The sequence below is a fragment of the Oryctolagus cuniculus genome, chromosome X (assembly GCF_964237555.1).
Source record: "Oryctolagus cuniculus chromosome X, mOryCun1.1, whole genome shotgun sequence".
NCBI lineage: Eukaryota > Metazoa > Chordata > Mammalia > Lagomorpha > Leporidae > Oryctolagus > Oryctolagus cuniculus.
In genome coordinates this window covers 90,910,238-91,054,416 of record NC_091453.1, presented here as the reverse complement: position 1 = coordinate 91,054,416, position 144,179 = coordinate 90,910,238, and the positions used below count along the sequence as shown (strand labels likewise).

The 144,179-nt window shown below is 44.3% G+C and overlaps 1 protein-coding gene and 1 pseudogene across 1 annotated transcript; one reads left to right on the top strand and one right to left on the bottom strand.

Annotated features, from left to right (window-relative positions):
• The first annotated feature begins 82,259 nt into the window (after positions 1-82,259).
• LOC100342837 (nuclear RNA export factor 2) lies at positions 82,260-103,657 on the top strand. The gene is made up of 22 exons (XM_008273091.4): positions 82,260-82,382; positions 84,858-84,952; positions 90,247-90,427; positions 90,640-90,793; positions 91,407-91,490; positions 91,589-91,693; positions 91,794-91,874; positions 92,003-92,072; positions 92,228-92,316; positions 92,437-92,544; positions 92,696-92,805; positions 94,395-94,431; positions 94,810-94,878; positions 94,964-95,019; positions 95,155-95,262; positions 95,385-95,443; positions 95,554-95,669; positions 95,752-95,794; positions 96,364-96,433; positions 96,953-97,129; positions 103,238-103,298; positions 103,405-103,657. Exons 1-22 carry the CDS (start codon positions 82,348-82,350, stop codon positions 103,447-103,449), a joined length of 1,953 nt encoding a protein of 650 aa, XP_008271313.1. The 5' UTR covers positions 82,260-82,347; the 3' UTR covers positions 103,450-103,657.
• Positions 103,658-136,162: 32,505 nt separating this feature from the next.
• On the bottom strand, positions 136,163-138,151 carry LOC100342332 (high affinity cAMP-specific and IBMX-insensitive 3',5'-cyclic phosphodiesterase 8A pseudogene; annotated as a pseudogene).
• Positions 138,152-144,179: the final 6,028 nt, after the last annotated feature.

The window sequence follows — 144,179 nt, the reverse complement described above, 5'->3', positions numbered from 1 at the left end:
GGGCCCAATAACGGGCTCATTGTTGGGTTTTCCTTGGGGGAGTCACTTCTCTTCTCTCACCTCACTTCTGTAACAGAATCATCCTGCCCATGAGCGGCGAATAACACGGATTTTGGAGACATAGTTCACTACCACAACTTTGGCAATAACTGAGTGATCTTGCATTCATTACTTAGCCTTCAAAGCCTCTGTCTCCTTGCCTCTAAACTGGGGTATTAATGCTACCTATTCTATACAGTGGTAGGAAAGAATTAATGAGACAACACATCAAACATTCTTAACATGATGTCTGGTGCACAGTGAGCGCTCAGTAAACTGTATCCATTAATGTTGTTATTAGTCCTTGGAACCAGGGCCATCCTCCACTGCCTTCCTAGGCCATAGCAGGGAGCTGGATAGGAAGTGGAGCAGCCGGGACCCGAACTGGTGCCCATATGGGATGCTGGCACTGCAGGCAGCGGCCCCACCCGCTATGCCACAGCGCCAGCCCCTAGAGGTTTATTTTCTATCACACATTTCACTAAGTGGATCAACCGAAATGGGAAAGTGTCCTTCTGACTGCCAGCTCCATGTTTCTTCCGGAACACCACAGAGCCTCAACTCGAAATGGTCTTCGTTTCAATTCTGCTGTCGGTGACGAAAGATAGAAGTTTACCTCATCAACCTCTTGCCACCTGAGTAGAGAAAAGGGGCTTCACATTGTGAACGGGAGGTGACTGTGGATGAGATGGAAGGGAAGCTGGATGGCGTCTTTGTGACAGTGGTCATTCTTGCACTTGGGTTTGACTGGAACCGGAACGTGAGTGCACTGTGAATACAAAGTCTCCCTGTGTTTCAGTTTGTAGGAAGATGATAACTGAAAACTTTCATCCAAAGGGTATTAAAACAGTTTGGCATCCTTCTCATAAAGCTGGCACAGGAACATGGCTAATGAGTCCATGGCTTGTGCACTGGCAATAATTCATTCCCAGATGCCTCTCGATGCCCCTCTCCCCCCACATTGCTTCTCTCCTGTCACAAACTCTTGATTCTCATATACATTACATTTTTTTTCCTGCACAATTGGGGAGGGCTGAGAGGCAAGGTAGATAAAACTCAGGTAGATGAGATTAGAAAGAGTGAAGGGATTTAAGCAAAGCTGTCACAGAGTTACTGGGTCTGTCACTGGGACCCAGAAAAGCCTATGTGACCTCTCTAGGTACCAAAGTATTGGCTTTGTCCCTATGAGTACATCGCCTTTTAAGTGGACAAAGGGAAAAAAAAAACAATTCTTGATGTTAACATACATGGAACATAGGAAGCATCTGTATAAAAATATTTGTTTTTATCTCTCTCGACCCCCTAGAGGTTCATATGCACTTGGGAAGAGAACTCTGGCTTGAAGCATGAAAATTGCTCCCTTCTGGGGCCAGTGCTGTGGCGTAGTGGATTAAGCCACTGCCTCCAATGCAGGCATTCCATGTGAGTGTCAGCAACCCACATTGGCGCCAGTTCGTGTCCCGGCTGCTCCACGTCACATCCAGCTCTCTGCTAATGTGCCTGGGAAAGCAACAGAAGATGACCCAAACGCTTAGGACCCTGAACCGATGTGGAAGATCCGGATGAAACTCCAGGATCCCGGCTTTGGCCTGGCCCAATCCTGGCCATTGTGGTCATTTGGGGGAGTGAACTGGCAGATGGAAGATCTCTCTCTCTCTCTGTAACTCTTTCAAATAAATAAAATTTTTTTAAAAAAATTGCTCCCTGTTTCGGGAGGCCATTCAGCATAAACTAAGCCTGGATTCTAGATTGTATAGGTCACCCTCTTAAGGGTGAGGTAAGCTAAAAAAAAAATTGCTCCCTGTTTCGGGAGGCCATTCAGCATAAACTAAGCCAGGATTCTAGATTGTGTAGGTCACCCTCTTAAGGGTGAGGTAAGCTCAAAACTATTCCAGAAGTCTGCCACTCTGTTCAGGCAGGAGGGACAAAATGGAAACCCTCTCTTTTATGAAAATGCATTATGTCCAGACCATAATTATATCTCAATAAATATTTGTGTGATTTATTTGAATTAAATTGACTCCAGTAAGGTTTTTGGATCGTTTTCAGCTAGCCCCAGTTATAGGCTGGGGATTAGGCATTCTAATAAATGCCACCACAAAGTTCAGCAAAACCATTAAGCAGAAAACCCAGCTTGGCAAGAGAAGTAGTCAGACAAAAAACAGAGGGAGGAACTAAATATACAGCCTAGATAATCCACCAAGCCACCAGTTAATCCCTGAGGAAGTCTTGTAGATAAATGTACTACAGCCCTGAGGAAACTGTATGTCCCTCTGAGTAAGTATTCCTTGAATGAATGAATTTAGCAAAGGAGATGCAGATTTGAAAACCATCATCAGCAAATAAGGCAATATATTTTTTCTATATTTTACTAGCTATATTTTTGATTGTACTGTATATATTGTTTCTTGTTTTAAAAAAAGATTTGTCTATTTATTTGAAAGAGTTACACAGAGAGAGGAGAGGCAGAGAGAGAGAGAGGTCTTCCATCCACTGGTTCACTCCCCATTTGGCCGCCACGGCCAGAGCTGCACCGATCTGAAGCCAGGAGCCAGGAACTTCTTCCAGGTCTCCCATGTGGGTGCAGGGGCCCAAGGACTTGGGCCATCTTCTACTGCTTTCCCAGGCCACAGCAGAGAACTGGATAGGAAGAGGAGCAGCCAGGACTTGAACCGGTGACCTGCTATGCCACAGCGCCTGCCCCTGTACATATTGTTTCATAATCTATTATTAAGAAGTCACAACAACTGCTAGCATTTCTCCTTGCAGAAACTAAGGCTTTTGTATCGCAGCAAAGGTAGACTGTTTGATCGCCATCTGCTGATCAAATCCAGAACTACATCTCTGAATATAGGAGAGCGCTGAGTAAGGATTTGGGGAGGGAGGGGCCTCTGGCCTGACCCACCAAACAGGGCTTGCTGGCGGCTTGATGGCACAGGCAGCCCTTCCTTGCTGCCCAGCTCTTTGAGCTCCTGGCAGGGGGTTCCACCCTTGTCACGGATGAAGAGAAAGCCGCCAGTGTGTTTCTGAGAGTGTGAATCAGTGTGTGTGTTCGTGCATGTGCATGTGTGCACGCTCATGTTGTGTGGCTATTTTGTACTTTATGTCGTATCATTTTAGTCATATTTGCTTCATGACATGTGCTTACTCGGACACACAGTATTATCAGCAATAAATGGGACCAATTACATTGTACATACAGTGTGTAATCTTTTTTTTTTTTTTTTTTTTGACAGGTAGAGACATAGACAGTGAGAGGGAGACAGAGAGAAAGGTCTTCTTTCTGCTGGTTCACTCCCCAAATGGCCGCAATGGCTAGAGCTACGCCAATCCGAAGCCAGGAGCCAGGTGCTTCCTCCTGGTGTACCATGCGGGTGCAGGGCCCAAGCACTTGGGCCATCCTCCACTGCCTTCCCGGGCCACAGCAGAGAGCTGGACTGGAAGAGGAGCAACCGGGACTAGAACCTGGGCGCCCATATAGGATGCCGGTGCTGCAGGCTGAGGATTAACCAAGTGAGCCACGGCGCAGGCATGTAATCTGCTTTCCAAGTGAATATTTCCGAGTGAATATTTCTGTAGCATCAATTGTGTATGAATCAGATGGTAACAAATATTTTCCCGTGCTTCAAAAGTGAACCTTGATTACTTCTGTGAAGTATAACATTGATATTTATTTGTTTTAAGGACACCAAAACACTGCAAAATGTATAAATAGAAGATGAAATTGTACTTTGCTTACCTTCCCAAGATAATCTTCTTAATGAAGTGCTAATATACAGTGTCCTGCAAATGTTTCTATCACTTTACAATATCCTAGTATGTGTAAATACTTTCCATAGAAAACCACTAAATACGTAAATGTGCATTTTTATCCTTCAGCAGAAAAACGAAATGTGAACCTGCTCCCTTCCCTTTTTTATTTATGAAGTCTTAGAATTTTTATTTACATTTCTTTTGTTATTGCCTTTGTATTGTGTTTTCATGGGTTTGTTGGACATTTGTATTGCCTTTCATAAACACTGGAAGTTATTCTTTATCCTTTGCTAGTCAAAATGGATTATATTTAATTGACACATAAAATCATACATATTTAAAGGGAATCACGTGATGTTTTGACACATGCATACATTGCATAATGTTTGAATTAAGTAAACATGTCTCCTCGAGCATTTATCATTTCTCTGTGGTAAAAACATTCAAAATTCTTTCTGCTACCTTTTCTGAACTGTACCATACGTTCATCTTTATCCGTCGTCTCCCTCACCAGGCAATAGAACAACAGAAACTCGTTTCACCTATGTAACCATAGCTGAGTATCCGTTGATTCTCCCTATCTCACCCCTCTCCCAGTACTAACTCCAGCCTCTGGTGACCACATTATCCTCTGAACTTTTGTTGAGTTCAACTTTTTCTTTATTGATGCTTGTGGCATTTGGTTTTAGTGTCGAATGTTTTAAAAGTACTTTCATTTCCAATCAACACATAGTAATTTCACCTATTTATGGGGTACAGTGTGGTATTTCAATATATGTGCGTAATATGTAATGATCAGATTAGGGTAATTGACATATCTATCACCTCAGATATCTATCATTTCTTTATATTAGGCAACATTAAAATCTTTCTCTATTAGCTATTTTGAAATATTCAATTACTTGTTAACTGTAGTTGTTCTACTGGGCTATAGAACATTAGAAGCTCTTCCTCCTATCCAGCTGCAGCCCTGTACCCATTAAACATCTTCTCTCTATCCTTTCCAGGCTCTACTAACCACTCTTCTATTTTTGAGATTAACGATTTTAGATTTCCCCATGCTAATGAGATTATGTGATATTTGTCTTTCTGGCTTAATTCGCTTGACATAATGACCTCCCGTTCCATCCATGTTATTGTACATGATAAGACTGCCTTCCTTTTTTGACTACATATTTTTTGCTTTATCCGTTCATCAGTGGACGGACACTTAAGGCTGTTTTCATTTCTTGGCTATGTTAATACTGCTACAATAAGTGTAGGAGTGCAAATGTTTATCCATCAGACTCATTTCATTTTCCTTAGAAAGATATCCAGAAGTGGGACTACTGGATCATGTTGGTAGCTTTACTTTTTTTTTTTTTTTGAGCAAACACCATACTGTTTTCCACAATGGCTGAACTAATTTATACTCCCAACAACAGTGTGCAAGGTTTCCCTTTTCTCTAACATCATTACCAGCATTTGTGAGCTTTTTGTGTTTTTGATAGTAGCCAATCTAACTAGAGTGAGGTAGTATCTCATTGTGGTTGTGTTTGCTTTCCTCTGATTATTAGTGATGTTGGGAACTTAAATTTTTTTAGAAAAATATTTTTAGGGACACACAGAGTGATCTATCTGCTGGTTCACTCCCAAAATGCCTGCAAGAGCTGAGAATGGACCAGGTTGAAGCCAGGAGCCTGAAACTCAATCTGCATCTTCAGTGTGGGTATCAGGGACACAAGCACTTGAGCCATCTCCTGCTGCCTCCCAGGGTGTGCATTAACAGGATGTTGAAATTGGAAGCAGAGCTGGGGCTTGGACCCTGGCATTCCAATATGGGATGCAGACATGCCAGGAGATCTCTTACCCACTGCACCAGATGCCTGCCCCAAGCATTCTGTCACATACCTGTTCTCAATTTGCATGTTTTCCTTTGAAAAATGTCTATTTAGATCTATTGCCCATTTTAAAATCAAATTTTTTTTTGCTATTGAGTTGTTTGAGCCTCTCCTATATTCTGGAGTTTAGTTCTTTGTCAGATGTTTAAAATACAAAGATTTTCATCCATTGTGCAGGTTGTCTCTTGACTCTGTTGATTGTTTTATTTGCTGTACAGAAGCTTTTATTCTGACATAATTCAATTTGTCTATTTTTACTTCTTTTTCCTGTGCTTTATATGTGTGTCTTATCCAAAAAATTCTTGCCCATTACAATGTCCTGAAACATTTCACCTATATTTTCTCCTACAAGTTTCATAATTTGGGGTCTTACATTTAAATGTTAACCCATTTTGAGTTGAAGCTTGTGCTTGGTGAGAGGTAAGAGGTATAGCTTCATTATTCTGCATGCGGATATCCAATTTCCCAGTAACATTTATTGAGAAGACTGTTCTTTCTCCAATGCATGTTCTCTGCACCTTTTCAAAGATCAGTTGGTTGTAGATGTACGGGTTTCCTTCTTGGCTTTCTATTCTGTTCCATCGGTCTAAGTGTTTTTATGTCAATATGTTGTTTTGATTATTATAACTTTGTAGTATATTTTGAAGTCAGATGGTATAGTGACTGCTTTGTTCTTTTTGCTCAGGGTTGCTTTGGCTGTTGGGGATCTTTTAACGGTTCCATACAAATTTAGAATTCATCATATTGGAGATGACCATATAATTTAGTGTTCAAATTAGTATTTGAGAGTGAAAGGCGCACTGCTAAACAATAGGCGTAAGTTGGGACCTTATCAATCCATACAGTTATCTTCTTATCTATCAATAGCATCAATTCAACGTCTGTAATATATGTGAACAATTTTCTTCCCACCTTATTTTCTTTTTTAATCTTATTTTCTTTTTTCAATCTTTTTTTTTTACAATGCGAGTATTTTAAAATCTTACAGATTTTTATTATCAAAAGACAATATGGTTAATTATAAATTTTTGAAGAATACACTGGAGTGGAGTAATTGGCAGTCCACTGCGAGATTAGACAGAACACTCAAAGTCCATGAGGCCTAAGACACACTGGGAAAAGCATGAGTTTCAGAACAGTTCCAGGCTTGGAATCCCGGGTCTGTAATTTATAATACTGGTGACGTTGAGCACTAAATTAAGAAGAAGATAGTAATCTCTACCTTGAATGCTTGCTTTCAGGGACTAAAGGAGATGAGATATAAAGCTACTATGACAGAGAATGATTCCTGTGTTAATTTCCATCCTCCAGGTCACCTTCATGCTTTTAAGAGCCTAAGCTTCTGCAGGAGCCCACGCACCACCCCAGCTGGCCCCACTCCCAGGTGTTTTGGCACAAAAGGCAGCATGTCACCTCCTCCATCATCTCCATCACCGAGAGGGGCTATGCAGTGAAGACTGAGGAGCCACACTAACAAGGCTAGTGTCCTCTGACCACATCTCAAGCCTGGAAGCCCATCTTTTTTTTTTTTTTCTTTTAAGATTTATTTATTTATTTGAAAGTCAGAGAGAGAGAGAGAGAGAGAGATCTTCCATCTGCCGGTTCACTCCCCAGATGGTCACAATGGCGGAGACTGGGCCAGACTGAAGCCAGGTGGAGCTTCTTCTGGGTCTCCTATGTGGGTGCAGGGGTCCAGGGACTTGGGCCATCCTCCACTGCCTTCCCGGGCCATAGCAGGGAGCTGGATCGGAAGTGGAGTAGCTGGAACTCCTTCCAGCGCCCATGTGGGATGCCAGCAGCACAGATGGCGACTTAACCTGTTGCACCACAGCGCTGGCTCGGCAAGCCCATCTTCTAAAAGGCAGGCTGCTCAGAGTCCTCTGGGGAGGGCGACAGATGAAACCTCATTCCTGCCTCTTAATTGATGTGCGACTCTGAAAAATGTATTTATTCTCTGTAAACCTGTAAAATGAAAAGAAAATCAATACTTTCTCCACAGAGCTGTGTGAAGACAATAAGAAAACATAAAGAACTGTTTAGTACATGGTATGACTCCTAGAAATGTTTGCCTTCCCCACCACAACTCTTCTCCACCAGAAAAGAAACTTTGACCAAAAAAAGGTAGAACAGTCAGGGAGAGAATTTAGAAATGAAACAACACGAAGCATATACACATTTACATAATGTATGGATTTGGGTACCATCTCTGGGTTGTAGGATGAGCTATCTGAGGAATTTGGAGGTATGGAAGACAACATTGCACTATTTCCTATTATCACTTAGGATTTCCAGTCCTTGTTATTTTACTTCATTTTTGAAAACCCAAAGAAACAATTTTTTTTGCTAAGCCCTGGGAAGTGAAGAGGGTACAGGGGAAGTAAGTGTAATAACAGCCCATAGGACTTTGGATGAGTCACTTCCGCTATGCTGGCATCACCTCTAACACTGAGGCACGTACGTTATAACTGGTTATGGATTTAGACCTTGAGTGCTCCTATTTCTGGTTGCATGACCTTTGGCAAATCTCTTAACTTCTCTGAGCCCCAGTTTTTTAAAAAATGTTTCAAGTGGTTATAACAGCAGCAATGTCATTAAGTTGTACTGAAAATTGAAGGAGAAAAATGCATGTAAAGCACTGAGTAAAATCTCTGCCAGTTAGTGCTCAATAAGTGCTTCTTCATTTTCATTACTAACCTTTTCAAGCCCATTGGAAGAACCCCATGGGAGACCAGGAGAAGCACCTGGCTCCTGCCATCGGATCAGCGTGGTGCGCCGGCAGCGGCGGTCATTGGAGGGTGAACCAACGGCAAAGGAAGACCTTTCTCTCTGTCTCTCTCTCTCACTATCCACTCTGCCTGTCAAAAAATAAAAAAAATAAAAGAATAAAGGGCTTGGGACTGGGAGGGCTGTTCTGTACCACTTTAGATGCTAAGGTCCCATGAAGAGGTAATGTTGGAACAGTTTAATATTGGTGCAAGAACTGAAATAGATGTTAGCGGGACTGCATAAAAAAGCAATAAGCACAATGAAGTGTGCAGAAATATTCAGTATTTCATACATATGGCACTTTCTGTTGTTTGAGGAATCATAAACAAAAAGAACTGGTGCCAGGTCTTTGGTAAACTGTTCACTAAACAAAGAATGGGAGATCCTATTCTCATGTCATATGGTATAATATGAAGATCAAGTATTTGTACATAACATCATGCATACATTCAATGTGGTTCCAGTTACATAAAATGCTTACGCAGTTTTATTTGCAGGGGTATATATGAGGATACTTTAAAAGCTCATGGAAAATGTATGTAAAAATTTTTGGACCCAAATCAACTTATCTTTCAATTCCATTTCCCGCCAACTTTTTTGAAGTAATGTCATTACTGTCATGTGTAGATTTTTCTGATTGTGATGGGATGTGATGAACTATAAATGCTATTTATCACTGAGAGTGTGATTGAAGTTTACTTGTGAATTTTTAGAATTGACTGCACTTTTGATAATATCAAGGATGAACACAATTAGTTCTATAAATGAGAAACAAAGCCCATGAAACCTTTTATACTTAAGGAACACAAAGCATTCTGGGGCCATACACAACTTGTCTCTTTCTCTGGCTCTGCCCATTACTAAAGTGTGACCCAGTGTAAGGTACTTGTTCCCTATCCACTTTCATTTACTTGTTCAGAAAAGGAGGAAAGCAATCTTTTTTTTTTTTTTTACAGAGTTCTTGAATTTGATGAAATTTTCAAAATATGGCTTAATGTGATGTTCTTTATTCTCAAATACACCTAGGATCCTATCCCAACTGTAACATTTAGTATTACAAGGTTCTTCACCCATCTTTAAATATAGTGATAATATTAATTTCAAAATGATACAAATACATTAGCAGTCAAGCACAGCATGGTAATAGGCCCACATCCCTCAGGTAGCTATTTCCATGTACAAGGGGGCTTCAAATACTCAAGGAAAAAAAGAAATTAAAAGATAAATTTGGGGCCAACATGTTGGCACAGAGGTTAAGCTGCTGCCTGCTACTCCGGCATCCCATATGGGTGCTGGTTCATATCCCAGCTGCTCCACTTCCAATCCAGTTCCCTGATAATGCACTTGGGAAAAGCATCAGAAGATAGCCCAAGTGATTGGGCCCCTGCCATCCATGTGGGAGACCCATATGAAGCTCCTGGCTCCTGGCTTCAACCTGGCCCAGAGCTGGTGTTGCAGTCATCTGGGGAGTGAACTAACTGATGGAAAATCTCCCTCTCTCACTCTCTGTAACTATGACTTTCAAAATAAATAAATAAATATTTTTAAAAGGATACTTTTGTTTTGATGAGAAAATTGAAATACATTTTAAAACTAATATGCATTTATCATGAACTTTTTGAAGATTCCTCATATACATGAATTTAAAAAAATTTACACTAAAATAAACTCATTTTAGTTTCATTTCACATCAACTTTTTTATGTGTTTTCATATATTCCATATTCTAGAATAGTGAAGAAATAAGTGTTTATTTCTGGCTGGTGAAGAGTTGGTGGCAATTTTATTTTACTCAAGCAATTCTTATTTTCTTCTATTTAATTATATATTTTATATTCCCCAAAGTCTTGATTCACCCAAATTCTGCCCTGGGAAATTTATCTTACAATAAAACGCATTTCAGAATTTCCTATTTGAAACACTTTTGTAACAATGGTGATTGTGCATATATTTTGGAACTTGTGTAAGATTTTTCCATAGGATAAATTCCTGAAAGTGAAAAATTTCAGCCAAAGCATACGGCATTACCGAATGCAGATTTAAAGTGCTCAATACTAGTTTCCATTCTCACTCACAATGTGTGAGTTCCTCTTTCCCCACAGCCATCCTGTCAGTTAAGGGGGGTTTATGCAACTTGATTCAGCAATTCCTCCTGCAGGGAACTGTCCTGCAGGACATTCTGTCTGGAGCTGTATATTGCAAGGCTTGTAGTTGGAGCAGAAGGACCAAGTGACAAGAGAGTTGAGGATCATCAAATCGGAATAGTTGAGGTGATGAGTCATGCACTTTAAGCTGGATCAGGAAGAAGGGTGCAGATTTAAGGAGCCACTGGGAGAATCTGAAGGCTCAAGGGGTGGGGTCCAAGATCCTTGCCCTCCCCACCCCCAACTTTGGGCACTGCTCCGTGCCAGGCACTGGGTTTGCTGCCCTGCACCGGTTTACCTTCCTCACAACCATTCTGTGAAAGGAACATTTTGTTTCCTTTTCTAGGTAAGGAAACTGAGGCTCTGACAGATGAAGAACTGTATTTCATTGAATTGAAGATGCCATCGCTTTTTAGATACGCACTACCAAGGAAGACAAAATCCTTGCTTTCGTATAATGGTAAGACACCAATGGTGCAGGTGTTAAAAATAACAAAAATAAATAAATCTTAGAATCCATGAAATGTAATAGCTCGTGTACAGTCATGTTTTGATTATGTGAAAAAACTGACCTTGGAGTCCATTTCTTTCTGATGTCACACTGCATGTTCTTCCTGTAATACCAGACCTTAATGGTAAGTTACACTTGCACAAATCAGGTGATGTTCTGTTCTCATTTTGTCCTATTGTGTAGTACAGTCAAAACAGTCATATTTATATTGGTTTCTGGTAGCTTACGCATTTTATTATCTAAAGTTCTTACTTGCTTGATATTCAGTCTTCTATTGTTCTGCCTCTATCTCATCTGTTTCTTACAGAACAGTTAGAAAAGATTTATTGGCGTAAGACTCCTTGTGGTACAGAGGGTTCAGGTGGCAGCTTGGGATGCCTGTATGCCATACAGGTGTTCCTGGTTTGAGTCATGGCTACTCTGCTTAGGATCCAGTTCCCAGACTCTTGGAGGCAGCAGATGATGGCCCAAGTGCTTGGGTTTCTACCATCCAAGTAGGAGATTCGAATGGAGTTCCTGGTTCCTGGTTTCAGCCTGTTCTGGCCTTGGCTGCTGCCTGATCTAAAACTGGCTGCTGCAGACATTTGAGGAGTGAACCAGAGGATGGAAGATTCTCTCTCTCTCTTTCTCTCTCTCTCTCTCTGTCACTTTGCCTTTCAAATAAGTAATTCATTGGGAAAAAAAGAGAGAAAATATTTATCTAAGATGTTCTGGTCAGGCACCAGGATGGGATGGGGTGGGGTGGTTTAGTGGAGAGTGTTTTTTTTTTTTAGGCTGTTGTTTTGAAAGATGCATGAAGTAGCACCACTAACTAATGGAATCTACTTTGATTCTTCTAAATGATAGAATCCACATTTCCATATAGAGAGAGTTCTCTTAAAGGCAGAGCACATACATTCAAAAATAAATGAAAAGCTCCAGGATGTTGGAAATAAATCAAGCAAAACTTTGTAAAGGGCATGCCTATTAAAAACATGGAAAGTTTACTGAAAAGTAGAAAATAAATGATTTTGGTTGGGCTTTAAAGCTCTCATTGAAAAAAAAAACTGAGGGAAGATTAAAGGAAGGCCAAATTTAAAAAGACTAAAACTTTAATTTCACAATGCTTACTTTTATTACATTTTCACATCTTTTTAATGATAAAATATTCCTTGTCCTGTTAGATGCCAGCAATACAGACATGAATAAAGCAAAAGACAGTCTCCCTGTCTCTAGGTTCATATTCACTCCAGACTGCTACCTTGCAGAATGGAGCCATATGTGAAATTGTTATGGTTTGTTTTTAAATGAAATCTAAACTTCCCAATGTGCATGGATGTGGAACATCATGTTTCTTTCCTAAAAATACAGGAACTGAGTAGCGAAACGTGCCAAAGTCAGATACTTCCCAAAATGCACCTTCAAGAAGGGAGACAGAGCACAGTGTTAGAGGGGAAAGACCAGCGAAACATGTACTAAGGCCATTTTAATGTTGATTTCATGTGAATTCTTAAGTGACGTTATTTGCTATATGTCCCTTTCACAATTCAAAAAATGTATAGAATACATATAATTTATAGACTATAAATATATAAATATAAATATTTAGAATAAATAAAAACATACAAATAGAAATATAAAATATAGACAAGTTATATTCAAAGAATATGAAACAAATCTGGGAGTTTCCCTTGTTTACCAAGACTGCTATGTGGTACTGTGTACTTGCTTCTTCAATCTTGTAGGTAAAAGCATTCAGCTGACTCAGATCATTTTTTTAATTTTTTTGTTTAATAAATATAAATTTTTAAAGTACAGTTAATGGATTACAATGGCTTCCCCCCTCCATAATTTCCCTCCCACTCACACCCCTCCCATATCCCGCTCCCTCTCCCATTCCATTCACATCAAGATTCATTTTCAATTTTTCAATTATCTTTATATACAGAAGACAAAGACTCTGCAGAGCAATTTCTTTCTTGGAAGTGCTAAGGGCCGGCGCCGCGGCTCAACAGGCTAATCCTCCGCCTAGTGGCGCCGGCACACCAGGTTCTAGTCCCGGTCGGGGCGCCGGATTCTGTCCCGGTTGCCCCTCTTCCAGGCCAGCTCTCTGCTGTGGCCAGGGAGTGCAGTGGAGGATGGCCCAGGTGCTTGGGCCCTGCACCCCATGGGAGACCAGGAAAAGCACCTGGCTCCTGGCTCCTGCCATCGGATCAGCGCGGTGAGCCGGCTGCAGTGCGCCGGCGGCGGCAGCCATTGGAGGGTGAACCAACGGCAAAAGGAAGACCTTTCCTCTCTGTCTCTCTCTCTCACTGTCCACTCTGCCTGTCAAAAATAAATAAATAAATAATAAAAAAAAGAACGTGCTAAGAGGGGCATCATATTGCTTTTGATGGCATTTCTACTACTCATAGCAACCATTCAAAGAATCTTCACATTTTATCCTTTTTCAGCCTAGGAGGCTTCTAGAAGTTCCTTTCTGATCAGACCTACATGATAAAGAAAGACTAGAGACAATCTCAAAATTGAAGTGATCAATATATTTGAATCTTTTCCCTTAGCAGTTCCATCCATTTTATTGCAAGTGTCAGGATTTCATTCTTTTTTTTTCTGGCTGAGTAATACAACCAAACCCGAAAAGACACACATCACATTTCTCTTATTCGGGTAGGTTAATATAGAGAGAGTATAAAAATTGTGTCCATCTCCTATCATTTAGTTATGAATATTGCTTCACTGAATCACAGTATTGCGTGACAACACACTCTTCTTTCCCAAAGTTATCATCATTATCATGAATCTCTTACTTTGTGATATTAATATCACTGTTTTTAGAAAAAATAGCATATATGTATATGTAAAATAAGTTTAACAAATAAAGTTACTGTTAGCATTAAAAAATAAAATGAGGGAATGGCGCTTTGGGGTAATAGGTAAAGCCGCCGCCTGCAGTGCCAGCATCACATATGGGCGCCGGTTCGAGTCCCGGCTGCTTCACTTCCGATCCAGCTCTCTGCTATGGCCTGGGAAAGCAGTGGAGGATGGCCCAAGTTCTTGGGCCCCTGTACCCATGTGGGATACCCAGAAGAAGCTCCTGGCTCCTGGCTTCACATCGGCATAGCTCTGGCCATTGTGGCCATCTGGGGATTGAACAAGCAGATAGAAGACCTTTCTCTAGCTCTGCCTCTGCCTCTCTGTAACTCTGCCTTTCCAATAAATAAAGAAATCTTTAAAAAATAAATAAAATGAAATCTATCTGCTTTATTCAAAGAGTACATTACAAAATAAATTTCACCATTTGTTTTAAAATGATATTTGAATCTTCTAGAACCTTCTACAGATTCTGTGGTGCTTTTTTCTTAATTATTCTATATATTATATTTTCACCATGAATTCTTATTTTTAAAAAAATTTCTTTCCCAGAAACCTTTTATTTAAGGAATACAAACTTCATGCATTTCATAGGTATAACTTTAGGAACATAGTGATTCTTCCTGTGGAACCCACCCACCCTTCCACCCACACTCCCACCGCTCTTCCTCCTCCCTCTCCTAGTCTCACTCCTATTTTTTTATTAAGATCGATCTTCAATTAACTTTATACACATACAATTAACTCCATACTAAGTAAAGAGTTCAACAAATAGTATGAAAGAAATATTGTTCCTCAACAGTTGACACAAAGGTTGTTCAAAGTCATTGCATCTCAAAGTGTCAATTTTATTTCTATAGATTACCTTTTAGGTGCTCTATTAGTTATCACAGATCAGGGTATTTGTTCTTTGGGGACCGGTTTATTTTACTAAGTATGATGCTTTCCAGTTTCATCAATTTTATTGAAAATGACAGGATTTCTTGTTTTTTTAATCACTGTGTAGTATTTCTTAAAAAAAATTTTTTTTTAATTTATTTATTTGACAGGTAGAGTTATAGGCAGTGAGAGAGAGAGAGGGAAAGGTCTTCCTTCTGCTGGCTCACTCCCCAAATGGCCGCCACGGCTGGTGCTGTGCTGATCCAAAACCAGGAGCGAGGAGCTTCCCCCTGGCCTCCCGTGTGGGTGCAGGGGTCCAAGCACCTGGGCCATCCTTCACTGCCCTCCTGGGCCACAGCAGAGAGCCAGACCAGAAGAGGAGCAACCGGGACTAGAACCTGGCGCCCATATGGGATGCCGGTGCCGCATATGGGAGGATTAACCTAGTGCACAAAGGCGCTAGCCCCACTGTGTAGTATTTCATGGTATATACACCCCATAATTTCTTTATCCAGACTTCAGTTGACATACACTTGGGATGATTCCATGACTTAGCTATTGTGAATTGAGCTGCAATAAACATGGAGCTACAGATCATCTTTCATATGCTGATTTCATTTCCCTTGGGTAAATTCCCAGGAGAGGGATGGCTGGGTCATATAGTAGGTCTATATTCAGATTTCTGAGGTATCTCCATACTGTTTTCCACAGTGACAGCACCAGTTTACATTCCCACCAACAGTGGATTAAGGTACCTTTTTCTCCAAATCCTTTCCAGTATTTGTTGTTAATTGATTTCTGTATGAGAACCATTCTTACAGGGGTGAGGTGAAACCTCATTGTGGTTTTGATTTGCATTTCCCTGATGGCTAGTGATCCTGAGCATTTTTTCATGTGTCTGTTGGCCATTTGGATTTCCTCTTTTGAAAAATGTCTGTTTAAGTCCTTTGCCCATTTCTTAACTGGGTTTTTTGTTTTGTTGTTATTGAGTTTCTTGAGCTCTTTATATATTCTAGATATTAATACTTTATTAGCTGTATACTTTACAAATATTTTCCCCCATTCTGTCAATGCCTCTTCATTTTTCAGCGTTTCTTTTGCAGTGCAGAAGATTCTCATTTTGATGTAATCCCTTTTGTCAATTCTCTAATAATTTGATGTTCTCTAATAATTTGATGGTATCAGTTTGTAGATTTAGGCCTTTAATCCATTTTGAGTGGATTTTTGTGTAAGGTGTAAGATAGGGGTCATGCTTAATACTTCTGCATATGGAGATCCAGTTTTCCCAGCACCATTTGTTGAAGAGACTGTCCTTGCTCCAGGAATTGATTTTAGCCCCTTTGTCAAAGATAAGTTGATTGTAGATGCATGAGTTGATTTCTGACATTTCTATTCTGTTCCATTGGTCTATCCATCTGGGTTTGTACCTGTTCCAGGCTGTTTTGATTATAACTGCCCTGTAGTATGTCTTGAAATCTGTTACTGTGATACCTCTGGTTTTGTTTTTGTTGTATAAGATTGCATTAATTATTCAGGGTCTCCTATGTTTCCATATGAATTTCAGCATAATTTTTTCTGTATCAGAGAAGAATGTCTTTGATATCTTTATTGGTATCACAGTGAATCTGTAAATTGCTTTTAGTGGTATGGACATTTTTTTAAAGATTTATTTTATTTATTAGAAAGACAGAGTCACAGAGAGAGGTAGAGACAGAGAGAGTGGTCTTCCATCTGCTGGTTCACTCCCCAGATGGTTGCAATGGCCAGAGCTGTGCCGATTTGAAGCCAGGAGCCAGGAGCTTCTTCCAGGTCTCCCACGTGGATGCAGGAGCCCAAGGACTTGGGCCATCTTCTACTGCTTTCCCAGGCCATCGCAGAGAGCTGGATTGGAAGAGAAGCAGCCAGGACTAGAACCGGCACCCATATGGGATGCTGCCGCTTTAGGCCAGGGCTTTAACCCACTGCACCACAGCACTAGCCCCAGTATGGATGTTTTGATGATATTGATTCTACCAATCCATGAACATGGATGATTCTTCCATTTTTTGTGTCTTCTTTGATTTTTTCTTTAATGTTTTGTAATTTTCTTTGTAGAGATCTTTGAAATCCTTGGGTAAATTTATTCCAAGTTATTTGATTTTTTTGTAGCTATTGTGACTGGGATTGATCTTAGAAGTTCTTTCTCAGCCATGGCATTGTCTGTATATACAAAGGATATTTATTTTTGTGTGATTTTATATCCTGCCACTTTACCAAACTCTTCTATGAGTTCTAGTAGTCTTGTAGCAGAGTCTGTTGGATCACCTACATAAAGAATCATATCATCTGCAAATAGGGATAGTTTGACTTCCTCCTTCTCAATTTGTATCCCTTTGATTTTTTTTCTTGCCTAATGGCTCTGGCTAAAACTTCCAGGACTATATTGAACAGCAATGGTGAAAGTGGGCATCCTTGTCTGATTCTGGATCTCAGTGGGATTGCTTCCAAATTTTCCCCATTCAATATGGCACTGGCCATGGGTTTGTCATAACTTACCTTGATTGTGTTGAGGAATGTTCCTTCTATATCCAACTTGCTTGAAGTTTTCATCATAAAAGGGTGTTGTATTTTATCAAATGCTTTCTCTGCATCTATTGAGATAATCATATTGCTTTTGTTCTTCAATTTGTTAATGTGATGTATCACATTTGTTGATTTGTGAATGTTGTACCATCTTTCTCATGTGTTGTTGGATTGGTTAGCTGGTATTTTGTTGAGGATTTTGCATCTATATCCATCAGAGATATCGGTTCTCTTTCTTTGTTGCATCTTTTTCTGGTTTTGGAATTAAGGTGATGCTGGCATCATAGAAGGAGTTTAGGAGTATCCCATCCCTTTCAATTGTTTTCAATAGCTTGAGAAGACTTGGAATTAGGTCTTCTTTAAATGTCTGGTAGAATTCAGCAGTGAAGCCACCTGGTTCTGGACTTCTATTTGTTGGGAGGGTCTTTATTACTGATTCAATTTCCATCTTTGTTATTGGTCTGTTTAGGTTTTCTATGTCTTCATGGCTCAGTTTAGGTAGGTTGTATGTGTCCAGGAATCTATCCATTTCTTCTAGGTTTCTCAATTTTTTGACATACCATTCTTTGTAGTAATTTCTGATGATTATTTTTATTTCTGTGGTGTCTGTTGTTACATTTCCTTTTTATCTCTAATTTTATTGATTTGGGTCTTCTCCCTCTTTTTTAGTTAGTTGGGACAATGGTATGTCAATTTTGTTCATTTTTTTCAAAAAAACAACTCTTCATTTTTCTGATTTTTAAATTTTTTTGTTTGTTTCAATTTTGTTTATTTCTTCTCTAATTTTAATTATTTCTTTTCACCTACTAGTTTTGGGTTTGATTTGCTGGTTTTTTTTCTAGGTCTTTGAGATGCATTGATAGCTCATTTGTTTGGTGCCTTTCCAATTTCTTGATGTAGGCACCGATTGCTATAAGCTTTCATCTTAACACTGCTTTTGCTGTGCCCCATGAGTTTTGATATGTTGTATTGTCATCTTCATTTGTTTCCAAAAATTTTTGATTTCTATTTTGATTTTTTCTATGACCCACTGTTCATTCAGGAGTATGTTGTTCAGTCTCCATGTGTTTGCATATGTTCTAGAGATTCTTGAGTTGTTGATTTCCAGCTTCACTCCATTGTGGTCAAAGAAGATGCATGGTATGATTTTGATTTTTTTTTTTTAATTTGTTGAGACTTACTTTATGGTTTAGCCTGTGGTCTATCCTAGAGAAAAGTCCATGCACTGGTGAGAAAAATGTGTATTCTACAACTGTAGAATGAAAAGTTCTGTCGATATCTGTTAGGTCCATTTGGTCTATAGTGTTGACTAATTATTGTTTGCTTGCTGATTTTCTGTATGGTTTTTCTGTCCATTGCTGAAAGTGGGGTATTGAGGTCCCCCATTAATATTGTATTGGAGTCTATGTCTCCCTTTAAATCCATTAACATTTCTTTTAAATACCCAGAAGTCCTGTAATTAGGTGCATATACTTTTTTTATTTGACAGGTAGAGTTATAGACAGTGAGAGAGAGAGAGAGAGAGAGAGAGAGAGAGAGAGAAAGGTCTTCCTTCCATTGGTTCACTCCCCAAGTGGCCATTCCAGCCAGCGCTTCACAGATCCGAAGCCAGGAGCCAGGTGCTTCTCCCTGGTCTCCCATGCAGGTGCAGGGGCCCAAGCACTTGGGCCATCCTCCACTTCCTTCTCGGGCCACAGCAGAGAGCTGGACTGGAAGAGGAGCAACCGGGACTAGAACTGGTGCCCACATGGGATGCCAGCACCACAGGCGAAGGACTAACCAAGTGAGCCATGGCGCCGTCCCCAGGTGCATATACTTTTTTTTTTAAAAAAAGATTTATTTATTTGAAAGGCAGAGTTACAGAGAGGCAGAGGCAGAGGCAGAGAGAGAGAGACGGAGGTCTTCCACCAGATGGCTGACTCCCCAAATGACTACAATGGCCAGAGCTGTGCTAGACCCAAAGCCAGGAGCCAAGAGCTTCTTTTTAGTCTCTAATGTGGATGCAGGGGCTCAAACACCTGGGCCATCTTCCACTGCTTTCCTAGGCCATAGCAGAGAGCTACATCAGAAAAGGAGCAGCCAGGACTAGAACCAGCGCCCATATGGGTTGCCGGCACTGCAGGCAAGGACTATATCTGCTACATCACAGTGCCAGTCCCACATATCCGTTTATAATAGTCACATTTTTCTGTTGATTTGATCCCTTAATGATTACATAGTATCCTTCTTTGTCTCTTTTAACAGTTTTTGTGTTAAAGTCTATTTTGTCTGATATTAGGATGCCTACAACAGCTCTTTTTTGGTTTCTGTTAGCATGGAATATCTTTTTCCATCCTTTCACTTTTAGTCTGTGGGTATCTTTGTTGGTGAAATGTGTTTCTTGTAAGCAACAAATAGATGGGTTTTGTTTTTTTTTAATTCATTTAGCCAGTCTGGATCTTTCAACTGGAGAGTTGAGGTCATTTACATTCAAGGTGACTATTGATAAGTTGCAACTTGGCTCCACCATTTTTCAATAAATGTTCCTATTGTTTACTTTGGATTTCCTTTGCACCTTTACTGGGAGATTTTATTCCTTTACTTTTCCTGATGGGGACCATGTTTCTGTGTTTCTGTGTGTAGCACATCCTTAAGCATCTTTTGTAAAGCTGGACAAGTGGTGACAAATTCTTTCAATTTCTGTTTGTTGTGGAAGGTCTTTATTTCACCTTCATTCATAAATAAGAATTTTGCAGGACACAGTATCCTGGGATAACAGTTTCTTTTCTCAAGACTTGGAATACATCTCAACATTCTTTCCTAACCTATAGGGTGTCTGATGAGAAGTCAGCTATGAGTCTAATTGGAGGTCCTCTGAAAGTAATCTGGCATTTCTCTAGTGCACATTTTAGAATATTTTCTTTATGTCCTACTGTGGAGAGTTTGACTACAATGTGTTGTGGTGAAGATCTTTTCTGATCATGTCTATTAGGAGTGCTGTGTGTTTCCTGTAATTGGGCATCCCTTTCTCCAAATTAGGGAAATTTCTGTAATTATTTCACTAAAAAGGCCTTCTAATCCATTCTCTTTCCACATCTTCAGGAAATGCTAAGACACATATGTTGGTAGTTTGATAGTATCCCATAAATTTCTAATTTCCAACACTGTTTTTCAGTTTTCTAATTTCTTCTACTTTTTTTTTCAGTTTGACTGTAAAATATCCAGAGATTTTTCTTCTAACTCTGATATCTTTCTTCTACCTCACCAAATATGTTGTTGAGCTTTCCACCATATTTTTAATTTGTTCTATTGAATTCTTGAGTTGCAATATTTCGTTTTGACTTCTCTTTAAAAAATCTCAATTTCATGGGAAAAATTTTCATTCATGTCATGTATGGATTTCTTTAGTTCATGGATTTGCTTCTGATTACTTCTAAGCAACCCTATGATCAAATTTTTAAATTCTGTTTCTGGATTTTTTCAATCTCTTCATCTTCCCATTCTAATATTTAAGTGTTGTTGTGTTCTTTTGGGGATGCCATGTTGTCTTCTTATTCTTGTTTCGTGAATTGCTGTATTTATTATTATACATTTGTGGAGATACTTGTTGGGATTTTTGTTTTTTCCCTGTGATGTCTTTTATCTTTGGACTATGCCTTTGCGGCTTAGTGGAGTGCCCACTCTTTCAGTGAATACTCAGAGGTATGTGCTGGGTTGGTCAGGGAGCTCTGTTCAATGCTCCAGAGTGAGAGGAATGTCCAAGGTGACACCCAAGTTGGGCATGATAAATCTTTTTTTTTCTTTTATCAGAGAGGAGGTTTGTTCAGCTCTGTTGGTGTAGTCTCATGCTCACTCCTTTTCTCCAAGGAGACCAATGCATGGGCTGTAACCCCAGTGGGTAAATATTTTGTCCTCACTGCAACAAGAACCACACGAAGGAACCGTGCAGTCCTCAGTGTGAGCACAGATCCTGCAGCAATGACCCTCACCAGGAAATCAGGGAGCCCTGAGCATGTGGAGCCTCCCACAGTGACTGCCCAAAGTCCCAGCTACACCTTGTGCCTTCTCATGCAGCCAGTGTTTTCACAGACCTGGCACACAAGTCTCCCACAGTCACGAGTGCTCAGCCCCCTGTCAATTCTCCCAGCCAGACACAGGCATCTTCTCTAGGCTGGTTGCTAGGCATGTGGACAAAAGCTGGTGCAGCTCTTATGTATGTCGAAAATGGGGCCTGCCTGCTCTCAGCTAGTTAAAGGACACCAGTGTTGGGTGGTCAGGGAGAGAGAAACCCGCCCTCTTTTTTTCCCTCTAGGTTGGCAGGTATACTGTCCCCCACAGGGCTCCAAGCCAAACTGATGCCACGCTCTTCCCAAAGCTTTATCACCAGTGGCTTGGGCTGCTGCAATCTGATCTCACCTCACTCTCCATAGCTGATGCTGAGGCTCTCAGCTGCTGGGGTCCTGAGATGTGCACTTCCACACCCTCCACGTAGGTTCACAGTGTCCCTCTAATTTGCATGGAGTTTCTTCTGCAGTTTCCTCTTAACTCTTCCCTGGAATTGAATTCTCTCCACTTTTTTTAAACTATCTTCCCCGACTAGAACAGTAAGGTCCCTAACTATTCTACCATTTTCTCATTGCTTATTGCAAATTTTTTTTTTCTAACCTGAGTTTCGCTTTTCATATTTTTTTTTTGGACAGGCAGAGTTAGACAGTAAGAGAGAGAGAGAGAGATGGGGAGAAAGATCTTCCTTTTCCGTTGGTTCACTCCCCAAATGGCTGCTACAGCCGGCATGCTGCACCGATCCGAAGCCAGGAGCCAAGTGCTTCTTCCTGGTCTCCCATGCGGGTGCAGGGCCCAAGGACCTGGGCCATCCTCCACTGCACTCCCGGGCCACAGCAGAGAGCTGGACTGGAAGAGGAGCAACCGGGACAGAATCCGGCACCCCAACCGGGACTAGAACCTGGGGTGCTGGTGCCGCAGGCGGAGGATTAGCCTAGTGAGCCATGGCGCCGGCCAACACTTTTCATATGTTTTAAATGGAATATTTGATTCACAAAAGTTTTATATTTACCACAGTTTAATTATTTCTTTATGGTTTGTATTTTTCTTTTCCTGTTTTAGAAAATGTTCCTACTCTAAAATAAAAAATTCCAGTATTTACTTGTAAATGCTTTAATTTTATTTTTCATGTTTAAATCTTTATCTAGAATCAATTTTGATTGGCATGAATACAAATGCAGTCTTTATTACATACAAATAAACCACATATAAATACCACATATTGAATAGTCCATCTTTTCCCACTGCCTGATCAGCTACTTTTCTCATATGTTGAATTTTCATATGTGTACAATTCTGTTTTTAGACTCTCTTAGGTTCCATTGGTTCATTTATTTAAAGGGTTGCCAGTTTTAGCACATAAAATATATGCTCATAATTTATTTGGAATTCCAACTGAAGTGACTCCTATATTTTATCCAGTAAACCTGTTTTTCCTTGTTCCTAAATCACACTTTGTTACTATAGTTGCTAATAAGTCTTGGTGTGTGATAGGGCATGTGCCCCTACTTTGTTTTGGGCTTCAGAATTGTCTTGGCTATTCCTGGCACTTTTTCTTTTCCAAATATAGTTATCTCTCAGTATCCGTGGGGGAGTGGTTCCAGGTCTCCCATCAGATACTCAAATCCACAGATGTTCAAGTGCCCTCATGTAAAACTGCACAGTATTTTCATATAACCTACACACAGCCTCTTGTATACATTTAATCACCTCTAGAGGGCCAGCGTTATAGCGTAGCAGGTTAAGCTACTGCATGCCATGACAGTATCCTGTATCTGAGTGCTGGTTTGAGTCCCAGTTGCTCCACTTCCAATCCAGCTCCCTGCTGATACACCTGGGAAAGCAGTGGAAGATGGCCCAATCATTGGACCCCTGTCACCCACATGGGACACTAGGATGGAGTTCCTGGCTCCTGCTTTTGGCTTGGCCCAACCCCCTGCCATTGTAGTCATTTGGAATTTGAACCAGTGGGTGGGAGATCTCTCTCTCTCTCTCTCTCTCTCTCTCTCTCTCTCTCTTCTCTCCCACCTGCTTTCTTACAGTCTGCCTTTCAAATAAATACATTTTTAAAAATATTACTTCTGGGGGCAGTGGTGCAGCGGGTTAAATCCCTGACCTGCAGGGCCGGCATCCAATATGGAAGCAGTAGAAGATGGCCCAAGTCCTTGGGTCCCTGCACCCATGAGGCAGACCCGGAAGAAGCTCCTGGCTCCTGGCTTCGGATCAGCGCAGCTCTTGCCGTTGTGGCCATTTGGGGGAGTGAACCAGCGGACGGAAGACCACTCTCTCTGTCTCTACCTCTCTATTTAACCCTGTCTTTCAAATAAATAAAATAAATCTAAAAAAATAAATAAATAAAAATATTACCTCTGGGGCCTGTGCTCTGGTGTAGTGGGTAAAGCCACATCCCATATAGGTGCAGGTTTGAGTCTGGCTGCTCCACTTCCGATCAACTCTCTGCTATGGCCTGGGAAAGCAGTAAAAGATGGCCCAAGTCCTTGGACCCCTGCACCTGTGTGGGAGACCCGGAAGAAGCACCTGGCTCCTGGCTTCAGATTTTTGCAGCTCCAGCCATAGAGGGCAATAGGGGAATGAACCAATGAATGGAAGATCTCTCTCTCTCTCTCTCTCCCTCCCTCCCCCCCGCCTCTCTTTCTCTCTCTGTGTAACTCTTTCAAATAAATAAATAAATCTTTAAAAAAAATAAAATATCACCTCTACATTACTTATAATACCAAATACGATGTTATATTGTTTTGTTTAGGGAATAATGACAAGAAAAAAGATCTGTGTTTAGCACAGATGCAATTTTTCTTTCTGGTATTTTCTTTTTAAAAAACATTTATTGATTTATTTGAAAGGAAGAGCGCAAGAGATAGAGACCGAGAGAGAGTTTTTCCATCCACTGGTTTATTCCCCAGATGACCGTAACAGTCAGGGCTAAGCCAGGCTGAAACCAGGAGCCAGCAGCTTCTTCTGGGTCTCCCATGTGGGTGCAGGGGCCAAAGCACTTGGGCCATCTTCTGCTGCTTTTCCCAGGCCATTAGCAGGGAGCTTGATCAGAAGCAGAGCAGCTGGGAGAAGAACCAATGCCCATATGGGATGCCACAGCCATAGGCGGCAGCTTAACTCGCTATGCCACAATGCCGGCTCCTCTTCCTAATATTTAAAATTTGCATTTGATTGATTTTGCAGATGTGGAATCCAAGGGTACAGAAGGCTGAGTGTCCACTTTAGAATCAGCTTGTCAAAATTTTTGAGGCTTGTTTAGAACTAGTATAGTGTCAATTTTTGTAAGTGTTCAATTTACAAAATGCTTGAGAAGAACTTGATTTCTTTAATTGTGCAGAATCCCATGTCCATTAAATCAAGCTTGTTAATTTTGTTTTTTTTTCAAGCCTTCTATATCTTTTTTTTTTTTTTTTGCCTGCTTGATCTACCAATTACTGGAGAAGAATGTTAAGAACTCTCACTAATGGTAGATTTGTCAATTTCTCTTTATAATACGTCAATTTTTGCTCTGTAAGTTTTGGAGCTGTGTTATTGTTAAGGCATAAAAGCATATAACTGGGATACTTAAGAATTATACTGTCCATCATTCTGTACTGACCCTCAATATCGTTAATAATGTTTTTTGCCTTAAAGACTATTTTTTCTGACAATAATATAACTACATTAGGTTTCTTTTGTTCAGTATTTGCCTGAAATATCTTTTCTGTCTCTTTACTTTCAATATTTCTATGCTGTCATATTTCGGCTATAAATCTCGTTAACTCCATATACATGGAATTTTTTGACTTCTGTGACATTATATTTTAGCTGTGTGTTTTATAAACTGCATATAGCTGTACTTAAAAAATCAAGCAGATGTTGCCTTTTAAAAAAACTGGGTTTGATTACACTTAGTAAGATTTCTTATATATTTTTTCTGCCAATTTATTTTGTGCTATTTTGCTACCTTTTCTATGCCCCTATGTTTTCTACCTTCCTGCCATCTTTTTAAAAAATTATTTATTTATTTGAAAGAGTTACAGAGAGAAAGAAAGGGAGAGAGAGAGAGAGGCCCTCCAACCTCTGGTTCACTCCCCAACTAGCCACAATGCCTGGAGCCAGGCTGATCTGAAGCCAGGAGCCAGGAGCTTCTTCCAGGTCTCCCATGTGGGTGCAGTCATTACCATTAAGATTTTTTACAACATTCTTACTTTATTTTAAAGCCAGAAAATTTGCACAAATGAAAAGGGGAATAACCAAGTGTGATAGCTCTGAGTTGAAGGAGCTAACTGATGCTCCATGTCCATTTTTCCTTCAAATCAGGTTTTTGGAATGTGTTTGACCTATAATCAATCTGACCACTTTTAGATGTTCAGTTCCATAGGTTTAACAGATGAATATAAGTAGCCACCAACACTGTAACAGAGACATAAACATTTCTATCAGTGGAAAAGTTCAGTTGTGCTGTTTTTGTGTCAATCTCCTCTCCCATCAGTCCTGATCTGATTTTTGTCCCTATAGCTTTATATTTTCCACATTAATAAATAAATGGAATCATGCTGTAAGTATTCTTTTTTAAGTCTGGTTTCTTGCCCTTAGCATAATGTTTTTGAGATTCATCCACATTATAACTATCAGTATATAGCATATATTCATTCCTTCTTAACCCGTTAAGTTCCAAGTTTTTAATTCTGTAAATATTTCAATGACTTGATATTTATTTCAAAGGTACCATAAGTGGTATGTTTATTGCTCAATCTCCGTTTTTATAGATATCCTATATATAGGATACTAGGACATAATGGGTTAAGGCTAAGTATATTTCTTTTCTTTTCTTTTCTTTTCTTTTCTTTTCTTTTCTTTTCTTTTCTTTTCTTTTCTCTTCTCTTCTCTTCTCTTCTCTTCTCTTCTCTTCTCTTCTTTTCTTTCTTCTTCTTTTTCTTTTGACAGGCAGAATTAGATAGTGAGAGAGAGACAGAGAGAGACAGAGAGAAAGGTCTTCTTTTTCCATTGGTTCACCCCCCCCCCCAAATGGCCGCTATGGCCGGTGCATTGCAGCCGGCGTGCTGCGCCAATCTGAAGCCAGATGCTTCTTCCTGGTCTCCCATGCGGGTGCAGGCCCAAGGACCTGGGCCATCCTCCACTGCCTTCCTGGGCCACAGAAGAGAGCTGGACTGGAAGAGAAGCAACTGGGACAGAATCCGGCACCCCAACCGGGACTAGAACCTGGGGTGCCAGCGCCACAGGTGGAGGATTAGCCTAGTGAGCTGCGGCGCAGGCCCTAAATATATTTCATTGTATGGATATACTAGATTTTGTTTATCAATTGATGGGCATTTGGGTTTTACTCACATTTTGTTCATTATGAATAATGTCACTATTCATGTACTGTACAAGTTTTTGTGTGGCCTTTGTTTTTATCTCTGTAGTAAATACCTAGGAGTGGGATTACAGGTTGTATGTTAAGTTTAGATTTTAGTTTAGAAAAACTGCCAAGTTGTTTTCCGAATTTGTTGTACTGTTTTGAATTCCAAGAAGCCATATAAGAGAGTACAATTGCTCTACCTCTTTGTTAGCCCATTGTAATGTCTTTGTAAAAATTGAATCTGTTTGCAAATACTTCTCCCAGGAAGACAAAATGACATCATTTTATTCTCTGGCCCATCTTTCCCACTTCTGGAAATTTTTCTTATCACTTATTACGTGATGTCAAAATTCGTGTTTGGCCGGCGACGCGGCTCACTAGGCTAATCCTCCACCTGCAGTGCCAGCACACCGGGTTCTAGGCCCTGTTGGGGCGCCAGATTCTGTCCCAGTGGCTCCTCTTCCAGTCCAGCTCTCTGCTGTGGCCCGGGAAGGCAGTGGAGGATGGCCCAAGTGCTTGGGCCCTGCACCCGCATGGGAGACCAGGAGGAAGCACCTGGCTCCTGGCTTTGGATCGGCTTTGGTGGCAGCGCGCTGGCCATAGCGGCCATTTGGGGCGTGAACCAACAGAACAGGAAGTCACTTCTCTCTGTCTCTCTCTGTCTAACTCTGCCTGTCAAAAAAAAAAAAAAAAATTCGTGTTTGCCTTTCTGTATTCACTATGTCTGGGCTAATTTTGGTAATTTAACTTGGCATTTCTGTTGCTCTTAATGACACTTGTGGATTGATTTCCTTTTCACAGCTCTCAAATGGAGTTACGTGTATACGAAAGACATTAGCCTTACGTCTGTCACAAATGCGATGTTTTCTTTTAAGCTTTTCATATGCACTTTAGATGAAATTAATACAAAGTAAAATGACCTTTTAAAGTGTGTAGTTTAGTTGCATTTGCTACATTTGCAACAACTATGTTATTCAACCACCATCTCTATCTAGTCCTGAAAGACTTGCATCACCTCAGATGAAAACTGTACGCATTAGGCAGAAACTTCTTTTCTCCTGCTCCTTCAGTCATTGGCAACCATTTCTCTTCTATCTCTTGTAGATTTACTTATTGTAGATATTGTATATAAATTGGACCATATGATACATGACCATTTGTGCCTGACTTGTCTTTCTTTCATTTGTGCTAGTATTTTTTCATTCAAAAAAATTTTTGGCTCACACATAGTAATTACACACATTTGTGAAGTATAATGTGATTTTTGATACATGTATAGTTATCAAATCAGGGAATTGGCAGTCCTCTGCTTAAACATTTACAATTTTTCTATGGTTAGAACATTTAAAATCTTCTAGCTATCTTGAAATACACAATACAGTATTTGTTGATGAGAGTCACCTTACCGGTAATTCAATAGGACACCAACACTTAATTTTGTTATCTCACTGTAATATTGTACCCATTGAAAACCTGTCCCCTTTCCCCTCATTTCTATACCCTCTCCAGCTTCCAGTAACCACAATTCTACTCTCAGCTTCTGAGAGATCAGCTTGCTTAGACTCCATAAATGATGGAGATCATTGGCACAGTATATTTGAAGTTCATGTACATGCATATTGTAAAATATATATCAGTGCTTCTTTACCTGTGTTGAATAACTAATATTATGATAATAATATATTAACTATATATACTATAGTTATTCATCCATTTATCTGTTAATACACAATTGGGCTGTTTCCATCTTTTGGTTATTATGAACAGTGTTGCTATGAATATTTGTGTACAAGTATTTGAATGCCTCTTTTCAGTTTCTGAGATATGTAACTAGGTATGGAATGGCTTGGCCATGTCATAATTTAATTTTTGACTTCTTGAGGAACCACCAAACTGCTTTGTACAGTAATTGTGCCATTTTAAATTCCCATAGGCAATAGATTGGGTTCCAATTTTTATAAATTCTTGCCAACACTTGCTACTTTTAAAAATTATAACTGTTTTAGAAAGGTGAAGTTGTATCTCACTGTGAGTTTTACATTTCCCTAAGGACAAACGTTGAACGTCATTTTATATCCTTGAAGAAAATGTCTGTTCAAGTCCTTTGCTCTTTCTTTTTATCAGGTCGTTTGTCCGTCCTTTTGTTGTTGCATTTTAAGAATTCTTTGTAGATTCTGGACAATAGACCCTTACCAGAAAATCTTTTCTCCCATTCTGGAGGCTGTCCTTTTACTTTTTTGATAGTATTGAAGATTGATGAAATGAAATTTATATAGTTTTTTCTTTTTCTGCTTATGCTTTTGGTGTCATATTTAACAATCCACTGTGGGGTCCAGCACTGTGTCACAGCGAGTTAAGTTGTTGCCTGCAATGATGGCATCCCATATGGGCATCAGTTCAAGACCTTACTGCTCCACTTCTGATCTAGCTCCCTGCTAATGATCCTGGGAAGGCAGCAGAAGATGGCCCAAGTGCTTGGGTCCCTGCACCCATGTGGGAGACCCAGAAGAAGCTCCTGGCTCCTGGGTTCGGCCTGGCCTAGCCATTGTCATTGTGGGCATTTGGGGAGTGAACCAGTGGATGGAAGATGTCCCTCTTTCTGTGTCTCTACCTTTCTCTATAACTCTGCCTTTCAAATGAATAAATAAATCTTAAAAAGAAAGAAAGAAAAAGTAGAGGAAAAGGCAGAGTTAGATTTTTTTTAAAAAGAATGCACCACTAAATCCAAAGTAATGAAGATTTGTCTGTGTTTTCTCCTAAGAAATTTATATTTATTAGATTTACATTAAATATTTGATCCATGTTGTTATTATTTTGTATATAGTGTGATATAGAGGTCTAGCTTTCTAGCATTGCATAAGGATATCCAGTTGTGTCAGCGCTATTTGTTGAAGAGGCTATTCTTTCTCCACTTAAAGGTACTGGCATCCTTGTTAACAATCACTGGAGGGGTGCAAACATTTGGCCTAGCAGTTGGGCCAAACACCAGTTTGGATTAGGGTCCTGGCTCCGTTCCTAAGTCCAGATTTCCTGATAAGCTGCACCCTGGGAGGCAGCAGGTGATAGCTCAAGTAGTTGGGTTCTTGCCACCCATGTAGGGCACCTGGATTGAGTTTTCAGCTTCCAGATTTTTTTAAAAGATTTATTTATTTGATTTGAAAGTTAGAGCCACAAAGAGAGAAGGAAACACACACACACACACACACACACACACACACACACACACAGAGAGAGAGAGAGAGAGAGATCTCACCCACCTGCTTGTTCACTCCCCAAATAGCTGCAATTGCTAGGGCTGGGCCAACCCAAAGTCAGGAGCCAGGAGCTTTATCTGGATCTCCTACGTGGGTGCAGGGGCCCAAGGACTCAGGCCATCTTTCATTGATTTTCCCAGGTGCATTAGCAAGGAGTTGGATTGGAAAGTGGAGGAGCCCATACGCAAACTGGCACCCACATGATATGCCGGCATTGCAGGTGGTGGCTTAACACACTATGCTGCAGCGCTCACCGTAGCTCCCAATTTTGGCCTGGCCCAGTTCTGACCATTGCAGATATTTGGAAAGTGAACTACTGAGTGGAAGATCTCTCTTCCTCTTTCTCTCTCTTCTTCTTTGCAATATAAATGCCATTGATTTCTCTCTCTCTCTTTCTCTTCCCCCCTCTCTCCCTTTCTCTTTCTCTTTCCATTTATCTTTTTATTTCTGCCTCTCAAATTTTAAAAAGAAAATCAATTGACTATAGATATATGGGTTTGTTTCTGGAACCTCAATTTTCTTCTAATAGTTGATTATGTCTATCCTTATAATAGTATCACATTGTTTTGCTTCCAGCTTGAAATTGGCCCAGTGGACTCTTTCACTTTGTTCATGCTAACATATCTTGTTTTAGCTATTTGGGTCTTCCTTGCAATTTCATATGAATGTGGGAATTTATCAGTTTCTGCAAAATAGGCTATTGTGATTGCATTGAATCTGTAGAATGTTTTGGATAATATTGCCATCTTAGCAGTAATAAGCCTTCCAATCCACGAGCAAGGAAGAGACATTTTTTCCGTTTGTGAAGGTCTTCTTTAATTCCTTTCAACAATGTTTTTAAAAATTTTCCTTGTACAAAATTCTCTCCTACTTGGCTAAGTTTATTTCTAGATATTTTATTCCTTTCGGTGCCATTGTAAGAAGAGTTGTTCCTCAGCTTCTTTTTAGATTGTTCCTTGCGGTGTATTGAAGCACAACTGATCTTTTTGTGATGATGACCCTGAAACTGTTGAATTAGTTTATTAGCTATAATAATGTGTTTTGTGGATTTTTTTGATTTTCTTTATATAGGGCTATATCACCTGTGAGTAGAGATGGTCTTAATTTTTCCTTTGCAATGTAGATGCCATTTATTTATTTAGCCTTATTGCTCTGGCCAATACAATATTAAATAGCAGTTGTGAAATAGCACCCTTCTCTTGTTACTCATCTTACAAGGAGAGATTTCTGTCTTTCACCACTATTATTTGCACTGTGGGTTTTTCACAGATGCCATTTATCATACATGTTGGGGAGGTACCTGTCTATTCCTAGTTTTCTGAGTGCTTTTATTACGAAACAGTGCCTCGTTTTGACAAATGCTCTTACTGCCTCAATTGAGATGATTATGTGCTTTTACCCTTTCTTCCTATTAATGCAGAGTGTTACATTGATTCTCTTATATTGATCTCTTTCATTCACAGGATAGATCCCACTTGGTCATATTGCATAATCCTTTTACCATGCTTCTGGATTCAACTTGCTGGTCTTTTACTGAGGATTTTTGCATTTGTATTCATAAGGGATAAAGGGATATAGTGTTCTTGTGGTACAAGATTAATATTGGTCCATAGAATGAATTAGGAAGTGTTGTCCTCTATTTTCTGGAAGAGTTTGAGAAAGACTGGTGTAGATGTTTGCATTAAATGTTTGGTGGAATTCACCAACAAAGTCACCTGGCCCTGAACTTTCCTTTGTCGGGAAGTGTTTGATTAATAATTCAGGCTCCCTGCTTGTTATAGGTCTGTTGAAATTTTCTTTTCTTTTTGAGTCATTTGTATGCATTTGTGTTTTTCTACTAATCTGTCCATTTCACACAGGTTATGTAATTTGTTGGCATACCATTGATCATAGTATTCTTTTATATCGATAGTAATGTCCTCACTTTCATTAAGACTTTAGTTATTCAAGTCTGCCTTCTCTTTTTCTTAGTTCAGCTAAAGGCTTGTCAATTCTGATCTTTTCGAATAATCAACTTCTGGTTTTGTTTATTCTCTCAGTTGTTTCTTCATTCCTTATTAATTTATATTTGCTGTAATATTTACTGTTTTCTAACTTCTGCTAGAGTTGGGTGCAATTTGCTTTCCTTTTTTAATTCCTTAAAACTCAGGTGACATACTTGAGATGTTTTGCTTTTCTAATGTGGGAATTTACAGCTGTAACTTTCCTTCTAAACACTGATTTTACCTCATCCCACAAATTGTGGTATGTTGCATTTTTGTTTTCATTTGTATCAAAGTATTTTCTCCTTTTTTAAAGATTTATTTATTTATTTGAAAGGCAGAGTTACAGAGAGGCAGAGACACAGAGAGAGAGAGAGAGAGATCTTCCATCTGCTACGTCACTCCCTAATTGGCCACAACGGCTGGAGCTTCACCAATCTGAAGCCAGGAGCCAGGAGCTTCCTCCAGGTCTCCCATCCAGGTTCAGGGGCCCAAGGACTTGGGCCATTTCTGCTACTTTCCCAGGCCAAAGCGGAGAGCTGGATCAGAAGTAGAGTAGCTGGGAAACAAACTGGTGCCCATATGGGATGCCGGCACTACAGGCAGTGGATTTACCCGCTACAACACAGCTCCGGCCACAGTATTTTCTAATTTACACTGTGATTTCTTTTTTTGGTCTATTGGTGATTTATAAGCATATTATTTAATTATGAACTTTCAGATTTTTTGGTGTTTTTGATTTATATTTATTGAGGTTTACACTGTCGCCCAAAAGATGATCTATTCTGAAGAATATTCCGTGTGCACTTTGAAATGAATGATAGCAAAAACGCAACATTCCAAAATTTATGAGATGCAGCTAAAGTACTTTGAAAGAGAAATTTATAGCTGTAATTACATTGGAAGCCCATTGTGTACTCTTCTCTGTACTATTCCATTTACCAGAGGCAAGCATTCTCGAAGTTTTTTTATGATTCTTATGCTTGTCTTTATACTTTTAGTGTCAATGACTGCATCCCTACTAAAAATTAAGCTTTCTTTCACATGGGTGTTGAAATTCATAATAGAGGCATCCTTGTCTCATTGCTATTGGCCTCCCACTTGGTGGTTTTAAAATGCTCTATGTGCAATTCTTGTCGTTACATTCCATTCTTGCTTCACCACAATGCATTATTCTAACACATGAAAATATTCAGTGTATTGCCTTTAGTGTGTGCTGATGGACATATCCCCCCTACAAATTTACTTTTTTTTTTTTTTTACAAATAACATGACAAGGAATATTCTTGTTATTTGTTTCTTTGTACTCTGATGTCAGCTATTTTCTATGCTGTGTACCAAGAGTGCAACTGCTGGATCATTCAGTAGGATACATTTCAGATATTCTAGGTATTTACTAGATGTCACTAGGCTGTTTTCCAGAGTGGCTACACAGTCAGCCAGGGGCATGTGTCAGTGCCCTTTGCCGAAATCATGCGTCTAAAGGGATGGTTGTTTCTGGTCTCACACAAGGTTCCTGGAATCAAGCAGACCGCAGGAATGACACTGGCTCTGGCTCTCAGGAGCCGTGTGAAATTGAGTGGTCTCCTTAACTTTCCTGAGCCTCACCCTGCTGATGTGTAAGAGGAAATCCTGACTCATACTCCAAGTGAGCTTTCTGAGTTCAAGTGGAAACCATTGTAAAAAAAAAATCCCAACATGGTATTTGGTGCATCAGCCACAACACCAATGTTTGTTTCCTTTCCACCCCAACTGCTCTGATCTGTAACAGGGGTATTCTTTCTTACCTTCAATAGAATCAGCTTGGTGAGTGTTCAGGAATGTGAAAGAAAGGAACCATCCACCTTCATCTACAGGGGTGCTTTAAGAAGTTCATAGAAAATGAAATTAAAAAATAAAACTTTTTATGTGCAAAAATGAAATCCATGCATTTTTATATACTTTTCCATAAATACTGAAGACCCCTTGTGTATTATGGAGGAAGGAAATTCAGTGCTCTCTCCAGGATATGCAGTGTAGTGGACTTGGGCTGAGGGAAGACTCTTCACCCCTTTCCGCTGAGCAATTGTGCTCTTCCTGTACTCTGCTGCGGCCCTCTGTGTTCACATCAGCTGTGCACCTGACGTGGGACTCTGGGATCTTCTTGGGTCTCTAGGCAGAGGTGACCGTAGGTATACAGGGAGGGACATTAGAGCAAGTCAGGAGTTCCTTCCCAGGTGAGTTCTTTTTTTCTGCCTGAACCTACATTGTCACTCAGGCATTCACCAAGCATCCATCACTCTTCATACCCCCAGGGTCTTGGAGGATGGAGGAGGTCATGGTAATCACTGCACATGGGCCAGGTCCTTGGGAAAGTTAGGGTGATCTCTGCAATTAACCTTAACATATAAGAGTAGGACGTCCTCATTGGAGTCGTCAGAGACTCCTCACAGAGGAACTGGGACTGGTACCATGGGCAGAACTTCCAGGAACTGGATAGGAGGGAGAGGACAGGGAGTCCTGCCTGAGTGAGGTGAGAAATGGGTTTCCCATGGGAGTAGACAGGGCTGGGAAATAACTGACTGGATGCTCCAGTGTCTGAGGCCATAAAGATCTGATACTGATTGAAGGACTGTTATTCATTTGATTCTTGGTGATACTATAGGAGCTGTAGAAAGTCTGTGTGTACAATTTTGGACATGCTCAAGCTGACTTGCCCCAAGTGGTGGAGTCAGAAATGTGCCAGGGGATTCCAATACAATCCCATCAAGGTGGCATGTACCAATGCCATCTCACTAGTCCCAGTGATCAATTTCTGTTCACAATAGACCATAATGATAGGTCTAAGAGTCAAAGGGATCACATAAACAAGACTATTGTCTGCTAATACTAACTGATAGAATTAAAAGGGGAGAGAACGATCCAACATGGGAAGTGGGACAGACAGTAGACTCATAGAGTGACAGCTGTTCTAAACAGCACTCTGGCCTCGGAATCGGCCCTTAAGGCATTCAGATCTGGCTGAAGAGCCCATGAGAGTATTTTAGGCATCGAAAGCCAAAACACTCTGGCAGAAAAAAAAAAAGCCTAAATGAAAGATCTCTGCGAGTGAGATCCCAGTGGAAAGAACGGGCCAGCAGAGAAGGAGGTACCTTTATCTGAAGGGAGGAGAGAACTTCCACTTTGACTATGGCCTTGTCGAAATAAGATCAAAGACAGCGAGCTCAGGGGGCTTCCATGGCCTTGGCAACTCATGACTAGAGCCTGGGGAGATTGCTGACGCCTTAAACAAAAGTGGCAATTTGTAAAGTCAACAACAGGAGTCACTGTGCACTTACTCCCCATGTAGGATCTCTGTCCTTAATGTGTAGTTCAATGTGAAGTAATGATATGACTAGTGCTCAAACAGTATTTGGCAATTTGTGTTCTGTGTGGGAGCAAACCGATGAAATCTTTACTTAATATATACTAAATCGATCTTCTGTCTATAAAGATAATTGAAAATGAATCTTGATGTGAATGGAATGGAAGAGGGAGCAGGAGATGGGAGGGTTGCGGGTGGGAGGGAAGTTATGGGGGGGGAAGCCATTGTAATCCATAAACTGTGCTTTGGAAATTTACATCTACTAAATAAAAGTTAAAAAAAAGATCAAAGCCTTGGAACATTGTTGGAAGCACGCCCTCCCAGCATTTTCTTTAATGCAGGTTAAGGTGTGAGGAACAGCCACATTTATTCCACATTTATTGTGAGAATATAATGAATGGTCTTTGAACTGTGTCTTGGCGCATCAACAATTTAATCAGATTCAAGGGATATGTTCAAACTGCTCATGAATATGAGGGAACTTCATAACATTTGTGGAAAATGGAATAAAAAGCTAAGTATTTTGGTGTAAACAATTTTGAAATCAATGTATGTGAGAAGTCTTCAAAAATTAATGGAAAATATGTATTATGAAAAAAATGCATGCATTTCAGTTTTTTGGCAGCAAAATAAACTGTATCTTTTAATTCCATTTTCTCATGAACTTAAAAATATTTATTTATTTATTGGAAAGGTGGAGTGACAGGGGATGGAGAGAGAGAGGGAGAGGGAGAGGGAGAGGGAGAGAGAGAGAGAGAGAGAGAGAGAGAGAGAGAGAGAGAGAGAGAGATTCCATCTGCTGATTCATTCCCCAAATGCCCACAACAGCCTGGGCTGGGCCAGGCCGAAGCCAGGAGACAAGAACTCTGTTCTGGTCTATCACATGTGTGGCAGGGACCCAAGTACTTGGCCCACAATCAGCTGCCTCCCAGGTGCATTAGCAGGAAGATAGATTGGAAGCAGAACTGGGACTCAGTCCCAGGTACTCTGATATGGGATGCTGCCATCTGAAGAGGTGGCTTAACCTGCTGCACCACCAGGCCTGCCCCTCCCACAAACTGTCTGAAGTGACTTTGTATATGTGAAGGTAAGTTAATTTTTTTTTAATTTCCATGCTTTTTTTGACTTTTTTTTTATTTAATGAATATGAATTTACAAAGTGCAACTTTTGTATTGTTGTGGATCCCCCCCAACCTACCTCCCTCCTGCAACCATCCCATCTCCCACTCCCTCTCCCATTCCATTCACATCAAGATTCATTTTCAATTATCTTTATATACGGAAGATAAATTTAGTATATATTGAGTAAAGATTTCAACAGTTTGCACCCACACAGAAACACAAAGTATAAAGTACTGTTTGAGTACTAGTTATAGCATTAATTCACATTGTACAACACATTAAGGAAAGAGATCCCACATGGGGAATAAGTGCACAGTGACTCCTGTTTTAACAATTGGCACTCTTATTTATGACGTCAGCAATCACCCAAGGCTCTTGCCATGAGCTGTCTAGGCTATGGAAGCCCCTTGAGTTCACCAACTCTGAACTTGTTTAGTCAAGGCCATATCACAGTAGAGGTTCCTTCTTCCCTTCAGAGAAAGGCGCCTCCCTCCTTGATGGCCTGATCCTTCTGCTGGGGTCTTGTTCACCAGGATCTTTCATTTAGGTTGTTTTTGCCACCGTGTCATGGCTTTCCATGCCTGTGAGACTCTCATGGGCCTTTTAGCCAGATCCGAATGCCCCAAGGGTTGATTCTGAGGCAGGAGTGCTGTTTGGGGCGTTTGGCCATTCTAAGAGTCTGCTGTGTGTCCTGCTTCCCCCGCAGGATCATTCTCTCCCTTTTAATTCTATCCTTCATTACTTGCCTACACTGGTCTTATTTGTGAAATCTCTTCGACACGAAGGTAAGTTAATTTTAGCTTCAATTTCAGTCTGGAATTTGAATTACCTATAACCAAGCATGTTAATATGAGGGCTCTACTTATAATTTTATTTAAAATGAAAATCTTTAATTTTGCAAAAGCAAGGAACATTATTCTTTGAATATGTCTATCATATATCATCACTAACACTCTTGCAACAGTTCATTTTTTTTTCAACTTTTATTTAATAAATATAAATTTCCAAAGTACAACTTTTGGATTATAGTGGCTTTTCCCTCCATAACCTCCCGCCCACCCGCAACCATCCCATCTCCCACTCCCTCTCCCATCATTTTCTTTTTATTATTATTATTATTATTATTAATTTGAGATGCAGAATTACAGAGAGAGAGGAAGAGAGATCTTCCACCTGCTGGTTCACTCCCCAAATGGCTGCAATGATTGTGGCTGAGCCAGGCCAAAGTCAGGATTCAGGAGCTTCATCTGGGTCTCCCACGTGGATGGTAGGGGCCCAAGGACTTGGGTCATCCTCCGCTACCTTCCTAGGCAGGTTAGTAGGGAGCTGGATTGGAAGTGGAGCAGCCGGGACTCAAACCGGCGGCCATATGGGATGCTGGCACTGCAGGCTGTGGCTTTAACCAGCTGAGCCACAGGGCTGGCCCTGGAATAGTTCAATTCCAAGAAAAATAATTTATAGATTTTCTTCTATATTAAAAGTAATCTCGGCCGGCGCCGCGGCTCACTAGGCTAATCCTCCGCCTTGCGGCGCCGGCATACCGGGTTCTAGTCCCGGTCAGGGCGCCGGATTCTGTCCTGGTTGCCCCTCTTCCAGGCCAGCTCTCTGCTGTGGCCAGGAAGTGCAGTGGAGGATGGCCCAAGTGCTTGGGCCCTGCACCCACATGGGAGACCAGGAGAAGCACCTGGCTCTTGCCTTCGGATCAGCGCGGTGTGCTGGCCGCAGCGCGCTGGCCGCGGCGGCCATTGGAGGGTGAACCAACGGCAAAAGGAAGACCTCTCTCTCTCTCTCTCTCACTGTCCACTCTGCCTGTCCAAAAAAAAAAAAAAAAGTAATCTCTGGGTAATATAGTTTAACACTGTAGAAAAGAAGACAGAGTTGCCCCAAATCATCACAATAGATTCAAATGACTTCTTAATAGTTTTCAAGAATCAAATGAAACCAAAAAAGTTAACTGGTAAGTTGGTGAGTTATGAAATTGTCAGTTATTTGCATTTTTCCCTCCATCTGTGAATGCGCCTTCTATATTGTTTAAACTGAGTGTTCATTCTTGTTATATTCAAAAGTCATGCCCATAAAAATATTTGCAATAATCAAGGCAATGCCAATTGGAGTAGTGGGAAGAGTAAGGGCTTTAGGGTGAGGAAGACACAGGTTTGAATGTGGACTCTGCCAGTGACTAGTGAGGCACTTAAGCTCCCTGAATCCCTGGTTCTCCATGCAGAGAGTAAGGATTCCCTCCCTCTGATGGCTCTGGTCAGGATTTGCTGAAATAAAAGAAAAACACAGCAAAGTTCACACAGGTGCTTTGCCATCAGTCATGAGTGAGACTCAGCGTACTGATCGAGAGAGAGAGAGAGAGAGAGAGAGAGACACCATGCTGATCATGCAGGTATTTCAAAGGGATTCAATGCTGTTATGTGGTTTCAAAGACAAACTATTGTCACATTATGCACACAGTTAATGTAAAGAATGGTGATATCTAATCAGTGGATATGGAGATTTTTCCTTGTGTCATTAACTTTCTCATTTTAACAGATTTTTATTTTATTTATGAGAGAGGGGGTGGGGAAGAGAGAGAGAAACTTCGTACCCATTGGTTCATTCAGCAATGGCCCCTGGTTGAGGCCAAAGCCAGGAACCAGGAACTCAGTCCAGGTCCCCCACACAGATGGCAGGAACCCAGTCATGGGAGCCATCACCACTGCCCTCCCACTACCCATATTAGCTAGAAGCGGAAGTCAGGAGCTGGAGGTGGCTCTAGAACCCAGGAACCCCAATATGGAGTGCCTGTATTCCAACTAGCATCCTAACCACTAGGCCGAATGCCTGTCCCTAAGTTTTTCCTTTTAAAATTTTATTTAAATGTTTTCAACTTTTTATATTTAAAGCAACATCCCCCAAAGTAAATTGTTCAAAAGCTTTCAAATCCACCACTTTACCTCTATGGACTTAGTCATGCCAAATTGTGTCTGCTAAAAAGAAGAGATCGTCAGTGAGTCTTTTCCTGCACCAAGCCACAGTCCCCTTCGATCTCAACAGCTTCTCTGAAGTGCATGCCCGGCTGTTATCTGTGGAACGACTCAAGGGTTCCTTTGCTAATCTGACCTGTGTCGCCACCATCCCTCTTACAAGTGGAAGACGTGAACCTTAAGGCTCGTCTTCAGATATGTGAATGCTCCATATTCCTCAGTTTATTTTGTGAAAAATTTCCGACTCCTACTTGTTGGACCCCTTTCAAGTGAGAAAGTCTATCTGGAAATGATGAAGTTGTTGGAGTCACCAGGTGGTTAAGGTAGATCAGAGTGTATCGGAAATGCTTCCCATGGGAAGTTACATGTTTGTTTATTTATTTGATAAGCAGAAAGAGAGAGAGAGAGAGAGAGAGAGAGAGAGAGAGAGATTCACTGGTTACTCCTGAACAGCCAGGTTGGGCAGGCGGCTACCTAGGTCTCCCATGAGGGTTGCAGAAATTCAATCCTTTAAGCCATCACAACTATGTGCATTAGTGGGAAGCTAGAGTCAGGAGCCGAGCTGGGTATCAAACTCACGTACTCCAATGTAAGATGCAGGAATCTGAACTGCTGGACCAAACACCCAGGAAATGATGTTTAAAGTGAGACTGGAAGGCTGTGGAGGCCTTAAGTCTGCAGAAGAGTAGAAGGAGAAGCTAATCCAAGATTCTAGTCCAATATGACAGGCAGAAATGCCCTGTGCACTGGTTCATTCGTGGAGTGCTGCAGTGTGGAAATCCACTCCCCCACAGTGTGCAGTTTGCAGGACAGTGGTAGAAAGTGTCAGAATCCATTCTCTTCTCTTTGCTCCGTGCCCAGGTCTGTGCTATTCATCAGCCTTCCTGTTACTATGATTTACAGCTGTGGAACCACAGAAGGAAGAAACCCACTGAGGAAGGGTATTTGATCACAACTTTTGCTTTACATACTCTTGTATCATTCAAAATGCAAAATGACTTTTAATAGGTGGTTGCTTAATGGTCCCAAATAATATTTTTCACTGGAAAAAATCAGAAAGTGGCTATCGGTAGCACCTAGTGACCAGATCTAAAACAACTGCTTGTATGGCATTTAGCAGGAGGCCTGCGGAGGAAAGGCCCCATCTGAAGGAAATTTCTGGAAGTCTACATGGCAAATGAAGTAACTATTGATACTAAATCACATTAAATTCTGTGCTAGGAAGTTTCCTTCAGCCTCTTCCATGAAAAGAAGAGTATGTAAGAGGGAACATTAACATATGTTATTTATATATTAATTAGTTTTATATTATTTATTATTAATTACCCTATGTAATGAGACACGTACATAAATGTCTGAAAAGAGATATATATTTCAAATATATATGTTGCTTCCTATAATCTCCTTTAAAAATTATGTGTATGGGGGCCGGCGCTGTGGTGCAGCGGGTTAAAGCCCTGGCCCGAAGCGCTGGCACCCCATATGGGCGCTGGTTCTAGTCCCAGCTGCTCCTCTTCCAATCCAGCTCTCCGCTATGGCCTGGGAAAGCAGTAGAAGATGGCCCAGGTCCTTTGACCCCTGCACCCGCGTGGGAGACCCAGAAGAAGCTCCTGAATCCTGGCTTCGGATCGGTGCAGCTCCAGCTGTTGTGGCCATCTGGGGAGTGAACCAGTGGATGGAAGACCTCACTCTCTGTCTCTTCCTCTCACTGTAACTGTGGCCATCTAGGGAGTGAACCAGCAGATGGAAGACCTCTCTCTCTCTACCTCTCTCTGTGTAACTCTGTCTTTCAAATAAATAAAATAAATCTTTAAAAAATTATGTGTATGATTTGATGTTAAATCTGTTCTTAAACATCCAGAATATATTTGGACAAAATTATTTTGTGGTCAAATTCCCCATCAGAAATATACTACAGTGCTAGAAATTTTAATATGTTTGATTTTTTCTAGTTTCAAAATTAATGTATTTGTTACACAAATAAATACAGTGGAGAACTGTGAATTCGTTTAAGAAATTATTTTATTATTTTTCATCATGTTACATAATAAGATGTCCATCCTTGGCAATTTAGTTTATAATCTCCAGATATACTTCTGTGTGCATACTAATATGTAGGTAAGTTCATATGAATTTATACACTGTTATTCAAAACTTTTTTTTTAATTTAAAACTTTTATTTAGTAGATATAAATTTCCAAAGCACAGTTTATGGATTACAATGGCTTCCCCCCCCCATAACTTCCCTCCCACCTGCAACCCTCCCATCTACCGCTCCCTCTCCCATTCCATTCACATCAAGATTCATTTTCAATTTGTCGCTCCCCCTCTTCGTGGAGGAACGACACAGGACCCTGCGCTGTTCTTTCGTCTGCTCGGCCCTCCCCGGGTTTGCTGCTGGTTCTTCCCGGGTTGGCTACTATCCCTTCCACCTCCGTGGAAGGGCAGTTCCCCCTGGCCGCATTCCCCACTTCCGCAGGGGAGCGGCACACCGCCGGCCGGCTCGTCTCGGGGGCTGCACGGGTTCCCTTAGATGTTCCCCATAGATGTTCCCTGGTGCATGCCGTCTCTCTCCTCCTTTATGGTCCTCCTCCGCCAATCCCAACTTGGCTGCCCACATGCCGAGTACGCTGCTCTCCAATCAGGAGCAAGTCCTACAGTTTATTAGTTGAACTGGAGGCAGCTGTGCGGAAGCTGTTTACTTCTCTCCCAACGCCATGTTGTGGGAGAGCAGATGCATAGAATAAGTCTTAATTCGAGTAACTTAGTCTAGTCCGGATTGCTCCCCACACAATTATCTTTATAGACAGAAGATCGATTTAGTATATATTAAGTAAAGATTTCATCGGTTTGCTCCCACACAGAACACAAATTGCCAAATACTGTTTGAGCACTAGTCATATCATTACTTCACATTGAACTACACATTAAGGACAGAGATCCTACATGGGGAGTAAGTGCACAGTGACTCCTGTTGTTGACTTTACAAATTGCCACTTTTGTTTAAGGCGTCAGCAATCTCCCCAGGCTCTAGTAATGAGTTGCCAAGGCTATGGAAGCCCCCTGAGCTCGCCATCTTTGATCTTATTTCGACAAGGCCATAGTCAAAGTGGAAGTTCTCTCCTCCCTTCAGATAAAGGTACCTCCTTCTCTGCTGGCCCGTTCTTTCCACTGGGATCTCACTCGCAGAGATCTTTCATTTAGGTCCACCCCCCCTTTTTTTTTTTGCCAGAGTGTTTTGGCTTTCCATGCCTAAAATACTCTCCTGGGCTCTTCAGCCAGATCCGAATGCCTTAAGGGCCGATTCCGAGGTCAGAGTGCTGTTTAGGACAACTGCCACTCTATGAGTCTGCTGTGTATCCCACTTCCCATGTTGGATCGTTCTCTCCCCTTTTAATTCTATCAGTTGGTATTAGCAGACACTAGTCTTGTTTATGTGATCCTTTTGACTCTTAGACCTATCATTATGGTCTATTGTGACTTGAAATTGATCACTTGGACTAGTGAGGTGGCATTGGTACATGCCACCTTGATGGGACTGTATTGGAATCCCCTGGCACATTTCTGACTCCACCACTTGGGGCAAGTCAGCTTGAGCATGTCCCAAATTGTACAACCCCTCCCTCTCTTATTCCCACTCTTATATTTAACAGAGGTCACTTTTCAGTTAACTTTAAACACCTAAGAAATCATGGGGCCAGTGTTGTGGCATAGCAGGTTAGGCCACTGCCTGCAGTGCCAACATCCCATAAAGGGTGCTGGTTCGAGACCTGGCTGCTCTGATCTGTTCTGATCCAGCTCTCTGCTACGGCCTGGAAAAGCAGTAGAAAATGGCCCAAGTCCTTGGATCTCTGCACCTGTGTGGGAGACCTGGAAGAAGCACCTGGCTCCTGGCTTTGGATTGGCTCTGGCCATTGCGGCCAACTGGGGAGTGAACTAGCAGATGGAAGACCTCTCTCTGTCTCTCTGCCTCTCCTTCTCTCTCTGTGTAACTGTGACTTTCAAATAAATAAATAAATAAATAAATAAACATTTTAAAAAACTTTAATCACTATAAATAGAAGAGTACATGCATGTATATATTATATTCTTAAATTTTCCCTTTTATTTATATACATTATAATTTCTGTTCTTTAATTTTTGTATGTTTCAGTGTGAGTTAGATTATTATTTGAATTATTTCATGATAGACTTTGGGTAAAACTCTCAGGTAGTCAGGTTTATTTACATATTAAAATATTTATCATCTGCCTGTAAAATATGCTGGCTATTTTTTCTCATTATTCACATTTCCTTAAAGTTACCTTTCTGGGTTTGGGTAGATAAAATCTTTTTAAATTTTCCTTTAATTTTTGTAACTAAGTTTATAATTCACTGTAAAATATTTGGAACCCATTAATGTATACTTATTAGTTTATGATTATTGTGGAAAATTTATGATCCTACTGACACTGTATGGGAAGTGAAGATTTTAACAAAATATGGAACACTGGATATTTAGAGACAAGTTGGCAAAGTAAAGACAATGTTTGCGAGAGTGGTAAGAAGCAGAAAGTTAGAAGTTCATGTGCTTTTTCATTTGTTATTTCACTTTTTGATTGTCTGTAAAGAGGCAATTTTCTACTAAGTTTGAGAAAGAAATGATGAACCAGACACATGGCTGAAGCAGGAGACCTAGGCCCCAGACACCAGATCCATCACCCATCACAGGACTTTTGGTGAGTCACTTCTCTGTGCCGGCCTCTGCTCTAACAGACAATAATCCTCTGTACAGAAATATCTATCTCTCTAAGGCTGGTGTTGTGGCAGGGCAGTGGGTTAAGCTGCTTCCTGTCACCACTGGCATCCCATAAGCGCACCCGTTTGAGTCCCAGCTGCTCCACTTGTGCTTCGCCTCCCTGATCGTGTACCTGGGAAAGCAGCGGAAGATGGCCCAAGTACTTGGGCCCCTGAACCCGTGTGGGAGACCTGGAGGAAGCTCCTGGCTTCAGCTGGCCCATCCCCAGCCATTGCAGAGTGAATCACTGGATGGAAAAATATCTCTCTCTCTCTCTTTCTCCCCCAAGTCCTGCTCTCTCTGTAATGCTGCGTTTCAAATAAATAACTTAATCTTAAAAAAAGAAATAGATTTCTGCTCAAATATCACCTCCAACCATGAGAATTTTAATGACTACATTATTTAAAAGGTTTGCACCTAACCAGGCGCTGCACATTCAACTTCCCCACATTACTTTTTAAAAAAGATTTATTTATTTGAAAGACAGAGAGAGAGGCAGAGAGAGAGAGAGAGAGAGAGAGAGAGAGAAAGAGAGAGGTGTCTTCTATTTGCTGGTTCACTCCCCAAATAGCTGAAACAGCTGGAGCTGGGCCGATATAAAGCCAGGAGCCAGGGGCTTCTTCTGGGTCTCCCACATGGGTGTAGGGGCCCAAGGAGTTGGGCCATCTTCTACTGCTTTCCCAGGGCATAGCAGAGAGCTGGATCATAAGAAGACCAGCTGAGACTCGAACTGGCGCCCATATGGCATGCTGGTGCTGCAGGCTGGGGCTTTAACCCACTACGCCACAGCAACGGCTCCACACATTCACTTTTCTACAACAGACATGATGGCGTAGAGTTAGGTAGCTCTTAACCGGGCACTATTCTCAGCGATTCATATGTACTAAATCATTTATTTCCCACATCAAGTTTAAGAAAGAGATGTTAGTATTACCATCTCCATCTCTGAGAGATTTAAGTGTCTTTCCTAAGCTCTCACAGCTTCTTATTTTTTTTTTACTTTTTTTTTAATTTTAAGACTTTATTTTGTTCCTAAATTGACATATAAAAATTATAAATATTTATAGGATGCAGTGTGATGTTTTGATACATGTGTATATTGTATAATGATCAAATCCGGGTAATCAGCATATTTTTCAACTCAAACATTTATCATTTCCTTATCATGCGCATATTCAGAGTCTTCTCTTTTAGTTAGTTTGACATATCCACTACGTGATTGTTAACTTGTCATCCTACTGTGCTATAGAACACCAGGAGTTATTCCTTCTTTCTAACTGAAATTTACTACCTGTTGGCCAATCTCTCTCCCTCAGCCCTGCCCTGCACAGCTTTCAGACGGGCAGAGCTATGACTGAAATCCACCATCTGGCTTCCAACACCCTGCTCTTAGCTGTCACCATGGTGTGCCTCTCCAAATTGCCTATGACATACCACATGTTCTGTTTTACTTCTTGGTTACCTATTAGTAACCCCACTGCGCCATGAGCTCCAGAAAGGCAAGGCCGTTGTTCATTTTGTTCCTGGTTAAAGTCTGAGTCCTACTGCCACCAAGTAAACATGCTGGTGTTGCTATGGCCTCTACAGCTTTTTTAGGCCTACTGCTTGTGGGGCACATCTTTTTTTCATTTACTTTCAGCCTGTTTTGCCCTTATATTTAAACTGTATTTCCTGTAGACAACATATGTTTAGATCTTGTTTGTTTAATTTTTCTTTAAGGGGCACACACACACACACACACACACAGAGAGAGAGAGAGAGAGAGGTTACTCTTATTCACTCTTCACTCTTCAAATGCCCACAACAACTAGGACTGGGGCAAACTGGGGTCAAAGCCAGGACCCAGGAACTTGACCAGGTCGCCCATGTGGTTGGCAGGAACCAATTACTCAATTCATCAGTGTTGCCTCTCAGGGTTTACATGAGCAGGAAGCTGCAGTCAGAAGCCTGAACCAAGATCAAACTTAGGTACCCCCGCATGGGATGTGGGTGTCTTACCCACTAGGCCAAATGCCTACTGTGATCTATTTTTTTCAATTTTCATAATCTCTACCTTTTAATTTTATTTTATTAACATCGAATGTAACTATCAAAATTTGATTTACTTCTATTATTTTGCTATCTTTAATATATCTCCTTTGAAAATTTCCTCTGTTCTACTTTATTTGCCTTCTTTTAGGTTAAATAAATATCTTATAGAATTCCATTCTACTTCCTCTATTGGCTTTTTTGCTCTACCACTTTGTTTTCAAGTGTTGCTTTAGGGATTACGACATGAATCACTAACCTTTCACGGTGTGTTTAGATTCAGGTTGTACCACTTCATATACAATGAAAGGACAATGATGACACACATTTTCTTTTACCACCCCTCTCTTTTATACTGTTAGTCAATTTTTCACCATTATAATGAAGTGCTTGAGGCAACCTACTTATTTAACCTTATTTATCTCACAGGTTTGGAGACTGAAAGTCCAAACTGCACAGCGCCAACTATTGTGAGGTCTCCTCTCCTTGGCTACATTACCTCATAGCGGATAGCAATGGTGGGAGCATGTGGGTAGGGAAGTTATCATGTCTTGAACAGAGAGCCACAGCTGATGAGGCCAGGGTTCGGCTTTTATAATAACCCTCTTGCAAGAGAGGAGAGTTACCTTATTACTCCCTTCGAGGGCAGATCTCCAGTTGACCCAAGGATCTCTCAGTGGGCCCCACTTCTCAGAGGTTCTACTTCCCAACACTGTCACCCTGAGGATCACGTTTCAAACACGTGGATCTTTGGAAGACAAACCACATCCAAACCATAGTCCCAGTTTACAATAATTCAGTTTATGCAATCAACTTTACAATTGTGCAAAAGCTTTAGGCATGCAGTAGAAACAGTATTTCAAATATTGGATTTTGATGTTTTTCTGGGTAAGTAGTACATGGTAGAATATCATCTCATAATTCCAGGTAGCAGCAGTGAGCCACAGCTCCCAGTAGGCATGGGATAAACAATTCATAACCTGTAGTTTGCTGTATGGCTAAGGTATAATGTTTGGTAGGTTTGGTGTATTAAGCGTATTTTTGATCTGTGATATTTTCAGCTTATGATGATGTTTTTAGACACCACCCATCATAAGTCAAGGAGCACTGGTAGTTTTCATATGTATTCCATCCACATATGTTAAACCTTATAATACACATTACAATTTTTGCTTTGAATAGTTATTTATATCTGAAAGAAGTTAAGAGGGAAATAAAATAGTGCCTTATATTTTTACATATATTTACCATTTCTTATGCTTTCCATTCCTTCCCATAGATTTGATTTTACATCTGGTATAGTTTCTCTTCAGCCTAAAAAATGTCTTTTAGCATTTCTTGTATTGTAAACATTTGACAATGTATTTTCTTAGTTTTTGTTTGTGTGACATTGTTTTTGTTTTGCTTTGACTACTGATGGATATTTTTGCTAGATAGAGAGTTAAGCATTGACAGGAATTTTTCTTCCAGTTCTTTAAAAACATTCTCCCACTGCTTTCTGGCCTCCACTGTTTCTGATAAGTCAGTCACCATTTGTATTGCTGCTCCTCTGTATATAATGGGTCTTCTTGATCTGACTGTTTTCAAGATATTTTTATTTTTGGCCTTCATCATATTGATCAGGATGTGCTTAGTGTGATTTTCTCAGACTTGCTTGGGATTGTCTTAGCTTCTTAAATCTGTGAATGTTAGCCTTTTACCTAATTGCTGAAATCCCCATCAAATATATTTTACCCCTCATTGTCTCTCTTGTCCCTCTCTCGAACTCTAGGTACACCTAGGTTAGAACTTTTGACATTGTCCATGGGTCATTGTGACCTTTATGTTTTTAAATGTTTCTCAAATGTTTTTCAGGTTATATAATTTCTATTCATGGAACTTTTAGTTCACTGAGTCTTTTCTTCATCATATCCAGTCTTTTGTGAAGTCCACCCAAGATTGCTTTCTCCTTTTAGATGTATTTTCCAGTTCTTACATTTCCATTTTTAAACATTTCCTAGTTCTTTGTAGGGATTTCACATGCTTGCAAAGTTGAGAACTGTTTTCATTGGAAAAGCAGCAGGAGGTATGAAAGGAGCTTATGTTTTAAGCCTGAACCAACACTAGAGCAGCTTACTCTCCCTTGCTTTACATTCCTTGTCTGTAAAACAGAAATTACGGGCTTGGCTGTCATCGGGTGCGGTTAGAATTAAAGGGTCTAAAGTGTGCTGTCATGAGTTAGGGCTATAAAATTCTTCATTTCTGGCTGGCGCTGCAGCTCAATAGGCTAATCCTCTGCCTACCGGCACCAGCACACCAGGTTCTAGTCCCGGTCGGGGCGCCGGATTCTGTCCCAGTTGCCCCTCTTCCAGGCCAGCTCTCTGCTGTGGCCAGGGAGTGCAGTGGAGGATGGCCCAAGTGCTTTGGCCCTGCACCCCATGGGAAACCAGGAGAAGCACCTGGCTCCTGCCTTCGAATCAGCGCGGTGCGCAGGCCGTGGCAGCCATTGGAGGGTGAACCAATGGCAAAGGAAGACCTCTCTCTCTCTCTCTCTCTCTCTCTCACTGTCCACTCTGCCTGTAAAAAAAAATTCTTCATTTCTTTTCACTTCTCAAGATTTTCTTCACCCAGTGTAAAGCTTGTGCTTTTTATGAAAGTCCTTTGGTAACTCGAGGACTGGCTTAATCGTGAGGCCACCACGCTGAGGCCACTTACCCCTTGTCTTCACGACAACCCATGGAGCCAATCCAGCAAATTAAGACAGCAAATCCTTGGGCCTCAAGTCCCATGAAGCTTCCAGATGGGAGGCTTCTAGGCATTATGGGTCCAGATCCAAAACTTCTCTCTGTCTCTATAGGATGGATGATTCTGAACACCTCAGTTGGGTTACATGTACAGTAAGACTAATAGCAACTACCTCATAGGATTTCAGAGGTAGAAACGAGTAAATCCATTGGAAACATGTGAAATGCAGCAGGCCTATAAAAAAAATGCTGGTCCAGGCCTAGCCTGCTTCATCCCTCCTTCTTTCTCCCATGAAAGGGAATCCTGACATCATAATTCCTCTGGAGTGTGTCTTGAAATCCAAGCAAAAGAAGGAACATGTTATTAACTACTAGTAGGGCTATTTCTGAGTAGTAAAATGACTAAGTCATCCCCAAGTGCGTTGGGGAAAGGAGAGGAAATCGTTTACATTTCTGAAATCCTCACTGGAGAATGTGGTTCTTGTCATTAGTGCCAGGTTTCTTAGTTTCTGCATATTGTTCTGGCTTTTTGGTTTGGACCCCAGAACTCTATTCTCTGTCAGACTTCTTGGTGCCAGGTCAGAAGAAGTATCCAGTCTGTGTCAGTGCCATCTATGTGTGTATGAATGTGTAAGGGCATATACATGCATACACATACAAATGTGTATAAATTCTACAATATTAAGAACAAGAAAAAAAGTTCATTTTTTAAAGATTTATTTAATTTGAAAGAGTTAGAGACAGAGAGAGAATCTTCCATCCGCTACTTCACTCCCCAAATGGCTGCAATGGCCAGCGCTGGGCCAAGCCAAAGCCAGGAGCCAAGAGTTTCATCTGGATCTTCCACGTGGATGCAGGGGCCCCAAAAAGGACTTGGGCCACTTTCTACTAATTTCCCAGGCACATTAGCAGGGAGCTGGATCAGAAGCAGAGCAGCCAGCCAGGTCTTGAACCAGCGCCCATATGGTATGGCAGCGCTGCAGTGAGCAGCTTAACCTGCTGCACCACAGCACCAGCCCCAAAAGTGTTATTGATGAGCAAGAGCAGTGATCATGACTTTTCTTCTTTAACGTAATTACCTCTATTTCACACATTTTAAAATGCAAGTACCTTTTCCAGACATAATGTAAAATCTGTTTGAAGAGTGTCCTATCCTTGAAATACTTAAAATATGCAGAATATCTGAATCTATAATGTTTCCGGGAATTTATCCCTCTCTTATTTCCAAATTTTTTCTCTGATAAATGAAGTCACTAGGTATCTCATAGTGCGGGGTTTTGAGCAGTGGTTGGGAAAGAAGGAAGACAGCATGAGGGAATTGAGAAACCTAACAGGGAAGTCAATGAAGCAATGACTCATCATGGCACAGAGGCTGCCTAGCAAAGGAAGTTGATTTGCAGTCAGATCAGAGGACTTAAGGAAAGGGAAGTACCCAATCTGGAGGTGGATAAAAGTCCCGAGTTTTGGGTGGATCTCTGAGTTTGCTCTGACTTTTTTCACATTGGCTTTATGTTTCATTGTCTCCTCCTTTTGGTAATGAAAGTAACAGTGTGAAGATACTGGAGGACATCAGACGTGGATATTTTCTAAATTAAACCTTACCTGATGAACAGATGCGATGAGAGGTTCTGGCTGAAGTGAGTTCCAAGACCTAGACCTGATTCATTCCACAACAGACATATAATTTCTCTCTCTCTCTCTCTCTCTCTCTCTCTCTGAGAGGAGACAGCTTGGATGTGAGACAATCAAGTCCCACAGTCAGGAGAGTCAACTGCTTGGAGCACTATCAACACACCTTCTCCAATGTGAAGCCCCTCGTCTCCCATGTCTGCCTCTCCATCTGTGTGACTGAGTGTCTTAAGGGAGGCATAGACTGAATAGCTTCGTGTAGTGGCAAGAGCTTTAGTTTCAGTGACTGCAAAACAGAATCCACTTGCACTTGGCATTACTTCAATTCCTTTATTTATTGGGAGCTATGAAAAACTTTTTACATGTTTGATCCCCATTTCTTCTTCTTCAAGAGATTTGTTTTCATTCGTTGACAATTCCTTTTCTTTCATATACTTTCCTTTCCTTCTGTGGACATAAATACTCCTTGAATAGAAGTATTGAGTGATCAAAACCAGCAAGCTCATGTGTTCATTTAAAAATTTATATTTTGTGACAGGTTTATTGATATATAACTCATATACTCTACAATTTGCCTACTTAAAGTGCACAATTCAGAGTTTTAAATACATTTATATGTATGTACAACCATAGCTATAATTAATTACAGAGCATTTTCATAACTGTGAAGAGAAATCTCATGACCTTTAGCCACTACCCCCATCCTCCCCACCATTAGCCCTAAGCAACCATGAATCTATTTTATGCCTCTATGGCTATGATTATACCGGACATGCCATAAAAATGAAACCATACAATATTTTATCTTTTACATTTTTTTTTTACTTAGTATAATATTTTCAAGGTTCATCCAGGTAGTAGCGTGTATCTGAACTTTTTAATGGCTCAATAGTATTCCATTGCATATCTATACCACATTTCATTAGAGTATTCATCCACTGATGGACATCAGGTTGTGTTTGCCTTTTGGTTATTATATATAATATTGATATAAACATTCATGTAATAGGTTTATACTTGAACATCTGTTTTCAGTGGATTTCTAAGCCATATTTTTTCCAAGAAGATGTATGTATTTATTTGAAAGGCATAGTTACAGAGAGAAAGGGAGAGGCAGGAGAGAAAGAGATCTTCCATTCACTGGTTCACTCCCCAGATGGCCACAAAGGCCAGCACTGGGCCAGGCTGAAGCCAGGAACCAGGAACTTCATCAGGGTCTTCCACATGGGTGCAAGTGCCCAAACACTTGGGCCATCTTCTGCTGCTTTTCCCAGGCCATTAACAAGGAGCTGTATCGGAAGTGGAGCAGCGAACGACATGAATCAGCACCCATATAGGATGCCAGTGTTGTAGATGGCAGCTTTACCTGCTACGTCACCATGCTATCCCTACTGTGTTCATTATTAAACAAAGCAGGTATTGCCTTGTGAAATTATACACTGGGCACAGAAAAACACATACCACATGATCTCACTTTTTGTGGAATTTTAAAAAGTTGATCTCATAGAAGTTGAGAGTAGAATAGTGGTGACCAAGGACTAAGGGGAATAGGAGGGAAGAGGGATGAGGTGAGATTGATTAAAGGGTACAAAGTTAGAGTTATATGCGAGGAATAAATTCTGGTGCACTATAGCACAGAAAGGTGGCTACAGTTAACAATATTATGGTGTGTATTTCAAAATAGTAAAAACAGAAAGAATTCAAATTTTTAAAAATTTATTTTTCATTTATTTGAAAGAAAAAGACTGAGAGAAAGATAGAAGCAGACAGATTGAGGCAGATCGTTCTTCTGTTGGTTTGCTCTCTAAATGCCTGCAACAATTGGGACTAGATCAGGCCAAAGCCAAGAGCCAGGGACTCAACTGGATCTCCCAGATAGCTAGCAGGGACCCTACCACTTAGGCCAGAACCTGCTGCCTCCCAGAGTATGCGTTAGCAAGGAGCTGCATTGGAAGTGGAGCCAGGACTTGAACCAGGTTGCCCTAGAAATGGCTTAACTGCTGTGCCTTCATTGCGGTGCCAAATACCTGCCCCTAGAAATAAGGATTTTTAAAATGTTCTCACCACAAGGAAATGATGTTTGAGGTGACCATATGCTCAATATTATGCTTTGATCGTTATACAATACATACATGTGTTAAAATATCACACTACACCCCATAAATATATACAATCACTATGTGTCAATTAAAAACAAAATAAAACTTCAAATATGGACAAATAAACAGACCTATTTTCATGGTGTTACTAAATGGCTGCATATGAACAAGGACCAGCAGGGAATATGAACAAATAAAATACTAGAAATTTTGAGAGAAGCCATTTGGCAGTTAAGTTAATGCTTTCCTATGATTCATGAATAAAAATTACAAATGTAGGAGGCAGTAGGAGTTGCTTGTGTTACCTGCAATCCACATCCATTAACTTCACTCCCTAAGCTTTTAGGCAGTTAGAATTATGTTGAATATTTGTGATGCAATTCTTTTAAGAGCATAAAGCAAATCATTCTGAAAGCAGGCACAGGCTGTCCAGACTGATACCTACCTCTCACGTGGGCTGGCACAATTGAAATGCTGTTCCCGCATCACTCATTGGGTCACAGAAAAACATCATGGGTGGAGGTACCTTGCCACAGAACTGAATTTATCTAAGATGTACTATCTTCTACTACCCCATCACGGCGTGCCAACAGGAGGGCACTAAATATGCAAACTGAAAGTTCATTATATCCTAGCAAACGTGTTTCTATTATATTATCAAAAAGTTATTTCCAAATGGATTTTGCTTTATATGTTTAAAGGTTGAAATACGCATATGTATTACATTCTCTTGACAGGCTGTGTGGCACATTAGTGTCTGACATGGAAGACTTTAACTCCAGGAAGGCCAAATTGTAGGGCTTGCGGAAGTCGTGTTGATCATGTAAATAATGGAAACAGGTATATATAAAAGTCATAGGAAGAGACTTTGCTACCATAAATAATTGTTCTCTTTCCACTTTTCTTGAATAACACTCCCAGTATTTTCCACATTTGTAAAAAATTATTTTTTGATTTACAAATAATTGTGTGTGTGAGTGTATATATAGGGGTACTATGTGATGCTCTGATATACGCATGCAGTACAAAATGCTTACGCCCAGCTAATTAATATACCCATCACCTCACCTACTCATTTTTGTGCGATATAAGAACACTAAAAGTCTGCTCCTTCAGCAAGAACTATTTCACTTGTCTCATTACTGTAAGAAAAGCAACAGCAACCATGGACAATAAAACCTAATGCTCTGTGTCAGTGGGCGAATCCTACAATAGGCAGTGGCAGGAACCATGGAAGCTGCTACTCAGCTCCAGACAGTCTCCTTGAGAGTGTGCAGGAATTTAGGACCCTGGTGGCCAAGTTCTTCTCATTTGGCAAGATAAGCCAAGGGACTGTTTTTGTTTTCTTAAGATTTATTTATTTATTTGAAAGGCAGAGTGACAAAGAAAGGGGAAGGACAGGAGAGAGTGAGAGTGAGAGAGCGAGCAACTGAGAGAATCTTCCATCCATTGCTTCACTCCCCAGATGGCCTCAACTGCCAGGCCAGGACTGGGCTGGGTTGGAGCCAGGAGCCTAGAACTCATTCCAGGTCTCCCACGTGCTGACAGAGGCCCATTAATGGGGAGCTGGACGGGAAAAGGAGCAGCTGGGACTTAAATCCGTGCTCTGATCTGGAGCTGGTTTTCTATATGAAATCTTCCAAGTTTTAGATCTCGGTCATTACTTACAAAATTAAACATGATTTGGGCAAAACTGTGTTCCTGGAATTTCAGACCGTTACCCTTTTTGGTAAACTAATATTAATTGAGGGAATATGACAACTAAAGCCAGATTAGCTAACACCAACAGATTAAAAATAGGCATGATTACTATTTCATAACTTTCTTCATATAAATAAAAAGTTCAATTAAGGAAGTAGAAGGAGAAAAAGAAATGGAATGAAATTAAGAATAGAAACATGAAGAAGCTGACCTTCTATGTCTGTCCAGACATAAGATAGGAGGAGTTTTTAAAATGCTAGGTTTCATATGGAAGTTAATCAAAGTGTTTACCAAAAAGCCAGAACTATTAAGGATATATTGGGGACTCTTGTTGGATGACTACAGTCCCCCTTTTGGCATAGACCAGAAAATCCAGGGCATAAAACATGCTGCAAAGAAAACAATGAGTAACCTTTTATTAATGGAAATCTCAGTTTCAAGGTCATGTATGGACGAAAACAAGGTCAACCAGATGCCTAGAAGACAAAAAGCACTAGTCTTTGCTGAGCTTTGAATGCTATCTTCAAAATCTCGTGTGACTCAGATCTCCTTTTAATCTCTTTTGTAAAGTTTTATCTGCAAATACATGAACATTGTTTACAGAGAAAGACATCTCTTTAGCATATGACTCTGAAAAAACAAATCCACCAATGCAAAAATATCTTTGTCAAAAGTAAGCAAGAGAGGTCAGCACTTTGGCCTAACAAGTAAACCTGCCGCTTATGACCTCAGCACCCCCTACAGGAGCACTGGTTTGAATCTCCGCTGCTCTACTAATGTGCCAGGGAAAGTTGCAGATGACCCAAGTATGTGGGTCCTTGCAACCCAGGTGGGACACCTGGAATGACTTCCAGGCTCCTGGCTTCTGTCTGGCTCAGCCTCAGCTGTTGCAGTCATTTGAGGAGTGAATCAATAGATGAAATCTCTCTCTCTCTCCCCCTCTCTCTCTCTCTCTCTCTCTCTCTTTTTCTGTGCCACTCTGCCTCTCAAATAAAAAAAATAAGTTTTTTAAAATAAAGCAGGTGGGCCGGTGATATGGCATAGTAGGCCATATTGTCAAATGAAGAAATACTAGGAAACTTCATCACTAGCAAATATAAACTAAAAATGACTAACGGAGGTTTTTAAAACAAAGAAACTGATAAAAGAAATGCTCTTGGGGCCGGCGTTGTGGCGTAGCCAGTAGGGCTGCTGCCTACAGTGCCGGCATCCCAATGTTGGCACTGATTCAAGTCTCGGCTACTCCACTTCCGATCCAGCTCTCCGCTATGGCCTGGGAAAGCAGTAGAAGATGGCCCAAGTCCTTGGGCCCCTGTACCCATGTGGGAGCTTCGGAAGAAGCTCCTGGCTCCTGGCTTCGGATTGGCAAAGCTGGGGAGTGAACCAGTGGATGGAAGACCTCTCTCTCTTTCTCTCTCTGCCTCTCCTTTTCTCTCTCTGTAACTCTACCTCTCAAATAAAGAAATAAAATCTTTAAAAAAAAAAAAAGCAGGCAAAAAGCATACAGAAAACAGTTTCCTTCTGAATGATTTTTTTCAGATTAAATACTTTTATTTTAATGCAATCAGCAACAGAAAAGTGAATCATATATTTAATTATGGATAATTGATTCAAACTATACAATTTGAGAACAAGATTAGGTTGCCTTCGGGCCAGCGCTATTGCGTAGTGGGTAAAGCCGCCACCTGCAGTACCGGCATCCCATATGGGTGCTGGTTCAAGTCCCGGCTGCTCCACTTCTGATCCAGCTCTCTGCTGTGGCCTGGGAAAGCAGTAGAAGATGGCCCAACTCCTTGGGCCCTTGCACCTGCGTAGGAGACCTGGAAGAAGCTCCTGGCTCCTGGCTTCGGATCAGCCCAGCTCCAGCTGTTTCAGCCATTTGGGGGAGTGAACCAGAGAATGGAAGACCTCTCTCTCTTTCTGCCTCTGCCTATCTGTAACTCTGCATTTCCAACAAATAATAAATCAATCTTTTAAAAAAGATTAAGTTGCCTTGATTCCAATTCAATTGTTGTTTGACAAAAACAAAAACAAAAACCTTCCTCAGTCTCAATATAAACACTCGGTAAAATTCTCAAAAAAATATGGCAGATTACAGAGAAATCCTCGTTCTTCTGTTGAGACAATCCATTTTCACACGCTTGGTAGAAAGCATGCATAGAGAGAGGGTGTGACTGTAAAGTGAAGAAGTGAATGTCTGTGTGGAAAGGACCCCCGGCTGCTGACTGCTAAGTGTGATAGATCCTGGCCTAGACCTTCTCGCTTGTCCCCAGCCCTTTCACCAGCACCGTGTCTTCACAGATAGGGAATAACCTCATTATTATCATACACGCATCAATACAACGTTTTATCACATGTACAAATAAATGGAAATAGTAAAGAAATAGATGCCTGCTAAATAGCAGAAAGGCTGAATAAAAAGATTTGTAGGAAGAATAGTAGATCAACTATAGACGGTGTCTGGAACACACTAGGCCTTTGAAAAGTATTAGAAACGTTAGTCTCAGAGTCCCTTCTACACAGGAGGGAATTTTTATGCAAAGTAAATACCTAATATTACTGAAGAGTATTTGAAATACACACACAAGACATTCAAAGTACACACATTTTTAAAAAAGATTTATGTATTTATTTGAAAGACGGAGTTACAGAGAGAGAGGGCGAGACGGGGGTGGGTGGGGAGAATCTTCCATCCACTGGTTCATTCCCCAGATGGCTGCCACAGGCAGAAGCTGAGAGCCAGGAGCTTCTTCCAGGTCTCCCATGTGGGTGCATGGGCCCAAACACTTGGGCCATCTTCTGCTGCCTTTCCCAGGACATTAGCAGGGAGCTGGATCAGGCCCGTAGGGGATGCTGGTGTCACAGGAGGCGGTCTGACCTGCTACGCCACAATGCTGGCCCCCAGTGTACACACATATTTATGTAGATCATGAGTTTTGGTGATCTTTTTTGTAGTGGCATATGTTTACTGATGGAGTGTGGAAAAGGAAGCGATAGCGGTGCTATTTCTTTTCATTTAATGAGTTATGCAATCCAGTTCTTTCTTCTTCAGTTTCACGTTTCAGAAACACAATCACTGCACACACATGGAAAGGAGCTGGGTCATTGTTACCCAAGGGAATGCTTCCGGCGAGCAGTTGGAAGCGGGCAGTCTGTGCAGCGGAGAAGAGGGGACGGACAAACAGTCTCCAGCGGCAGTGGCTCCCATGTATGTACTGAGTAGATTAATCAATAATTGTGAGACTCAGCTTTGACAGTCATTATCAGCAAGTGCACACTGCCAGTTATTCCTCTCCACGTATTTACAACTCATTTCTCTTTCTTAAGATCTATTTCAAAGGTAGAGTTAGAGAGAGAGAGAGTGAGAGGTCTTCCTCTTCCTGCTTCACTTCCCAAATGGCCACAATAGCAGAGGCTGAGCCAGGCCAAAGCCACAAGCCAGCAGCTTCTTCCAAAGTCTCTCATGGATACAGGGGCCCAGCACTTGGGCTATCCTCTGCTGCTTTCCCAGGCCCTTTAGCATGGAGCTGGATTGGAAGTGGAGCAGCCTGTACCCAAATCGGTGGTCATGTGGGATGCTGGCGCTGCAGGGGGCGGCTTAACCCACTAAGCCACAATGCCACCCTCAGAACTAATCATTTCATACTTGCAAAACTTAACTTTGCAGATGCAGCAAAGGTAGACTAGTGAGATAATCTCCACCTGCTGGTCAAAAATGGAACTACATCTCTGACTATTCCAGGAGTCTGTATTGAGGCCTGAGCCCCCAAAAGAGCTTGCTGGAGACATGAATGGCGTAGGCAGCCCTTGCAGCCCCTCCTGCAGAATCAGCTGCTTCTCAGCCCTTTGAGCTTCCAGCAGGAGGCTCCACTCTTGTCTCAGAAGTGAAGAGAAAAGCCAGTGTGTGTGAAGGAGTGTATATCCATGTGAGTGTTTGTGTGTGCATACATATTTTGAGCTTTAGGTCATATTATTTTGGCCACGATGGCTTTAGAGCATGTGCTTACTCATACACAACAGGAGTACTTTCAATAATGAATGGGATCAGCCGGTGCTGCAGCTCACTAGGCTAATCCTCTGCCTTGGGGCGCCGGCACACTGGGTTCTAGTCCCGGTCGGGGCGCCGGATTCTGTCCTGGTTGCTCCTCTTCCAGGCCAGCTCTCTGCTGTGGCCAGGGAGTGCAGTGGAGGATGGCCCAGGTACTTGGGCCCTGCACCCCATGAGAGACCAGGATAAGCACCTGGCTCCTGCCATCGGATCAGCGCGGTGCACTGGCTGCAGCGCGCCGGCTGTGGCGGCCACTGGAGGGTGAACCAACGGCAAAAAGGAAGACCTTTCTCTCTCTCTCTCTCTCTCACTGTCCACTCTGCCTGTCAAAAAAAAAATGAATGGGATCAATCATATTATAAGGGGTGGCGCTGCCGCCTGTAGTGCCAGCATCCCATATGTGTGTCAGTTCAAGTTCTGGCTGCTCCAGTTGCAATCCAGCTCCCTGCTATGGCCTGGGAAGGCAGTGAAAGATGGCCCAGGTCCTTGGGCCCCTGCACCCACTAGGAAGACCCAGAAGAAGCTTCTGGCTCCTGGCTTAGGATCAGCACAGCTCTGGCCGTTGTGGCCAGTTGGGGAGTGAACCAGCAGATGGAGGCCTTCTCTCTCTACCTCTCCTCTCTCTGTGTAACTCTGACTTTCAAATACATAAATAAATAAATGTTTTAAAAAATCATATTATGCATACAGGGTGTAATATGCTTTTGTTTGTTTTTTTAGAAACAACCATTAACTGAATTCCTTTCCAGGCCAGTAGACGACTATGAAATCAGTTTCTGCAATCATATCGTAACACTTTGTTTTCCCAAACCCGATCTGTTACTTTCCTGACTAACAAAGCTGTGCCTGTCACTGAAAAGCATCCCTAAAGGCACCCACACGTGGAGATGGAAATGACCCTCGCTCCACCTCCTGGGCCCCTGCTGAGGTGGTCTTCCTTAATGGCGTGCAGCCTGTTCTAGATGCTTTCTCCGTAGGGAGAACACGTGTGTGAGACCATATTTATATGGCAACATACATGGGCAAAATACATGGAGCTGCACAGCAGGCATGCGCTCTTGTCAGGAGAGGAAAGCCTGTGTTCTCCCAAATTCATACGATGAAGCCTTAGCGCCCAAGGAGATGATATTTGCAGGAGAAAACTTTGGGAGGCGCTGCGGTTTGGACGTTCTCTTCACAGCTCAGGTTGAAATGGAGCTGCCACAGCAGCGATGTTGGGTTGGGGCTCCTGGGAGGAGATAAGGCCATGAAGGTGCGCTCCCGTAGGCAGGTTAGCACCGCGGTCCCGGGCGTGGGCTGCTCTCATGGCAGTGACTGTGACAAACACAAACCTCCTGTAGTGTTCTCACCCACGATCCCGCCTTCTCTGGCCCTGTGCTGCTCTCAGCCATCTTAGGGCACAGCAAGAAGGCCCTCGCTGGATGAAGCTGTCCATCTTGCACTTCCTAGTCTTGGGAGCTGTGAGCAATAAATGTCTGCACTGCGTACGTTACCGGGCCTGTGGCCTTCTATTAAAGCAGCAGATAAACTAAGACAGGAAGTTACTGGGTTCCGATTAGGCCAGAGGAGGGGGTCCTCACGGTAAGGATCGTGCCGAGGTGGGAAAGGAATGCACAGACCTCTTGTCTCTCCACGAGCGCACGCCGAGGATAGACCACGTGAGCACAGACGGAGAAGGCAGCTGCTTATGAGCCCTGGGGAGAGTGCTCACCAGACACCGCGTCTGCTGGCACCTGGCTCTTCCACTGCTTGGCCTCCATGGCTCTGAGGAATGCTGTGCCATAGTTTAAGCCGCCCAGTCTATGGAGCTTCGTTATCGCTGCGTACAAGACAAGACAGCAAACACACACACACACACACACACACACATGCGTTCGGTAGAAATGGAATGGCTGCAAATCCTACTGTACAACGTACCTGATTTAACTGAGCATCAGGTTCCCAGACTGCTATTTGTGTGTGTCTTGTTGAGATGTCTCAGAAGGTTGATTACATTCCTAAAGTTTTCCAGGAACTTTCACACTTGCATGTCGCTGGAAATTACTCTGCTGCTTAAACAGAGTTCCTGGTTCATACAGTAGTCTGAGGTATGCGCGGATAACCTGCCCTCCAATTTGTTGAGGGTTAATTAGATTTTCTTCTCTGTGCTTGGCAGTATTTTCTGTATGGTTTAAAATGCTGTGGAATATTTTTGTAACAAACCGGGTCTGCCCCGTGTCTCATTTTAAACTGCAAGAGCACCAGGTTGGGAGGTGCAGTGGAGAAAGCAGCCACGTTGGTTCCAATCTGGGTTGGGTCGGGAAACTGCGTGTGATTTGGGTGGCTAGTGTAGGTCCTTCTGCCTCAGGCTACGTGCCCTGGGAGCCCAGAACATAAGCCCTCAAGCACAGGACTCCCCAGGACAGGAGCTGTGACGAAATCCATGTGGCGGATCTGTGCTCCCCTGTGGATCAGTGACAGGGCCCTCAGACAGTGACATGACGACATCCGCAGCTTCCGTGGGTGTTCCCACTGCACACTGTAAGCCCACGGCCCTGACCCCAGACCACGTACCCCTGCCAGCACCCGCAGCACAGTGTGGCTCTCTGGGTGCTCTGTACAGTGGAAGTGCTGGTGTTGTTTCCCTTAGGATGACAGAGCAAGTGCAATTCTCGCACCTGAAGCTCTACAGGGGTGCGCTGCAGAAACTTCCTGGGCCTGCTGTAGCCAGGCAACAAAGCGACGAAGCGGCGAAGCCACTTGCTATCTAGAGCCAGGAACATACTTTTGAATTGTTCAAACACTATCTACAAAGTCAGGAACAAAATCAGAAGCCAGGCACATTATTCTGATTTTCTGTGAAAAGCGTTACACGTAATACCGAGATGACATCAATATCTAGGAGGGAGAGTGAAGGTGGTTCCGCAGTCTCCTCCTGTTGCACTGTATCAGAAGGTTTCTTGAGTGGGGGTCTGAATGGCCAAATGTGGCTACAGCCTGGACCAGACCAGCACGCAGAAGTTCTGCCAGAGAGTCTGGAGTAGAAAGGTGTGAGCACGGGAGAATCTAAGGAGAGACCCACAGGGACCTGTGGGAGTAGAAAGGGGTGAGCAGGGGGACTCTAAGGAGAGACCCACAGGGACCTGTGGGAGTAGAAAGGGGTGAGCAGGGGGACTCTAAGGAGAGACCCACAGGGACCTGTGGGAGTAGAAAGGGGTGAGCAGGGGGACTCTAAGGAGAGACCCACAGGGACCTGTGGGAGTAGAAAGGGGTGAGCAGGGGGACTCTAAGGAGAGACCCACAGGGACCTGTGCGGGTAGAGACGTGTGAGTAGGGGAACTCTAAGGAGAGACCCAGAGGGACCTGTGCGGGTAGAGACGTGTGAGTAGGGGAACTCTAAGGAGAGACCCAGAGGGACCTGCGCGGGTAGAGAGGTGTGAGTAGGGGAACTCTAAGGAGAGACCCAGAAGGACCTGTGCGGGTAGAGAGGTGTGAGTAGGGGAACTCTAAGGAGAGACCCAGAGGGACCTGTGCGGGTAGAGAGGTGTGAACACGGGAACTCTAAGGAGAGACCCAGAAGGACCTGTGCGGGTAGAGAGGTGTGAGCAGGGGAACTCTAAGGAGAGACCCAGAGGGACCTGTGTGGGAAGGGAGGTGTGAACACAGGAACTCTAAGTGAGACCCAGAGGGCTTCTCCTCTCCTCCGTTGCTACAACTCAAGGGCTCTTAGGCAAGGACACAAAGCAACCTTCCCTGTGTTTTCTGTCCGAGTTGGTCCTGGTGAAGGACTTCTTGCTCTTGAATTTCCTGATAAGCTGAACACGTCCATGACAGCTGGGTCTCCATCCGTTCTGATCTCTGCTGAGACTTCCACGACTTGACCTTAGGCTGCCGCACTCACCGCTCTCCTTTCTCCCTCGTGACCTGTCTTTGATGACGCAGATCTGCTTAATTGCCGATGAAAATCACTGGAAACTCCTCAGGACCCTTACTCCAGGATCTGTCCTTGAAATGCACAGAGTTCTTCAAAACTGCCTCTATGTTAGCTGAAAAGGCCAGAAGGAAAGCCCCACCGTCCCCATATGCTGTTCTCTAGGGCACCAAGCTCCTCCTGTTTTGCGGCATCCACAATAGCTGTGCTGTCATCCATCACGCGCGGCTTCCTGTAGGAATCTCCATAGTTGGATTAGCTGGATGGTGAGGGCCCACTTCCAAAACCAGGTGACAGGAGCTTCTGCCAGGGGCCCATGGAATTGGCACCTCTTCTACTGCTTTCCCAGGCCATAGCAGAAAGCAGGATCGCAAGTGGGCCAACTGGGACTTGAACTGGCGCCCATATCGGATGCCCGCACTAGCCTTTACCATTGCCACACCGCCGGCCCCTCAGTGTGCTAATTCTTATCCAGACCTGCTGAATTAGAAACTCTTGGGGGTATCTGTAAGCAATCGTTTAACAAGCCAGCTGAAGTTTGAGACTCATATTCCACAAAACAATGTAGTAAAAGTGTGGACTGCTAAATTAAGCAATTAAGCACGAGTTTATCTCTCATACTTGTGCATAACCTTCAGTCAAAGTAGAATATATTCGTTTCTCAAGTATTTTTTCCATGACAAAATAAAACAACTAGGAGGCCAGTGCCATCTCGTGACCAAATTCAGAATTGCAGCTTGGTTATCACTTTTTTTTTTTTTAACTAGCATGCCTTTTAAAAGAGCATGTTCATTTATTTGAAAGGCAGAGAGAAAGGGAGGGGGACGGGGATTGAGAGGGAGAGAGGAGAGGGGAGGGGGAGGGGAGAGGGAGAGGGAGAGGGAGAGGGAGAGGGAGAGGGAGAGGGAGAGGAAGAGGGAGAGGGAGAGGGAGACTCCTACCTACTTGGTTCACTCTCCAAAGGCTCTCAACAGCCGCGACTTTGCCAGGCTGAAACCAGAAGCCTGGAACCCACTCCAGGGGTCACACTCAGACTGCAGAGACCCAAGGAGCTGACACATCACTTATGGCCTCTGCGAGTGCATGCTAGCAGGCAGTTTCAAGGGAAGCAGGGTCAGGACTCCAATCCCGGGACTCTGATACGGGGTGTGGGCGTTCCAAGTGCTTTAACTCTGGTGCCAATGCCTGCCCCTGGCTATCACGTTTCAGTAGAAGACCCAGGAAGGAGGGAGGGATGGAGAGGAGAGGAGGATCCCCCTGGGGAAGCCGATGGGCAGAAACTGCCTGGGCATTGGGTGGCAAAGGAAGCAATCATTAAACAGTGAAGTAGGCAGAGCCCACGGGTCACGTGACAGGGCGGAGCACATGTGCACCTGTGGCTGCTTAGTGGCTAGAGACACAAAGCTGTACATCACCTCCTTTCCATGTCACAGTTCACCTTTTCAATACCGACAATTCTATTTTTGCAGCGTTCGTTTCATAAATCAAACCACAGCTCGGCTTACTGTGCTTCATATTTTTATCTTCCTTATCTGGCTAAGATCCGTGTCTGTGCTCACCCAGACCTTAAGGACACAGGTTACCCCCACATGCTGAAGTGACCACTTCCTTCTTTCTTATCTTAAAATACGTTACTCACACTCCGAACTTCATATGTAGGCGGCTGCAGCGCTGTGCTGACCTCTCTGAGCTGGGAACGAAGCAGCTAGCGTCAGAGAGAACTGCCTCGTGTCTCCTTCCTTCCATGTCCTGCCCCGAGATAACCGAGCGGTGTATTTGGAAAGGGTCTGCACGTGCTTCTGTGGGCTTCTGCATACTGGAAAGATGACGTAGGTGTACATGTCCTAATGAAAATGCCTCTTGTTCAAAAGTTAGGCCATGTTGCACACTATATGCTGCGTCTAGCTTATATACGTGTGTATGTTGCTCAGTGCTTTTCGTTACATTTCCTTAATCTTGGCCTTGACTGAGGTCTTTGCCATATGGAGCTTGCCACTCATTTTTCTCTGAATTCTCCATAGGCACAGAGGGACGCGACTCCTTTTGCTCTGCTAGTTTCTTTAGTTGTCAGGCAGATTGCTTACGTCTCTAAGTTATCTTGCAAATGCGTCCTGTCCCATGTAAGACCCGCCCCTGGACCCTGATCAGAGCACTTCAGGGGTGCCCTTGTGGGAAGGGGTGGTAGTCAGGCAGCCACTCCGGACACATCAGTGCTGAGCTGTGCACGGTGCTCCCTGCCTTCAGGAAGGTGAGCCTTATCAGCACCTGGTGCTTCCTTCCGACATCCTGGCCACTGCCCTTGGAGCAATACATCTCTTCATGTCCTGGCCTCTGTGCTCTGACCCTGGGCCATTGCACCCACTGGCTCCAGGAGAGATCAGCAAGGGCTGCAGCCACTTCAACGTGGCAGTTCCTCACTTGAGTTAAATGCTTTAACACAAGGGAAAGGGAGGAAGTGGGGACCTCAGGCTGGGGTTATCCTTATTTTACTGAAAAGGGTGTTTTACAGCGACCATGGGAAAATGATGCTCTAACAGGCTGTCCATTGTGCCAAACTAATGCACCAGGATATTAACCATCCTGCTTGCACCCTCTTCCAACCGGAAGCTATGCGTTATTAACAAGTCGTGCACTGTCAATTTTGGGTACATCTTGAAGAGATGGACAGGTACTTCTCCAAGTGTAAAACATATCCTATTTTTTATATTTGAAAGAGTTACAGAGAGACATATGGACAGAGAGAGAGGTCTTCCACCCGCTGGTTCACTCCCCAAATGACCCGCAACAGCCAGTGCTGAGGTGATCCAAAGCCTGGAACCAGACGCTTCTTCCGGGACTCCCACATGGGTGCGGGGGCCCAAGGTCTTGGGCCATCTTCTACTGCTTTCCCAGGCCATAGCAGAGAGCTGCATCAGAAGTGGAGGAGCCGGGTCTCGAACTGGTGCCCATAAGGGAGGCTGGCACTACAGGCCACAGCTTTAACCCATTGGACCACTGTGCCAGCCCCAAAACAAGTTCTTTTAAATACTGACCACCCTCTGCCCACAGCGCTGACACGTCTCCCTGTCTCACACAGTATGAGCGATTATCTGGCGTTCATCAGTTATATTACTGGGAGTTTTCTCAAAATTGTCACTGGGTATTTATGTTGGTTTTTATGTACAGTCCCAGCAGAGAGTTTAATATTTTACCACCTCTCTGTCCATTAAGCGGTGAAACATATTAGCCCCAGATAGGCCATACAGGTTAGACACTGTCTCTAGGTTTCACACACACTTTATTTTTCAATTTTGCGATGAGGATGATGGGGACAGGTAGATGGATAGGCAGCTACACAGCCAGCTATGAAATCAGTAAAACTCATTGTTAGCGAGACATGTGCTAAACAATACGCCCAAGCTCACTGACTCCCCCGACCACTGAGCAGAAAAATGTGGGCACTCTGTGTAATACAGCCTGTGAGTTCCTGAGCATTCATTTACCAGATTCTTCCTCTGGGGAAAGTGACGCAACTTCTCACCACCCAGGCTCCCTAAACTGTGATTCGCCAACAGTGCGAGTGGCTTGAATAGCTGTAAGGTGAAATCAGGCAAAGCATAAGGTCGCTATTGGTTCAAGTCCTGGTGCAAATGTCAAGAACTTTTCAAAGGTCACCTTCCAGAGAGAGGGAGCGACAGCCTCTTTCACAGAAGCCTTGTTAATGTTTCAGGGACCAGCTCGATCGTGTGGTTCCTGCACCGGGTCTCCTGGCGGAACAGTTCCTCTCTGTAGTCAATATCCCGTTGGGAAGAACGCATGTGGACACAGGTCTGGGGTGGGCTCAAAACATCATTCTGTGAAGCCGATCACCTCAGAGGAGGCTTATGGGTGGACTTGGGTAGAGAAAGCGAGAGAAGTCTCCCCCTGCTCCTGACTTGTCGCGACCACCCTTGAAAAGCACAGTGCTCTCTGGGGCCACAATGAAGCCCTGTAACACGGAAGCCGTGACCCATTTCTCAGAGACTCCTGATGGGAAAGAAAGAGCCGAAAACCTATAAAATGTCTAGCACAACGTAGGACTTGCACAGATGTGTGTTCCTGCTTGTGCTGCATCCTCCCTCCCACGAGAGAAATGACCTCTGATCAGCCCAAGACTACACCTACTGTAGCGTAGGGCTAGAAATGCAGCCACGAAACAGAAAGTCACAGGGATTTGCCAAACGCAGAACCTGTGGTGGCATTTCTCTGTCGGGGGGATGAATTAAGTGAGGAACTTTGAGACAGGGAAGAAAAGAACAATTGGACTTTATTTCAGGTGATTTCCTGTCCCCTTACTGTCCTCCAGGTTTGGTACCCAAGGAGCACTTTCCAATTAAACCCTTGAAAAAGGTCATCGAAGCAAAAAAGCAACAGCTGGACCCAGTCTCTCCAGGACCTCGAGTGAGCCCCGTCGCCTGCGCTCTCTCCAGCCCCAACTCAGAGCACTGGGCACGGCATGGGCTTTAGGGCAAGATACAGCTGCACCTGCACTTGGACCTTTAGGTGAGGGGTCACAGTCTTGAGTAAGCAATTTCCACTCTCTGAGTCTCTGTCTACTCTGCAAGACGAGGATATATTGGATTTATGATGAAAACAAAACAGGGAAACACCTTCCGTTTGTGCTAAAAGGAACCTGGGACGGTAGCTGCCCCTCAGAGTTGCCGTGCAGATGAACACACTGAGGGCAAGGCCCAGCACCTTCTGGCACTGAATACACTTCTCAGTATTGTGATTCTCATTGCTCCTCCCACCACTCAGCAAGAGAGCATGTGGGCAACTTGGCATTGTCAGCTGATGTGACTGTGCCGTGTTGCTGCGACCACACCATGGAGGGCAAAAGACTGGCTGATACACATTTTAAAGGAAGACTCTAGAAAGTGCATGAATAGACTCAGATACATAATTAGAGTGAGACAGGTGGAGCTTTCTCCATCAGTGTCTTGAGATGCAGGGTCCTAGAAGGGCACAAGTGCATACGCTAGGCTGATGCTAAAAAGATTTGTTTGTTACCTATAGAGCCTGTCAAATAGACAAGGTGCTATAGAGAGTGATAAAAGTAGCATCTATGTGCTCACTACCCCGGTTAAGCAATGAACTGGACAAACGCTTCCAGCCCACACCTTAATTGTACATTTCTTTCCCTGCCCCCATGCGATGTGTCCGAATACCCATAAGAACGTATCTTTCTCTCCATGTGTTGTGTTATAGGCCTGTCGGGAGTGAGAACATTCTTTAAGATTTCATGTCTAGGTCCTGGAGGTGGGGGGTGGGGCGGGGATCCATGCTGGCTGAACGGTGAGAAGCCACAATGACCTCAGCCACATGCAGATACAGAGAAACACAGTGAAGAACCCAGTTCCCAGAGGGCTGAGGAGAGTAGATTTAAAACAAGACCCATCTCTGCTGCCTACAAGAAACGCACTTCACAAGTAAAGCTACGCACAGCCTGAAAGGAAAAGCCCGGAAAGAGGAATTCCAGAAATAGAAATGAAAAGGGAGCAAGAGTAGCTACACTCATATTACACAAAGCAGACTTTAAGGCAAAAACTGTTAAAGGAGACAGATCAGGACGTTAGGTAGTAGATTAAGGGAACAATGAGACAAGAAGATGTGACCGCTGCAAACGTATATGCACTCAGTGGTAGTGCACCGAATTTTATAAAACAAACATTAGGGGGCCGGAGCTGTGGTGCAGAGGGTTAGGGCCCTGGACTGAAATGCTGGCATCCCATATGGGCGCCAGTTCGAGTCCCAGCTGCTCCACTTCCGATCCAGCTCTCTACTATGGCCTGGGAAAGCAGCAGAAGATGGCCAAGTCTTTGGGCAACTGCACCCGTGTGGGAGACCCGGAGGAGGCACCTGGCTCCTGGCTTTGGATTGGTGCAGCTCGGGCTGTTGCAGCCATTTGGGGAGTGGGCCACCAGATGGAGGACCTCTCTCTATGTCTCTACTTCTCTCTGTGACTCTGTCTTTCAAATGCATAAAATAAATCTTTAAAAAAACATTAAATCTAAAGGGAGATAGCAGTTCCACTACAACAGATGTGATCACAGCAAACATATATGCACTCCATGGTAAGGCACTGAGTTTTATCAAACAACTGTTAATGGATCTAAAGGGAGATAGCAGCACCAATACCACAACAATGGGGTATTCAACATCCCCCTTTCATCAATGGACAGATCAAACCACTCAAACAAATCAGCAAACAACAGAGCTAGCCTACACCACAGGCCACATGAACCCATTTGTATATACAGAACATTTCCGTATGTATTCCCAGGAGTTTCATCCCCCAGCTGAGAATATACTTTCTTTGCTTAATGCAGGACAAATTCTCTAGGCCAGGCCATACAGTAGGCCACAAAACAAGTCTCAAGACATGAAAAGAAAAAGAAATCTTAGCAAGTGCCTTTTCTGACCACAGTGGAGTGAAGCCAGAAAGTAACGAGACAAGAATCGATAGAAAAAAAAAGGCAAGATGGCGGAATAGGAAGGGAGCACACTGATAGTCCGGGGAGAGACAGTTTAATAAAAGTGGAGATACTGCAGGTTCAAGGAAGAGTAGGGGAGGAAACAGCAGAAGAAACTCTTCCGGAATGAGTGATTCACAGTGGACCTGTGTGGAGAGCGTGGGAGCCCACAGTTCGGGACACCAGTGGCAGACTCAACACACCAGCGCTGGAACGCGAGGTGAGCTGAACCTCAATAGCCCGAGACACCGGCAGGCAAGCGGAGAGAGGAGACTAGAGGGAACGACCCCCGGGGCGGGGGGCGGGGGGGAAGTTCACCAGGCTAACTAGAAGAGAGAGAGGAAAAAAAAAGTGACTGATACGGACACGGGTTTCTCTCTCTCTGCTCACTTCTCAAAGGCGAGCAAGACAAAGAGTAGGCACCATCTTGGACATACGTCATAAGCAGAGCGACCTCTGGTCTGCACCGGCCCTGAGCCTAGCAGAAAAACCTGACTTTGGGCGGGGTGAATTTTCAGATTAGGAGCTAGTGAATTTGTGGTGCTACTGAACTGAGACTGTGAAAAAAGAGATGGTGGGGGAGAGAACTCACAGAATTCACGTGATTACTCTCCAGAGACGCTACAATTCTGTAACTTTGGCAACCCAGTGGGAGACTGAAGGAGAATTTGAGCCCACTCTGAGGGCAGAACAGATTCCCTGTGTGGTCCTTGGGAAAGAGCTTCCAATCTCTGGCTCCTGTGGGTATATCATTTGCCTGCTAACTACCTCCAACTTCGTTCAGCTGTGCGGAATTACTTCACTTTTGAATCAAAAAAAGAAAGAAAGAAAGAGAGAGAGATCTACCACGCCTATCCTGGGAGTGTCACCTTTGGCACACCAAACAGAGCTCTCAGGCCACACCCATCTCAAGCCTCTAAGGCTCCATCAAAAACAGACAGTCCACTTAATCTAGAGTCATAGTATAACAAGAAAAAGCACCACAGTGAAGAAACCAAATATCTCCAATATGCCAAATAGCAAATGCAAAAACCGAGGTAATAAAAACAAGGAAGTCACTATGACGCCCCCAAATGAAAAAGACACCCCAATTCAAGATTATGAAGATGATGAGATAGAAGAAATGCAAGAAGCAGATCTCAAAAAATTGATAAGAACATTAAGAAGTTCTCAAAAACAAATTCTGGAACTACACAAATCCTTAATGGACAAGATAGAAAATCTCTCTCGTGAAAATGAAATATTAAGGAGGAATCAAAATGAAATGAAACAGCTAGTAGAACAGGAAGCTGTGAGAGTGACGAGAAATCATAATGAAGTGAAGAATTCAATAGATCAAATGAAAAACACATTAGAGAGCCTTAAAAACAGAATGGGTGAAGCAGAAGAGAGAATATCGGACTTAGAAGACAGAGAACAGGAAAGGATACAGTCAGACCAAAGAAAAGAAGAGGAAATTTGAAATCTAAAACATATTGTCGGGAATCTTCAGGATACTATTAAAAAACCCAACATTCGGGTTCTAGGAGTTCCTGAAGTCATGGAGAGGGAGAGAGGATTAGAAGGACTTTTTAATGAGATATTAGCAGAAAATTTCCCAGATTTGGAGAAGGACAGAGACATCCTAGTACAGGAAGCTCATAGAACCCCTAATAAACACGACCAAAAGAGATCCTCACCACGACACGTTGTAATTAAACTCTCCACAGTGAAACATAAAGAAAAGATCCTAAAATGTGCAAGAGAGAAACGTCAGATTACTCTCAGAGGATCTCCAATCAGGCTCACAGCTGACTTCTCATCAGAAACCCTACAAGCTAGAAGGGAATGGCGAGATATAGCCCAGGTACTAAGAGAGAAAAACTGCCAGCCCAGAATATTATATCCTGCAAAGCTCTCATTTGTGAATGAAGGTGAAATAAAGACTTTTCATAGCAATCAGAAATTGAAAGAATTTGTCGCCACTCGTCCAGCCCTGCAAAAGATGCTTAAAGATGTGTTGCACACAGAAACACAGAAACACGGTCATCAATATGAAAGAAGGTAAAGGAAGGAAACCTCACAGCAAAAGATCACAGGGAATTCAAAGCATATATTAGAACTTATCTTTGGCAAATGGCAGGGCAAAGTTACCACTTATCATTAGTCACATTGAACATTAATGGCCTGAACTGTCCAGTTAAAAGACACCGATTGGCTGATTGGGTTCAGGAACAAAACCCATCTATTTGCTGCTTACAAGAAACACATCTTTCCAACAAAGATGCATACAGACTGAAAGTGAAAGGCTGGAAAAAGATATACCATGCCAACAGAAATGAAAAAAGAGCGGGCATAGCCATCTTAATATTGGACAACATAAACTTTACCACAAAAACTGTTAAGAGAGACAAAGAGGGACACTATATCATGATTAAGGGATCAATTCAACAGGAAGATATAACAATTATCAATGTATATGCACCTAATTACAGGGCACCGGTTTATTTAAAAGATTTGTTAAGGGACTTAAAGGGAGACTTAGACCCCAATACAATAGTACTGGGGGACTTCAATACTCCACTCTCAGAAATAGACAGATCAACAGGACAGAAGATCAACAAGGAGACAGTAGATTTAAACGACACTATAGCCCAAATGGATCTAACAGATATCTACAGAACTTTCAATCCTACAGCTAAAGATTTTACATTCTTCTCAGCAGTACATGGAACCTTCTCTAGGACTGACCACATACTAGGCCATAAAGCAAGTCTCAGCAAATTCAAAAGAATTAGAATCATACCATGCAGCTTCTCAGACCATAAAGGAATGAAGTTGGAAATTAGCAACTCAGGAATCCCTAGAGCACACGCAAACACATGGAGATTGAACAACATGCTCCTGAATGAACAATGGGTCATAGAAGAAATTAAAAGAGAAATCAAAAATTTTCTGCAAGTAAATGAGGATAGCAGCACAACATACCAAAACTTATGGGACGCAGCAAAAGCAGTGTTAAGAGGAAAGTTTATATCAATAGGTGCCTACATCAAAAAATTGGAAAGGCACCAAATAGATGAGCTTTCAATTCACCTCAAGGATCTAGAAAACCTACAGCAAACCAGACCCAAATCTAGTAGGAGAAGAGAAATAATTAAAATCAGAGAAGAAATCAACAGGATTGAATCCAAAAAAAATTACAAAAAATCAGCCAAACGAGGAGCTGGTTTTTTGAAAAAATAAACAAAATTGACACCCCATTGGCCCAACTAACTAAAAAAAGAAAAGACCCAAATCAATAAAATCAGAGATGAAAAAGGAAACGTAACAACAGACACCACAGAAATAAAAAAGAATCATCAGAAATTACTACAAGGACTTGTATGCCAGCAAACAGGGAAACCTATCAGAAATGGATAGATTCCTGGACACATGCAACCTACCTAAATTGAACCAGGAAGACATCGAAAACCTAAACAGACCCATAACTGAGACAGAAATTGAAACAGTAATAAAGGCCCTCCCAACAAAGAAAAGCCCAGGACCAGATGGATTCACTGCTGAATTCTACCAGACATTTAAAGAAGAACTGACTCCAATTCTTCTCAAACTATTCAGAACAATCGAAAAAGAGGGAGTCCTCCCTAATTCTTTCTATGAAGCCAGCATCACCTTAATTCCTAAGCCGGAAAAAGATGCAGCACTGAAAGAGAATTACAGACCAATATCCCTGATGAACATAGATGCAAAAATCCTCAATAAAATTCTGGCCAATAGAATGCAACAACACATCAGAAAGATCATCCACCCAGACCAAGTGGGATTTATCCCTGGTATGCAGGGATGGTTTAATGTGTGCAAAACAATCAATGTGATACACCACATTAACAGACTGCAGAAGAAAAACCATATGTTTTTCTCAATAGACACCGAGAAAGCATTTGATAAAATACAACACCCTTTCATGATGAAAACTCTAAGCAAACTGGGTATGGAAGGAACATTCCTCAATACAATCAAAGCAATTTATGACAAACCCACAGCCAACATCCTATTGAATGGGGAACAGTTGGAAGCATTTCCACTGAGATCTGGTACCAGACAGGGATGCCCACTCTCACCACTGCTATTCAACATAGTTCTGGAAGTTCTAGCCAGAGCTATTAGGCAAGAAAAAGAAATTAAAGGGATACAAATTGGGAAGGAAGAACTCAAACAATCCCTCTTTGCAGATGACATGATTCTTTACTTAGGGGACCCAAGGAACTCTACTAAGAGACTATCGGAACTCACAGAAGAGTTTGGCAAAGTAGCAGGGTATAAAATCAATGCACAAAAATCAACAGCCTTTGTATACACAGGCAATGCCACGGCTGAGGAAGAACTTCTAAGATCAATCCCATTCACAATAGCTACAAAAACAATCAAATACCTTGGAATAAATTTAACCAAGGACATTAAGGATCTCTACGATGAAAATTACAAAACCTTAAAGAAAGAAATAGAAGAGGATAACAAGAATTGGAAAAATCTTCCATGCTCATGGATTGGAAGAATCAATATCATCAAAATGTCCATTCTCCCAAAAGCAATTTATAGATTCAATGCAATACCAATCAAGATACCAAAGACTTTCTTCTCAGATCTGGAAAAAAATGGTGCTGAAATTAATATGGAGACACAGGAGACCTCGAATAGCTAAAGCAATCTTGTACAACAAAAACAAAGCCGGAGGCATCACAATACCAGATTTCAGGACATACTACAGGGCAGTTGTAATCAAAACAGCATGGTACTGGTACAGAAACAGATGGATAGACCAATGGAACAGAATTGAAACACCAGAAATCAATCCAAACAACTACAGCCAACTCATATTTGATCAAGGATCCAAAACCAATCCCTGGAGTAAGGACAGTCTATTCAACAAATGGTGCTGGGAAAATTGGATTTCCACGTGCAGAATCATGAAGCAAGACCCCTACCTTTCACCTTACACAAAAATCCACTCAACATGGATTAAAGACTTAAATCTACGACCTGACACCATCAAATTATCAGAGAGCATTGGAAAAACCCTGCAAGATATAGGTACCGGCAATGACTTCTTGGAAAACACCCCAGAAGCACAGGCAGTCAAAGCCAAAATTAACATTTGGGATTGCATCAAATTGAGAAGTTTCTGTACTGCAAAAGAAACAGTGAGGAAAGTGAAGAGGCAACCAACAGAATGGGAAAATGTATTTGCAAACTATGCAACTGATAAAGGGTTGATAACCAGAATCTACAATGAAATCAAGAAACTCCACAACATCAAAACAAACAACCCACTTAAGAGATGGGCCAAGGACCTCAATAGACATTTCTCAAAAGAGGAAATCCAAATGGCCAACAGACACATGAAAAAATGTTCAAGATCACTAGCAATCAGGGAAATGCAAATCAAAACCACAATGAGGTTTCACCTCACCCCGGTTAGAATGGCTCACATTCAGAAATCTACCAACAATAGATGCTGGAGAGGATGTGGGGAAAAAGGGACACTAACCCACTGTTGGTGGGAATGCAAACTGGTTAAGCCACTATGGAAGTCAGTCTGGAGATTCCTCAGAAACCTGAATATAACCCTACCATTCAACCCAGCCATCCCACTCCTTGGAATTTACCCAAAGGAAATGAAATTGGCAAACAAACAAGCTGTCTGCACATTAATGTTTATTGCAGCTCAACTCACAATAGCTAAGACCTGGAACCAACCCAAATGCCCATCAACAGTAGACTGGATAAAGAAATTATGGGACATGTACTCTATAGAATACTATCCAGCAGTCAAAAACAACGAAACTCGGTCATTTGCAACAAGATGGAGGAATTTGGAAAACATCATGCTGAGTGAATTAAGCCAGCCCCAAAGGGACAAATATCATATGTTCTCCCTGATCGGCAACAACTAACTGAGCACCAAAGGGGAAACTTGTTGAAGTGAAATGGACACTATGAGAAACAGTGACTTGATCAGCTCTTGATCTGACGGTTGATGTACAATGTAATACTTTATCCATTTTAGTATTTTTTTGTTCTAGTACCATTGGTTGAACTCTGTAATTAACACACAATTATTCTTAGGTGTTTAAATTTTAACTGAAAAGTGATCCCTGTTAGGAATTTGAAAACATTATGCTGAGTGAAATAAGCCAATCCCAAAGGGACAAATACCACTTGTTCTCCCTGATAGGTGACAACTAACTGAGCACCAAAGAGGAAACCTGTGAAAGGGCTGATCAAGTCACCGTTTCTCATAGTGTTCATCTGAAATGAACACTATGAGAAACGGTGACTTGATCAGCCCTCACCCTGACTGTTGATGAGCAACTTAATATGTTATCCCTCTTAGTATTTTTTGTTTGTTTGTTCTACTTAATACTTTTGGTTGAATACTGTAATCAATACACAATTCTTCTTAAGTGCTGAAACTTAACTGAAAAGTGATCGCTGTTAAATATAAGAGTGGGAATAAGAGAGGGAAGAGATGTGCAATTTGGGACATGCTCAAGCTGACTTACCCCAAACGGTAGAGTTAGAAACATACCAGGGGATTCCAATTCAATCCCATCAAGGTGGCATGTACCAATGCCATCTCACTAGTCCAAGTGATCAATTTCTGTTCACAATTGATCATAATGATAGGACTAAGAACCAAAGGGATCACATAAACAAGAATAGTGTCTGCAAATACTAGCTGATAGAATAAAAAAGAGAGAGAATGATCCAACATGGGAAGTGAGATACACAGCAGACCTATAGAATGGCAGATGTCCTAAACAGCACTCTGGCCTCAGAATCAGCCCTTAAGGCATGAGGATCCTGCTGAAAAGCCCATGAGAGTATTTCAGTCATGGAAAGCCAAGACACTCTGGGAAAAAAAAACTAAATGAACGATCTCCACGAGTGAGATCCCAGTGGGAAGAACGGGTCATCAAAGAAGGAGGTACCTTTCTCTGAAGGGAGGAGAGAACTTCCACTTTGACCATGGCCTTGACTAAATAGTATCAGAGTCAGTGAACTCATGGGGCTTTCATAGCCTTGGCAGCTGATGACAAGAGCCTAGGGTGATTACTAATGCCATAAACAAGAGTGTCAATTTGTTAAGTCAACAACAGGAGTCACTGTGCACTTACTCCTCATGTAGGATCTCTGTCCTTAGTGTGCTGTACATTGAGATTTAATGCTATAACTAGTACTCAAACAGTATTTTTCACTTTATGTTTCTGTGTGGGAGCAAACTGTTGAAATCTTTACTTAATGCATGCTAAACTGATCTTTTGTATATAGAGAATCGAAAATGAATCTTGATGTGAATGGAAGGGGAGAGGGAGTGGGAAAGGGGAAGGTTGCAGGTGGGAGGGACGTTATGGGGGGGAAGCCATTGTAATCCATAAGCTGTACTTTGGAAATTTATATTCATTAAATGAAAGTTAAAAAAAAAAGAATCGATAGGAAATAGACAAATACATGGGGACTGAACAACAAGCTCCTGAATCAACAGTGGGTGCTTGTTGAGGAATAAAACCATTTCTAGAAACGAACAAAAATGAACACAGGATGGGGCAGTGCTGTGGCCTAGTATATTAATGCGCTGACTGCAACGTTAGCATCCCATATGGGCACTGGTTGGGGTCTCAGCTGCACCACTACCAATCCAGCTCCCTGCTAATGCACCCGAGAGAGCAGCAGAGGATGGCCAAGTTCTTGGGCCCCTGCACCCACGTGGGAGAACCAGAGGAAGATCCTGACTCCTGGCTTCTGCCTGGCCCAGCGCTGGCCCTTGTGACCATGTGGGGAGTGAACCAGTGGATGGAAGATCAATCTTACCCTGTCTCTCCCTCTCTCTCTCTCTCTGTAACTCTGCCGTTAAATAAAAAACTAAAACACAACACTTAAAACTTTTTTAAAGATTTACTTATTTGTTTCTATGTCAGAGGTACAGAGAGGCAGAGAGAGAAAGACAGAGAGAGAGGTCTTCCATTCGCTGGTTTACTTACCAAATGGCTGCAACGGCCGGAGCTGGGCCGATCCGGAGCCAAGAGCCAGGAGCTTCTCCCACATCTCCCACAAGGTGAGGGGCCCAAGGACTTGGCCATCCTCCACTGTTTTCCCGTGTGCATTACCAGGGAGCTGGATCACAAGCGGAACAGCCAAAACTCAAACTGGTACCCATACCTTCAATAATGCAGCTGTCCCATTCGTGGGAATATATTCAAAGGAAGTGAATTCAGCATATGGAACAATGGCCTGCACTGCCAGGCTGACAGCAGCTCCATTCACACTAGCCGAGATGCGCAATCGATCTAGATGTGCAGCAACTGATGACTGGATCAAGAAAATGTGGTGTATCCATACACCACAGGATATTACTCAGCCATAAAAAAGAATGAAATCCCGCCAATGCAACAGAATAGATACAACGGAGCTCATTATGATAAGGGGAATAAGGCAGGCCCAAAAGGGGGAAATAAGCACGCTTTTTCCTCGATTTCTGGTAGGTAACAGAGAGAGTATACAAATTGTGTGAATGTCATATCATGTGGTACCTGTATATAAGTATCCTTTCACGGAATCATACCCTCTAAAATGACAATATACTCTCGTTTCCTACGTGAACAATAAGGAAACGGAGGTGGTAGAATAGTGAGGACTCTTGGGATACTAATAGCATTTTGTTGTTAACTTGGGCATTGGCTCTGAGTGTGATCAGAGAAACAAACATTCAGTTACCTGCACACGCATGTGCAGTTCTTGGTATGTAGACTGCATAGACATTTTTGACAAAATGTCTAAAATAAATGTTTTTTTATATATATATATAGTTTTTATATGTAGGTGCCCTTATCCTCCATTGAATAATTTGATTTCACAGTACATTTTTCAGATGTATAAAAGGCATAACTTTTGTAGGCCCAGGGGATTCATTTTCACTGCTGTATATTATCCCACGGAAAGCATGGATTGCGATGTCCATTTGAAGTCCTGTTGGTGGAAACGGTCTTCGATACAGTCTTGCTCTCACAAACAATTCTGAATTGGATGTTGTTACAGATGAGGCCGTGTGTCCACTACTCTCTGGTTACCCAAAGTGTGATCCATGGAACGGCAATTGCCTCACTACTGGCACCTTAAGCAGGGTTCTGCAGAGAAACAGAAGGAATGGGATGCCTGTTTGTAGTGTGTGTGTATTTCTGTTACACACTCAGCTCCAGCGAGTGCAGAGCTTGCAAAGTTCACAGTCTGCTGAGAAGGCTGACAGGCTGGAGAACCAACAAAGAGCTGCAGTTTGCGTCCAAAGGCAGCGTGCTGTCAGAATTTCTTCCTGCTTAGGGGAGTCAGCCTTTTACTCATCAGCCCTTCAACTGATCAGATAAGACCCACCAAATATGAAGCAGGGCAAACTGCTTCACTCCCAGCCTACTGACTTTCACAGTTGTCCCATCTAAAAATATGCAGACTCATGGTTCACTATGTATCACGGTCCTGGCACTTACTCCAGACAATACACAACAGTGGCCATCACACCTAGATCCTGTTACAAGGAGGACAGGAAGGCCCTGCCGCAGACACCCCCCAACGCCTAGAATGTGGGCCCTGCTAGCATTACGTCACTACCTTTCTCTTTGAATGTTTCTTGTATTTATTGGAAAGGAAGAGCAACAGAGGAAGAAAGGGAGAGGGAGATGAAGGGAGGGATGGAGGAAGAGACAGAGAGAGAGAGAGAGAGAAGAGAGATCGATCTTCCCTCCCCTGCTTCGCTTCCCTTGCCAAATGGCTGTGACAGACAGCACTGGGCCAGGCCAAAACCAAGAGCCAGGGCCTCCGTTCCCATCTTGCACCCACATGCTTGGCCAGCCTCTGCGGATTTCCCAGTGCTTTAGTAGGAAGCTAGGTGGGAAGTGGAGCAGCTGAGACTGCAAGTGGTGCTCTGATGTGGGATTCAGGTGGCTTAACCAGCTGCATCCCATCTGCCCTAAATTCCTGTGATGCAGGTTAGGGCGCTAGGAAGAGTGACAGCCTCCTCCTTCCCACTTTGCTTTATTTGGCCAGTCTAGGGGACAGCGTGTACCCTGGCATGCTCCAGGCTGGAGCTTCCCGCCTTGGGATATGGCCACCAAAGGAAGGAAGGGTTCACACGCAGCACCGGATTTCTCCAGCAGAGTGCTTACAGGGGCACGGGCCCACGGGAGCAGTACACGGAGCGGAGTTCTCTCATTGAGGGAGTCATGCCATGTAAACCTCTTAAGCAGCCAAACAGTGTCACCGAATGCAGTGAGCCAGCGGATGGAAGATCCCCCCTCCCTGTGACTCTTTCAAGTAAATAATTAAATCTTAATCCATAATTTTAAAAGTAAATAAACTCCTGGCTCCTGGCTTCGGTCTGTTCCAACCCCTGCTGTTGCGGCCATCTGGGCAGTGAACCAGTGGACGAAAGACCTCTCTGTCTGTCTCTGTCTCTGCCTTTCCGTCCCTCTACCTTTCAAACAAACCCATCTTTAAAAGAATTTGTTTTGAATTATTTTGTGACCCACCCTATGCTCTGTCCTGGAGAATGGTCCATGTGTACATGTCCCATGGGTATTCTAAAGCTAGTGAATGGAACATTCTGCAGATATTTGCCAGGTCTAACTGATCTGATGCAATAGGACTCTACATTTGGTTGATTTTCTGTCTAGATATAACGGAGCGCTAGAGTAATCTACTCTTATTGTATTGGAGTCTGTCTCCCTTGTGGTATATTAATATTTGCGTTATGTATTCGAGTGCTCCAGTATTGGGTGCATATGTTTTGACAAGTGTTTTCTTCTTTATTTAGTAATTCTTTTTAAACATTTTGTATTTTCTTTGCAAGGCAGAAACAGACAGAGAAACTGACAGAGAGATTGAAGCTTGTATCTGCTGGTTCACTCCCCAAATGCCCCCAACAGTCAGGGTTGGGCCAGGCCAAAGCCAGGAATCTGGAGCTCACATCAGGTCTCCCCTATGAATATTAGAGCCCAAGTACTTGAGCCATCATCTAATGCCCCACAGGGTCACACAACAGTAGGAAGCTGCGTCTGACACGGAGCCAGGACTCAAACCAGGCACTCTGATGTGGCAGCAGGTGGCAAGTTAACCACTAGACCCAATTCCTGCCCCAGGGAGTGTTAGTCCTTCTTGCTGACATGGGGGCTGTAGCATGATATAGTGCCCTTCCTTTTCCCTGTGCACTGCCTCAGATTTTAAATCTGCTTCATTTCATGGAAGGATGGCCACTCTTGCTCTTTTATTCCACTGGCATGGAGCATCGTACTCCACCCTCTCACTCTAGGCATGGCCTTAGAGGTGAAGTGAGTTTCTTGTAAGAAGCAATAGTAATTGTATTATCTACTTGACAACCAGAGTTATAGAACGAGGTGGATACAGAGAGAGAGAGAGGGTCTCCCATCTGCTGGTTCACTCCTCAGATGGCCACAAAGGCAGGAGCTGTGCGGAGCCAAAGCCAGGCACCAGGAGCTTCCTCCAGGTCTCCCACGCGGGTGCAGGGGCCCAGGGACTTGGGCCATCTTCCACTGCTTTCCCAGGCCATAGCAGGGAGTTGGATTGGAAGTGGAGCAGCTGGGACTAGAATTGGAGGCCATGTGGGTCTTGCATCCAGGGCTTTAACTCACATTGCCTGTTTGTTTTCTAAAGAGCCAGGAGGGCCTGGCCCACACACACCCTGCCTGCAGAAAGTGTCAGGTGGACCACCCGCAGGAAGTCTCCCCGCCCCCACTCTTCTCTGGTGTACCAGCCTCCTCTGACCCCTTCCCGACCCAGGGCCGTGCCCCCCACAGGGTCGTGAGGAAAAGGCACGCCTGAGAAGAGGGCACCAAGGGCCGACCTGCGCAGCTCCCGGACTCTCTGAGCCAGGGCCCGTGCCACACCTGGGACGAGCGAGCGCTGGTGGCGTTTAGGGGCGCGAGGCTGGAGACTCGCGGCTTTGCCTCTGCCCCTGATCGGGCCGGGGGTTCGGGGGGGGTATGGGGTTGGGTGGGGGGTGGGGGGTGTGGGCGGGCTGGACGCTGGACCGCGCGACCCCACTCCCCATGCCACGGCTTCGGGTCTGCCCCCGGGCGAGCGCGTGCACGCTTGCCCTCTTGGCTGCGCGGTCCCATTTCCCCTGCCGCTCCTCCCACCCCAGGCCGCCCCAGGCGGCACCGCACTGCCCTGGCACTCGCTGGCGCCTTGGCAGCCGCCAGGATGGGTTTGCTGCCCGGAGGGGGTAAGGAAAGAGGCGACCCGCCACCACCCCTGCCGACCAGCCGCGTGCAGGCCCGCGGGACAAACCTTTGAGTCAGGGCTGACTTTCAATAGATCGCAGCGCGGGAGCTGCTCTGCACGTGCCTAACCCTCCTACACCTGGTGTAGCGCTGGGTTCCCTGCCAACGTGCTGGTGTGACAGGAGAGGGGGCTGCCACCTTTCCGGCACACCCTGTTTTCAGGACCCAGTTCTCTGGGTACCGACCCCTCCCTTCGAGGGGTGGGGCCCGTTGGCACCGCCTAGGAGAGCATGTAGTGGTGTCGCAGGTAGCAAGGGGCGGACTGCTGTCCCAGGCCAACGGAGGCTGCTTCTGCGCTGCCCACCTATCTATGTTCCCTAGGTGAGAAGACCCGAGTGTAGAGTTACAGATGCTTTTCTTTGACCATTGAGGTACCACGTGAAGAAGAACGTTGTCATTATGCTTTATGTAATGACGAGTATTCCCGTAGTCCATATTTTGAAGAGATCCACACTCCAACATAAGGATCCAGAAAGTATTCAACATAAAGTACTGAAAAGTGACAAGTGGTAGGAAACAAGCTATGACAAAGGCAAAGTGGAGGCATAATTTGTAAACTGGTGATATCTCACTTATATTGTGTCCCTACTGTCAAGGTGTTAATTCACTGCCTTCTCAGTCACGTGGACATTTTGAATTCTAAAACCCTATATACCTGTGAAATGGGGGAAAAAATTGTAATCACCATGTGGCCAGCGCAGCCAGCCCTTGCTGGCGTGTTCACAGTTTTTCCTATTGTCACATGTCACATTATAGTCACAGGAGACTCAACCAAATCGGTCAGTTTAATATTTCAGTTCGGAAAAAAAATTATGTGTTCAGCGCCGCAGTAAAATGATTGTAAGTGCCACGCGGCTAGCGCAGCCCTCACTGTGGTTTGGGCAGTTTCTGCTATGGTTACACGCCTGCTTCACACTTCTCCAGTGAGTCTGCTCTCTTAGCGACCCAAACGCAACGAATTCGAGAACACCACCGATCGACCCACACGACCCCAAGGATCCACCACGGCGCTGAAGCGCAGCCCTTTAGGTCACGTGAACCCCACAGCCGTCGGACAGTTGTCACTCCTGTCGATCACGTGGCCCCCTAAGGTCTCGCGAGACTCTGCTCTGGCGTCTCTGGAAGATTCTACGCCCAGAGCCTCGCGGTAGCGGTAATCATGCTGCCGCGAAAAGACAGCAAACTGAAGGCCAGGTAACGCTGCCGTCCCGCGGGTTACCTAAATCCCATGTTAATCTGTCCTCCTCAGTGTATACTGAGGCAGTGTTTGGCCTTCTGAGGAGCCTGGGCCGGACTTTCGGGACTTTGGTGGGGCGAGAGGCTGAGGCGGGGGGAAATGGCGCCGACAAGCCTGGGCTTGTCCGTTTCCCAAAGCCGGGGCGCTGCCTGTCCCCGCCCTCTCAGCGCCCTCTCAGCGCCCTGTCAGCCGGGGCGCTGCCTGTCCCCGCCCTCTCAGCGCCCTCTCAGCGCCCTCTCAGCCTGGGCGCTGCCTGTTCCCGCCCTCTCAGCGCCATCTCAGCGCCCTGTCAGCCGGGGCGCTGCCTGTCCCCGCCCTCATCCTTCTCTCTCACGCGGCTTTTTACTGCCTTTGCCCTTACTGCCAGTGACTACTGCACGAAATTCATCGCCTTTTCTTCTCTTCTTCTCTGATTCTGCAAACGAGGGAGAGGTTTTTTTTTTTTTTTTTTTTTTTTTTTTTAGCGAGACTTGAAATAATTTTTTAAGAGAGCGAGACTTGAGGCCGGCACCGCGGCTCACTAGGCTAATCCTCCGCCTTGTGGCGCCGGCACACCGGGTTCTAGTCCCGGTCGGGGCGCCGGATTCTGTCTCGGTTGCCCCTCTTCCAGTCCAGCTCTCTGCTGTGGCCCGGGAGTGCAGTGGAGGATGGCCCAAGTGCTTGGGCCCTGCACCCCATGGGAGACTAGGAGAAGCACCTGGCTCCTGGCTTCGGATCAGCGCAGTCGGTGCGCCGGCCGCAGCGGCCATTGGAGGGGGGGGGGTGAACCAGGGGGTGAACCAACGGAAAAAGAAAGACCTTTCTCTCTGTCTCTCTCACTGTCCGCTCTGCCTGTCAAAAAAAAATTTAAAAAATAAAAATAAGAGAGCGAGACTTGAAATAATTTACTACAGCTATAATAGTGTGAAAGTAGCTACCATGTAAAAATGAAGAATTTTTGTCTCTTGAGGCCCGCGTTGCGCCGCCAGCCTAAGCCACCTGCGGCGCCCACTTCCCATAGCCAAGTGCTGGTTCAGCTCCGGGCTGTTCTGCTTCTCCGGCTGCCTGCCTCTGGGCCTAGGAAGCAGCAGAAAGTGTCTTGGGCCCCCCGCCATCCCGTCTGGAGTTCCTGGGTCCTGGCTTGGGGCTAGCACAGCCCTGGGGAGTGAACCAGCAGAGAGATCTTTCTCCCCGCTTCCGTCCCTGCCTTTTTCTCTCCCTACTTCCCTCTTCACTTTGCCTTCCAGATGAATAAATCTTGTTCTAAAGAATTTTCCTTTTATTTACTAAGCCATATGTTTTTCAAAGTGCCATCATTCTGTACTTGAGATTTTTAAGTAGCTTACACTAGTCCAGCCATGTACTATTTCCCTCTGGTCTCCCCAGCCCCTCACCTCGGGTTTTCTAAGCATTCATTCTTATACTTTTTGAAAATTCTCTTCTTTACTTAATGTGGAAAAAGTTATTATTAAATAAAATTATGGGTGATACTTACAGTTCACAAAATTAATGAAGATAGTACTAAATGGGCCAGAGGTTGGGTACACACAGCAGGTAGAGCGGCCGCCCACAGAGTCTGCATTCCCACTTCCCATCTGGGCTCCAGTTGGAGTCCTGGCTGCTCCATTTCCCATCCAGCTCCCTGCCAATGCGCTTGGGAAAGCAGCCTGCCCCGCGCGGGGGCAGAGGCGAAGCCGCGAGTCTCCAGTCTGGCGCGCCTAAACGCTGGCCCCCAGGTGTGGCGTGGGCGTAGGCGTGCCCCGCCAGACCCAAAGAGTCAGGGGAGCTGCAGGAGGTGGCCCTTGGTGCCCTCTTCTCAGGTGTGCGGTCTCCTCACAGCCCTGCCGGGGCACGGTCCTGGGTCTGGGAAGGGGTGGAGGAGGCAGGTATGCCAGAGAGGAGTAGGGAGGCGGGGAGACTGACTGCGGGTGGTCCGCTCGCCCCTTTCCTGAGAGGGGCGGTGCGGGCAGGACCCTCCTGGCTCTTTAAAAAAAACAAACAAGTTGCTGCAGGTTAAAGCCCTGGCTGCAGCATCCGCATCCCATAAGGGTGTGGCTTCGAGTCCCAGGTGCTCCACTTCCCATACAGCTCCCCGCTAATGGCCTGGGAAAGCCCTGCACCCGCGTCGGAGACCCAGAGGAGAAAACTCGTGACTCCTGGCTTTGGCTCCGAGCCAATTGTGGCCATCTGGGGAGTGAACCAGCAGAAGGAAGACCTCTCTCTCTCTGTTTCTCTGCTTCTGCCTCTCTGTAACTCTGCCTTTTAAATAAGTAAGTCTTGAAAAAAGTGCTGAATAGTAAACAAATAAAGGACTATGTTCACATTTATGGAGGATTTAAGTACTGTTTGGGTAGTGATCTAATGTAGTATATATATGAAATAATATATACATAGTAATACATGTTAATTATGCATCATATATAGTTTAAATATTCTATTTTTTCTCATCACAGTAATTCAAAGGTAGTTCTGCAAAACACTGAGTCTGAGAAACAGCAACAGGAACATGCTGTACCATCAATGAAATATGAGAACCATGAAAATAAAGGTAATTCCATGTTGTAGAAGTTTTTTTAGATAATCTGCTAATGTAAAATCTGAATCACGGAGGGAGGCATAATTTCCCCAATTTACATGGGAATGGAATATTTTTTCCACAGAACATTTGAGAAAATATTGTTTTTTCACAAAATATTTAAGGACACCCTGTTGAAACTAAATCTTCCACCACTTTTAAATTTTGCCATTGTTTACTAACAACAGTGGACTGTATGTTTATAATTATTGTAATCTATTATTCTTTAAGAAGTTATTCTTTTTAACTCATTTTTCTTCTTTCATTAATCTCTCTCATGCTTGAAACTTTCCCTTTTTTATAGCATATTTCTAATATTGTGATGGCAAGAAGTAAGTCCATAAGTGCAAGTTATTTGGAAGTGTTATATATAGCGACAAGTAAAGTGCCTCACTCTTGAACAGAAGATACCATTTATCTGTCAGGATTAGCAGACATAATACCCCTCGTTTTATACAGATTTTCCACACTTTGTCAAAACCATTTTGTTATTATTTCATATAAGTTATCTCATCTAGCTAAAAGAAATCCTGGAAGGGTGTTATTTTAATTTTCAGATGAGATATTTTGGCGAGGAGAAGCTGGGCAATACTCTGGGTTATAGGCAACCTCAAAACCTCAATGGCTTATTTCTCACTCCGATTACATGTCCATGGCAGGTGCACATCTTTCACAGGGTACTGAATGTTGGGGTCTCAAGTAATTCTTACTGAAAAATCTCAGAGACCGAAACAGAGCCATTACCATCCAGAAAGTGATTAGTCATCCTGCCAGAGGGTGAGAGTTCTACAGGATCTCAAACCATCAACCATGTATATTGGCTTAGACATGACACATGTTGCTCACAAGCCATTGGCCAGAGCTAATCACATACATAGCTCCACCCAAAGGAAAGTGGTCATGAAGTACAGTTTTACCAGGTGCCTGGAACAGGGGTGGGGTGAGAGGGGTTGAGGAGTGGAGGGGGTAGGGAGAAATGGAAACACCTGACTACCATGAGAAGTAATTGAAGTTCAGAGAGATTAAGTTACTTACCTAAAATTACATAGGCCCTAAGTGACTGCAGAAATCAGATATTTATGAGTTCAAGGTCCATGCTGTTTCTATACCTACCGCTTTCTGCATTGTATGTTACTCTCTTAAATGGTCAGGCAAATGCTACTTGACCCATAACATTCCACCACTGGCTCCCAAAAAGTCAAATTCTTTCAATACAGCATACAGTCCCATCACCCAAATATCCAAACTCTTAGTCTGCCATTAATTTAGAAGTCCATAGTCTGATCAGGTACTCAAAGCAGACTCTTGCATAATTCGTAAACAAGTTACATACTTCAATGTACAATTGTGAAGCATAAAAAGGTATGCATTTCCATTCCATACAGGGGAGAAAAGGAAATAGGATAATTGGGCCAAAATAAGACTAAAAACCAGCAGGACAGTCCATAAATTCCATATCTGACATCCTCACACTGTGCTGAGGGCTCATCTCCCAATGGCTTGCGCGGCCATGCTCTTATTGCTTTGCTTGCCACAGCCTGTTTGAGTTTTCACAGATAGGGATCTCATCTCTGTGTCTCCACTAGGCACTGCCCAAGTGGAAGCTCTTTGCAATGATTCTGCTCCTGGAACCAATCTCTGTCTTGGCTCCCAGTTTGTCCTATACATCCTTTGAGATCCAGGTGGAGGCCTCCATGACTCCATGGCCCTGAAGGTCTTTGCCCACATGGCTGCTCTCTTGAGGCTAAATGCTGATGTCTGAAGCCTTCCCAAGCTGGCCTGCCTCACTGCTGGTAGCTTTTCTCAGTAGATATCTCACATCTCTGGTACTTGAGCTAGGGTGCTGCCTCCCAGGGTACACATTAGTAGGAAGTTGGAATTGGAAACAGAAATGACAGCCAGTCCCGTAGACTTTAATATGGAATGGTGACATCCCAAGTGGCATCTTGACCACTGCACCAAACACCCACCCCCACTAACTGCTTTCCTTTTTTTTTTAATATTTATCTATTTGTTTGAAAGTCAGAGTTATACACAGAGAGAGGGAGAGGCAGAGAGAAAGAGAGAGAGAGAGAGAGAGAGAGAGGTCTTCCTCCGGGTCTCCCACACGGGTGCAGGGGCCTAAGGACCCAGGCCATCCTATACTGCTTTCCCAAGCCACAACAGAAATCTGGATCAGAAGTGGAGCAGCCGGGACTCAAGCTGGCGCCCATATGAGATGCCGGCACTGCAGGCAGCGGCTTTACCCACTATGCCACAGCACCAGCCCCTAACTGCTTTCTAACATGCCTGTATTGCCTTTGATTCTGATAGCACAGCTACAGGACAGGGGTTGTACAGACATGCAAGACTTCAGTGTTGGATGCCCCAGTGTGTGTTTTGTCTTTGGCTTCTCTATCAGGGCTCTCTGTGGCTTTGCATCATTTGTGCACAGTGCTATGTGATTCCCAAAGCAGCCTTGCCTGAGATTGTAGTTGTAAATGTTAGGTAACTCAAATTTTACACTTTTCCCTCAGTGGCATCATTTAATGAAGGAATTTTTAATTCTCAAAAATGATGCTTCCTATACTCCATACCTTGACCAAGTGTCCTCAACCCTGATGATATTTTATTTTTTCATTCATTTGTGGACTTTCATGAAAGTGAGTTATATTTCTAGAATTCTACACATGTCACCAGCAAGTTTCTTTGTTGTTGCTTTTGAGAATCATTATGGACTTACAACTTTTTAACATGTTGAAGGAGGCTTCAAACTCCTGTTACCACGTTTTGAGCAGGGGAATGGCAAAATTTTACTTACACCTGAAAAAATCCTCTCTGCCTGCTGTATTGAAAATAGATGGTAAGGGAGTTAGTGTAAAAGTGGAGGTGTAGTTGGAAAGTACCATAACCCAGGAGATAGATATTGGTGACCTGGTTAGGGTGGCACCCCTGGACAAAGTGAGAAGTGTATGGACTCTGGATATGGTTTGAAAACAGAGTTGTTGAGAGATGTAGAGTATGAGGGAAAGGGTACTCAAGTCTACTTCCAAGTTTTTGAGAGCTACTAAGTGGAATGTCTGGGTCAAATACTCTACTCAAATTTGAATTCCTGCTCAGTGCCATACAGGGAAAATCCCAGAAGTTGTGAATAGCAGAATTATCCTGGTCAAAACTCAAACAGTGAAAGTAATGACTACCTAGCCCAGCAAGAAGTTAATCTGTCTGATTGTAAAATGATCAGGAGTGAACCAAGGTTTCTTCATATGTGTGTCCTGAGACAACATGGAGTAATTAATGTACAAAAAGCATAACACAGAGACTTAGAGAACTTTACTAGAATCCAATAGGAAGCTGATTTATAATAATCTAATTACCTTAACTCTTTTCTCCAAAAAGCACTCCTATTATCATTTGCTTGTACATCATTTCAGCTGGCTGTGTCAAAAAGAAAATAACTTTAGTGAATCTACCTATGAGAGAGAAAAATGAGAAGACAAGCCAAGTCTCACCACATGGTGAATTAGATATGTTGACAGGACACATGCAGGAGTGGTGGTATTTCGAGGAGTGAACTCAGGGTGAACTATAAACAAAATGCTTTGTAAGCACACCTGAGGCTACATTCTCCAATAAACAAGATGACTAGACAAAGAAAATTAGTGAGAGACAAAGAGGGGCATTACATGACAATAAAAGAATCAATCCATCTGGAAGTCATAAGGATCCCAAATGTTTTCACACCAAACTATAGAGTCTCAAAGTGCATGAAATAAAAACTGATGGAGCTGAAAGGAAAAGTAGCCAGATCTACAGTTACAGTTGGGACCTTCAACACCCCCTTCTTAGCAAGTAATAGAAAGGCAGCAAGTATGTGGAAACACTAAATAATATAATCAGTACAATGACTGTGTGTAAATGGCAAAAATAAATGTTCTACCCAACAACAACAATTTGCTGTTTTCTAGTTTTTCCTTTTTTCAAGTATCTTGTAACATTCACAAAGGTAGAGCATCTCCTGGGCCATCAAACAAACCTCAACAAGTCTAAAAGCACTAAAATCACATAGACAATGTTCTGTAACAGCAATGGAATCAATAGGGAACTGAACAACAGAAGGATAACAGGGAAGTCTCTCTAAACATTTGGAAGTTATAGTCGATGCTTGAAATTCCAGTTGCCATGTAGACCCTTTTACAGAAGAATCGGGTTTAGGAAGTGTTGTCTCCTGGGCAGAAAGCATTTCAGGAAGGGCCAAAAGAAAGCTCTCTGTGGATATTTAAAACCAGGTATTGTAAAGAACAATGGTAGAAGAAGGCAGACAGTCCAGGAGGCTGCTGTAGCAGGTTCACCTGTCCTTAAAGCTTTCTCTACACCAGCAAAGGAATTTCAGCTTGCCCAGAATCAGTGTGGTAGCCAATTGGATTTGGGAGGTGTGAGAAAGGTTGCCTCCCAGGTGTTCCCGCAGTTGTTAAAGAACCCTGAAATGGGGTCAGCACTGTGGCACAGAGGTTAAAACCACTGCCTGTGACGCCAGCATCCCATATGGGCACTGGTTCGAGTCCCAGCTTGCTCCACTTCCAGTCCAGCTTCCTGCTAATGCACCTGTGGAAGCAGCGAAGGATGGACCAAGTCCTTGGGCCCCTGCACCCATATGGGAGTCCTGTAAAAAGCACCTGGCTCCTTGCTTTGGATCAGTGCAGCTCCGGCCATTGCTCGTTGCTGCCATTTGAGAAGTGAGCCAGCCGATGGAAGATCTCTCTTTCTCTCTCTCTCTCTCTCTCTCTCTCTCTCTCCCTTTCAAATAAAATAAATGAATCTTTAAAAAACCTGAAGGAAGGCAAGATTGGGACAGCTTCCTGGCATGTGGCTGATGCCAGTCTAACCCATGGGTATACACACTTCTGTTCTTTATAAATCTTACTTTATTTTTTTGGATCCTGTGTGGAGCAGCTGGTACATGAACTGGTGCCCATATCAGATGCCAGCACTGCAGACAGCAGCTTAACCCACTGTGCCACATTGCCAGCCTGAAATCCTACTGTATTTTTTACAAGGTTCAACACAGGTGCTTCCTCCTTCAGGATTTCTCCCTTAATGTGCCATCATTGAGATATCTGGACAGGCAGGGGAGTCTGATTTCTGGGGTTTGTATGACTGATTCCCACAGGGCAGGTTGGCACTTTGTTCGCTCCTTGTTCTACCATGTTGTTGTTGGCTATAACATGATACATGGTAAGTGAACCATTGGTGTATCTTCAGACTTTAATTTTTATTCCAAATTTCAGAACATAATGATGATGCGAGCTCTCCTGATGCAGGAAGGAATGTTGAGAGCTCTTTCCAGGATACTGTTGGTGATGGAAACGTTCATGATAAACACAGTAGATATGAGCATCTGCCCTCATACCTCAATGATGATGGAAATACAGCAGTGAGGAATGTCCACAGGGACTCTCAAAGGCGGTGGTAAGTGACTGTGCAGCCCTGGTTTGTGTGAAGCAGGCCCTAGAACCATGCAACTCTTTCACCGTGATCTTTTTTTTCTTTTCTCATGGAATGACTGAAGATTGCTAGAAGTGCAGTAATGGCTGAGCAGTCTTACCTGCAGTCCTGGTATCAGTGAGAAGAGGGTTCTAGAAGACTGTCTTAGCACATATTGGGCCCTCTTCTTTTTCCAGCACTCCTTATGATGTGCGTCGCAACAAGAGGACAGTGCAATGGCGCTATGATGACCAAATCCATATTACTGTATGGAGAGAGAAGAAATCTCTAGAGAGACAAAATAATAAGGACACAAAGGATGAAGCCACGGATATCTGGTTCAAGGTCATGGTGAGTGTCTTAACAATTTCTTCAATACACAGAATATTCTGAAACTTTATAGAAGGAAGATTGCATTAATACCTGAAGTTGACTTGGTGGGGAGAGATTCTGAATGAAGAGAAGAGGAGTGTAGGAAATTTGTATTTGGCACGCAAGAAAGAAATCCTGTCAACGGTCACTTCTTGGGAAGTCCTTTAAAACGATGTAGAAGGGTGGACCTTCAGCACAGCAGGTAAGTCCCAGATTGGAATGCCCATATCCCAATATCAGAGTTCCTGATTTAAGGTCCAGGTATTCCACTTCCAATCCACCTTCCTGCTAATGGAGACCTTGAGAAGCAGCAGACGATGATTCAAGTACTTGGGTCTGTGCCACCAACATGGGAGACCCAGATGAAGTTCTGGACTCCTGGCTTTGGCCTTGTCCAGCCCTGGCAGCTGTGGGCATTTGGGGGAGTGAACCAGTATATGGAAGGTATTTGTCTCTCTGTCTTTCAAATAAAATGAAAATCAGTCAATCAAAAACTAGGTAAAAGGTTGGAAAAGAATAGTTGGTTGAGCCCTTTCTCAGCCCCTAATTCTATGACGTCTCTCTCATCACATTCCTCCTTTTTCACACTTAGGTTCCATATGGGAAAAATTATGACAAGAAATGGCTGATGAATTCAATCCAGAGCCATTGCGCTATCCCCTTCACTCCGGTTGATGTAAGAGAGGATGGTGAAGCCATATGAGCGGGCAAAAGGGAAGGGGGTGAGGCCTGGAGTCATTCTGAGATTGTTTCTTTTGCCGTCATTCCTCATAGTTCCACTACGTCAAAAATCAGGCCCGGTTCTTTGTCCAGGATGCTAGCACTGCTGCTGCATTGGCAGAAGTCAGCCACAAGATTTGTGATAATGAGGACAAAAAGGTGTGTGCTGAGGACATTGCCTATACTAATTCCCAGGGCCAGAGGCTGGTGATCTTTGGAATTAGAGGCCCTAGTTTTTACCACACCCCTCCTTTCACAGATACCTATTTTTGTCAGCCGCTCTGTTGTACCCTACTCTGTGCAGAATAAGTTGCAGCCAGAACAAATGGAGCAGCTAAAGGTAATGCAGACTCAAGGCATGCTATGTATTGTCTACTCCCCAGATCTGCCTCTTCTCCCTGCACCCCCATATTTCCTTGTCATCAGCACCCCAAAGTTTCAGACTGTGCTCTCTTTCAATTTCTGCAGCTGGCCCTGAGCAAGCGATATGATGCTTTCCAGCGATCTCTTGACCTCCAGAGACTCCGTTTTGACCGAGGTATGTCTGACAGCAGTAATTCCAAGACAGGTGAAGGCAGAGGGCTTGCCTGGGTGGGAGGCATGGGGATGACAACTTGGAAAGGGGATGGTGCTGGCACTGTTTCTGCTGGGCCTTTCTCCTATTTCTGATTCCCTTTTCTTGGCTTCTGGAAGATTTGGTAAGCCATAATATTGACATGATACTGAATCGGAGAAACTGCATGGCTGCTACTCTGGAGGTCATTCAAAGTGATTTCTCTGAGGTGAGGTTCTAGGCCTCGGCCTGGTACTTAGGTCAAAGGGTGGAGGAGATGGGGTAGAGGGTATATTTATCTCCCAGGTCTGAGATAATAACTGACATTCTAACTGTTCCTCCCCTGAAGCTGGTGTCTTTGAATTTGAGCAGCAACAAACTCTACCAGCTGAATGGCCTGTGTGACATTGTTGAGAAGGCCCCCAAAGTCAAGATCCTGAACCTCTCTGCAAACAAGGTGAGAAGAGGGAGCCAGATGGAATAGGGGTTGAAGGTGACAACCTGCAGACAAAAGTACCTGTGGGAGAGGGAGGAGAGCTAAAGGAGCAGAGGCCTAGATCTCTCTCTCCCTGGAACTCCTTTTGCATTTTTCTCCCTGTATCTCTCAGCTGAGGACAGCATGGGAATTGGAGAAAGTGAAAGAGCTGGATCTGGAAGAGCTGTGGCTGGAAGGGAACCCCTTGTGCAGAACCTTCCCTAGCCATGCTGCCTACGTAAGGTCAGTGGTGGTGCCTCTGACCCTCGTGGGGACCTTCATCCCCCACAGCCCGAGCTGCCCCAACACTTGCCACCTGTAGGCAGGCAGCCCTGGTCCACTGGGAAGTCCATGGCCCTGCCCTCTGCTCTGTCCCTCAGCTCTGAGCTGCTTCCCTTTCCACCTGGTCGGGTGTGTTTCTCCCGTCTGTACATCTGGCTGCCTCCAGCACACCCTTCCATAGTTGTGTTCCGGGAAGCAGGGCTCCCTGTCCTCACCAGGGACAGAGATGCTGGAGACATGGACTCCGGTGGGTCCTCCAGCCCAGGGCCTCGTGCTGACTCAGGCTTCCTGTCCTTGGACTGAGACGGGGCTGGCTTCCCTCCCCTGTCCTGAGAGGGGCCTTCCTTCCCTTGCTCCAGAGAGGTCCTCCCTGCCTGTTCCAGGCTGACACAGGAGCTTTCATGCCTGACACTAAAGGCTGAGGCTCCAGGTGGCTGGCAGCAGGACGTCTGTTCCTCTGGTGCAGTGCTGGGAACTGGGCTGTCCTTCAAGACGAACTCAGGTTCCTTGAGTCAAAGGGTCAGATGCTGGCCAGCTGCAGTAAGAAAGGACTTCTCAAGGCACAGGTTGGAGGTCAAGGGCAGTGGAGGGTGAGGTTGAGAAGGACAGGCCTGTCCAGAGCACCACTCCTCCCTTCTTCCTCACCACGTCCTCCAGGGGATCCCTAGGAGCCCATGATGGGTCTGCTTCCTAGGGTAAGGCACCAACGACTCAGGCACAGCTGCGTGGGGATCTGGAGGAGAGAACACGGTGATCCTGAGAAGGTTCCAGGACCCTCTACCCTGTGCTGACCTGGGCCCTGACCCCTCACTGCTTGTGAGGAAGGTCTCCTGTGGCTACTCCATTGGCCACACTCAGCTCAGACTGGTCTCATACAGGTGACAAAGGCTCAACCTGCCTCCAGGGCCTCCAGCCCAAAAGGTGCCTGTTTTCTTGCTTATCTTGGGCCTTCAGGTCCACCCAGCATTAGCTGAAGAGAAGGGCTACAGCAGGGAAGCCACTCTCTGCTCTCTTCCTCCCTGACCCCCACTACCATGGTCAAGTCTCTTCCTCTTCTCTTTGCTTCCTCTCCCTCCCTTGTCTCTACTCTCCTACGTCTCCCCCACCTCTCCCTGGCCTACCTTCCTTCCCTCCCTTTCTCTTATCGTCCCTATGCCTTCCTCTTCCTGCCACCAGAGCCCTGCCTCACTCCCTTCCCTGACCCAGCTGCCTCCTGGGCCATCCCTGGGGGATGAGCTGGTCTTGTCCAGTCCATGCTTGGCAGAATGGTGGACACTCTGAGAAGTAGCAGAGGCCTGGGCTCCCATACCATTCCCTACTTCCTGCAGTGCTTTCCAAGGGGACCTGATGGAGGCGAGGAGAGAAGGGAGAGAAGGGAAAGCCCAAGCTCCCAATGAGACTTGTTGTGGCCCTGGAGAAGGGGCTCAGGACAATGTAGGTGGGAGATACCCAGGGGAAGGAGGGGGAGAGAGAGAGGAAGAGGCAGACATCGAGAGACTGTGCAACATTTTTCCTGTTAATCACTCCATTCTCTTTGTGGTTTTGGGTAGTGCCATCCGAGATTGTTTCCCCAAGTTGTTACGCCTGGTAAGTACCTACTACAATAATCATTGTTTTCTCTTAGTATGTATACTGTTTCCACACCTGCCCCCAAGCCCTTTAGGACTTGTACAGATTACACTATTGCATCATACTCTTACCTGTTTTAGAGACATGAATTACTGAGAAAGAAATTGCCTAGAAAATATATCCATAAAGATGTACATGCACACACAAAAGTTGCATATAATAGGCATTTCCTGGACTTTACAATTCAGATGTCCCCTGTAATCTTACCCGTGGAATTTTTGGGTCTGTTTCTTGCCTGGACTCTGATCCTTGCTCCCCTCTGGCCCCGTTCATTTCCTGGGTGATCCAGTGCCACCTCTCTGGTCTCCAATGCTGACTTCCTCTTCTCTTCCCCAGGATGGCATAGTGTTACCCTTGCCAGTTGGCGTTGACACTAATGAACTGCAGTTAGTAGAACCCTTCCCGGTAAGGAGGAAGGACCAAGCAGGATTTGGGATGTTGCAAGGGAGGCTTTATCAGTCATGTGATCTAAAATGACTTTTTGTTCCAGGAACCCCCAAAAGAAACTGAAATGCTGAAGAGTTTGATCTTGCGCTTCCTGCAGGAGTAAGTACCTCTGGAACTACTAGGAAGGGGAAGCCTGGAACAGGCAGCCCACCCAAACTCAGGTCTTCTCACAGTTTTCAAGCCTCATGGGGGCCTAGACCACAGAGATAGCCTGTTCTCATTGCTGCCCCACAGGTATTACTTCATCTATGACTATGGAGATCGCCGGAGTCTCCTTCGTACTTACCACGAGAAGGCCTGCTTCTCCCTGACCATTCCTTTTGATCCCATGGACCCAGTCCCGTGAGTATTGCGATTCAGACTCTGCCTGGGGCAGTGTAGCTCCCAGGCAGACACAGGTCAGCTCTTGAAAATACCTGCACTGCCTGGACCACCACTTCTTGCTGTTCCTCTTTATCTTCTAGGAGTGGCTTATGTGAGTATTTCAAGGACAGCAGGAATATGATGTATCTCCAGGACCCCTGTAAGTGTATGATGGGGAAGACTAAGCAGGGTAGGAGACTTTGAAGGTGACAGTTGTAGGGGCTGAGGGCCAGAGTGTGGCAGCCCAGAACCTCTGATTTCCTTGTGCAGACCTGCGAAGGCAGATGCTGAAGCACACAAACTGGGACATTGTGAACACCCTCAATGTGTTGCCCAGAACTCAGCATGACTTCATCTCCTTCTCAATGGACATGTGGTTCCAGATGGTGAGCACCTGCTTCCTCCCTCGGGCTGGGGCTGGGTGGCAGGTGGAGGAGGATCCTGAGTGCCCAAGTTCTTCCCTTTCAGGGAACTGCGCTCTGCTTTTCTGTCAACGGGGTGTTCAAGGGAGGTGAGTGTCTGTAGAGTCACCTCCTCAAAGCCCCCACCACTCCCTCTCACTGGGCTTCCCTTCAGAACTCACCCAGCTTTCCAGAATCTGTTCCCTTCCTGCTTGTTCTTCCTTCCATGTTCTGCCCCTATTCTGCCCACAAACCACCCTGGTCCACTCTAGGCCCGTGCCTGCCCATCCACCCAGCTTGGCATCAAGGACACAAACTGTGTGGAGTTTGAGGGCACCATCTCAGGTCCTTACTCTGTGACCCTGAGCCAGTTATCTCATGCCTCAGTGTCCCCATTTACTAAATATACTGTCTCTAATTCTTGGGCAGCTGAGAAACAGGAATCAAGTGAAGTTGTGAGGTGGCTTGTTCCAGGGCCCAGTACATGACAAGGATCCAGTTACCTGGGGTAGATGCTTCCAGTTGTTGCCCTCTCCATTCCCTCTGTGCTCTCCTGACTCCAAGTGAACAGTTTTCTCTGTCTGAAACCCTTCAAGTGAAGACCCTGACTGGGAATGCTGTGTGAATATGTAAAGCTTGTGCAACTCTAAGGGGTTATTGTTTATTGCCCTTTAAATAGGAAGTAATTCTTGGGATTCTGCATTTATCTTCACCCGGATCTTCATCACTGCTCCTAGAAGCAGTTCTAGGTAAGTACTGTGTTGCTGGTGGGAACACTTATTCCTGTCTAGGCCAGTGCCATGGGAATGCGGTGGTATGGGCCTCAGGATATTTTCAACATTGGGAAGATCCAAGGAGCAGTGTGGCCTAGTGGCTAATACCATGGGCTCTGGAGTCAGAATGTCAGAATAAGGCATCTCTTCCTGACCTCAGCACTCATTTTCAATGTGATCTAATCAAATTACTTGACCTTTCTGTGATTTAGCGCCTGCCTTTGAAAATAAGACTATCTACTCCCTTGCACTGTCATACAGGACAGAGGCATTGGGATTAAGTCTACAAATCAAGTGCAGCTGGTAAATGGTATCTCCAAAGGTGGGCTCTGTGCAAAGGTTAGAGGGCTTTAGCTAAGGAACTTGGGAGCCAGGCACAGTAAGGATACGGAAGGAGTCTGGGTGCCGAGTGGCAGTGGTTATGCAGGCTCCTGTTCTTAGGGTTGTGGGATGGACCATCTGTGCAGTTGTTTGAGGAATCATTTTTTTTTCCAGTCTGTGCATCCTGAATGACCAGCTGTTTGTGAGAGATGTCATGCCTGTTATCCATAACAGCTCTGTTCTAGGAGCCATACCTGGCTCTAACACAATGGCCGACCTGAACCAGCTGCAACAGAAAATGGTGCAGGCTTTCTACATGCAGTCTGGGATGAAACTCGAGTGGTCTCAGAAGTGAGTGCTGCCTGTGCCTGGGAGTAGGGGGGAGTTGGTCCAGCAGTGGTGTGAAAAATGGAAACACATGCACTTGGGAAAAGAACTATGTGAATATTTTATTTCCATACAAAAAGAGCAGACCTGTGAAAAAGAGAACATACTTTTTTTTAAAAAGATTTTTATTTATTTTTTACTTGAAAGTCAGAGATACACAGAGAGAGAAGGAGAGGCAGAGAGAGAGTGAGAGAGAGGTCTTCCATCCGCTGGTTCACTCCCCAGATGGCCGCAATGGTTGGAGTTGCACTGATCCGAAGCCAGAAGCCAGGAGCTTCTTCTGGGTCTCCCATGTGGGTGCAGTGGCCCAAAGACTTGGGCCATCTTCTACTGCTTTCCCAGGCCATAGCAGAGAGCTGGATTGGAAGTGGCGCAGCTGGGACTCGAATTAGTGCCCCTATGGGATACTGGCACTGCAGTCGTTGGCCTCACCTGCTACGCCACAGCGTCATCCTCAAACATACAGTATTTCTTTTTAGGTGTTTGGCTTGTTTCACTCAACATTATGTCCTCCAGTGCCATCCATTTTACTGCAAATGACAGGATCCCATTCTTCTTCTTCTTTCTTTAAAAGATTTATTTATTTATTTGAAAGAGTTACTCACACACACACACACACACACACGCACACAGGTCTTCCTTCCGATGGTTCACTCCCCAATTGGCCGCAATAGATGGAGCTGTGCTGATCCAAAACCAGGAGCCAGGAGCTTCTTCCGGGTCTCCCACGTGGGTACAGGGGCCCAAGGACTTGGGCTATCCTGTACTGCTTTCCCAGGCCATAGCAGAGAGCTAGATGGGAAGTGGAGCAGCCGGGTCTCGAACTGATGCCCATATGGGGTGCCGGTGCTTCAGGCCAGGGCGTTAACCCACTGTGCCACAGCGCCGGCCCCCCATTCTTCTTTTTATAGATGACTATTACTCCATTGTGTATATATGTATATATGCATGCATTTTTTATATATATATATATAATTTTCTTTATCCATTTATCTGAGAATGGACACCTTGGTTTTTTATTCCATGTTTTGGCTACAGTGGATAGAGCTACTATAAACAATGGTGGAGCAGATCTTTCTTTGATACAATGTGGTCGTGTCTTTTAGGTATATGCTAATTAGTGGGATTGCTGGATCATTTGGCAGTTTCTTTTCTATTTTTCAAATATATCCCCATACTGTTTTCCACAATGGCTGCACTAATTTACAATTTCCATTAACAGTATGTAAGATTAGAGTTCCCCTTTCTCTACATCCTCACTAGAATTTGTTACTCTTTGTCTTGTTGATAATAGCCATTCTAACACGGGCAAGCTGATAGCTCGTTGTGATTTTGATTTGTATTTCCCTGATAGCTAGTGATATTGTGCATTATTTTCATGTATTTGTTGGTCATTTGTATTTCTTCTTTTGAGAATTGCTTATTCAGGTCCATTACCCACTTCTTAACTGGATTTTTTTTATTGAGTTTTTTGAGTTGCTGATATATTCTAGATATTAATCCTTTGTTGGATGAGTAGCTTGAAAATAATTTATCCAGTACTGTTGGATGTTTCTTTACTGTGTTGATCGTTTCCGTTGCTTTGCAGAAGCTTCTGAGTTTGGTATAATCCTGTTTGTCTTGTTTTACTTTTGTTGCCTCTACCTTTGGGGTTTTATACACGGAGCCGTCACCTACGTCAGTGTCTTGAGATGTTTCCTCTAAGTTTTCTTCTAGCAGTTTCATAATTTTAGGTCTTACATTTAGGTCCTTGATCCATATTGAGTTGATTTTTGTATACGGTGGGAGATATGGACCAAATTTCATCCCAGTTTCACTGGCACCATTTGTTGAGTAGACTATCCTTTCTCCAGTGTATGTTTTTGGCAAGTTTGCACAAAATCAGTTGGCTTCTTGTGTGTGGATCAATTTGTGGGCTTGCTGTTCGGTTCCATTTACCTATGTGCCAGTTTTTATGCCAGAATCATGCTGTTTTGATTACCATAGCTTTGTAGTATGCTTGAAATCAGGTATTGTGATGCCTCCAGCTTGATTTTTTTAAAAAGTTTTTTTTTTTTTATCTTTTTTGCCCAGGATCATTTTGCCTGTTTTGGATCTTTTGTGAGTCCCTGTGAATTTTAGGATAGTTTTTTTTTTCTAATTATGTAAAGAATGTCATTGGTTTTTTGATAGGGATTGAGTTGAATCTGTAGATTTCTTTAGGTAGTATAGACATTTTAATGATATTCTTCCAGTCCATAAACAAAGAGTATCTTTCCATTTTTTTGGTGTACTTGATGATTTCATTCATCAGTGTTTTTGTAATTTTCATTGTGGAGATCTTTGACTAGTCTTCTTAAATTTATTACTAAATATTTGATTTTATAGCTGTTGTGAATGGGATTTCTTTCTCGATTTCTTTTTCAGTGAGATCATTATTGTTGCATAAAAGCACTATGTTTTATGCAACTTTACTGAATTAGTATATCAAGTGAAGTGTTTAGGTTTTTCCACATACAACATCATGTCATCTGCAAACATAAATATTTTGACTTCCTCCTTACCAATTTTTATGTCCTTTATTTCTTTCTCCTCCCTAACTGCTCTTGCTAATACTTCCAATATTATATTTAATAAAAGTAGAAAGTGGATATCCTTGTCTTGTTCCAGACCTGAGGGGAAATGTTTTCAGCTTTTCTGCATTCAGTACGATATTGGTTGTTGGTTTGTCATATACAGCCTTTATAAGTTTGAGATATGTTCCTTCTGTACCTAATTTTTTCAGGGTTTTTATTATGAAGGGATGCTGAATATTACCAAATGCTTTCTCTGCATCTATTGAGATTATCATATTGATTTTGTTGTAATTTATGACATTTATTAATTGGCAAAGGTCAAACCACCTTTGCTTCTCTTAGATAAATTCCACGTGATCATGGTGTACGATCTTTTTGATGTAGTGTTAGATTTAGTTTGCTAAAATTTGTTGAGAATTTTTGCATCTATATTCACCAAGGATATTGTTCCATAGTTTTCTTTTTTTGTTGTGTCTTTGTTTGGTTTTGATATCAGAGTGACCCTGGCTGTGTAAAGAGTGATTTTCAGAGTTCCATCCTTTTCAGTATGTTGAAATAGTTTGAGAAGTATTGGAGTTAGCTCCCTTTTAAATGTTTTGCAGAATTCAGTAGTAAAGCCATCAAGTCCTTGACTTTTATTTGATGGGAGACTTTTAATTACTGCTTCAATCTTGTTCTTTTGGGTCTGTTTAGATAATCTATATCTTCTTGATTTACTCTTGGTAGATTATATGTATCCATTTCTGTGAGGCCTTCCAGTTTGTCAGCATATGGTTGTTCATAGTAGTTTCTTATGAGCCTTTATACTTCTGTAGTATTAGCCGTAATGTCTCCTTTTTTGTCTCTAATTGTGTTAGAGTGTTTTCTCTGTTTCTCTTTTTCAGCCTGGCTGAAGGTTTATCTATTTTGTTTATCTTCTCAAAAAGCCAGCTTTTCATTTTGTTGACCTTTTGTGTTGATTTTTTTGTTTCAATTTCATTTGTTTCTCCTGTGATTCTTATTTTTCCTTGCCTCATGCTAATCTGGGATTTGATTTGTTCTTGCTTTTTTAAGTCCTTGAGAAACATTATTAGATAGTTTGAGATCTTTCTATTTGGTCAGTAGAAACACTTATCAGTATATTCTTCCCCCATGGTACTGCTTTTGCTCTAGCCTATCAGTTTTGATATATTCTGTTTTCATTTTCATTTGTTTAAAGAAGTTTTTATTTCCTTTTTAGTTTCAGTGATCCATTGGTCATTCAGTAGTATGTCTAATTTCCATGTATCTGTGAATTTTCTACTGTCCTTGTTGTTGATTTATTTATTTTTATTCCTTTGTGGTCTGAGAAGATACATGGTATAATTTCAATCTTTTTACATTTTCTGAAACTTGAGTTGTGATTAATATGTGGTCTGCCCTAGAAAATGTTGCATGTGGTGATAAGAGTGTGTATTCTGTAGCTGTTGGGTGAAATGTTCTGTAAACATCTGTTAGGTCCATTTGCTCAGGAATATTGCTGAACTCTAATATATCTTTGTTGACTTTTCTGTCCGGATGATATGTCCATTGATGGCAGTGGGGTGCTGAAATCCCCACTGTTATTAAATTGGAGTCTATCTCTCCCTTTCAATCTAACAATATTTGCTGTATGTATCTAGGTGGTCTTGTGTTAAGTACATAGTTATAATTATTATATTTTCTTCCTGAATTGATCCTTTTTTTTCAATATATAATGTCCTTCTTAATCTAGTTTTACAGTTTTGGGTTTAAAGTCTGTTTGATCTGAGTATGGATATTCCTGCTTGTTTGGTTTTCCATTTGCATAGTATATCTTTTTTCAAGCTACCACTTTAATTCTATGTCTATCTTTACCTATGAAGCGTGTTTCTTGTCAGCAGCAAATAGTTGGGTGTTGTTTTCTTATCCACTCAGCTAACCTACATCTTTTGACTGGGGTATATTTTCCATTTACATTCAAAGTTAATAATGATAGGTAACAACTTGTGCTTGCCATTTTGTTGGTCAATCAATGATCATGTCTGCTCTGTTAGTGAGTTTGGTACCATCATGGCTTTTTGTGATGTTTACTTCTAAGGTAGGATGATGTATTGTAAGGCTGAGGAATTTCTCCAGCAGTCATCAGTGTCAGCAGTGTCTACAAGTGCCATCGTTGTCTAGACAGCAGCAGTTTGTGGAGGCAGTAGTATGAATTTGAAGTGGGGCTGAGCTTCCAAAAGAGTGTGTCTTTAGTCCTCAGAGAGTTGGGTCTCAGTTACACTAGTGTTTATGATGGCTGTAGCTGCATTTCTTTTGTGAGACACAAAGAGGGTTGTCTCCCTTGTGCTGCCAGGCAAGCGTGAGTACTTCTGGGTCTGTGGCACCAGTATCTATAGTCTTTGGACTGTGTGATGTGACTAGACTTTCCCCTTGCCCTGCTGTGCTAACCTGACTGTTACTGGGCTTACGGCAACAAAGAGCTCAAGTTTCAGCACTGGAAGATGCTAACTGGACCTTTCCCCAGTCCCACAAGTTGACTGGCAGGTGTGGGTCTGGAGCACTAGAATGCAAATAGGCTGTTCCCTACATCCCTCAGGGTAGGTCCTGTTGGCTCTGTCTCCAGGCAGTGGAATGGGGAGGGAAGAGAGGGAGGACAGTGGGTGGATTGCTTTGTTTCTCTTTCTTTACTGGTGGTCAGAGTCTGTGCTGTTTGCAGATCTCATCACTTCCGGACTGAAGTTTTCCCCTCAGCAAGTCTCCTCAATTCTAATACTTCATATATAAAACCCTTTTCCTGGAAAGATGTGTGCTCCCCTCCCCCAGCCAGGAAGCTGCAGGTGGCAGTGGTTCCTGACACTTCTTTACTAAAGTTTCCCCTCAGACAATCTTCTGGAAATGTGGTTCTTCCCTCTTTGTTTTGAATCTTTTTTCTAGTTGAGGTAGATTCAGAGCCTCTCTATTCAACCACCTTGGCCCCCTCCCTTTTTGCTTGTTTAAGTTAGGAGAGGAGTAATTTTTTTTTTTATTTGTGTAAAAGGTATGGTGACAGAGAGCTGCTTCCACTTGTCTGTTTACTCTCCAAATGCCCACAATAGCCATGTCTGGGTCAGTCCAAAACCAGGAGCCAAGAACTTGATCCCGGTCTTCCTTTTGGGTACCAGGGACTCAAGTATCTGAGGCATCTTCTGCTACCTTGCTTCGTGTGCATTAGCAGAAAGCTGTATCGGAAGGAGAGGCAGACTGCATCCCAGGCACTCTGATATGGGACGTGGGCATGAAAAGCAGTGTGTTAGCCACTGTGCCAAACACCTGACTCACTTGGTTTACAACCTCTGTTCTTCTGCTGTGAATTCCAGTAGCATGGATGGTAGTGACAGACACGGGTTTTTCAAAAGGTTTCCTTCATTGTTGGAGCAGTTCTCATTCTGGCCTTTCATGTGTCCCAGTTAAAGAGTAGCGTTGAGCGAAGGGATGGCATTTCATGATTGGTATGTGTGTTCTGTGGTGATGACAGAGGTCACCTGTTCTCCCACTCCAGGTGCCTTGAGGACAACGGATGGAACTACATCAGAGCCAAGAATATCTTCATTACCCTCCTGGTGAGGCCTGGAGGTCTATGGGTGTTGAGGAAGGTGGAGGCCAGGTGCCCTGGGGATGGAACTCAGGTCCGTTGATTCTTCTGACATCCTTACTGCTTCCCTCCAGACCCAGAGCAAGATCCCACAGGAGGCTTTCAGGCACATGCCCTAGAAAGAGCCCTCAGATGTCGTCATCATCTTCATCCACATCATCATCTCTGACTTTTCTCCAGCCTGAGGACACAACCATGACTGGGATTGGAGGCCTGGCTTTCCAAGATGGCTAAACTTCACTTGTAGGCTGGTAGCATAACCATCAAAAAGGCCAAATGTTTTGTTCATTTTTCCCACCCAATGTTGCTGTTTATGTTCATAATAAAGAATAGCATTGCATGTCGTGTGTTCTGGGTTGCACTTCTGTCCCAGCCATGAGCCAACAGGGCCAGGCTGAAAGGCCCTGCTCCTCCCTTCCGCACGCACTTCTCCCTAGCTGTCCCTAGCAGATACAGCAGGCTTGGCCCCATCAGTAGTTCATCAATGAGTTCCAATGAGAAGGTTGCAGACTTCTAGGGACTGCCTTTGGAGACAGTGACTCTGTCAGATGTTCTGACTGGAGGCCTGCAGAAGCAGACATGTGGCATGACACAAACAAAGGCTTTGTGAGAGGTAACTGCTGGTTCCTGAGGGTTGAGGGAGGAGGGAAGGAAGGAAGGGGGAAGAAGAGGTAAGGAAAGGAGGCAAGAAATACATTTTATTTTTTTAAAGATTTATTTGAAAGAGTTACAGAGAGAAAGGCAGAGAGAGAGAGAGGTCTTCCATCTGCTGGTTCACTCCCCAGATGGCTGCAACGGCCAGAACTGCACCGATCTGAAGCCAGGAGCTTCCGCCAGGTCTCCCACACGTGTGCAGGGCCCCAAGGACTTGGGCCATCTTCTACTGCTTTCCCAGCCCGTAGCAGAGAGCTGGATCGGAAGTGGAGCAGCCAGGACTGGAACCGGCACCCATATGGGATACCGGCACTGCAGGCGGCAGTTTAACCGCTATGCCACAGCGCCGGCCCCAAGAAATAGATTTTAAAGTTGACTTCATATTCCCAATCATTTGGACGTTTTCACAGCCTGTGATCCGGTTTATGATTTGCACACAGATGAATGTGAACTGGGCCTTTTCACAGCTCCTACTCTGATTGCATCTGTCCTTCCGTACGCCATCCTGTTTGTTCTCCTTCCCGAAGGTGCACTGTGCTGGGAGTCTCAAACCTGCAGTGTGGTGCACGTCAGCCCGTGTGCGCAGTGCATTCCTCACAGAGCTCATACTAGGTGCTCCTTGTCCACGCTCTTCACGGAGGTAAGCTGGTAATTTTCACTTCCAGAAAAGGATAGCACAGAATCTCACATTCTGTTGAAATCATTTACATTAAATAAAAATTAAAGTAATTTTTATTTATTTACCTTTATTTAATTTAAAGCCAGGGCTGGGACAGACAGGAGCCTGAAACTTAATCTAGGTCTCCCACATGGGTAGCAGTAATCTAAGTACGTGAACCATCTGCTTCTGCCTCCGGCAGTATACATTAGGAGTGGGAACTTGAACCCAGGTACTCTGATACAGGATGCAGGCATCTCAAGTGGTATCTTAACCATGGCACTAAACACATGCCCCAGGCGTAGTTTCTGAAATTAAAATAGTAATGGTACAAAGTCTTCACGTTGCAGCCTGTACACAATATAAGTGAGATATCACCAGTTTACAAATTATGCCTCCACTTTGCCTTTGTCATAGCTTGTTTCCTACCACTTGTCACTTTTCAGTACTTTATGTTGAATACTTTCTGGATCCTTATGTTGGAGTGTGGATCTCTTCAAAATATGGACTACGGGAATATTCGTCATTACATAAAGCATAATGACAACGTTCTTCTTCACGTGGTACCTCAATGGTCAAAGAAAAGCATCTATAACTCTACACTCGGGTCTTCTCACCTAGGGAACATAGATAGGTGGGCAGCGCAGAAGCAGCCTCCATTGGCCTGGGACAGCAGTCCGCCCCTTGCTACCTGCGACACCACTACATGCTCTCCTAGGCGGTGCCAACGGGCCCCACCCCTCGAAGGGAGGGGTCGGTAACGAGAGAACTGGGTCCTGAAAACAGGGTGTGCCGGAAAGGTGGCAGCCCCCTCGACGGTCACACCAGCACGTTGGCAGGGAACCCAGCGCTACACCAGGTGTAGGAGGGTTAGGCACATGCTGAGCAGCTCCCGCGCTGTGATCTATTGAAAGTCAGCCCTGACTCAAAGGTTTGTCCCGCGGGCCTGCACGCAGCTGGTGGGCAGGGGTGGTGGCGGGTTGCCTCTTTCCTTACCCCCTCCGGGCAGCAAACCCATCCTGGCGGCTGCCAAGGCGCCAGCGAATGCCAGGGCAGTGCAGTGCCGCCTGGGGCGGCCTGGGGTGGGAGGAGCGGTGGGGGAAATGGGACCGCGCAGCCAAGAGGGCAAGCGTGCACGCGCTCGCCCGGGGGCAGACCCGAAGCCGTGGCATGGGGAGTGGGGTCGCGCGGTCCAGCGTCCAGCCCGCCCACACCCCCTACCCGAACCCCCGGCCCGATCAGGGGCAGAGGGAAAGCCGCGAGTCTCCAGCCTCGCGCCCCTAAACGCCACCAGCGCTCGCTCGTCCCCGGTGTGGCACAGGCCCTGGCTCAGAGAGTCCGGGAGCTGCGCAGGTCGGCCCTTGGTGCCCTCTTCTCAGGCGTGCCTTTTCCTCACGACCCTGTCGGGGGCACGGCCCTGGGTCGGGAAGGGGTCAGAGGAGGCTGGTACACCAGAGAAGAGTGGGGGCGGGGAGACTTCCTGCGGGTGGTCCACCTGACACTTTCTGCAGGCAGGGTGTGTGTGGGCCAGGCCCTCCTGGCTCTTTAGAAAACAAACAGGCAATGTGAGTTAAAGCCCTGGATGCAGCACCCACATCCCCTATGACCTCCAATTCAAGTCCCGGCTGCTCCACTTCCAATCCAACTCCCTGCTATGGCCTGGGAAAGCAGTGGAAGATGGCCCAAGTCCCTGGGCCCCTGCACCCGCGTGGGAGACCTGGAGGAAGCTCCTGGTGCCTGGCTTTGGCTCTGCACAGCTCCTGCCTTTGTGGCCATCTGAGGAGTGAACCAGCAGATGGGAGACCCTCTCTCTTTGTCTGTATCCACCTCGTTCTATAACTCTGGTTGTCAAGTAGATAATACAATTACTATTGCTTCTTACAAGAAACTCACTTCACCTCTAAGGCCATGCCTAGAGTGAGAGGGTGGAGTACGATGCTCCATGCCAGTGGAATAAAAGAGCAAGAGTGGCCATCCTTCCATGAAATGAAGCAGATTTAAAATCTGAGGCAGTGCACAGGGAAAAGGAAGGGCACTATATCATGCTACAGCCCCCATGTCAGCAAGAAGGACTAACACTCCCTGGGGCAGGAATTGGGTCTAGTGGTTAACTTGCCACCTGCTGCCACATCAGAGTGCCTGGTTTGAGTCCTGGCTCCGTGTCAGACGCAGCTTCCTACTGTTGTGTGACCCTGTGGGGCATTAGATGATGGCTCAAGTACTTGGGCTCTAATATTCATAGGGGAGACCTGATGTGAGCTCCAGATTCCTGGCTTTGGCCTGGCCCAACCCTGACTGTTGGGGGCATTTGGGGAGTGAACCAGCAGATACAAGCTTCAATCTCTCTGTCAGTTTCTCTGTCTGTTTCTGCCTTGCAAAGAAAATACAAAATGTTTAAAAAGAATTACTAAATAAAGAAGAAAACACTTGTCAAAACATATGCACCCAATACTGGAGCACTCGAATACATAACGCAAATATTAATATACCACAAGGGAGACAGACTCCAATACAATAAGAGTAGATTACTCTAGCGCTCCGTTATATCTAGACAGAAAATCAACCAAATGTAGAGTCCTATTGCATCAGATCAGTTAGACCTGGCAAATATCTGCAGAATGTTCCATTCACTAGCTTTAGAATACCCATGGGACATGTACACATGGACCATTCTCCAGGACAGAGCATAGGGTGGGTCACAAAATAATTCAAAACAAATTCTTTTAAAGATGGGTTTGTTTGAAAGGTAGAGGGACGGAAAGGCAGAGACAGAGACAGACAGAGAGGTCTTTCGTCCACTGGTTCACTGCCCAGATGGCCGCAACAGCAAGGGTTGGAACAGACCGAAGCCAGGAGCCAGGAGTTTATTTACTTTTAAAATTATGGATTAAGATTTAATTATTTACTTGAAAGAGTCACAGGGAGGGGGGATCTTCCATCCGCTGGCTCACTGCATTCGGTGACACTGTTTGGCTGCTTAAGAGGTTTACATGGCATGACTCCCTCAATGAGAGAACTCCGCTCCGTGTACTGCTCCCGTGGGCCCGTGCCCCTGTAAGCACTCTGCTGGAGAAATCCGGTGCTGCGTGTGAACCCTTCCTTCCTTTGGTGGCCATATCCCAAGGCGGGAAGCTCCAGCCTGGAGCATGCCAGGGTACACGCTGTCCCCTAGACTGGCCAAATAAAGCAAAGTGGGAAGGAGGAGGCTGTCACTCTTCCTAGCGCCCTAACCTGCATCACAGGAATTTAGGGCAGATGGGATGCAGCTGGTTAAGCCACCTGAATCCCACATCAGAGCACCACTTGCAGTCTCAGCTGCTCCACTTCCCACCTAGCTTCCTACTAAAGCACTGGGAAATCCGCAGAGGCTGGCCAAGCATGTGGGTGCAAGATGGGAACGGAGGCCCTGGCTCTTGGTTTTGGCCTGGCCCAGTGCTGTCTGTCACAGCCATTTGGCAAGGGAAGCGAAGCAGGGGAGGGAAGATCGATCTCTCTTCTCTCTCTCTCTCTCTCTGTCTCTTCCTCCATCCCTCCCTTCATCTCCCTCTCCCTTTCTTCCTCTGTTGCTCTTCCTTTCCAATAAATACAAGAAACATTCAAAGAGAAAGGTAGTGACGTAATGCTAGCAGGGCCCACATTCTAGGCGTTGGGGGGTGTCTGCGGCAGGGCCTTCCTGTCCTCCTTGTAACAGGATCTAGGTGTGATGGCCACTGTTGTGTATTGTCTGGAGTAAGTGCCAGGACCGTGATACATAGTGAACCATGAGTCTGCATATTTTTAGATGGGACAACTGTGAAAGTCAGTAGGCTGGGAGTGAAGCAGTTTGCCCTGCTTCATATTTGGTGGGTCTTATCTGATCAGTTGAAGGGCTGATGAGTAAAAGGCTGACTCCCCTAAGCAGGAAGAAATTCTGACAGCACGCTGCCTTTGGACGCAAACTGCAGCTCTTTGTTGGTTCTCCAGCCTGTCAGCCTTCTCAGCAGACTGTGAACTTTGCAAGCTCTGCACTCGCTGGAGCTGAGTGTGTAACAGAAATACACACACACTCACAAACAGGCATCCCATTCCTTCTGTTTCTCTGCAGAACCCTGCTTAAGGTGCCAGTAGTGAGGCAATTGCCGTTCCATGGATCACACTTTGGGTAACCAGAGAGTAGTGGACACACGGCCTCATCTGTAACAACATCCAATTCAGAATTGTTTGTGAGAGCAAGACTGTATCGAAGACCGTTTCCACCAACAGGACTTCAAATGGACATCGCAATCCATGCTTTCCGTGGGATAATATACAGCAGTGAAAATGAATCCCCTGGGCCTACAAAAGTTATGCCTTTTATACATCTGAAAAATGTACTGTGAAATCGAATTATTCAATGGAGGATAAGGGCACCTACATATAAAAACTATATATATATATATAAAAAAACATTTATTTTAGACATTTTGTCAAAAATGTCTATGCAGTCTACATACCAAGAACTGCACATGCGTGTGCAGGTAACTGAATGTTTGTTTCTCTGATCACACTCAGAGCCAATGCCCAAGTTAACAACAAAATGCTATTAGTATCCCAAGAGTCCTCACTATTCTACCACCTCCGTTTCCTTATTGTTCACGTAGGAAACGAGAGTATATTGTCATTTTAGAGGGTATGATTCCGTGAAAGGATACTTATATACAGGTACCACATGATATGACATTCACACAATTTGTATACTCTCTCTGTTACCTACCAGAAATCAAGGAAAAAGCGTGCTTATTTCCCCCTTTTGGGCCTGCCTTATTCCCCTTATCATAATGAGCTCCGTTGTATCTATTCTGTTGCATTGGCGGGATTTCATTCTTTTTTATGGCTGAGTAATATCCTGTGGTGTATGGATACACCACATTTTCTTGATCCAGTCATCAGTTGCTACACATCTAGATCGATTGCGCATCTCGGCTAGTGTGAATGGAGCTGCTGTCAGCCTGGCAGTGCAGGCCATTGTTCCATATGCTGAATTCACTTCCTTTGAATATATTCCCAGGAATGGGACAGCTGCATTATTGAAGGTATGGGTACCAGTTTGAGTTTTGGCTGTTCCGCTTGTGATCCAGCTCCCTGGTAATGCACACGGGAAAACAGTGGAGGATGGCCAAGTCCTTGGGCCCCTCACCTTGTGGGAGACGTGGGAGAAGCTCCTGGCTCTTGGCTCCGGATCGGCCCAGCTCCGGCCGTTGCAGCCATTTGGTAAGTAAACCAGCGAATGGAAGACCTCTCTCTCTGTCTTTCTCTCTCTGCCTCTCTGTACCTCTGACATAGAAACAAATAAGTAAATCTTTAAAAAAGTTTTGAGTGTTGTGTTTTAGTTTTTTATTTAACGGCAGAGTTACAGAGAGAGAGAGAGAGGGAGAGACAGGGTAAGATTGATCTTCCATCCACTGGTTCACTCCCCACATGGTCACAAGGGCCAGCGCTGGGCCAGGCGGAAGCCAGGAGTCAGGATCTTCCTCTGGTTCTCCCACGTGGGTGCAGGGGCCCAAGAACTTGGCCATCCTCTGCTGCTCTCTCGGGTGCATTAGCAGGGAGCTGGATTGGTAGTGGTGCAGCTGAGACCCCAACCAGTGCCCATATGGGATGCTAACGTTGCAGTCAGCGCATTAATATACTAGGCCACAGCACTGCCCCATCCTGTGTTCATTTTTGTTCGTTTCTAGAAATGGTTTTATTCCTCAACAAGCACCCACTGTTGATTCAGGAGTTTGTTGTTCAGTCCCCATGTATTTGTCTATTTCCTATCGATTCTTTTTTTTTAACTTTCATTTAATGAATATAAATTTCCAAAGTACAGCTTATGGATTACAATGGCTTCCCCCCCATAACGTCCCTCCCACCCACAACCCTCCCCTTTCCCACTCCCTCTCCCCTTCCATTCACATCAAGATTCATTTTCGATTCTCTATATACAAAAGATCAGTTTAGCATGCATTAAGTAAAGATTTCAACAGTTTGCTCCCACACAGAAACATAAAGTGAAAAATACTGTTTGAGTACTAGTTATAGCATTAAATCTCAATGTACAGCACACTAAGGACAGAGATCCTACATGAGGAGTAAGTGCACAGTGACTCCTGTTGTTGACTTAACAAATTGACACTCTTGTTTATGGCATTAGTAATCACCCTAGGCTCTTGTCATCAGCTGCCAAGGCTATGAAAGCCCCATGAGTTCACTGACTCTGATACTATTTAGTCAAGGCCATGGTCAAAGTGGAAGTTCTCTCCTCCCTTCAGAGAAAGGTACCTCCTTCTTTGATGACCCGTTCTTCCCACTGGGATCTCACTCGTGGAGATCGTTCATTTAGTTTTTTTTTCCCAGAGTGTCTTGGCTTTCCATGACTGAAATACTCTCATGGGCTTTTCAGCAGGATCCTCATGCCTTAAGGGCTGATTCTGAGGCCAGAGTGCTGTTTAGGACATCTGCCATTCTATAGGTCTGCTGTGTATCTCACTTCCCATGTTGGATCATTCTCTCTCTTTTTTATTCTATCAGCTAGTATTTGCAGACACTATTCTTGTTTATGTGATCCCTTTGGTTCTTAGTCCTATCATTATGATCAATTGTGAACAGAAATTGATCACTTGGACTAGTGAGATGGCATTGGTACATGCCACCTTGATGGGATTGAATTGGAATCCCCTGGTATGTTTCTAACTCTACCGTTTGGGGTAAGTCAGCTTGAGCATGTCCCAAATTGCACATCTCTTCCCTCTCTTATTCCCACTCTTATATTTAACAGCGATCACTTTTCAGTTAAGTTTCAGCACTTAAGAAGAATTGTGTATTGATTACAGTATTCAACCAAAAGTATTAAGTAGAACAAACAAACAAAAAATACTAAGAGGGATAACATATTAAGTTGCTCATCAACAGTCAGGGTGAGGGCTGATCAAGTCACCGTTTCTCATAGTGTTCATTTCAGATGAACACTATGAGAAACGGTGACTTGATCAGCCCTTTCACAGGTTTCCTCTTTGGTGCTCAGTTAGTTGTCACCTATCAGGGAGAACAAGTGGTATTTGTCCCTTTGGGATTGGCTTATTTCACTCAGCATAATGTTTTCAAATTCCTAACAGGGATCACTTTTCAGTTAAAATTTAAACACCTAAGAATAATTGTGTGTTAATTACAGAGTTCAACCAATGGTACTAGAACAAAAAAATACTAAAATGGATAAAGTATTACATTGTACATCAACCGTCAGATCAAGAGCTGATCAAGTCACTGTTTCTCATAGTGTCCATTTCACTTCAACAAGTTTCCCCTTTGGTGCTCAGTTAGTTGTTGCCGATCAGGGAGAACATATGATATTTGTCCCTTTGGGGCTGGCTTAATTCACTCAGCATGATGTTTTCCAAATTCCTCCATCTTGTTGCAAATGACCGAGTTTCGTTGTTTTTGACTGCTGGATAGTATTCTATAGAGTACATGTCCCATAATTTCTTTATCCAGTCTACTGTTGATGGGCATTTGGGTTGGTTCCAGGTCTTAGCTATTGTGAGTTGAGCTGCAATAAACATTAATGTGCAGACAGCTTGTTTGTTTGCCAATTTCATTTCCTTTGGGTAAATTCCAAGGAGTGGGATGGCTGGGTTGAATGGTAGGGTTATATTCAGGTTTCTGAGGAATCTCCAGACTGACTTCCATAGTGGCTTAACCAGTTTGCATTCCCACCAACAGTGGGTTAGTGTCCCTTTTTCCCCACATCCTCTCCAGCATCTATTGTTGGTAGATTTCTGAATGTGAGCCATTCTAACCGGGGTGAGGTGAAACCTCATTGTGGTTTTGATTTGCATTTCCCTGATTGCTAGTGATCTTGAACATTTTTTCATGTGTCTGTTGGCCATTTGGATTTCCTCTTTTGAGAAATGTCTATTGAGGTCCTTGGCCCATCTCTTAAGTGGGTTGTTTGTTTTGATGTTGTGGAGTTTCTTGATTTCATTGTAGATTCTGGTTATCAACCCTTTATCAGTTGCATAGTTTGCAAATACATTTTCCCATTCTGTTGGTTGCCTCTTCACTTTCCTCACTGTTTCTTTTGCAGTACAGAAACTTCTCAATTTGATGCAATCCCAAATGTTAATTTTGGCTTTGACTGCCTGTGCTTCTGGGGTGTTTTCCAAGAAGTCATTGCCGGTACCTATATCTTGCAGGGTTTTTCCAATGCTCTCTGATAATTTGATGGTGTCAGGTCGTAGATTTAAGTCTTTAATCCATGTTGAGTGGATTTTTGTGTAAGGTGAAAGGTAGGGGTCTTGCTTCATGATTCTGCACGTGGAAATCCAATTTTCCCAGCACCATTTGTTGAATAGACTGTCCTTACTCCAGGGATTGGTTTTGGATCCTTGATCAAATATGAGTTGGCTGTAGTTGTTTGGATTGATTTCTGGTGTTTCAATTCTGTTCCATTGGTCTATCCATCTGTTTCTGTACCAGTACCATGCTGTTTTGATTACAACTGCCCTGTAGTATGTCCTGAAATCTGGTATTGTGATGCCTCCGGCTTTGTTTTTGTTGTACAAGATTGCTTTAGCTATTCGAGGTCTCCTGTGTCTCCATATTAATTTCAGCACCATTTTTTTCCAGATCTGAGAAGAAAGTCTTTGGTATCTTGATTGGTATTGCATTGAATCTATAAATTGCTTTTGGGAGAATGGACATTTTGATGATATTGATTCTTCCAATCCATGAGCATGGAAGATTTTTCCAATTCTTGTTATCCTCTTCTATTTCTTTCTTTAAGGTTTTGTAATTTTCATCGTAGAGATCCTTAATGTCCTTGGTTAAATTTATTCCAAGGTATTTGATTGTTTTTGTAGCTATTGTGAATGGGATTGATCTTAGAAGTTCTTCCTCAGCCGTGGCATTGCCTGTGTATACAAAGGCTGTTGATTTTTGTGCATTGATTTTATACCCTGCTACTTTGCCAAACTCTTCTGTGAGTTCCGATAGTCTCTTAGTAGAGTTCCTTGGGTCCCCTAAGTAAAGAATCATGTCATCTGCAAAGAGGGATTGTTTGAGTTCTTCCTTCCCAATTTGTATCCCTTTAATTTCTTTTTCTTGCCTAATAGCTCTGGCTAGAACTTCCAGAACTATGTTGAATAGCAGTGGTGAGAGTGGGCATCCCTGTCTGGTACCAGATCTCAGTGGAAATGCTTCCAACTGTTCCCCATTCAATAGGATGTTGGCTGTGGGTTTGTCATAAATTGCTTTGATTGTATTGAGGAATGTTCCTTCCATACCCAGTTTGCTTAGAGTTTTCATCATGAAAGGGTGTTGTATTTTATCAAATGCTTTCTCGGTGTCTATTGAGAAAAACATATGGTTTTTCTTCTGCAGTCTGTTAATGTGGTGTATCACATTGATTGTTTTGCACACATTAAACCATCCCTGCATACCAGGGATAAATCCCACTTGGTCTGGGTGGATGATCTTTCTGATGTGTTGTTGCATTCTATTGGCCAGAATTTTATTGAGGATTTTTGCATCTATGTTCATCAGGGATATTGGTCTGTAATTCTCTTTCAGTGCTGCATCTTTTTCCGGCTTAGGAATTAAGGTGATGCTGGCTTCATAGAAAGAATTAGGGAGGACTCCCTCTTTTTCGATTGTTCTGAATAGTTTGAGAAGAATTGGAGTCAGTTCTTCTTTAAATGTCTGGTAGAATTCAGCAGTGAATCCATCTGGTCCTGGGCTTTTCTTTGTTGGGAGGGCCTTTATTACTGTTTCAATTTCTGTCTCAGTTATGGGTCTGTTTAGGTTTTCGATGTCTTCCTGGTTCAATTTAGGTAGGTTGCATGTGTCCAGGAATCTATCCATTTCTGATAGGTTTCCCTGTTTGCTGGCATACAAGTCCTTGTAGTAATTTCTGATGATTCTTTTTTATTTCTGTGGTGTCTGTTGTTACGTTTCCTTTTTCATCTCTGATTTTATTGATTTGGGTCTTTTCTTTTTTTAGTTAGTTGGGCCAATGGGGTGTCAATTTTGTTTATTTTTTCAAAAAACCAGCTCCTCGTTTGGCTGATTTTTTGTAATTTTTTTTGGATTCAATCCTGTTGATTTCTTCTCTGATTTTAATTATTTCTCTTCTCCTACTAGATTTGGGTCTGGTTTGCTGTAGGTTTTCTAGATCCTTGAGGTGAATTGAAAGCTCATCTATTTGGTGCCTTTCCAATTTTTTGATGTAGGCACCTATTGATATAAACTTTCCTCTTAACACTGCTTTTGCTGCGTCCCATAAGTTTTGGTATGTTGTGCTGCTATCCTCATTTACTTGCAGAAAATTTTTGATTTCTCTTTTAATTTCTTCTATGACCCATTGTTCATTCAGGAGCATGTTGTTCAATCTCCATGTGTTTGCGTGTGCTCTAGGGATTCCTGAGTTGCTAATTTCCAACTTCATTCCTTTATGGTCTGAGAAGCTGCATGGTATGATTCTAATTCTTTTGAATTTGCTGAGACTTGCTTTATGGCCTAGTATGTGGTCAGTCCTAGAGAAGGTTCCATGTACTGCTGAGAAGAATGTAAAATCTTTAGCTGTAGGATTGAAAGTTCTGTAGATATCTGTTAGATCCATTTGGGCTATAGTGTCGTTTAAATCTACTGTCTCCTTGTTGATCTTCTGTCCTGTTGATCTGTCTATTTCTGAGAGTGGAGTATTGAAGTCCCCCAGTACTATTGTATTGGGGTCTAAGTCTCCCTTTAAGTCCCTTAACAAATCTTTTAAATAAACCGGTGCCCTGTAATTAGGTGCATATACATTGATAATTGTTATATCTTCCTGTTGAATTGATCCCTTAATCATGATATAGTGTCCCTCTTTGTCTCTCTTAACAGTTTTTGTGGTAAAGTTTATGTTGTCCAATATTAAGATGGCTATGCCCGCTCTTTTTTCATTTCTGTTGGCATGGTATATCTTTTTCCAGCCTTTCACTTTCAGTCTGTATGCATCTTTGTTGGAAAGATGTGTTTCTTGTAAGCAGCAAATAGATGGGTTTTGTTCCTGAACCCAATCAGCCAATCGGTGTCTTTTAACTGGACAGTTCAGGCCATTAATGTTCAATGTGACTAATGATAAGTGGTAACTTTGCCCTGCCATTTGCCAAAGATAAGTTCTAATATATGCTTTGAATTCCCTGTGATCTTTTGCTGTGAGGTTTCCTTCCTTTACCTTCTTTCATATTGATGACCGTGTTTCTGTGTTTCTGTGTGCAACACATCTTTAAGCATCTTTTGCAGGGCTGGACGAGTGGCGACAAATTCTTTCAATTTCTGATTGCTATGAAAAGTCTTTATTTCACCTTCATTCACAAATGAGAGCTTTGCAGGATATAATATTCTGGGCTGGCAGTTTTTCTCTCTTAGTACCTGGGCTATATCTCGCCATTCCCTTCTAGCTTGTAGGGTTTCTGATGAGAAGTCAGCTGTGAGCCTGATTGGAGATCCTCTGAGAGTAATCTGACGTTTCTCTCTTGCACATTTTAGGATCTTTTCTTTATGTTTCACTGTGGAGAGTTTAATTACAACGTGTCGTGGTGAGGATCTCTTTTGGTCGTGTTTATTAGGGGTTCTATGAGCTTCCTGTACTAGGATGTCTCTGTCCTTCTCCAAATCTGGGAAATTTTCTGCTAATATCTCATTAAAAAGTCCTTCTAATCCTCTCTCCCTCTCCATGACTTCAGGAACTCCTAGAACCCGAATGTTGGGTTTTTTAATAGTATCCTGAAGATTCCCGACAATATGTTTTAGATTTCAAATTTCCTCTTCTTTTCTTTGGTCTGACTGTATCCTTTCCTGTTCTCTGTCTTCTAAGTCCGATATTCTCTCTTCTGCTTCACCCATTCTGTTTTTAAGGCTCTCTAATGTGTTTTTCATTTGATCTATTGAATTCTTCACTTCATTATGATTTCTCGTCACTCTCACAGCTTCCTGTTCTACTAGCTGTTTCATTTCATTTTGATTCCTCCTTAATATTTCATTTTCACGAGAGAGATTTTCTATCTTGTCCATTAAGGATTTGTGTAGTTCCAGAATTTGTTTTTGAGAACTTCTTAATGTTCTTATCAATTTTTTGAGATCTGCTTCTTGCATTTCTTCTATCTCATCATCTTCATAATCTTGAATTGGGGTGTCTTTTTCATTTGGGGGCGTCATAGTGACTTCCTTGTTTTTATTACCTCGGTTTTTGCATTTGCTATTTGGCATATTGGAGATATTTGGTTTCTTCACTGTGGTGCTTTTTCTTGTTATACTATGACTCTAGATTAAGTGGACTGTCTGTTTTTGATGGAGCCTTAGAGGCTTGAGATGGGTGTGGCCTGAGAGCTCTGTTTGGTGTGCCAAAGGTGACACTCCCAGGATAGGCGTGGTAGATCTCTCTCTCTTTCTTTCTTTCTTTTTTTGATTCAAAAGTGAAGTAATTCCGCACAGCTGAACGAAGTTGGAGGTAGTTAGCAGGCAAATGATATACCCACAGGAGCCAGAGATTGGAAGCTCTTTCCCAAGGACCACACAGGGAATCTGTTCTGCCCTCAGAGTGGGCTCAAATTCTCCTTCAGTCTCCCACTGGGTTGCCAAAGTTACAGAATTGTAGCGTCTCTGGAGAGTAATCACGTGAATTCTGTGAGTTCTCTCCCCCACCATCTCTTTTTTCACAGTCTCAGTTCAGTAGCACCACAAATTCACTAGCTCCTAATCTGAAAATTCACCCCGCCCAAAGTCAGGTTTTTCTGCTAGGCTCAGGGCCGGTGCAGACCAGAGGTCGCTCTGCTTATGACGTATGTCCAAGATGGTGCCTACTCTTTGTCTTGCTCGCCTTTGAGAAGTGAGCAGAGAGAGAGAAACCCGTGTCCGTATCAGTCACTTTTTTTTTCCTCTCTCTCTTCTAGTTAGCCTGGTGAACTTCCCCCCCGCCCCCCGCCCCGGGGGTCGTTCCCTCTAGTCTCCTCTCTCCGCTTGCCTGCCGGTGTCTCGGGCTATTGAGGTTCAGCTCACCTCGCGTTCCAGCGCTGGTGTGTTGAGTCTGCCACTGGTGTCCCGAACTGTGGGCTCCCACGCTCTCCACACAGGTCCACTGTGAATCACTCATTCCGGAAGAGTTTCTTCTGCTGTTTCCTCCCCTACTCTTCCTTGAACCTGCAGTATCTCCACTTTTATTAAACTGTCTCTCCCCGGACTATCAGTGTGCTCCCTTCCTATTCCGCCATCTTGCCTTTTTTTTTCTATCGATTCTTGTCTCGTTACTTTCTGGCTTCACTCCACTGTGGTCAGAAAAGGCACTTGCTAAGATTTCTTTTTCTTTTCATGTCTTGAGACTTGTTTTGTGGCCTACTGTATGGCCTGGCCTAGAGAATTTGTCCTGCATTAAGCAAAGAAAGTATATTCTCAGCTGGGGGATGAAACTCCTGGGAATACATACGGAAATGTTCTGTATATACAAATGGGTTCATGTGGCCTGTGGTGTAGGCTAGCTCTGTTGTTTGCTGATTTGTTTGAGTGGTTTGATCTGTCCATTGATGAAAGGGGGATGTTGAATACCCCATTGTTGTGGTATTGGTGCTGCTATCTCCCTTTAGATCCATTAACAGTTGTTTGATAAAACTCAGTGCCTTACCATGGAGTGCATATATGTTTGCTGTGATCACATCTGTTGTAGTGGAACTGCTATCTCCCTTTAGATTTAATGTTTTTTTAAAGATTTATTTTATGCATTTGAAAGACAGAGTCACAGAGAGAAGTAGAGACATAGAGAGAGGTCCTCCATCTGGTGGCCCACTCCCCAAATGGCTGCAACAGCCCGAGCTGCACCAATCCAAAGCCAGGAGCCAGGTGCCTCCTCCGGGTCTCCCACACGGGTGCAGTTGCCCAAAGACTTGGCCATCTTCTGCTGCTTTCCCAGGCCATAGTAGAGAGCTGGATCGGAAGTGGAGCAGCTGGGACTCGAACTGGCGCCCATATGGGATGCCAGCATTTCAGTCCAGGGCCCTAACCCTCTGCACCACAGCTCCGGCCCCCTAATGTTTGTTTTATAAAATTCGGTGCACTACCACTGAGTGCATATACGTTTGCAGCGGTCACATCTTCTTGTCTCATTGTTCCCTTAATCTACTACCTAACGTCCTGATCTGTCTCCTTTAACAGTTTTTGCCTTAAAGTCTGCTTTGTGTAATATGAGTGTAGCTACTCTTGCTCCCTTTTCATTTCTATTTCTGGAATTCCTCTTTCCGGGCTTTTCCTTTCAGGCTGTGCGTAGCTTTACTTGTGAAGTGCGTTTCTTGTAGGCAGCAGAGATGGGTCTTGTTTTAAATCTACTCTCCTCAGCCCTCTGGGAACTGGGTTCTTCACTGTGTTTCTCTGTATCTGCATGTGGCTGAGGTCATTGTGGCTTCTCACCGTTCAGCCAGCATGGATCCCCGCCCCACCCCCCACCTCCAGGACCTAGACATGAAATCTTAAAGAATGTTCTCACTCCCGACAGGCCTATAACACAACACATGGAGAGAAAGATACGTTCTTATGGGTATTCGGACACATCGCATGGGGGCAGGGAAAGAAATGTACAATTAAGGTGTGGGCTGGAAGCGTTTGTCCAGTTCATTGCTTAACCGGGGTAGTGAGCACATAGATGCTACTTTTATCACTCTCTATAGCACCTTGTCTATTTGACAGGCTCTATAGGTAACAAACAAATCTTTTTAGCATCAGCCTAGCGTATGCACTTGTGCCCTTCTAGGACCCTGCATCTCAAGACACTGATGGAGAAAGCTCCACCTGTCTCACTCTAATTATGTATCTGAGTCTATTCATGCACTTTCTAGAGTCTTCCTTTAAAATGTGTATCAGCCAGTCTTTTGCCCTCCATGGTGTGGTCGCAGCAACACGGCACAGTCACATCAGCTGACAATGCCAAGTTGCCCACATGCTCTCTTGCTGAGTGGTGGGAGGAGCAATGAGAATCACAATACTGAGAAGTGTATTCAGTGCCAGAAGGTGCTGGGCCTTGCCCTCAGTGTGTTCATCTGCACGGCAACTCTGAGGGGCAGCTACCGTCCCAGGTTCCTTTTAGCACAAACGGAAGGTGTTTCCCTGTTTTGTTTTCATCATAAATCCAATATATCCTCGTCTTGCAGAGTAGACAGAGACTCAGAGAGTGGAAATTGCTTACTCAAGACTGTGACCCCTCACCTAAAGGTCCAAGTGCAGGTGCAGCTGTATCTTGCCCTAAAGCCCATGCCGTGCCCAGTGCTCTGAGTTGGGGCTGGAGAGAGCGCAGGCGACGGGGCTCACTCGAGGTCCTGGAGAGACTGGGTCCAGCTGTTGCTTTTTTGCTTCGATGACCTTTTTCAAGGGTTTAATTGGAAAGTGCTCCTTGGGTACCAAACCTGGAGGACAGTAAGGGGACAGGAAATCACCTGAAATAAAGTCCAATTGTTCTTTTCTTCCCTGTCTCAAAGTTCCTCACTTAATTCATCCCCCCGACAGAGAAATGCCACCACAGGTTCTGCGTTTGGCAAATCCCTGTGACTTTCTGTTTCGTGGCTGCATTTCTAGCCCTACGCTACAGTAGGTGTAGTCTTGGGCTGATCAGAGGTCATTTCTCTCGTGGGAGGGAGGATGCAGCACAAGCAGGAACACACATCTGTGCAAGTCCTACGTTGTGCTAGACATTTTATAGGTTTTCGGCTCTTTCTTTCCCATCAGGAGTCTCTGAGAAATGGGTCACGGCTTCCGTGTTACAGGGCTTCATTGTGGCCCCAGAGAGCACTGTGCTTTTCAAGGGTGGTCGCGACAAGTCAGGAGCAGGGGGAGACTTCTCTCGCTTTCTCTACCCAAGTCCACCCATAAGCCTCCTCTGAGGTGATCGGCTTCACAGAATGATGTTTTGAGCCCACCCCAGACCTGTGTCCACATGCGTTCTTCCCAACGGGATATTGACTACAGAGAGGAACTGTTCCGCCAGGAGACCCGGTGCAGGAACCACACGATCGAGCTGGTCCCTGAAACATTAACAAGGCTTCTGTGAAAGAGGCTGTCGCTCCCTCTCTCTGGAAGGTGACCTTTGAAAAGTTCTTGACATTTGCACCAGGACTTGAACCAATAGCGACCTTATGCTTTGCCTGATTTCACCTTACAGCTATTCAAGCCACTCGCACTGTTGGCGAATCACAGTTTAGGGAGCCTGGGTGGTGAGAAGTTGCGTCACTTTCCCCAGAGGAAGAATCTGGTAAATGAATGCTCAGGAACTCACAGGCTGTATTACACAGAGTGCCCACATTTTTCTGCTCAGTGGTCGGGGGAGTCAGTGAGCTTGGGCGTATTGTTTAGCACATGTCTCGCTAACAATGAGTTTTACTGATTTCATAGCTGGCTGTGTAGCTGCCTATCCATCTACCTGTCCCCATCATCCTCATCGCAAAATTGAAAAATAAAGTGTGTGTGAAACCTAGAGACAGTGTCTAACCTGTATGGCCTATCTGGGGCTAATATGTTTCACCGCTTAATGGACAGAGAGGTGGTAAAATATTAAACTCTCTGCTGGGACTGTACATAAAAACCAACATAAATACCCAGTGACAATTTTGAGAAAACTCCCAGTAATATAACTGATGAACGCCAGATAATCGCTCATACTGTGTGAGACAGGGAGACGTGTCAGCGCTGTGGGCAGAGGGTGGTCAGTATTTAAAAGAACTTGTTTTGGGGCTGGCACAGTGGTCCAATGGGTTAAAGCTGTGGCCTGTAGTGCCAGCCTCCCTTATGGGCACCAGTTCGAGACCCGGCTCCTCCACTTCTGATGCAGCTCTCTGCTATGGCCTGGGAAAGCAGTAGAAGATGGCCCAAGACCTTGGGCCCCCGCACCCATGTGGGAGTCCCGGAAGAAGCGTCTGGTTCCAGGCTTTGGATCACCTCAGCACTGGCTGTTGCGGGTCATTTGGGGAGTGAACCAGCGGGTGGAAGACCTCTCTCTCTGTCCATATGTCTCTCTGTAACTCTTTCAAATATAAAAAATAGGATATGTTTTACACTTGGAGAAGTACCTGTCCATCTCTTCAAGATGTACCCAAAATTGACAGTGCACGACTTGTTAATAACGCATAGCTTCCGGTTGGAAGAGGGTGCAAGCAGGATGGTTAATATCCTGGTGCATTAGTTTGGCACAATGGACAGCCTGTTAGAGCATCATTTTCCCATGGTCGCTGTAAAACACCCTTTTCAGTAAAATAAGGATAACCCCAGCCTGAGGTCCCCACTTCCTCCCTTTCCCTTGTGTTAAAGCATTTAACTCAAGTGAGGAACTGCCACGTTGAAGTGGCTGCAGCCCTTGCTGATCTCTCCTGGAGCCAGTGGGTGCAATGGCCCAGGGTCAGAGCACAGAGGCCAGGACATGAAGAGATGTATTGCTCCAAGGGCAGTGGCCAGGATGTCGGAAGGAAGCACCAGGTGCCGATAAGGCTCACCTTCCTGAAGGCAGGGAGCACCGTGCACAGCTCAGCACTGATGTGTCCGGAGTGGCTGCCTGACTACCACCCCTTCCCACAAGGGCACCCCTGAAGTGCTCTGATCAGGGTCCAGGGGCGGGTCTTACATGGGACAGGACGCATTTGCAAGATAACTTAGAGACGTAAGCAATCTGCCTGACAACTAAAGAAACTAGCAGAGCAAAAGGAGTCGCGTCCCTCTGTGCCTATGGAGAATTCAGAGAAAAATGAGTGGCAAGCTCCATATGGCAAAGACCTCAGTCAAGGCCAAGATTAAGGAAATGTAACGAAAAGCACTGAGCAACATACACACGTATATAAGCTAGACGCAGCATATAGTGTGCAACATGGCCTAACTTTTGAACAAGAGGCATTTTCATTAGGACATGTACACCTACGTCATCTTTCCAGTATGCAGAAGCCCACAGAAGCACGTGCAGACCCTTTCCAAATACACCGCTCGGTTATCTCGGGGCAGGACATGGAAGGAAGGAGACACGAGGCAGTTCTCTCTGACGCTAGCTGCTTCGTTCCCAGCTCAGAGAGGTCAGCACAGCGCTGCAGCCGCCTACATATGAAGTTCGGAGTGTGAGTAACGTATTTTAAGATAAGAAAGAAGGAAGTGGTCACTTCAGCATGTGGGGGTGTCCTTAAGGTCTGGGCGAGCACGGACGCGGATCTTAGCCAGATAAGGAAGATAAAAATATGAAGCACAGTAAGCCGAGCTGTGGTTTGATTTATGAAATGAACGCTGCAAAAATAGAATTGTCGGTATTGAAAAGGTGAACTGTGACATGGAAAGGAGGTGATGTACAGCTTTGTGTCTCTAGCCACTAAGCAGCCACAGGTGCACATGTGCTCTGCCCTGTCACGTGACCTGTGGGCTCTGCCTACTTCACTGTTTAATGATTGCTTCCTTTGCCAACCAATGCCCAGGCAATTTCTGCCCATCGGCTTCCCCAGGGGGGATCCTCCTCTCCTCTCCATCCCTCCCTCCTTCCTGGGTCTTCTACTGAAACGTGATAGCCAGGGGCAGGCATTGGCACAGGAGTTAACGCACTTGGAAGGCCCACACCCCGTATCAGAGTCCTGGGATTGGAGTCCTGACCCTGCTTCCCTTGCAACTGCCTGCTAGCATGCGCTCGCAGAGGCCATAAGTGATGTGTCAGCTCCTTGGGTCTCTGCAGTCTGAGTGTGACCCCTGGAGTGGGTTCCAGGCTTCTGGTTTCAGCCTGGCAAAGTCGCGGCTGTTGAGAGCCTTTGGAGAGTGAACCAAGTAGGTAGGAGTCTCCCTCTCCCTCTCCCTCTCCCTCTCCCTCTCCCTCTCCCTCTCCCTCTCCCTCTCCCCTCCCCCTCCTCCTCCTCCTCCCCCTCCCATCCCCTCTCCTCTCTCCATCTCAGTCCTGGTCCCCCTCCTTTTCTCTCTGCCTTTCAAATAAATGAACATGCTCTTTTAAAAGGCATGCTAGTTAAAAAAAAAAAAAAAAAAAAGGTGATAACCAAACTGCAGTTCTGAATTTGGTCACCAGATGGCACTGGCCTCCTAGTTGTTTTATTTTGTCATGGAAAAAATACTTGAGAAACGAATATATTCTACTTTGACTGAAGGTTATGCACAAGTATGAGAGATAAACTCGTGCTTAATTGCTTAATTTAGCAGTCCACACTTTTACTACATTGTTTTGTAGATTATGAGTCTCAAACTTCAGCTGGCTTGTTAAACGATTGCTTACAGATACCCCCAAGAGTTTCTAATTCAGCAGGTCTGGATAAGAATTAGCACACTGAGGGGCCGGCGGTGTGGCAATGGGGGTAAAGGCTAGTGCGGGCATCCGATGTGGGCGCCGGTTCAAGTCCCAGTTGGCCCACTTGCGATCCCGCTTTCTGCTATGGCCTGGGAAAGCAGTAGAAGAGGTGCCAATTCCATGGGCCCCTGGCAGAAGCTCCTGTCACCTGGTTTTGGATCAGGGGAGTGATCCAACACCCAGGACGCCTGCCCGGCCCCTCCATGCATCCCGCCGGCTGCATGCGTCCTGGGAGCCGGGCCTAAGTTTGGTGAGGCCTCCTGCATGGCCTGGCAGGGCTCCACTGTCCGCTGGCAGGAGGCTCTGGCTGGGAGGAGTACAGAGGAATGGTCTGCGGGGAGGGCGGGCGGAAGTGGGCGCTCACCATCCAGCTAATCCACTATGGAGATTCCTACAGGAATGATGGATGACAGCACAGCTATTGTGGATGCCGCAAGACAGGAGGAGCTTCGTGCCCTAGAGAACAGCATATGGGGACGGTGGGGCTTTCCTTCTGGCCTTTTCAGCTAACATAGAGGCAGTTTTGAAGAACTCTGTGCATTTCAAGGACAGATCTTGGAGTAAGGGTCCTGAGGAGTTTCCAGTGATTTTCATCGGCAATTAAGCAGATCTGCGTCATCAAAGACAGGTCACCAGGGAGAAAGGAGAGCGGGGAGCGCGGCAGCCTAAGGTCAAGTCGTGGAAGTCTCAGCAGAGATCAGAACGGATGGAGACCCAGCTGTCACGGACGTGTTCGGTTTATGAGGAAATTCAAGAGCAAGAAGTCCTTCACCAGGACCAACTGGGACAGAAAACACAGGGAAGGTTGCTTTGTGTCCTTGCCTAAGAGCCCTTGAGTTGTAGCAACGGAGGAAAGGAAAAGCCTCTGGGTCTCACTTAGAGTTCCCGTGTTCACACTTCTCTACACGCACAGGTCCCTCTGGGTCTCTCCTTAGAGTTCCCCTACTCACACCTCTCTTCCCGCACAGGTCCCTCTGGGTCTCTCCTTAGAGTTCCCCTACTCACACCTCTCTACCCACACAGGTCACTCTGGGTCTCTCCTTAGAGGTCCCTCTGGGTCTCTCCTATGAGTTCCCATGTTCACACCTCTCTAACCGCACAGGTCCCTCTGGGTCTCTCCTCAGAGTTCCCCTGCTCACACCTCTATACCCGCGCAGGTCTCTCTGGGTCTCTCCTTAGAGTTCCCCTACTCACACCTCTCTTCCCACACAGGTCCCTCTGGGTCTCTCCTTAGAGTTCCCCTACTCACACCTCTCTACCCACACAGGTCCCTCTGGGTCTCTCCTCAGAGTTCCCCTGCTCACACCTCTCTTCCCGCAAATGTCCCTCTGGATGTCTCCTTAGAGTTTCCCTACTCACACCTCTCTACTTGCACAGGTCCCTCTGGGTCTCTCCTTAGAGTTCCTGTGTTCACACCTCTCTACCCGCACATGTCCCTCTGGGTCTATCCTCAGAGTTCCCCTGCTCACACCTCTATATCCGCACAGCTCCCTCTGGGTCTCTCCTTAGAGTTCCCCTGCTCACCCCTGTCTACCCGCACAGGTCCCTCTGGGTCTCTCCTTAGAGTTCCCCTACTCACACCTCTCTTCCCGCACAGCTCCCTCTGGGTCTCTCCTTAGAGTTCCCCTACTCACACCTCTCTACGCACACAGGTCCCTCTGGGTCTCTCCTTAGAGTTCCCCTACTCACACCTCTCTTCCCGCACTGGTCCCTCTGCGTCTCTCCTTAGAGTTCCCCTGCTCACACCTCCCTTCCCGCACAGGTCCCTCTGGGTCTCTCCTTAGAGTTCCCCTACTCACACCTCTCTACCCGCACAGGTCCCTCTGGGTCTCTCCTTAGAGTTCCCCTACTCAGACCTCTCCAGCCGCACATGTCCCTCTGTGTCTCTCCTCAGAGTTCCCCTGCTCACACCTCTCTACCCGCGCAGGTCACTCTGGGTCTCTCCTTAGAGTTCCCGTGTTCACACCTCTCTACCCGCACAGGTCCCTCTGGGTCTCTCCTCAGAGTTCCCCTGCTCACACCTCTATACCTGCATAGGTCCCTCTGGGTCTCTCCTTAGAGTTCCCCTACTCACACCTCTCTTCCCGCACTGGTCCCTCTGCGTCTCTCCTTAGAGTTCCCCTACTCACACCTCTCTTCCCGCACAGGTCCCTCTGCGTCTCTCCTTTGGGTTCCCCTACTCACACCTCTCTACCCACACAGGTCCCTCTGGGTCTCTCCTCAGAGTTCCCCTACTCACACCTCTCTACCCGCACAGGTCCCTCTGGGTCTCTCCTTAGAGGTCCCTCTGGGTCTCTCCTATGAGTTCCCATGTTCACACCTCTCTAACCGCACAGGTCCCTCTGGGTCTCTCCTCAGAGTTCCCCTGCTCACACCTCTATACCCGCGCAGGTCCCTCTGGGTCTCTTCTTAGAGTTCCCTTACTCACACCTCTCTTCCCGCTCAGGTCTCTCTGGGTATCTCCTTAGAGTTCCCCTACTCACACCTCTCTTCCCGCACAGGTCCTTCTGGGTCTCTCCTTAGAGTTCCCCTACTCACACCTCTCTACGCACACAGGTCCCTCTGGGTCTCTTCTTAGAGTTCCCATGTTCACACCTCTCTACCCGCACAGGTCCCTCTGGGTCTCTCCAGAGAGTTCCCGTGTTCACACCTCTCTACCCGCACAGCTCCCTCTGGGTCTCTCCTCAGAGTTCCCCTACTCACACCTCTCTACCCGCTCAGGTCTCTCTGGGTCTCTCCTTAGAGTTCCCCTACTCACACCTCTCTTCCCGCACAGGTCCTTCTGGGTCTCTCCTTAGAGTTCCCCTACTCACACCTCTCTACGCACACAGGTCCCTCTGGGTCTCTCCTTAGAGTTCCCCTACTCACACCTCTCTTCCCGCACAGGTCCCTCTGCGTCTCTCCTTTGAGTTCCCCTACTCACACCTCTCTACGCACACAGGTCCCTCTGGGTCTCTCCTTAGAGTTCCCCTACTCACACCTCTCTACCCACACAGGTCCCTCTGGGTCTCTCCAGAGAGTTCCCGTGCTCACACTTCTCTACCCGCACAGGTCCGTCTGGGTCTCTCCTTAGAGTCCCCCTGCTCACCCCTTTCTACTCCCACACGTCCCTTTGTGTCTCTCCTTAGAGTCTCCCCTGCTCACACCTCTCTACCCTCACAGGTCCCTGTGGGTCTCTCCTCAGAGTTCCCCCTGCTTTCACCTTTATACCCGCACAGGTCCCTGTGGGTCTCTCCTTAGAGTCCCCCTGCTCACACCTCTCTACCCAAACAGGTCCCTCTGGGTCTCTCCTTAGAGTTCCCTATGCTCACAGCTTTCTACCCACACAAGTCTCTCCAGGTCTCTCCTTAGAGTCTCCCGTGTTCACACCTTTCTACCCACACACCCCTCTGGGTCTCTCCTTAGGGTTCCCTGTCTTCACACCTTTCTATCCACACAGGTCCCTCTGGGTCTAGAGTTCCTGTCTTCACACCATTCTACCCACACAGGTCTCTCCAGGTCTCTCTTTGGAGTTACCTCTGTTCACACCATTCTATCACACGCGTCCCTCTGGGTCTCTCCTTAGAGTTCCCTATGCTCACACCTTTCTACTCCCACAGGTCCCTGTGGGTCTCTCCTTAGAGTCTCCCATGCTCACACCTTTCTACTCCCACAGGTCCCTGTGGGTCTCTCCTTAGAGTCTCCCGTGCTCACACCTTTCTACTCCAGACTCTCTGGCAGAACTTCTGCGTGCTGGTCTGGTCCAGGCTGTAGCCACATTTGGCCATTCAGACCCCCACTCAAGAAACCTTCTGATACAGTGCAACAGGAGGAGACTGCTTAACCACCTTCACTCTCCCTCCTAGATATTGATGTCTTCTCGGTATTACGTGTAACGCTTTTCACAGAAAATCAGAATAATGTGCCTGGCTTCTGATTTTGTTCCTGACTTTGTAGATAGTGTTTGAACAATTCAAAAGTATGTTCCTGGCTCTAGATAGCAAGTGGCTTCGCCGCTTCGTCACTTTGTTGCCTGGCTACAGCAGGCCCAGGAAGTTTCTGCAGCGCACCCCTGTAGAGCTTCAGGTGCAAGAATTGCACTTGCTCTGTCATCCTAAGGGAAACAACACCAGCGCTTCCACTGTACAGAGCACCCAGAGAGCCACACTGTGCTGCGGGTGCTGGCAGGGGTATGTGGTCTGGGGTCAGGGCCGTGGGCTTACAGTGTGCAGTGGGAACACCCACGGAAGCAGCGGATGTCGTCATGTCACTGTCTGAGGGCCCTGTCACTGATCCACAGGGGAGCACAGATCCACCACATGGATTTTGTCACAGCTCCTGTCCTGGGGAGTCCTGTGCTTGAGGGCTTATGTTCCGGGCTCCCAGGGCACGTAGCCTGAGGCAGAAGGACCTACACTAGCCACCCAAATCACACGCAGTTTCCCGACCCAACCCAGATTGGAACCAACGTGGCTGCTTTCTCCACTGCACCTCCCAACCTGGTGCTCTTGCAGTTTAAAATGAGACACGGGGCAGACCCGGTTTGTTACAAAAATATTCCACAGCATTTTAAACCATACAGAAAATACTGCCAAGCACAGTGAAGAAAATCTAATTAACCCTCAACAAATTGGAGGGCAGGTTATCCGCGCGTACCTCAGACTACTGTATGAACCAGGAACTCTGTTTAAGCAGCAGAGTAATTTCCAGCGACATGCAAGTGTGAAAGTTCCTGGAAAACTTTAGGAATGTAATCAACCTTCTGAGACATCTCAACAAGACACACACAAATAGCAGTCTGGGAACCTGATGCTCAGTTAAATCAGGTACGTTGTACAGTAGGATTTGCAGCCATTCCATTTCTACCGAACACATGTGTGTGTGTGTTTGTGCTGTCTTGTCTTGTACACAGCGATAACGAAGCTCCATAGACTGGGCAGCTTAAACTATGGCACAGCATTCCTCAGAGCCATGGAGGCCAAGCAGTGGAAGAGCCAGGTGCCAGCAGACGCGGTGTCTGGTGAGCACTCTCCCCAGGGCTCGTAAGCAGCTGCCTTCTCCGTCTGTGCTCACGTGGTCTATCCTCGGCATGCGCTCGTGGAGAGACAAGAGGTCTGTGCATTCCTTTCCCACCTCGGCATGATCCTTACCGTGAGGACCCCCTCCTCTGGCCTAATCGGAACCCAGTAACTTCCTGTCTTAGTTCTTCTACTGCTATTTTAGAAAAAATAGAAATCATACTGAGTACCTTTTCTGAGTATAATTCAATAAAACTAGAAATCAGTAACAAGACAACCATTGGAATCTACATGAATACATGGACATTAAACAACTTATTCCTGAACAACTAATGGGATAGGGAAGAAATTAAGAAGAAAATTTTAAAAATTATTTAAATAAATGAAAATGGAAACAAAATTGTAATAGTCAGATTTTTTTAACTTAAAAATGCCTAAGAGAAGTTACTCAGGGAAAAAGATTTCTTTTGCCTCACACTTTGGAAGTTCATAGTCCAAAACTGGGTGACACCACTAGTGAGGCTTTTGACAGAGGGTGGCAATGGCAATGGCGATGGCAGAGCAGGTATGGAGAGCCAGGAAGAAGAGAAAGTGGTTAAGTTCAACTCTGCTTATGTAACCAACCCCCTTTCAAGAAGACCTGCCAAGGGCATGCCCCTGTCACTCAGGAACATTTCACTAGCTCTACCTCCTAATCACTATAATTGAATCAAGCACCCACCTTTATTCCATTAGCTAGTAACAGTAATCCATTAACCATCAACAGGACTTTGGTGTTTAAAATGTTTGCAAGTATAGGGACCCAAACCCTATTCAAACCCCACAGCATTCTGTCCCTGGAACCACAAAACCCGTGTCCTTCTCAAGTTCAATGTACAATCATTCAAAAGGCTCAAGATTTTAACTTGCTTCAGAATTCATGCAAAGTCTCACCTGAGACTCAAGGCAACTCCATTAATCTGTGACCCCTGTACAACTAAAAACAAGTTCCATACAAGACACAATGGTAGGACAGGCACAGGCTATACACTTCTATTTCAGAAGGGGACACAACAAAATAGAAAGGATTCATTGGTCCTGAACAATCCCAAAACACAGCAGGGAACACATGGAAACCTGAAACTCCATTCCAGCCTCCTGGCCACACTCTATTGAAGGTGAGCTCCCAAGGATTTGGGCAGCTCTGGCCCTGTGGCTTTTCTGGCTTCCACCTATGCTTCAGTGTTCTTTGGGCTGGAGTCTCATTTCTGCAGCTCTACTAGGCATTGCCCTGGTAGGGACTGTCTGCAACAACCCCAATTGCCCCCCCTCCCAGCACTTTTGCACTTGGTACTGCCATAGTATAGACTCTGCAGTGACTGTGTTCCTGTGACCAACCTTTGTCTGGGCCCACACTTTGCACAAAACATCCTTATTAATCGTGGTGGAGGCCTACATGCCTCTTGGACTCTCTTGGTCTTTGCCAGTGTGGTTCATCTCTGCAGTTGCACACTGATGGCAGCAGCTTTCCCAAGCTTGCCTGGCACATGCTTGCAGCTCTCCTCAGTGCGGGTCTCATGTTGCTGGTACTTCTACTTGTCTGAACTCTCCACTGCGGCTTTGCTCCCACACCTCGGTATCAGGTCTCTGAACCGGCATCACAGCTCTCCCGGGCCTCCTAGACTTTCCTTTGAAATGTTGGTGGAATCTGTGACTCTAGAACTCTCTTGCTTTTTTCATGCCTGCAAAACCAGTATCAGGTGGCTAATGCCAAGGTGTGCATCCAGCCAGGTTCACTCTACTTGAACCCCAGTTGCAGCAACCCTGGGGCACTTTGCCAGCAAACCAGAATATGGATCATGCCATTGGAAAACTAGGTGAGCAGGGTGCTGTGAGGATGTTTCCTGAAAGAATTCTTCCCTGGAAGATCCTCGAGAAAAACTTCTACTTTTAAATCTCTGATAGGACTGTGATGGGCGGATTAGCCTGGAAGATACCTGAAATGTCTTCAGGGTCATTCTCCCTTTACTTTCTCCATTGGCATGTGGCTATCTTTCACTTGAGAGCTAATCTCCTTAGCAAGTAGTTTGTTTAATACACCTTCCTGTCCTAAAAAAATTTTTTTCTTCCTTTTCCTGGCCAGGCTGTGAATTTTCCAAATATGTCCATTCTGTTCTTTTTTTTTTTTTAAAGATCTATTTATTTATTTGAAAGACAGAGTTACAGATAGGCAGAGGCAGAGAGAGAGAGAGAGAGAGAGAGAGAGAGAGAGATCTTCCATCCACTGGTTCACTCCCCAGATGGCCACAAAAGCCAGAGCTGGGCCGATACAAAGCCAGAAACCAGGAGCTTCTGGGTCTCCCACAGAGGTTCAGGGGCCCAAGGACTTGGGCCATCTTCCACTGCTTTCCCAGGCCATAGTAGAGAGCTGGATCGGAAGTGTAGCAGCTAGGACTCGATCCTGCACCCATATAAGATGCTGGCACTGCAGGCAGCGGCTTTACTCACTATGCCACAGCGCCGGCCCCTCTGCTCCTTTTCGTTCTTGATTCTCTCTGTAACACTTACTGAAAGAAGCAAATAACACCCATGCTGCAGCTTGAATGATGTGCTGCCTTAATGTCTCCTCTACCAAGCACTGGACAAATCAATGAACATGAGTGTGCCAAAATAAATGGAAAGGAAGAATATTCTTTTTTTAAGATTTATTTATTTACTTGAAAGTCAGAGTTACACAGAGAGAGAGAGAGGAGAGGCAGAGAGAGAGAGAGGTCCTCTATCCGCTGGTTCACTCCCCAGTTGGCCGCCACAGCCGGAGCTGCGCCTATCTGAAGTCAGGAGCCAGGAGCCTCCTCCAGGTCTCCCATGCGGGTGCAGGGGCCCAAGGACTTGGGCCATCTTCTACTGCTTTCCCAGGCCATAGCAGAGAGCTGGATCGGAAGAGGAGCAGCCGGGACTTGAACTGGTGTCCGTATGGGATGCCGGTGCTTCAGGCCAGGACTTTAACCCTCTGTGCCACAGCACCTGCCCCTCAATGCATTCTTTCCAGTTGAAATTCTGAAGTCCAGTTCAATCCAGTCTCCATAGCTTTGATCTCTTGTGAGGAAGGAAGGTCTGAGAGGCTGACTTTCAGTTTAGTGCAGCAGGATGCGCCTAAGATCAGTCGCAGAAAATGCAGTCCCGTGGTGCTCTTTTCCAGACAGGAGCCTAGTTCACACACACTCTCCATCCCGGAAGTGACACTCCTCTCTGCACTGGTCTGCCCAGATCCCAGATTTTTCCAGCATCCATAGATGCCTGAATTGATACCCTCAAGAGCTTCAGTAACACTTTAACTTCCTCAAATGCATATTCAACTTTGAACTACACCAAATTCTTTCTTCTCCACAAGATTCCAAGCAATGGCTTTAAGGTTTGTCAAAGATTTCCATGTTGTACCACCAGTTTAACTGGACACCCACTTTGGTCCTACATGCCATCAGATCACTTTCCTTCAGTTTAAAGAAGAGACCAACAGGAAACTCTTTTAGGATATGAACAAATGGATTCTTACTCAGCATAATTCAAAAGACAACTTCCCAGAACTGTTGCAGGGTAAGACAGAAACCATGAGTGAATATTCACAGTGCTCAGTTCAGGACAGAACAACCCTCCACAGTGTCAGACTCAAGAGAGTTCCAGGGTGTTTCCTTAATCCTACTTGCCTCCTGCTTTCATTGACTAGAAACTCACAGTTACTTCTCTGTCCATGTCAGACTGCAATATACCAGGCCCTCATTCTAGGTAGTTAGATGGTGATCATTAACTCAGTGTTTTATTTATTTGTTTTCTTATATTCAGAGAGGATAAAATGTTCCAAATTTAACTTCTTGGCTTCCCTCCAGATCTATGTTATAACTGCTAAGGCCATTTGAATGAACATCCCGTACATCAGCCTTTTATCTTAATCTTATTTGTAATAATTGATGTGCTGAGATTTTCTTTTCCTCCTTTCAAAGAGCTGTGCCTAAAAAAGAGCAATGATCCTGAGGCTGGCACTGTGGCGTAGCAGGTAAAGCTGCCACCTGCAGTACCGGCATCCCATATAGGCACCAGTTTAAGTATAGGCTGCTCCACTTCCGATCCAGCTCTCTGCTATGGCCTGGAAGTGCAGTAGAGGATGGCTCAAGTCCTTGGGCTCCTGCACCATCGTGGGAGACCTGGAAGAAGCTCCTGGCTCCTGGCTTAGGATCAGCTCAGCTCCGGCCTTAGCAGTAATCTGGGGAGTGAACCAGTGAGTGGAAGACCTCTCTCTCTCTCTTCTCTCTCTTTCTCTCTAGCTCTGCCTTTCAAATAAATAAATCTTGAAAAAGAAAAAGTCATAGTTAGAGGCCTCAAAAGAAGCTGACAAAGTCAATTGAAAAAAAAGAGTGATGATCATTTTGCATGTGTTAAGAATATTCTTCCTTTCCATTCATTTTGGTGCACTCATATTTGCTGATTTGTCCAGGTTCTAATTCCATTATTATTTAGAGATAAAACAAATTATCAGTAAAAGCAACATGATTAAAAAATGCTCTGAGACCAAAAAACCTGGACACTAAACATTAGAAAAAGGGACACGTACTGTGGTGAAACAGAGTAAGTTTTTGCTTGAGATGCTGGCATCCCATATCAGAGTGCTGGTTCCAATCATGGCTACTCTGATTCTGATCCAGTTTCCTGCTAGAATTCCTGGGAAGGCAGCAGATAATGATGCAAGTGCTTGGGTCCTTCCTAGGACACGTGGGAGATCTGGATAGAGTTCTGGGTTCTTGGTTTCAGCCTGGTCCAACCAACTATGGCTGTTGTAGGCATTTAGGGGGAGTGAACCAATGGGTGGAAGATCTCCCCCTCTGTTTAACTCGTGCCCTCTTTCTCTCTCACTGTGCCTTTCAAGTAAATAAATAAATAGATCTTTTAAAAAATTAGAAAAAGACAATATGGGGGCCAGCACTGTGGTGCAGTGGGTTAAATCCCCGGCCTGCGGCTCCTGCCTCCCATATAGGCGCTGGTTTGTGTCCTGGCTGCTCCTGTTCCAATCCAGCTCTCTGCTATGGTGTGGGAAAGCAGTAGAAGATGGCCCAGCTCCTTGGGCCCCTGCACCCATGTGGGAGACCCAGAAGAAGCTGCCGGCTCCTAGCTTCGGATCAGCTCAGCTCTGGCCATTACGATCACTTGGGGAGTGAACCAGTGGAATGGAAGACCTCTCTCTCTGGCTCTACTTCTCTTTGTAACTCTGACTTTCAAATAAATAAGATAATTCTTTAAAAAAAGTCAATTCATTAAATCTTCCATTTTTGCTCTTGTTTTTGTAGGGAATATTTTATAGAAACAGTATAAAATAAGGCAGACTTCTGGAAATTCACATATAAATTTTAGGAAAAAGTGTTAAGTCCTAACTTTTCTTTGCAAACTGAGGCAAGTGTAATTTTATTTGGGGTGTCGCTGCAAAGCTTATGGTGTGCCAGGGTGTTCCAGAGCCCTGTGTCTTCCATTCGAAGACACCATCTCCTCTGCTCCCTGGAATAACACTGGCAAAATGCTTCTTCCAATTAGCATCAATCAGAAAACAGCTTAACAAACACAAATGTTTCTATAGTGCAATAAAAATGTGTCATTCTATAATATTTTAAATTCTCATTAGGAAAATAAGTCCTCAAAACACATATTTAATGGATACCAGTCATCTAAATTTGATCATGGCATTTGAAGTTGGCTTTGGCTTTGAAGTTTTTTTTTTTTAATTTTTTTGACAGGCAGAGTGGACAGTGAGAGAGAGAGACAGAGAAAAAGGTCTTCCTTTGCCGTTGGTTCACCCTCCAATGGCCGCCGCTGCAGCCGGCGCACCGCGCTGATCCGATGGCAGGAGCCAGGAGCCAGGTGCTTTTCCTGGTCTCCCATGGGGTGCAGGGCCCAAGCACCTGGGCCATCCTCCACTGCACTCCCTGGCCACAGCAGAGAGCTGGCCTGGAAGAGGGGCAACCAGGACAGAATCCGGCGCCCTGACCGGGACTAGAATCTGGTGTGCCGGCGCCGCTAGGCGGAGGATTAGCCTAGTGAGCCGCAGCGCCGGCCCTGAAGTATTTTTAAATTCATAGAAAATATTGAACTCAAAATAAATAAAACATTTTAATAATTTATAGCAATAATCAACTTCAGAATTTCCTTTTTATTTTTCATTTGCTACTACATTTTTAAAGAGAACTCACTTTCAGTAGCGTTGCAAAGTGAGTGATTGCACCTTCTGTGATGTGAAAGGGCAGCTATGTCTCTGAGTGCAGGGAGCACTGTCTCACTGGGCAGGTGATGTAAATTGCGGTGCCCGGGGCCCACTCTGCAGAGCTCCTGCCGCAGGCCCCCCACTCCTTTTTTTTTTTTTTTTAAGATTTATCCATTTATTTGAAAGTCAGAGTTACAAAGAGAGATAAGGAGAAGCAGAGAGAGAGAGAGAGAGAGAGAGAGAGAGAGAGATCTTCCACCTGCTGGTTCACTTCCCAGGCGGCCGCAATGGTCGGAGCTGCCCTGATCCAAAGCCCGGAGCCAGGGGCTTCTTCTGGGTCTCCCACACCGGTGCAGGGGCTCAAGGACCCAGGCTAGCCTCTACTGCTTTCCGAGGCCACAGCAGAGAGCTGGATTGGAAATGGGGGAGCCAGGACTCGAACCGGTGCCCATATGGGATGCTAGCACTGCAGGCAGCGGCTTTACCTGCTATGCCACAGTGCCAGCCCTGGCCCCTACTCTTGTGGCCAAATTTTGCTGGATGGCAGTGGCATCAGATGGTGGCTGCAGAGGGTCCCATGCACTTTCACAGGCCCTGTGGACTAGGACAGTTCTGCCTAATATTGAAGAGACCAAGGAGATCTGGCTGCCCTCAGGGATTCCCATTGATGGGAGAGAGCGGTTCCTTCCCACACTCTTCTGGAGGTGGCTGCAGGCTCAGCAGCTCCATCTCATCCAGTCCTTTACAGTAGTTAAAGTTGTTGTCAAGATGCTGCATTAAATCAGGCAGGTGCACAAAGGCATCCCAAGAGTCGAACATGTTGGCGATGAAGTAGTCAGCGAAGGAGGTCTGGGATTTGGGGATGCTGTGGGCATTCCTGTCAAACACCAGCATCACCACAGGCAAGTCCAGCCGCTTCTCTTTATCAGTCTGAGAAAAATATTATTTGGCGAGGCATGCAGCCCACTCAGTAGTCTAGTAGTCAACAAGGACTGGACACATCAGCAAACTGGATCAGCATTCGTTTGGTTACAGTTCGGTTCTCTGGAGTTCTGAGCATAGTTTTCATGGCTTCATGACCTTTATCATAGTTTCCGCATTTTCTTCTAGTGCTGCTAAGGGTTTGTTGATGCTGTTGACAAATTTGCTGACGTGCTCAAACTGCTTTGTTATCTCCATGGCCAGGACCATGTTGATAATACCCTGGAGCAATGTCCGATAGTCATTCCTCTCCATGTTTTTAAAGATATTGCACGTATCATCTCCAAGGGTCAGCTGGAAGGCCAAGGCCACATGGTGGCTCTCCAGCACAGTGATGTAGTTGTGCAAGATGGCTAGCTCCCTCCCAGTGTTACACAGGAACAAGTTGGTTCTCCTAGGGTGGTCCACGCTGTGAATGGTGGTTGCAATGAGGGCAGGCACTTCGTCAGTTGGGTCTAGAGTTTCCTTTATCCTCTCCTTGGACAGGAAGTAGGTCGTGGCATGAAGCACATCGGCAGAATGTGTAGAACTGTGGTAGGGGTTAGAAGAATGGTAATTGGCTTCAATAATTTGTAGCCAGGATCTCAATGTTGACTCAGAGTAGTTTAAGAATTCACAGATTCCAAAGGAGCAAAGGTTTTGAGATCAAGATAAAATCAAAAATCAAAATCCTATTGTGGGTGGCAGCTTCCAGTTCAAAAATGTTGAAGTCCCAGGTTTCTTCTTCTTCCATGGCTGGAGCTATCCTTGGAAGGGCGGGAGTGATCATACTCCTTGAGACCTGTGGGAGGCTTTTTGTTGAAAGGACATATTCATTCCCTGACAGCCTCAGCAAACCATCAGACATTAAGCCCCTGACAAGGTCATTGGCATGGGGGTCATCATCTTTAACACTAACTGTGGAGAATATAATTCAGTGGTTCTCAGGGGTTCCAAGGCTTCTGTCACAGGCATGGGACTGCTGTCCTGGGCAGCATTGATAATATTGATCAACTTGGTGATGGGTCCCTCGATCATCATGGAATGTACACGGGCCATGGAAGAATGGCGTCTCTGGCTGGACACTTCACTTGTGCAAGAGGCAATAGCTCTGACGTCCAGTGAGCCTTTCCTCCTGTCTTCATGTTTGCCTGTCAGGGTCTCTGCATCAGTGTCAGACTGAACACATTCAGGTATTTCCTCAGCCTTATTGTTGCCATTGCACATTCTTATAATGGACACATAGTGTCTACTTTGGACACATAGTGTCTACTTTTTCATCCCTGTCCAATAACAGGTATTATCTTCACATTTTGTTGTATATTATCTCCACTTTTCTTTCTGGCATATAAACTCCTTGCCTATCCTGATGCACGAATTTATGGTATCCAGCAAGTCAGCCTTTATTTCATTTATAGGCACTTCTGCTAACTCCTTTCCTATTAATTCACCTGACTGATAGCCCATTGCTGTTTCAAATGCAGGATTTGCCTACTGTGTAATGTGGTCTTCATTTGTAATTTCAATTTCTTCTTGACTTTTCTTTAATGCAGTGAATAGTGAGTTAGAAGCCCTGAGTTTCAGCAGCAACCACAGCTTTCCAAACTCCAGGTGCAGCAGCTCATTGTAACAGACCATGATGCTGGGGTTCTCTACATACCTCCTGGTGAAGCCAGAAGCAATGAAGGAAGGGCATCACAGACAGTTCCTCCTTATCCATCCTGTGTACTACACCAACAATGACTGTTTTCTGAGAGTTTGGATTATCTGATAGACCTGCACAGTGCCTCTGCATCCAGCCGTCGGGGGTTCCTGTGGTCCATGATGATGATGTCATGATGTTTGTCCAGGAAACAGGCCGGCACAGCCTGGGCCTCCTTGGTGACCCATTTAAACCCTGCTTTTTCACATGCCCTGAACAGTCCATTACACTGGTTATCTTCTTTGGTAAACAACAAAAGTACCTGAAGTTGATCTTGATGAAATCTCATGGGACCAAACTGCATGTCAGCTACTGCTACAGTTTTGGAGGGTCAGGTTCAAGGTCAGGTGGCCTCAGCGGTTTGGGCATCAGGTGAGGATGGTGGGTGTGGCTGTGGTAGCGTGCATGAGGATGAAGGATCACTGGGAACAGGGAAGGGGTGGAGGCAGGAGAGAGAGAAAGAGAGAGAGAGGGAGAAAGAGGGAGAGGGGGAAGAGAGAGAGAGGGAGGAAGGGAGGGAAAAGGGAGAGGTGCTTGAGCTTGAGCAACCCCTTGTGAGAAGCACCTTCCCAGGGCCAGAATGGGCTTTTTTTTTTTACAGGCAGAGAGAAAAGGTCTTCCTTTTTCCATTGGTTCACCCCCCAAATGGCCGCTATGGCTGGTGCACTGTGCCAATCCACAGCCAGGGGCCAGGTGTTTCCTCCTGGTCTCCCACATGGGTGCAGGGCCCAAACACCTGGGCCATCCTCCACTGCACTCCTGGGCCACAGCACAGAGCTGGACTGGAAGAGGAGCAACCAGGACAGAATCTGGTGCCCTGACTGGGACTAGAACCTGGGGTGCCAACGCCACAGGCGGAGGATTAGCCAAATAAGCTGCGGTGATGGTCTAGAATGGGCTTTCATACAGAAATCAACAAACAACAAATGCTGGTGAGGGTGTGGGAAAAAGGTACCCAAATCCACTGTTGGTGGGATTGTAGACTGGTAAAACCACTGTGGAAGACAGTTTGGAGACACCTCAGAAACCTGAATAGAGACCTACCATATGACCCAGCCATCCCACTCCTGGGAATTTACCCAAGGGAAATGAAATCAGCAAATAAGAGTTATCTGTGCCCCCATGTTTATTGCAGCTCAATTCACAATAGCTAAGACATGGAATCAACCTAAATGCCCATCAACTGAAGACCGGATAAAGAAATTATGGGATATGTACTCTATGGAATACTACACAGTGGTAAAAAAATGAAATCGGTCACTTGCAACAAAATGGATGAATCTGGAAAACATCATACTTAGTGAAATAAGCCAGTCCCAAAGGGACAAATACCATATGTTCTCCCTGATCTGTGATAACCAATAGAGCACCTAAAAGGAAATCTGTAGAAGTGAAATTTACACTTTGAGAAACAATGACTTGAACAGCCCTCGTCTCAACTGTCAAGGAAGAGTTTTTTTTCTTTATACTATTTGTTGAACTCTTAACCTAGAGCTAATCATATGTGTATGAAGTCAATTGAAATAGATCTCAGTAAAAGATAAGAGTGGGAATAAGAGAGGGAGGAGGAAGTCTGTAACTGTAAAGCTGTATAGTTCTGCATACATTCCTACAAACTTACTTCTAAGGATACAGTTTATAAACTTGCCATGGGATCCCAAATCCCATTAAGATGGGTGGTAAAAATGCCATCTTAAGTGTTGAAGTGATCATATTATGTATTAAAATGATCATATGGATAGGATTAAGTGTTAAAGGAATCGTATACATAAGAGCAAGTGTATGGTAATAATAATAGATACAATTAAAAAGGAGAAAATGTTCCAATATGGCAAGTAGTCCACACAGCAGACTCATAGAATGACAATTATTTTAAATAGCACTCTGACCTCAGACTCAGCCCTTAAGGCACTCTGATCTGGCTGAAAAGCCCATGAGAGCTATTCAGATATGGAAAGCAAAATTACTGTGGCAAAAAATGTGCTACATGAAGGATCTCGCTGAGTGAGAACCCAGTGGAAAGAAGGGGCCATCACAGAAGGATATACTTTTCTCTGAAGGGAAGAGAGAACTTCCACTTTGCATATGGCCCTGTCTAATTACTGATGGAGTTTGTGGATTCAAAAGGCTTCCATAGCCTTGGCAGCTCATGTTAAGACCATTGGGTGATCACTTGTGTCATACATAAGAGTGTTAATTGTTAAATTAATGACAAGAGGCCAGTGCCGCGGCTCACTTGCCTAATCCTCCTCCTGCGGCACCAGCACCCCGGGTTCTAGTCCCAGTTGCGGCGCCAGATTCTGTCCCAATTGCTTCTCTTCCAGTCCAGCTCTGTGCTGTGGCCCGGGAAGGCAGTGGAGGATGGCCCAGGTGCTTGGGCCCTGGACCCGCGTGGGAGACCAGGAGGAAGCACCTGGCTCCTGGCTGTGGATTGGCACAGCGCTGGCCATAGCAGCCATTTGGGGAGTGAACCAACGGAAGGAAGACCTTTCTCTCTGTCTCTCTCTCTCACTCACTGTCTAACTCTAACTGTCAAAAAAAATTAACAACAGGAGTCACTGTGTACTAACTTCCCATGCAGGACCTCTGTCCTCAATGAGTTGTATTATGAGAGTTAACTGTAAAAATTGTTCTCAAACAGTTTGTTGTGAGTGTGTGTGTGTGTGCAAATTGTTGAAATCTTTAGTTATTTTAGAGTCAGTCTTCTGTGTATAAAGTTAATTGATAATGAATCTTAATGGAGAATAGGACTGGGAATGGGAGAGGGAGGAGGAGTTAGGATGAGAGAGAGGGGGTGGGAGAGTGGGTGTAGTGGAAAGAATCACTATATTCCTAAAGTTGTACTTATAAAATTTGTATTCCTTAAATAAAAGGTTTCTTTGGGAAGAAGAAGAAGAAGGACAAGGTACATAGGTGACATTTGTAGTTTATAAGTTAATGGTAATCTTGTGTTGTCCCTGGTGAAAGTGATCCTCTTTTAGGGATCAGGACTTCTAATCCTGCAGAGCTCAGAATTCTAAGAATCAGACCTAAAGTTTTCCCGGAGTGGATCAGCTGGACAAAAAATGAGTGGGGGCCGCTCTTGGTTAATCGTTTGTGTTCCAAACATGTGTTTTCCCTTTTGAGAACACTAAGCCATTCAACGTTTTATATTCATGGTATAGATTGAACCCTAGAGTATGGCTGACAATGCTATGAAAATATTGCCTCCAAAAGACTTCAGCTAGGTCTTTACCACAACAGTTTTATGCATGTTCTCATCAATACATATGAATATAGATGTTAAAAATGTCTATACTCACAGATTCGTGTCTACCCTTCACCACACATACATATCAGTACTAGGACTACCCCCAACCCCTAGATGAACTCATCTCCCCAACAAAATTCTCTTTTTACCTGGTTAAAAATGAATGTCACATTCTTTCTGATGGGGCTTGCCTCCATAAAGCTACATATTATAAAAGAAGGAAATATCTCGTTCATATGATCAAAAAATCGAGGATTTCAGAGGATAATGAGTACTTGTTTTGCTACTTCCTGATGTGTCCCAGAGCTCCCTATGCTCTCAAGAGGTGGTCGATAGCAATCTTAAAATTAGTCTTTGTGCATATGTTAGTTGAGTGCTGGCTTTCTGTATTTTCCATAGATGTTGTTCTACCTGGGAAATTTGTGTGCATTTTATTATTCACATTCCAAAGATAATTCCAAATATTTTTAAGTCAAAATGGTGAATAATTGTGGGCATTTCAGTTTGGTGAGATATTTTGGGACAAGAAAGTCTGGTGGCCTGGTGTGATCTCTCCCTTGACCTACCATGTTTTGTTTCTGTTTTCGTTTTGTTTTGTTTTTTGACTTACCATGATGATAGCACTGCACCAGAGGAACATACATCCTGCTGCCAGCCACCTGGAGCCTCAGCCTTTAGTGTCAGGCACGAAAGCTCCCCTGTCAGCCTGGAACAGGCAGGGAGGACCTCTCTGGAGCAAGGGAAGGAAGGCCCCTCTCAGGACAGGGGAGGGAAGCCAGCCCCGTCTCAGTCCAAGGACAGGAAGCCTGAGTCAGTACGAGGCCCTGGGCTGGAGGACCCACCGGAGTCCATGTCTCCAGCATCTCTGTCCCTGGTGAGGACAGGGAGCCCTGCTTCCCGGAACACAACTACGGGGGGGTGTGCTGGAGGCAGCCAGATGTACAGACGGGAGAAACACACCCGACCAGGTGGAAAGGGGAGCAGCTCAGAAGAAGGGGAGGGAGGGAGAGGGAGAGAGAGCAAGAGAACGAGAGCAAGAGCAAAAGCAAGAGAGAGAGAGAGAGAGAGAGAGAGAGAGAGAAAGCACACACCATGGTCTTCTCAGAGGACCTGGCAGGCAGTGGACCTGCACCCACGGTCCCTCCCTTGCCTACAAATCCATTTCCCTGTTGTCTCCTGCCACCACTCTGATGAGCCCTTCCTTTCTGCTCACAGGACTATATAAGTATCACACCTCACCTCAGTTTTGCAGAGATTCGGGTTTTTGATGTTGGGGGCCTTTTGTCCAGTGCCAGACAGGCCAACCAGGAAATAGGTTTGGCTTTGGCTTGTGTCCAAAGTCAAAATCTATGATAGAGGGACCGGTGCTGTGGCATAGTGGGTAAAGCCGCTGTCTGCAGTGCCGGCATCCTATATGGGTGCCTGTTCGAGTCCTGGCTGCTCCACTTCCCATCCAGCTCTCTGCTTATGGCCTGGGAAATCAGTGGAGGAAGGCCCAAGTCCTTGGGCCCCTCACCCATGTGGGAGACCTGGAAGAAGCTCCTGGCTTCTCTTTTCGGATGAGTGCAGCTCCGGCCATTGCAGCCCTCTGGGGAGTGAACCAGCGGATAGAAGACCTCTCTCTCTCTCTGCCTCTCTGTAACTCTGTCTTTCAAATAAAATAAATCTTTAAAAAATCTATGTTAGAGAAACAGAGTTGAAGGCCCAAGAAGGGGTATCAGAGATCAGTCTTCCTACTGGATACTAGCTCGTCTCTCCTACCCTTACCCTCAATCCCAGCACCAAATTGAAGACCTCACCTTGGGCATATCCCTCTTCAGAGATATGCAGGGAAAGAGCCCTGTATCTTTTTCTACTCTGGTTCTTACTTTTCCTTTCCTTCTTTTCAGTTCATGTGTTATGAAAAGGGGGATGATATCATGGTATAAAATAATCTTATGCTAACAGTGTCATGGAAGAAAAGTTGACCTGGGAATCCCCTAACTCTGAGGCCACTTATTCAACTAGGTATAACCCCAATCAATCATATTATATGTCAGCTCATATTAGTCATCTCATTCAAATCTCAAAGAAAAAGACTTAAATGCCTTGCTTGAAGCAGATAGTTACCATCTAAATTTGCTATTTTCATAGAATTAACAGCTGAAGGGAATCCATCCCATAGCCTGTTTTTTTTCCCATTCCTGGTGATGTCATGTTATTTTCACAAGGCCACACAGCAACTTGATGGTATAGCTTAGACCAGAATCTTGAGATTCAATTCCCAGGTCATCACACTTTCTACTAGATCATAGTGATGTTCAAATATTTACATGGGCTGCTGATCATATAAAAGGGAGCACCAGAATAAAAAAAAATCAAAATTGAACAATTTAAAGGTAACATCCTCATGGTCATCAGTCATTTAAAATTTTTCTTTTTTCAGTTTTAAGTATTTTTTTGGTCACATTTTTATTGTTTAAAACTGAACTCAAGGGGCCGGTGCTGTGGCGCAGTGGGTTAAAGCCACAGCCTGCAGTGCTGACATCCCATATTGGCGCCAGTTCGAGTCCCGGCTGCTCCACCTCCGAACCAGCTCTCTGCTATGGCCTGGGAAAGCAGAAGATGGCCCAAGTCCTTGGGCCTGTGCACCCACGTGGGAGACCCAGAGGAAGCTCCTGGCTCCTGGCTTTGGATCGGCACAGCTTCAGCCATTGCAGGCAATTGGGGAGTGAATCAGCAGATGGAAGACCTCTGTCTCTCTGCCTCTCCTTTTCTCTCTGTGTAGCTCTGATTTTCAAATAAATAAATCTTTTTTAAAAAACTGAACTCAAGATTAAAGTTTTGTCTAGCTTTTACTAGACAAGATGTAGAAAAATGAAATTATCACAATTTCAACTGTGTGATCTTTCCAGAGATATTAAATGCAAACAAACCATTTAATTACTGCCCCCACTCACTACCAAAATAATTATCTTTGGATGTAGAATAATTATTTATATAACACAGCATTTCTATGGTTTTGATACTGTTAAGGGTTCATGTATTAGAAGCCTAGTCCTCACTGTGGCAATGTTAAGTGGTAGAACCTTTAAAAAGTGGGGCTTA

Bases quoted from the DNA above. Each gene is read 5' to 3' on its own strand.
- LOC100342837 (XM_008273091.4), top strand. From the start codon at position 82,348: ATGCTGCCGCGAAAAGACAGCAAACTGAAGGCCAG. The intron at 90,794-91,406 runs GTGAGTGTCTTA...TTTCACACTTAG, and splicing joins ATATCTGGTTCAAGGTCATG to GTTCCATATGGGAAAAATTA. The intron at 91,875-92,002 runs GTAATGCAGACT...CAATTTCTGCAG, and splicing joins AACAAATGGAGCAGCTAAAG to CTGGCCCTGAGCAAGCGATA.